This window comes from Thunnus maccoyii, chromosome 12 (assembly GCF_910596095.1).
Source record: "Thunnus maccoyii chromosome 12, fThuMac1.1, whole genome shotgun sequence".
NCBI lineage: Eukaryota > Metazoa > Chordata > Actinopteri > Scombriformes > Scombridae > Thunnus > Thunnus maccoyii.
In genome coordinates, this window is record NC_056544.1 from 30,522,465 (window position 1) to 30,666,643 (window position 144,179).

The 144,179-nt window shown below is 38.2% G+C and overlaps 8 protein-coding genes across 14 annotated transcripts; 5 read left to right on the top strand and 3 right to left on the bottom strand.

Annotated features, from left to right (window-relative positions):
* Positions 1-40,510: 40,510 nt before the first annotated feature.
* Positions 40,511-42,172, top strand: LOC121908388. Its single transcript, XM_042428346.1, has one exon. The coding sequence runs from the start codon at positions 40,511-40,513 to the stop codon at positions 42,170-42,172; it is 1,662 nt and encodes a 553-aa protein (XP_042284280.1).
* A 16,629-nt stretch (positions 42,173-58,801) lies between these two features.
* crfb16 (cytokine receptor family member B16) lies at positions 58,802-77,403 on the bottom strand. Of its 2 annotated transcripts, XM_042427763.1 has the most exons (9): positions 77,263-77,351; positions 77,103-77,155; positions 69,508-69,672; positions 68,061-68,187; positions 62,613-62,803; positions 61,492-61,616; positions 60,779-60,926; positions 59,804-59,955; positions 58,802-59,255 (listed from the first exon to the last, which is right to left on the bottom strand). In XM_042427763.1, the coding sequence occupies exons 3-9, from the start codon at positions 69,593-69,595 to the stop codon at positions 59,127-59,129; spliced, it is 960 nt and encodes a 319-aa protein (XP_042283697.1). In that variant the 5' UTR covers positions 69,596-69,672; positions 77,103-77,155; positions 77,263-77,351; the 3' UTR covers positions 58,802-59,126. The 2 variants fall into 2 exon arrangements, with proteins under 2 accessions (XP_042283697.1, XP_042283698.1); XM_042427764.1 differs by lacking the exon at positions 69,508-69,672 and having other exon boundaries at positions 77,325-77,403.
* Positions 73,834-80,494, top strand: cldn15la (claudin 15-like a). The gene is made up of 5 exons (XM_042427781.1): positions 73,834-74,648; positions 77,336-77,500; positions 78,303-78,384; positions 79,168-79,281; positions 80,135-80,494. Exons 1-5 carry the CDS (start codon positions 74,432-74,434, stop codon positions 80,214-80,216), a joined length of 660 nt encoding a protein of 219 aa, XP_042283715.1. The 5' UTR covers positions 73,834-74,431; the 3' UTR covers positions 80,217-80,494.
* A 5,630-nt stretch (positions 80,495-86,124) lies between these two features.
* saga (S-antigen; retina and pineal gland (arrestin) a) lies at positions 86,125-100,422 on the top strand. Its single transcript, XM_042427766.1, has 15 exons — positions 86,125-86,184; positions 88,302-88,362; positions 89,128-89,172; positions 90,104-90,303; positions 91,537-91,596; positions 91,691-91,758; positions 92,632-92,767; positions 93,265-93,349; positions 93,571-93,643; positions 96,985-97,122; positions 97,259-97,336; positions 97,961-97,975; positions 98,310-98,362; positions 98,639-98,648; positions 100,102-100,422. The coding sequence occupies exons 1-15, from the start codon at positions 86,137-86,139 to the stop codon at positions 100,226-100,228; spliced, it is 1,197 nt and encodes a 398-aa protein (XP_042283700.1). The 5' UTR covers positions 86,125-86,136; the 3' UTR covers positions 100,229-100,422.
* Positions 94,377-96,833, top strand: LOC121909287 (E3 ubiquitin-protein ligase TRIM39-like). Its single transcript, XM_042429756.1, has 2 exons — positions 94,377-95,600; positions 96,762-96,833. The coding sequence occupies exons 1-2, from the start codon at positions 94,377-94,379 to the stop codon at positions 96,831-96,833; spliced, it is 1,296 nt and encodes a 431-aa protein (XP_042285690.1).
* Positions 100,423-106,534: 6,112 nt separating the features above from the next.
* On the bottom strand, positions 106,535-112,584 carry LOC121908389 (inner ear-specific collagen-like). The gene is made up of 5 exons (XM_042428347.1): positions 112,363-112,584; positions 111,028-111,466; positions 110,021-110,101; positions 108,288-108,368; positions 106,535-107,460 (listed from the first exon to the last, which is right to left on the bottom strand). The coding sequence occupies exons 1-5, from the start codon at positions 112,582-112,584 to the stop codon at positions 106,535-106,537; spliced, it is 1,749 nt and encodes a 582-aa protein (XP_042284281.1).
* A 6,357-nt stretch (positions 112,585-118,941) lies between these two features.
* Positions 118,942-132,069, top strand: proca (protein C (inactivator of coagulation factors Va and VIIIa), a). The gene is made up of 9 exons (XM_042427761.1): positions 118,942-119,008; positions 119,173-119,253; positions 121,014-121,171; positions 123,397-123,421; positions 124,654-124,764; positions 126,962-127,102; positions 129,254-129,372; positions 130,475-130,592; positions 131,366-132,069. Exons 1-9 carry the CDS (start codon positions 118,954-118,956, stop codon positions 131,953-131,955), a joined length of 1,398 nt encoding a protein of 465 aa, XP_042283695.1. The 5' UTR covers positions 118,942-118,953; the 3' UTR covers positions 131,956-132,069.
* On the bottom strand, positions 130,297-142,800 carry dusp28 (dual specificity phosphatase 28). 6 transcript variants are annotated; one of them, XR_006099168.1, is made up of 5 exons: positions 142,440-142,800; positions 141,380-141,790; positions 138,209-138,360; positions 132,626-132,682; positions 132,205-132,418 (listed from the first exon to the last, which is right to left on the bottom strand). XR_006099168.1 is itself a non-coding variant. In XM_042427769.1 (4 exons), the coding sequence occupies exons 2-3, from the start codon at positions 141,725-141,727 to the stop codon at positions 138,256-138,258; spliced, it is 453 nt and encodes a 150-aa protein (XP_042283703.1). In that variant the 5' UTR covers positions 141,728-141,790; positions 142,440-142,800; the 3' UTR covers positions 130,297-130,570; positions 138,209-138,255. The 6 variants fall into 6 exon arrangements, 5 of the variants coding, with proteins under 5 accessions (XP_042283703.1, XP_042283704.1, XP_042283702.1 ...); XM_042427769.1 differs by lacking the exons at positions 132,205-132,418; positions 132,626-132,682 and adding an exon at positions 130,297-130,570; XM_042427770.1 differs by lacking the exon at positions 132,626-132,682.
* Between the last annotated feature and the right edge of the window lie 1,379 nt (positions 142,801-144,179).

Sequence of the window (144,179 nt, forward strand, 5' to 3'; positions counted from 1 at the left end):
AATTGGGCAACAAAAAGCAATAAAAGAGACAAATACCCCAAAATGCGTCACAAGTTAAAATATAGGACAATCATAAACGCTGTAATATCTTTCAATCAGTGTATTCTCCTGTATGATAGAGTGTAGTTAAAACAGCACTGTGTGATTTCAGTTATGCTATGATTTTCAGTTTATTACGTTTCTAAGGGAAACCTTGACATAACATAGCATACTGTAGTAGCAGTTTATGTTTTTGAACAAAGTTTCGGAGATGAGCAATGCCCAAAACAACAAACAAAAGCTTTCTAAGCCCAAACCCTAAACTTCCCTACAAAAACCCAAAATTGAAATAAATGACAAAGCTCTAACCTCCTAACTGAAAACATGAGAAAAATGATTGCAAAAGAAAAGGGCTTCTCACTCCTACCAACTGCTACTACTAGTTTGAAATACTTACATTTCACAATGAATTAGTCCATGAAATTCATTATTTTCAATTTTCAGACCCCCCCTCCCCCCACCCCCACCCCCACCCCCACCCCCAAAACAACCCAACTTATTACAGTATAAGTTTACAAGAAGCTCCTAGTCTGAACACCCATGCTGCTTCTACTTACAATCACTCACAATAAACACAAATCCAAACTGCTGAGGAACGGCCTCCATTGTTGGAAGTGGAAGAGGGGAAGGGGAGGTTGTTATCAGCTGTCCCTCATCAGCAATCCCTTCAAATGATCCAATCATAGGAAACCACCTGCATTACAACCTCACAATGCTGCTAACATGGCTGCAGACTTTTTGTCTTGTTTTTCCCTAAAATCCAAAGAAATTTGTAACTTTATTCAGGAAACCTTCCTTTTCTTGCCTCTTCTGTTTTTCTTCAGACAATTCCTCCTCTGTTTTTGTAAGCGTACCTCGTTTGGCTACTTTGGAGATGATTTTTGCCTTGTCCTTCATTGCCTCCAGAGACTGAATTCGGGCCTGGTAACCCTCTTTGGCCTCTAACTTTTCCCCTTCAATCAGCATGTCAATGTACTCTGGAGTGGTCAGAGGATTGGGCCTGAGGGCGATCTCTTGCAGACGAGTTATACATTGAGCTGACTGATCCATGAGGGTCACTATCCTCTCTTGAAGGCGAACAATCTCTTCTTCTTGCCTCTCAATCAAGTCTTGAATAGTCAACTTTTCTTTTGTAGCTTTTTCATACTTTTCTTTTAACTCCTGCAGTGTCTGCTTCTCTTTTACTTTAACATACTCCCACTTGTATGTCTGGTTGAAATGCACACTCCAAATGCATTTTCCAGGGCAGACAGTGCACATCCCTGCCCCATCCATTGATGCGCAGCCACATTTTTCATTATCATTTGCTATTGCACATGGGTAGTGGCATGTTACTAAACATTTCTGGCAGTTGGTAATGAACTCTCCTTTCTTTGTGAGCTGTTTTTTGACTGGCTTAATGATATCCACCTCAATCTTGAAGTTTTCATTTGAAGTCATGACTGTTTCATGCTCTTTAATTTTTTCTTTTGTTGTCTTAATTTCTTCAAGCTTTGCTAATCCAGCTTTAACTTGCGGTTGCAAACCTTCAACAGCCGTTTCAAGGTGCTTGCGTTCTTTCAGAACCTCCTGGGTCATTAGCAAGCTTTTGGTTGTCATTTTCCCCAAAGCAGTGAAGAACTTCTCCATACTTTTGGCACCCATATTCCAAAACATTTCATCAAACTTCTCATCATCCTCATCATGGGCCCTCTCACTGATGCATCTGTTGTCTGCAAACAATGCAGAGTTGTTGAATTTAAAGTGAACTGGAAGCCCTATGTCATTTTTTGGGCATGGAGCCCCAGAGACATTTATTGCTTCAAGAACCGGTGGCTGCTTGCCATCTGCGAAAGTCACCAGCATCTGAATGTTCTCGGCCACATCTTTGCCAAAAATGGAGAGCACCGAGTCAAACACATATCGTTGAGTTGCTGTTAGTCGTGCAAGAGAGGCCTGAGTAACAAAACACACTGCATCAATCTCACTGACTCCATTCACAGAGGTGAAAAGCCTCCGGATTTGCTCTGTGATCTCTTTGTCTCTTCTGACTCCTCTTGTATCCCCAAAGCCTGGAGTGTCCACAATGGTCAGAGAGAAGGGGGTTTGAAACCCCTCTTGGTGGTTGATTTTGTACACAGTGACTTCAGAGGTCTGGCTTTCAGCTTGTGATTTTGACTGATCCTCATCAATTAATTTAAATCTGAAATTGTCCTTCCACTCCACGCCAACAACATAGTTGATCATTCCATTGATGAGAGTGGACTTTCCTGATCCGGTTGCTCCAAGAAGCATTATGGTACGATTTTGTCTCATGCTTTCTTTGCCGAAATTATATCTCCGGCAACCATCTATGTCCATATCTTCCTCTGTCAGAGGCAGTTTGTAAAGTGAGGGGGATTCATAGTTTATACTCTTGCTAATATGTTTCAGGAATTCAGCGAGGCGTGCAAATTCACGTTTTGTTGTACAGACATTCACAGTGATGCTTTCTTTGCTTCTGCCTGCTACACCACAATCACACCGGACCCTGACAGCATATTTTGTCTCTGACTGAAGCCCTGAAATGATCACCTTTTCAGCTCCTGACATCATTTGGTTCCACTGAAGATCTTCATCTTTTACCCCTTTGTCTGTTTGGGCGTACTCCATGATGTAGCTCAAAATGTGGACGTCTTGTCCAATCTCTGCAGGTTTCTCCCAGCTAACTGATATCTCACTTGAGTTTGTTTCAACTTGAGGTTTTCCAGGAGGGCTGCAAGGTAAGGTTTTAATGGGACTGCTGACTTCACTGGCTGGCCCAACACCTACTGAGGTCACTGCTCTGCATCTGAATATATACCCTGTGTTAGGAGTCAGACCGCTCATGGTGACTTCTTCAGCTTTTGGTGCTGGTTTTTGTTGCCATCCATCCTCTCCACTGACACAGTACTCTACAGAGTAGGAGGTGATGTTCTCTGCTCCAAATCTTGGTGGACAAATCTTCAGTGTCACACTGTTGTAGGTTACATCACCTGCTGTCACTGTTTCAGGCTTTGAGGGCGGCTCAAAGTTCTCACTGACAGAAAAGCCGTCTTTATAAAGGTAAATGCTTGAACCTTTCTGTGTCTCATTTGTTAAACCTACTGTCAGGAACTTTATGTTCTCCTTCTCCTTGTTGGCCTCTGCAAAATCACTGAATAGCTTTGCTTTGTTCCTCATTGCATCAAGTACTTCATTTGAAAGGTACCATTGTTCCCTCTCTATGTCATGACAATGTAGATCTTGAGAGTATCCCGGTTTGGGTGTTTCTTTTAAGTAGTTTGTTAAAGCTGAGAGGTACGGTTCAGCACTTCCCAGTGAAGTGAAAACAAAACACACAGCATGTTCTGCACTGAGTATTTCCTCATGAAGATTTTGAGTTGGGATGATTTTGGTGTTTTTCATCATTTTGGTGTAAGATTTTAAGATGCAGATTTCCTTCTCTTTACAGTCCATCCACTCATGGAGGTTTTTGCTGTTGAAAGGAGAAGAATGTCTCTTCTTCAGGATCTCTGCGAGCACAGCCTCCTCTTCCCCTCCTCCCCGGATTGATGGAAGTTTCTTTGCCAAAGTTCGTTGGAATTCCAGCTTGAACTCAGAGCAAAATTCTTTAAAAGTTTTGAGTTTTTTACCAATTTGTGGGAACTGCTGTGCAGTGGTGGTTCTCATTGCGTCATTGCACCTCATTTCCAGCTCAGTGAAGTCCTCCAGGACACTTTGGGATTCCTGCACTAATCTTATGCTGATCTGACGTACAAGTTGTGCAGCAGAAGAATCTAAACTCACAAGTGGCAACAGCCAGACTTTCACTGGTACAGCATTTTCTCCATAGGCCCCCAGCAATTTTGGCAGGCTTTGGTAGACTTGTATGGCATCTTGAAAGGATGTTGGAGTTTTCTCCAGTAAAAAGTCTCCATGGAATTTGCAGGAGAACGTTTCAACATTTGCTTTGTCCTTGTCTTCCATCTTCAAGGAACCTTCCCCTTCTATTGCGAGGCAAGGGATTTTCTTGATCATCACCTTCAAGTTGCCCTGAATGTCTTGGTGATTTTCCTTTTCAGACACATCACGGTCAAACACAAAGAAGGCTTGTGCCCCATAAAGGATACCTGTGACAACATGTGTTGCTATTCCTTTATCAAAGACATACGGATGCTTGACATTGCCTCTTCCAAGATGGTTCATTGACAGCTCCTGGAACTTTGTAGTAGTTTTGTAGTTCAGTGTTACTCTGGCCTGATTTTTGGATGTCTTATGATCATTAAGGTATTTAGCTGATCCTTCAACCTCTACAAGTCCACCCAAGAAACTTGCTTTTAGAGATGCTTCAACTTTTAGTGCTGAGGATTTATCTTCAATTGATTCAGATGCAACAATCTCAAAGTCACTGTTAGGTTTTGGTCTTTCTCTCGTATCTTTTTCCAGATCACTGCAGTCCCATAGTGTCATGCCTAAAAAAAATAAGAGAATAAGTTAAACTGCTTTCCATTACATGATGGTAAGGATTGATAAAGTCTTTTAGATACAAATTCAGCATAGTGTTACTTCAGGCAGGCCACAAAGTCAAGAACAGCTCACAAACCGGCCTACATCAGCTGATAGCAGCTGATCTCAGTCAGCCCACATTAGCTGATTTTCTTCTATGCATTCAATTGGCAAATTTCATATATGGTTCCTTATTAAGCTGCTTCAGTCTGTCTAATCTTGCCCTGTGCAAGCCACTTGCAACTTGCCTCCACCCTAGCTCCTCCTTACAAGGGGTGCTTTTTGTTAAGCTAACTTATTACTTATCCTGACCCTGAAAATGATGTCAGACTTTCTCAAACTAAATAAGCAATATTTTATTCAAACATATTCTGCGGGCTACAGTTGTTGTAATTGCTCCTTAACATTGTTTCTGTTCTTTCAGTAATTAACTAATTTAAATTGTTTATTTGGATTTTAATCTGTGAGGGCAAGGGTAGGGAGCTCCCAGAAAAGAGTCATACCGCCAAATCTAATTACTGCAAATGACAATAAAAGTTTTTGTTGAAGTGGTCCTGATTGAAATAAGAGAAATGCTACAGCTGGAATTATGCTTCTCTGGGCTTCACGTTGGCAAACTTGTATAGGGGACAGTCAAATATGTTCATGTGGCTGTTTGTTTTATACTTGTATGTTGTACCTTTCCTGTGTTGTGCCTCATGGTTCCGTTTTGAATCCTATTATATTTGCTTTATATATGCTTCCCTTAAGTCAGGTTATCAGCAAATTTAGCGAAATTTCCTGTCATTGTTACGCTGACTATATTCAGCTCTATGTCTCTTTTAAGCGTGATAACCTCAACAAACTGTCTGTGCACAATTGTCTGACTGCCATTAAGGACTGGATGTCAAACAACTTCTTACAGCATAATACTGACAAGATAGAGGTTCTTCTCATTGTGCTCAGTCTAACTTTAGTAATCTTGGTGTTATATTTGACCAGGTGATGCATTTTGATCTGCAGATTAAATCAATGACCCGTACATGTTTTTTCCACCTATGAAATACCGTAAAACTCAAGTCCGTCATGTCACAACCAGAGCACGAAATGATTATTCACACTTTCATATCATCCCGGCTGGACTGTTGTAATTCCATCTTCACTTGTCTCAGCAAGTCATCTCTGAACCGTTTACAATAATGCTGCTGCAAGACTGTTAACCAGGTCCAAAGGGCGAAGACCCTATTGTTTTTCGTGTGTTTGTTTCTCTATTATTATTCTTTATTAATGCGCCACTTTAACTCTAAATTTGACCCCCTAAACATGCTCAAAAACTCACCAAATTTGGCACGCACATCAGGTCTGGTGAAAAATTTGATAAAATGTAAAAATTAACCCCCGAAGTGCCAAAATGTGCTCGAGAGCACCACCTATGTATCTAAAACGGCCGCCACGGCCCGTAGGAATGTCGTAGAGAGATCGAACCAAAACTCAATTATTCGTCTCATCAAGACCAACAAATCATACACTGACACCCCTGACCTAAATCCAACAGGAAGTCCGCAATCTCAATTTCAAAATATGATTTTGTGCCAATTTTGGACCTTGAATAAACGCTATCTCCTCCTAGGGCATTAATGGTATCGGCTTCAAACTTTGATACTTAACTTATCACACTGTGTTGAGCAAAAGTTATTAAAAACTTTGTAATAACTCGAACGGTTTAGATTTAGTAAGCCCCGAAAGTTGGAGTGTGACATTACACCTTACAATGTAAACCAATGGGGAGGCAATCTCTGGGCATGGACTTTGTGCCAAACTGGGGCATCTGGTGTCTAAACTATAAGTCCGACCACTTTCAAACCTGTATCAATGGATTCGCGACGAAAATTCCTACAAAAAATGTGATTTTTATGTAGGATTTGGCCAAAGTTATGGGATTTATGAGGATATTTCACAAGTAGAGTACACTAATATCCTTCTCTGCAGTTGAGAGGGAGAGAGAAAGAATGGGGGGGGGGGGGGGGGGGGGGGGGGGATGGGTGGAGCAGCAGGTTCGTTATGTAGTTTATTAGACAGACAGGAATGATGTGTAGGATTTAATCATTGGTTCACAGCCTGAAGCGGAGGGTGGCAGTAATGCACCTAATATTCTGGTTGTCAACCATTGTTATAAACCAGAAATAGGAGGGTAAAATATTTTCCCGCACAGAGTGGTACATCCTGTCAGCCGAGGGATTTCCTATCTGTGCAGCTGAACACAGCAGTTCTCTACGTACTGTTTTACCGTGATGGTCACGGTGTTTTTTCCGTAGGTTTCACTTACTCAGCTGGCCGACAGACCTGCTGGTTCTCTCCACCTTAACCTAAATAACATATCGGGGCTTGGTGCTCCGGTTGGATCTAAACAGAGAGCCAGGGTTAGCTAAGAGGCTAGCAGAGGCTAACTGGTTGTGCTTCTTTCCGGTCATGCTGCAGTTAACGCTCCGCTGCCCTTACAAGCGTCGCCACTTCCTGTATCCGTCGTTTCAACTTTCAATCCCTCTAGAATTCATATACTTTTATGGTTGCAATTAGTAGTCGCACAGTATACAAGTATTTTTTTTCCCACTTCGCACACATCTATTTTTAGCCAAGGACAAAGTTGGACATTAAGACGGACTACACACACACCCTGCTCGCTTTGTGAAGCGACCAAGTAAGAGGCATAAGTCTAGGCAGGGGCAGAGTAGTTGTGTGTTCTTTTCAGCATCAGTTGCTGTTGTTTAGCTTTTAAGCTTTATTGCTATTGTTCTTGTTGTGTGAGTTGACGGACCGCCGAGTATTTTAAGTTTGCTGCCTGTTAGTTATGTTCACTACGCTAGACTATTTTGTGTTTGTCCCGCTCGGGACTACTGCTGTGTTTCTGCTGCCGTGAGTGAGAAAGTAACTGCTTTGTCGATCTGAAACCAGACAACATGCATTACAGACTGCCGTCCGTATGTGCGCTCTCTGTGGACAAAAGAGCCGCTTCTCTCCCTCTCACGATCGCTTTCCCTCCTTCCTCTCTTGCTACTAACAAACACACTCACACGCGCGCACAGATACACGCACCGACATCTTTTTGCACATCTGATGGTCAGATAACATTGGACAAAGCTTTGCGTTGTCTTTCGTTATCCGCCATCAGACACGTGTGTTTTTCACGGAATTGGGTGAGGGCAAGACGCCGACCACCAGTCACCTTGTAAGACACCGCCGTACTAATGCCATCGAGTCTCGCGTGATGTGACTTACTCCCACAGTCACTTCCGCGTCACAGACCGTCGACGTCATCACGTCAGGCCCCGTCGCCATCTCTCTCTCACACACACACAAACACACACACATATATACATACATACATATACGCATTCCCCTGCAAGTGTCCAACTCTGTGCAAAGCTGTTTGTGTTTTGTTTGGTAGAATTAGATTTTAGAATAGCTGTTTATTGAATGAAGTATTTGTTAACTTTGTTAATTTTGCTAAGTTTAATAAACAATGTTATATCTTTAAAGAGAAGTTCTTTTGTCATTATTGTGTGTAACATATTGTGAAAAGTGGCTGATTGAAGGAGTCAGAGCTTGAATTCAACCGTTCTTTGTTCACCCTTGAATGTTGATATCTTTCAGATATTAACATTCTAGGTGAACTCCCATTTATGAGATTACCTTGTTCGGTTATTGGTCCTGGTTTCCGGGTGGTGCTCCGTGTTTGTTAGTTCATATTAATAATTCTATTAATTATTATAATTAGTTAATTATCTTAGATAATTGATAATTATGGCAAATAATCAACTGTGTTCCTCACAGATCCTACAGTTGGTGCCTGAATTATTGATTAAGGTTAACAATATTTTGATTTCATAATCCATAATTATCTGTGATAAACAGAGGGGTGCGCTCACGGAGAGAAAGAGGTTAGTATTGTGTGTCAAAAGACTCTCACACTGATCATCTCCAAACGTTTTCTTGGTTCCCAGAAGCTTAGGTGACTGCGCCGCGGCCTGATGTGCGCAAGGGCGCGAAGGCCCGTTCAACGCTGCTTGCAGCTTTAATTATTATTATTATTACATTGATGTTTGTTTTTGGCTCCATTTCAGACTAATTTCCTGACAAGAGCTAAATCAACCAGCTCTGCCTACCCTTAAAACTTAAGAAAGCATTACCCTTACTCTACCCAAAATAGCAGTGAATCAAAACAGACAAAAATAAAATATAATAAAGAAACACAACATCATTAAAAACAGAGACAGATAAACAAAAGAAAGAATCATAATTGTCAGTCATTTCTCAGTGTTAACTAAGTTAAGTATTCCATCTGATATATTTGTTGAACCATGTCTCTCCATTTATCTGTCAGAGGACATGTTTTTTGGAGCCAGTTTCTTGTTATCTGTTTAAGTGCTGTTATACGCAATATCCTTAACAGGTATTTATCATTTTCATTCCGTATTTTGTCAACTGTATTGCCTTACTGCACAAAGTCTGTATTCAGATGAATAGTAGAATTTAAGATAGTATTGATTTCTTTCTGTATATTGTTCCAAAAAAAAAAAAAAAAGTTATTTTAAATTATTTACTTGAACATACTGATATCTGTTTTCAAGGCAGCTTCTCAATGAGATCTATAAATAGTTAAACTGTATATTCTTTATTGTCTATTGCAGTTGAAATATTCTCTACTAGTTACGTTAGCACTGGTGATACAGGTAGACTGCTTAGCTCAAAATCCATACTGGTGGTCATGTAATAAGTTATGTTTATGAGTAAAGTTGTCAAGTCTTCGTATGAATAATTGTTGTAATATTTTTGAGAATTGGGGAAGCAGAGACACCGGTCTGTGATTGGAAAATAAATGTCTCAATTGTTGTAGATCGGAATTACCTTCACTATTTTCATTTTGTTCGGAAATATGCCTGTGAGGAAGGACTGATTACATATACCATATATCAACGGTTTTGAGTTACATTGAATAATATTTTTATATAACTGGTGACATATTGATGGAATTGTAGTCATTAAACGTTTTGTTCCTGAATTCATTAACAATATCAGTAACTTTATTTTCATGAACTTGTTTGTTTTTAACAGAGCTCTAATCTTCTATACCTTCCTAGTTACTCGGCTCAGTCATTTGCTAAAGTAGGTCCAACTTTTACAAAGTAGTCATTAAACTCATCAGCAACTTCTTTTATGTTATTTATAATTACATTTTGATTTTTTACAAAATAACCACGGTAATCTGCTTCCCTAATACTTATGATTATGCTGTTGAGAACTTACCATGTTCCCTGAATTTTACTTCTGTTCCTCCAACAATTTGCTCTAATACTCCTTCTTGTTACATCTCATAATGCTTATCAATTTATATTTATATTTCTTATATTTATTTTCTATTTCTTATATTTTATTTTTATTATTCTTATTGCATGCATTCTGCAGCCCCTTAGTAATCTATGGTTTATCCACATAGTTATGCCTCCCTCTGGATTTCTTTAACAGGGAACTTTTTTCAGAGTTCTGTTAATGTAGCCAGGAAAGCATTGTAGGCTTTGTCTGGTTCATCAACATAAACCTCCTTCCGTTCTTGTTTCATTAAGTCTTCCTTAAATGCATTGATGGCTTCCTGTGTTCACCTTTACCTTCCTTACCAGTTTGCTATAATTAATATCAGCTTTGAATTTACGATCCTTTTGAAAAACACTTAAGTTGTGGTTTATATCATTTATAAGCAATCCATGCACCAGTTCTCTATAAGTTACATTTGTAAATATGTTATCTATTAATGTTACACCATCCGTTGTTATTCTACTTGGTTATATAATCATGGGAAACAGGCTAATGCTGAACATTGTGTTAATAAAGTCTAATGTCTTTTTATGACCATTTAGGTTTAACAAATAGATACTGAAATCTCCAAATACAAATGATATATTATAGAGTATGAATTGAACGAAAAATATTTTCAATTATCTAAATTTTCAGAGGTGTAATAATCCAAAATCTTTAGACTAATAAAAAACTGCACCTTATTGTATTAACACTGTAGGTTTTGGTTTTGGTTCATTTGGTTGCATTTAGTAAATCTACATGTTTTACATGTGAACTCTTACCAGGGATGAGTGAGTCCTGGCGGCAGTCGTACAGCATCCCGAGGCTGAAAGGCCGGCCGAGCGCCGCCACCTCCATCGTTCTGCTGGCTGCAGGATCCATCTCAGAGTCTGAACTAGGAAAGGTATGTTAGTTCACTCCTGTGACTCTCCTGCTTTCCAAACTGTTAGTCATCCTTTTGTTGCTGCAACAAGATCCGCTGAAGTCAAGAGTAAAATAAAACATATTGCTTTTGGGTGAAAACCTAATAATAATTGAAGAGTACTTGATCTCCTGTTGGTTGAGAAACTTCCATGCTTTTGGCCTAATATACCCCTGCAAACCCAATGATCTTACTATCAAAACAACTGTATTTTTTTCCTTTAGGGAAAGTAAACTTTTAAATGTTATCTTTGAGTATTTTCTGTGAATTATTATTTCCTTTACAAGCCAGTTTACACAAACAGCAAAATTAAAATTCCCAAATTTCTAATCAACTTTGTTCATATAAAAAAGGCTGTAATATAAATTGAAATTATCGCCTCATCTAGTGTGTTATTAGAAATTAGTTGTGTAGTGTTTACATTCAGAGAAAAGGAAATCTATCCAAATAATTTATATAGGGTAAATAGACAATAACTGGATAGTCTTGACTGTTTTCTTCAAAAGAAAAGAAGAAAGAGAGCAGAAATAAAACATGCTGCATCTGTCAGTTGCTGTTATTCTGACTTCAAGTCTGGACCATCATATGCTTTCCTGTAATATAAGATAAATTAAATTATCAGGGTTCCCTGGTAATGTATCATGCAGCAAATTATTGTTCTATTAAAGTGACATTTTTTTCCGCAGAACAAAACAACAAAACATCGACATATTATCAGCATGTAAAGATATTATGAGGGACGTGTGTTTTGCAGGTATTTGGTCATAAACCAAACCATAAAACAAAGTCAGGATCAGAATTTTTTTCTTGACCTGTCAAAGAACCAACCGGGTTTGAAACATATTATTTAAGTAAATTTGTGGTTTGTCAGTGTGCAGGTGTTTCTCCTCTTATCAGTCATTCAAAGTCAGAAATTCAAGTTCCCTTCAAGATGAATTCTAATAATTTTGGTGATCCTCTGACTTCTAGTGCCATCATCAGGTAAAAATTTGAATTTGTTCAATTCTTTATGACCAAATACCTGCAAAACTGACATTCCCATCAGCCTCAGCTTCATGTTGTGTTTGTGATTAGTAAAGGTTAGCATGCTGACATGATACACTATGATTGTAAACATTTTATTTGATAAACATAAGCTTGTTAAAATTGACATTGTGCATGTTAGTATGCTGACTGTAGGAATTAGCTCAAAGCACCACCATGCCACATCCAATATCTGTTGATATATTTCTGATAGAATGACTGACTAACCAACATTGACATCTCTAGAACAACAATGCTAATGTAGCACTATTTTACTCCAATACCAGTGAAAACTTCTGTCAGGACAGTCTTTTCTAAAAATAAATTAAAAACAAAAAAGTGGCCTTCTATACTTCTATAACTGAACTTCTATTTTCATTTTCTTTTATAAGATTATTCTACTTTTATTTACAATCTGTGTTTATTTTGTATGTTTGGTTAAATAAGGATTTACAGGATGATCAGTTACACACAGCATTCATCATTTCATTACTATTTACATCTTTTAAACTCTACGCAGTCTTTGGCAAAACAACCAGAAACTTCAGGACTCAGATGAAACACCTAAAGACACACAGCAGAATTGTACATGAAACAGCACATAAAGAAAAAGACCATCAGTGTACTTACAGTAGAAATGTGTGTGATCCTCTGAGGCAGTGCTGCAGGTTCAGTCTTTATGTCCTCTCTGAGAAAGAAACACCCCCCTGATCTTTATTCATGAGTAGGAGGCAGTAGTGAAGAGAAGCAGGCTGATTTCCCAGCAATGAGCTGCAGATTGTTAAGGGTGGGAAAAACTTATCAGTTGTACACTACCTCTGTGATAATGATAAATGCGAGTGGATAAAATAAAAAAACAGATAAAGGAATATTTCTCTGGTAGACGGAAGTTTCAATGAAAATTCTTCACAATGTTTTCTGTAGATTAACTGTAGAGTAACTTCCTGAAACTCTGCTTAACTAACAGGAAGCTGGATTACAGATATACATTTTTAATGAAAAAGTTTACCTGTCAAGAAAATTGGTAGGAAAATATTAATTTTATGCATATAATTCTAACCTATTCCTAACCACATATTAAAGATCATGAGTTGGTTACAGTTCAGACTTTCACAACCTCATGAATCTGATTTGATACTACACTGTAAAAAATGTCTGTGAAATTAACAGTGAAGTGCTGTAAAATCACAACATAAAAAAAGTGTAAATAGAAAAACAATGAAGCAGTGGTTAATTCACAATTATATTCTGTAAAATGCTTAAACAAGCATAACTGTTATTTTTAAAGTAAGTAAGTATATGTTAAAAGAATCATATTTCTGGGTAAATTTACAGATTACTGTAGTTTAAACACATGTAGCAGTGGTGTACTCTCTCTTGCGTTGTGTTAGGGATGACACGCACACAGTCGCTTCTCAGCTCTGTCCTGGATTTATACTGGTAGCAAACACAGTGGCATTCGCTCTCCACAGCCAACTCTCACAGCAGCAGTCACAGAAAATATACACACGGGCACCGGGCATAGCAGACTGGTGACTTAACACCCACACACAGCTAAACAAAATGACAATAACAAAAAATATCAAAAGTACCTGGTAACAAACAAAGTGGTATTAGTTTTCCACAGCCAGCTCTCACAGCAGCAGTTGCAGAAAATATACACTGAAACAAAACAAAATTAATTACTCGCTGCTGATATCCAGTTGCATCACGAGCAGTAGCTACGAACTAACATTGAGCTAGCAAGATCACCGATAACCAGTTCAATAAATTCCTACACGTATATTACACACACCTACATTGTTACCAACACTTGTGGTTACTGAAAGCTTATCTCAACATATCATTCAAATAACACACACTTTTACCCATAAAACAAGGTTATAAAATATATGAACGGAGCTCAATACAAATCGACCTACCACGGGCACCGGGCATAGCAGACTGGTGACCGAACACGGGGTGCACCCGCCAAGTTTACAAGGGCCTGTTCAAGGGGCGTTCAAGTACGCACTCAAAAATAAGACTCTGTAGTAGCTTACACATTGTAAGAGTAACAAAGTAAATAACATAATATTAAAAGAGTTGGGTAACTAATAATAAATTAGATTCGGTCCGTATTCAATAACAAAACATGGCAAGATGGTTAGTTAATGCAAGTGGAATCACTAACTCCGTTACACTCCCCCCCACTGATCTCCACTTGTCCATACATGCTAAACACAAGAAATACATACAACAACAAGACTGAGTTGTGAGAATACCATGCAACACAACCATACCAGGTACCATAACCAAAAAAAAAGATTTTCTTTTTTCTTTTCTTTTTCAAGTGTACAGTAATGCTCAGATCACTGATACAAAGTATACCAGTCATGAAGACTATTCCTGAAGAATCAGAATGAGAAAGGGTTGCAAAGCCTTTCAACACCCATAGGAAAACATGCCCATCTACATGTTAGACCACTCAAGTATTGCAACATCACGACAGTACAATCATACACCACCTGAACCTAAACATCATCACAAGTCATATACAGGTGGCCATATTCTGAGAAGAAAAGAAAAAGAAAGAAAAACGAATCCCTCACAAAACAGAAGGAGTTCAAACACATTCACATATGCACAAAGGCAAATATACACATCTAACTTTAGCGACCAGCGAGAACTTCTGGTGCATGTGTTGAATAAGCCTAACAACAGGTCTAACAACCCTCCCATACCTCGTCCTCACTCCCAGTGTCCTGTCACTGAAAAGGGTATATTCTGCCCCCGATACAACTGCAGACCCTGCATCAGGAGGCAGTGTGTCAACTGGAGATGTAGAGACGATAGGCTGAGAGTCAGTCACAGTCGGGTCACAGGGACCGGTGAGGTCAGGTTCGTCAACAGTCTCCACCAAGCCCCCAACAGCAGGAATGTCAACCGCCGTAGTTGGCCGATCCCCAATGAAGAGTGGGAGCTGGGAAATCCATGAAACAGTCCTGTCCTCAGGTCCACAGTCAGGCAGCATAACGGGACCCTCAATATCCACATCCGGCACAGATTCATCCATCACACTATCAGTTGGGTCACAGTCCTCGGGCTCAACTGAAATGGGCAGGAAATTCACAGGCATGGTAGATTCCTGTGGACCACTTTCTCTTGGTCTGTTTCATAGTTCTTGAGTCTGAAGGTATGAGTGTTCTCATGTTTCGCCACCACAGTGTAGAGGTGGCTCTCCCAACGATCAGCCAGTTTTCTCCGACCTTGCTCCCCTTTATTAGCCAAAAGGACTCTGTCTCCAACATTCACAGGCGCACCTTTTAGCTTGCGGTTGTAAAGGTCAGTTTGCCTCTCCTGCTGCTTTGTTGATGAGATTTGGGTGATCCTAATAGCCTCTGCCAAGTCACGCTTGAGACACTGTACATAGGTATCATAATCCACCACGTGGTCATTTGAAAGCACAGACCCAAACATCAAGTCCAGAGGCAACCTGGGGATTCTGCCAAACATCAGTTGAAAAAGAGCAAAACCTGTAGTCTCGTGCACTGTAGCATTATAGGAGAAGGTGAGAGATCTCAGCAGCTGGGGCCATCTGTGCTTGGCTCTACGTGGAAGGGCTCTGATCATATTTCCAAGGGTGCGATTGAACCTTTCAACCGCTCCATTGCCGATGGGTTGATAAGGAGTTGTATGAGATTTCTCAACCCCAGCAACCTGGAGCATCTCTGCAATCAGACTGCTCTCCAAATTTCCCCCCTGATCTGAGTGCACATGCTCAGGAAAGCCATAGACACAGAAGAAATTGTTTCAGAGCTGCTGAGTGACAGCCTTAGCTGACTGGTTGGGACAGAGATAGGCCTGAGCTTAGTGAAATGGTCAGTCACTACAAGTACGTCAAGGGACTTGTTGGAGGAGTCCTAAGCTGACCAAAAGTCAATGCAAACTAACTCGAGAGGTCTGGAGGTCTTAACACTCTCAAGCAGTGCCCTGGCCTCAGGTTCAAGGGACTTACTGAACACACAACAATGTCAGCGCCGAACATACTCCTTGACATTGCCTTCCATCCCAAGCCAGTAGAACCGCTGTCTGGTCAGGTAGAGTGTCTGTCTCTGCCCTTGGTGACCTGCCTCATCGTGGACACCCTTGAGAGCCTTCTCTTTTAACGCAGAGGGCACAATGTACTGGTTAGTCTTTCTCTTTGTCATCACATCCTTAGAAGAGCAATACAGCACACCTGAGTTGATGGTGAGCTTGTCCCAGTGTCGGGGGAGCCGCAGAGCATCAACGGGTTCATGTGGACGTTCTCGTCTTGACGGCCTCCTCTGCCGTTCCACATAGTGAAGCACCCGACTCAAACAGGGATCAGCCCACTGCTTAGCCGTCAGCGTGTCTCTAGGTAGAGGGCGGACATCAGACAGCTCAGGTGGTTGAATGCACTGAATGAGCTGAGGCAAGAGGAAAGCATGGGGAGGCAGGCATTCCTGGTCCAAAGATTGTTCCAGCACAGCAGACACTGCCTGAGAGGAGATAGGTTGGTTACGGGGCACTGCCACCATGTCGCTGGAGGCTAAGGTCAAGAGATGGAGCATCTGCAGCTGGCCCAAGGGATCACAGGACAGATGGAAAGCATCCTGCACACAGTCAAGATCCAGAGCATTCGCTTCTTCCAGGAGCGCCCCATAGGGGACTCTTGTGAGGCGATGAAGCACACTTGGCCGCACAAACGGCTTGTGGCTGAGGGCGTCTGCCACCACATTTTTAGGGCCGGGAATGTACCTGATCTCAAAGTCATATGGAGCCAGCTTAGACACCCATCTCTGCTCACAGGCATTAAGTTTTGGCTTACTGAAAATGTACATGAGGGGGATGTTGTCAGTCCAGACGGTAAACGGGCAACGTCTCAGCTAGTAGCTAAATTTATCACAAACAGCCCATTTAAGCGCAAGGAACTCTAGCCTGTGAGCGGGATAGCGTGACTGGGCATAGTTGAGTGATCTGATGGCAAATGCAACGGATCGGGCAGTGTCATCACCCTTAGCCAGCTGGGACAACACAGCTCTGAGGCCATTGAAGGAGATATCAACCGAAAAGGCTTACTGAAGTCAGGATGGGCAAGGGTGGCATTATCCAACAAGGCCTATTTCAGCTTCCTGAAAGCTTTGCTACATTCTGGAGTCCAGTCAGAGGAAGAGCTTCCTAGTCTCCGTTGAACCCCATTTTCCTTGCGCATGCCGTGGCCTTTTCACTCCAGACGTCAGCGCAAACAAAGGTTTACTGATGTGGGAGTATTCCTCAAAGAACTGTTGATAGAACCCAACCATGCCAAGGAAGGATCTAATCTTGGAAGGAGACGAGATGTTGGTGCTTTCATCCATCAGATCTTTCTCAACCAGATCAACAATGGCATTGACTTTCTCAGGGTTGGTAGAAATGCCATCCTTTCTCACAATGTGCCCCAGAAACTTCACAGAGGGTCTCATGAAATGGCACTTTTTAGGAGCTAGCTTCAGGTTGTGTGCCTTTAACCTGTGGAACACCATCTCCAACTTCTGCAGCGCCAGTTGTTCACTGGGAGCAAATACCAGGATGCCATCCAGGTAACAAAGGAAGCTCAAGAAGTTTTGATCACCGAAGATGGCCATCATCATTCTCATGAATGTGGCTGGGCTGTTGCACAGCCCCTGCAATAGTCTGTTGTACTCGTATAGTCCAAAGGGAGGGATGAATGCAGTGAACTTCTTGTCCTCCTTGTGGACTTCCACATTGTAGTGCCCAGAGGTCAAGTCCATCATTGAGAAGAAAGCATTCCCTCCCAGAGCAGCCAAAGTGTCAGCCTGGTGAGGCAGGGGATGCGCATCTCTGATAGTACGCGCGTTCAGCCACCGGAAATCTGTGCAGAGCCACACATCTCCATTCTTTTTCCAGACCAGGACAAGTGGTGAGGCATACCCACTAGCAGACTTCCTTATGATGTCACACTCCTCCATTTCATTCAGAACCACCCTCAACTTCTCATAGTGTGATGGAGACAGACGTCGATATGGGAGTCTGAAGGGTTTGCTATCGCTCAGCTGGATGCAGTGGACAAAGTCTTTGGCCTTTCCACAGTCCAAACCGTGACGAGAGAAGACGGACTTGGCCAACAGATCTACAAGCTTTGCCTTCCAGAATGGAGACAGATGGCTCGAGTCAATGTCAATGTCCTGCAGTCCTAAGTCATGAAGGGTTGTACTGCTAGGTCTGCCTGCAGAACAGTCTGAGTCAACAGTCAAGCTCTTTTCACTGCCTGTGTCAGTTTGGTCAACTGTCCTGGTCACAGTACATTTCACATCGTCAGGTTGGTCATTCACATACAAGTAGTCTGTGTCAAAGTCCTCCAGCGCCACACATGGAGACACGCCAGCAATCTTACAGTTGCGCCTCAGAGTCATTGGTTTAGTGGAGGGGTTAATGACTTTTACTGGGACCCATCCATTGCACCACAATGCCATCACAACTTGTCCCACCATAACTATCCGTGGTCATCACCTGCTGAAGCACAAAACTGGGAATAAACAGATTCAAGGTCAATATCCTCTTGATCTTGTGGGGACATGTCATCTGGCCCTCCACTAGTCCCCTGCTCATGTGGGCCAGTTAGTTTCCCTGCTGATTAGAACCACCAGGTTGAGCAGCAGGTAAGTCGGGCATAGGGTTGACGGGACAAGTCACTGCCTGATGTCCAGCAGCATGGGAGCGGAAGCAAAGATGTTCACTCCTACAATGGGACACTGTGTCATGGTTATCACTCCTACAAATGACACATGGGCCCCGAGACCTGGTGCGACTGCCAGTTCCTGATCTAGGCGGCCTGGTACGTGGAGAGGCCTGCTGGTGAAGTAAGTGCTCCAGGAGAGTAATGACGTGCTCCAGTGACTGACCTTTATTTGGAAACTCCCGGCTGGTTGCATTTGTTAGAGGGGCAGGAGGGCTCTCAGTACTTCTGGCTGTGCAGAACTTGTGCAGCTTAGGTGGATTGCAAGTGGTCAGCTGGGCAGATGGACTGATGCTGCTGAGGGCGCCTTTTACGGTGGTGCTCATCCAACCGTACTTGAACATCATGGGCAGTCCACTCCTCTAGCGGCTTGCAGCTGAAAACTAGAGACAGTTCAGGATCGGGACAATAAGTGATGAACATGACTGTCACTTCACGAGAAGGGTTGTCCAATGTCTTGCCTTGTCCCTTTAAACCTTCCATAGCAATGCCAATGGCTTTGTTAAGCCGAATCCAGTATTCAACAGCAGTTTCATTGGGGAAGGGTTTTGTGCCATAAAAGTCAGCAAGAGGCATAAAAGAGGTCACAGAGTCACCGATGTGCTGTATGAGTAGGTCAAACACAGGTTGTGGTCCTGACTTTAGGTCTAAAGAGGGTTTGCTACGTAGCTCAACCTTCACAGCATCACGTGCTCTCCCCCGTAGCTTGCTCAATACCTCTTCTACCTGGTCACACAACTCAATGCCCCTCCTACCCAGATAAATCCTGACTGCCTCCTCCCACTCAGAAACTGAAAGTTTGTCAGTGTTGTCTCTCCTAAAAGGGTGTGGCTCATAACTATCATGGCTAACTGTCAGGTTAACCTTGGAAAGATCAGCTGTGGCTGACTGAGCTGTGCTAATATCACTAGCAGGGATGGACTTAAGGTATGAGACAATGTTTTCACCTGTTCCTAACTGCTTCACCAAGTTCCTGAGAACAGTAACTGAGACATGCTCAACATCCTGACCAGAAGGTGCAGACTGACCATCCGCCTCAATGTCTGCAGTGGCACATGCGCTATCACACACTGTATCAATCACCTTAGCATGATGAGGGGTAGCTGTGACGTGGTTTTCCTCATTAAGCCCACCCACTGCTGGAAGCTAACTAAACCACAATCCTGTGCCCCTGCCAATATCTGACATATAAGGTCTATCCATTGTCAGTGAAGAAGAAAAAAAAAAAAATCAATGACCTTTTATTTATTTATTTTTTTTTAAAAAGAAAGGAAAGAAAAAAACAAGTCTCAACACACACTAAATGATCATATTCACAGCGAGGTGGAAAGAAAAAAAAATCAAAACAATTTATCTCCATAGGTTAATAACCAATAGACCAGTTACATATACACAGTGTCTCCCATTAACATCTCAGTGTAAAGTCCTTCAACTGTTTTTTTTTTGTTTGTTTGTTTTCTTGTGTTTTTTTGTCACTTTTGTCCACCATACACAAAATGCAGTCCATAAAAGTAATATGTAGATTCTAAGCTACATGCCACAATTGCGACTCACGGCACCATAGGAAACTCATTTAACAGAGGTGACGCAGCAGCATGACGAATCCCCAGTCCCGCTTCGACTCCGCAGCAACACCAAGGAGAAGAACGGGTCAGGGCACCATTGTAGCAGTGGTGTACTCTCTCTTGCGTTGTGTTAGGGATGACACGCACACAGTCGCTTCTCAGCTCTGTCCTGGATTTATTCTGGTAACAAAAAGTGGCATTAGTTCTCCACAGCCAACTCTCACAGCAGCAGTCACAGAAAATATACACACGGGCACCGGGCATAGCAGACTAGTCACCGAACACCCACAAACAGCTAAACAAAATGACAATAACAAAAAATATCAAATGTAATATCAAATGTACCTGGTAACAAACACAGTGGTATTAGTTTTCCACAACCGCATCTCACAGCAGCAGTCGCAGAAAATATGCACTGAAACAAAACAAAATTAATTACTCGCTGCTGATATCCAGTTGCATCACAAGCAGTAGCTACGAACTAACATTGAGCTAGCAAGATCACCGATAACCGGTTCAATAAATTGCTACACGTATATTACACACACCTACATTGTTACCAACACTTGTGGTTACTGAAAGCTTATCTCAACATATCATTCAAATAACACACACTTTTACCCATAAAACAAGGTTATAAAATATATGAACTGAGCTCAGTACAAATCGACCCTCCACTGGCACCGGGCATAGCAGACTGGTGACCGAACACGGGGTGCGCCCGCGAAGTCTGCAAGGGCCTGTTCAAGGGGCGTTCAAGTACACACTCAAAAATAAGACTCTGTAGTAGCTTACACATTGTAGGAGTAACAAAGTAAATAACATAATATTAAAAGAGTTGGGTAACTAATAATAAATTAGATTCAGTCCGTATTCAATAACAAAACATGGCAAGATGGTTAGTTATGGCAAGTGGACTCACTAACTCCGTTACACACAGAAAACCTGTTATATAAAAATCAATAAAATACAGTTAAAATTATATAGTGTTAAAAATAATGTTTTTGTCAGGCAGATTTTTGTTTCTGTTCTTTCATTGGACTAATGAATTATCACAAGAGGAGCCAGCTTGGCAAAGTTCACACAGCTCATGGCTTGTGTGCTGTGTACCCAGCCTGCCAGCACCTGGAGCTTTCAGGTATCTAACGATTAATTTTCTTCAAACTTGAAATACATAACGTGCCCGTTTTCTGTCTGAAAAATATTAGCTTCTGTTTGTAACCGAAAGTGTACTTTGCAGAATTAACGCTGACTGGTGGGTTTCATGCTAAACGCTAAACTCGTTCATTTTCAGTTAGTTTTTTTCCATGCTGTTGTGGAGTGGTGTTTTTTCAGCATCGTCCGAAGAGGGTAAAAACTTTTGAAAATCAGGCAAGTTTGTTAGCTCGCAAAAATGATTACCTGCCGTTTTTTTTGTAGCAAAATACTAGATACTTTGAGGGGTTATGTGCTGCATTGTAGAGTTCACAGGAACGAACCCCGTTGTTTTTTTAAATGTGTTGGCGCCGACTGCAAGCGCACATTTTGTGCTTATGCAGCTTTTAAAGCTAATTTCTATCGTGTTCACAATTTGCATGCACCCTCTGCTACTGCTAGCGCTGTTGTTATAGATCATAAGTGTGCAATTTCGCTGTGTTAGCACCAATTTCACATAGTTAAAGAACTTATATCCCACTTGAAAGAGCATATTTAGGTGGACCTGTGGCATGTCGAGTAACTGGCTGTAAAAATATGCTCACTGTAAAGTCATCATTTACTGTTCATATGTCCAGGAAACATAGAGCATGTTCAGCAGATAGCATAAGTCACATGTACAGGGAAGATGCTTCTCAAAGCTTACCTGATGCAACAACAACAAATGAAAGCATTGATCTGCCACAGAATTTCAATGAGACCTTTCTTAGAAATGTATGTTTATTCTACCTAAAACTGCAAGGGCAGCTCCTTCTTCCAGCTTTAACAATACAGACAATTGTTGAAGAGATGCAAAATGTACATAATTTAGGACAGGATTACACTTGAAGTAAACTTTGTTAAATTCTAAAAAATGACATGGATCTAACAGATGATGCTAATGCTAAAATCTGTGATTGTGTGACGGATTCAGATCTGTTCTCTGTCTGTCATCAGGGACCACTGAGAAAAACATATATTCAAGAGCTCAGGCATTCCAAAAAATGTTCAAATACATAGAGCCTAAAAAAGTAACATTGAGAAGTGATGAAAATATGACTCAAAGGTTTGCTTACTACATACCTGTGAAACAAACAATAAATTTTCACTTTCCAACGCTAATTTTGAAATTCGGCCCCTTGATCAGAGTATGGATAATGCATTTTGAATTTAAACACAGATGCTTCAAGAGATGTGCCAGGCATTTGAAAAACTTTAAAAACATCTGCCTGACTTTATCTGAAAGACCTAAGATGTTTCAGGCATATCTTTCATCTGGGCCAGGATGCAGTCAGTTTCTGCAAGTCAAAGACAGTTGTACTTTTTATCCCAACCTTTACAGCAATGCAATTAAACATGCAGTGAGAGAGTTTGGCTTTTCAGAACACAATACTAGTGTTTCCTCAGACATACAGTATAAAGGTACAACATATAAAAAGGGAATTTCCTTGTATCAAAAAATGATGAGGTCATGGAGTTTGGAGAACTTCTCATGATTTTAATTCAAAATGATGCAGCTGTGTATTTTGTGATGGAGATACATAAAGCTGACTATCATTCTGAATACCATCTGTACTCAGTGACAAAACAGAGTACAAACTTGCAATGTCTTAACATTGACAACTTGGTAGATTTTTATCCGTTCCCATCATACATTGTTAATGGGCACCAAGTCATTCCACTAAAACACAGTGTGTTGTCAAAGTAAACATGATCAAGGTTACTATGGTGGAGAAACCATGCTAAAAATGCATATATATGCACAGAAAAGTGATAAAACACTATTTGAAAAATACAAAAATGACATAAAAGTGATTTGTATGTAAGTGCAGTGTTATTGGACTAAATAATAATCACTTTTGTCTTTCATTTGTAATCTTAAAAACTGGTGTCAATCTTCCGTGATTCTAGAAATGATGGACTTGGAGCAAACATTTCTTTGCACAGCTATCACTGAGGTCTTACCTGACCTTCCAGAGATGATGAAAGATATTCTAGAAGAGACCTTACAATCCCTAGGGGTGGAGACATATGATGATTTCTAGTTCATTTAGGAAACAGATTTGCTGTCAGTGTTGAGGCCAATTCAAGCCTGAAAAGTCCTTGCTGCTTGGAAGCAGAGATGTAAGTATTGCATGCAACCAGTGCTCAAAGTAGCCTGCATAGAAGATCACATTGTGTTCCTTAACAGGAACACAATGTGATCTTCTATGATCTTGGTGTTTATGTGTGTATGTGTGTATTTGTTTTTGCAGGCCTGACTCCTGAAACCAGCAACTCATCTGTCTGTACTTCCCTAGGGCCTCCTGCATCCTTCTCATTCATCTCATTCACCCAGGGGTTCATCCTCAACCTTTTGCAACAGCTGCCAGAGCCCTGAAATGGACTGGATGGATACTTGTATGATACTGTGGGAAAAGTTCCCAGAGGAACTGATGTAGTCATTGGAGAGAAGAAAATGACCAAGTCCACGACTGAGAAGGGAGATGGTCCAGATTGTGGTTCATGAGATGATGCAAAAAAGTTCTTGCATAAGTAAAAGGAACTCTACTGAAGTTTCCAAAAAGATGTTAGCAAAATATCCAAAATCTTTGCAAGATGTAATAGAGGGAGACGTGGGCCAGGGTATCTCTCTCTAGTCAAGCAATTGTAAAGGATAGAAAATGTGAGGCAATATTCGGCCCCAAAAATAAGAAAATGGAAGCATCGAACTGATGAGTCTGACACAGAAGAAGTCCCCCCAGAATGAATAGCAGCAGTCCAAGACACTTATGGGTGCATTAACTGGGATTTAAAATTCCTGCCCCTTGGAGAGACCCCAGAGACCCAGCAGGAGAAGAAAGAAAAACTAAAGATGATGTCTCAGCAAAGTGATGCAAATCCAGAGGAGGTCAAACGTTTGATGAAGCTGACTTTCTACACACAGCGTACACAAGTTTACCAGGGGAAAAATCTAAAATACCTCCTGGAAGAGTGGCCGTTTTGGTTCACTTAACTTGGGATGAAAGTCCATTTTAAGGAACTCACCAGAATCAAGCCAAAAGAAATTTTCACACGGAATGTGGATCTGAAAGGGAAACGGCTCCTGGACTACATGACTACCATTTCTGTCAACAAGAACAAAAAGTTCCTACAGACTCTAACAAAGTTTAAAGTGATGAGGGGAGAGCTGAACGGTGTCTCCGAAGACGTCAGAGATGGTGCTGCTTCTGCTGTCCTACTTTGATGAGAAGGAAGATGTGATGTTCTCTTATGTGGAGGACACATGCCTGGCAGGGGAAGTACAGATGGACCAAGTTCACTTGACTCCCACCATTGTTGTATGTGGTTAGTAAACTTTCTTTTTCTTTCTTGGTCTTTCTTTCATTTTCTCTTTTGTATTTCTTTATTCTTTCTTCCTTTTTTTCTTCTTCTCTTTTTTTCTGTCTATTTCAATTCAATTTCAATTTTATTTTATTTAAAGTGCAGAATCACCATGCAGCATGGTACCAACACACTTTACAGTTAAAAAGAACAACATACAGCAATCAATGAACAATAATAACAATTAGCTAAAAGTGGAACAACCACATTATAAACATCAATGTTAAATAAATATTAAAAGGTGATTGGCCCAGCTAAGTTTAAGGGGAGGCTGTAATGTAATGAATAAAGGTAGGTTTTCAGTCTTGATTTAAAGATTTCTACTGAACGTGCTTCTTTAACATGTAATGGAAGGCCATTCCAGAGATATGGGGCACGGTAGGAAAATGCTCTGAAGCCAACTGATTTTTTGTTAAATGAAGGAACGACCAGGAGACCAGCATTGAGTGAGCGCAGAGGGCGTGCTGGTGTATATGGAGTAATTAGCTCTGATAGATAAGGTGGTGCAAGTCCATGCAAGGCCTTATAAGTTAAAAGAACCTTAAAATCAGTTCTAGCTTGCACCAGTAACCAGTGAAGAGAGGCCAGAATAGGTGTGATATGGTCAGATTTTCTGGATTTTGTCAAGATTCTGAAGAATTCTGAACAAGCTGCAGGCTTCTTGTAGAACAACCAGGAAGACCAGAAAAAAGGACATTACAATAATCAAGTCTGGAAGATACAAATGCATGGATTAAGGTTTCAGCGTCACGCAGTGATAGAATAGGTCTGATTTTGGCAATATTACTAAGATGGAAGAATGCTGTCTTGGTAATAGCCCTGATATGAGAACGGAATGTGAGACAAGAATCAAAAATCACTCCAAGGTTTTTGACTTTCAGAGATAATACAGTCATTGATATTGACACTCAGGTTCTCATGCTGATGCTCATGTTTTGCTGGTCTAACAACTAATAACTCTGTTTTATCAGCATTTAACAGCAAAAAGTTCATATCCATCCATTTTTTTATTTCTGATAAACATGCCTGTAAATTTAGGAGCTGGGAAAGGTCATTTGGCTTTACAGGTGCATATAGCTGCATATCATCAGCGTAACAATGAAAATTAATACCATATTTGCAAATGATGTCACCAAGGGGAAGCATGTAAATAGCAAAAAGCATAGGGCCAAGGACCGATCTCTGGGGTACACCAAACTTTACCTCAGAGATTGTATTGTTGTAGAATACACATTGCGTTCTATTTGATAAATATGAGTGAAACCATGAAAGCACTGTCCCCTGGATACCAATATGCTTCTCCAAGCGGTCTAGAAGTATGCTGTGGTCCACAGTGTCAAAAGCTGCACTCAAGTCAAGAAGCAGCAGCAATGATGTTAAGTCAGAATCAACAGTTATTAATAGCTCATTGACTACTCTGGTCAGGGCAGTTTCAGTTGAATGACGGGACCGAAAGCCGGATTGGAATTTATCAAAAAGATTGTTGTTTGATAGGTAGGCAGAGAGTTGATCAGCAACTACTCTCTCAAGTAGTTTCGACATAAAAGGAAGATTGGAAATTGGTCGATAATTGTTGGATCAATATTAGGTTTTTTAAGCAGTGGTTTCATAATTGTGGACCAATTACTTTATCTCTAATTGACGCAATCTTAGTTGTAAAGAATTTTTGAAAATCATCAGCACTGAATGAAGAGCTATTGGCAGGGATGTTCTGTGTGAGTTAAGCGACAGTGTCAAACAAAAACCGTGGATTATTTTTATCAATGTTAATTAAGGGAGAGAAATATGCTGTCCTAACAGCTGAAAGTGCATATTTATACTTTTTAAAACTCTCGGCCCAGGCAAGGCGATAGCTCTCTTGCGCTCAAGCTTTCTACAGGTCTGTTTGAGTGAACGGGTATCATCTGAAAACCATGGTGCTGATTTAATCCGAGTACGTTTTCTAGTTGTGAGAGGGGAGACAGTGTCAAGGGTTTTGAGCAAGGTGCTATTCAGATTGTCTGTGAGATGATTAAGGGAGTCAGAATTTGCACTACAGGAGTCAAGTAGATCAGGTAAACACTCATCCAGTATAGACTTAGCAGTGGTGTCAATACAGCGATAAGTAATTGTGTCAGGCTCTAGATACTTAGATGAAGTGGAGATAGAAACTTTGAAAAAGACACAAAAGTGATCAGAAACTGGAACCTGTAAAATAGATGAGACATCAACATCAACACCCTTTGAAAAGATGAGGTCCAGTGTATTTCCATGGTTGTGAGTAGCATTCCTCACATGTAGGGTAAAGTCTAGACTGGTAACAAGGTCCATAAATTCCATCGCTCTAGAATCTGAACAGTCGTTTACATGCAAGTTAAAATCACCCAGTAAAATCAATCATATTTGACAAGAGCAACTGATAAAAATTCAGTAAATTCAGACAGGAAATTAGGATTATGCTTTGGGCGTCTATAAATGGTTAATGCAAGAATGTGTTGTTGAGTTCTAATGGTCAAGGCCAGATATTCGAAGGTTGAGAAATCTCCAAAAGTGCATTCGGTGCAGTTAACCAAATCTGAGAAGATGGCTGCTATTCCACCCCCCTTATTGCCTTGTCTAGCGGAGAATAAAAAGTTATAGTCTGGGGGAGAAGCCTCAATAAGTGTTGCTGAGGCAGTGGATGACAGCCAACATTCAGTGAGAAATAAAAAATGTAGACCATATTGAGAAATACAATTGTTAATGTAGAAACTCTTGCTAGAAAGCGATCTAATGTTCAGCAAACTTAAAACTTTCATCTGAGGAGGACATAGAAGGTGCAGGGTCAAGCTTTTTCAAGGTGATTTGCACTGAAGTTTTTAGTCCTAAGTGTATTTCTGTGATGTAGAGTGTAGGCATAAGCTCCAGTTGTGTTACATAGGACAAGTATGTTAAAGTAGAGGTCACTGTGTGTAAACTGGGAGGGGCCATGTTGTTTATTGTTATACTTGTTAGTGATAACGACAGGAGATGAATTGTTAGGAAAATCAGCGGGTCCAAGTCCGGTAGAGAAAGTATTACTGTTGGATGTGGAACTAAAGCGATAGTGACTAGGACCTGGGGGACATCAATCTCTGGTAGACTGGTCAGGTGAACAGTTGCGGTCAGTAGGTGTGGTGGAGTGGACGTGTTGTAGTCCATATGAGATGTTGGCGGAGAGCAAACGGCTGCCAGCTTTGTTTAAATGGAGTCCATCTGCTCCGAAAAGATGACTCCTGTCCCAGAAGACATTAAAGTTGTCAATAAAGCCCATGCCGTGGGAGTCACAGACCGAGGAGAGCCAGGTGTTGAGACTGAGCAGCCTGCTGAACCGCCCCATTCCCCGACCACAGGTGGGGGTTGGGCCAGAGATGAGGACACTGCGATGGAACTGTTTTACTGTGTTAAAAAGACATAAGAAGTCCTGCTTTAGTAACTTGGACTGTTGTTTTGGAATGTCATTGGTACCTTCATGGATAATTATTTTATGAGCCTCAGGGTGGGATTTTATGATGTCCAGAAATTTGTCCAAAATATCCAGAATGGTGGCGCCAGGAAACGACAGAGTGTAAATGTGGACACAAATTCATGTTACACAATGTTTCTTTGTGCTATAAGCCATGAAAGTTAGTTAAGTGACCTTAAAAAGCCTTGAAATTCTCTCCCTAAACATAAACAGATTTCCGTACTGATGTATGCAACTTAACTGACCTTTTAAAAAAATAAAAACATAAATGCTCAATTTGTTTTATGAAATATTTCAGGTACACAAGTCTATTTTTTCTTTTTAGGACAATCCTGTTTCAACCCTGGAGTTCCTACAGAGGCGTGTCTTTGGATCGGCTTTATGCAACATTTTAACTTCATAGAATTGAAACAAATCTAAAGTAGCTGCAGAAGTGACCTGGTGGTTAGGGGACCTGTCATTTTACCTTTTTACTAATATAAGTGGCTTTAAAATAATAGCTTAAATAAAAAAATGATGGAAGGGAACAAATTATTTCATGTTAATGAAGCTATCTTATCATTAATAGACATCTGTTATTTTCATCAACCCAGAGAAGGGCACTAAAGTTGAGAAGACAAGCACATCCCCTTTTAATGTGAACCCTCGAGTTCTTACCTTGATTCAGGAAGTTTCAGATCACGAGTGGCGTGACTCAGTAAGATTTATGGCTTGTGAGAATGAGCGCCACTCACAGTTTGAAGTTGTTTCAGCTCATTATCTGCTCAGTGCTTAAAATGTTTAAGAAGCAAGTGAAAGCTTCAGACAAAATTGATAAGGTGTTTGTATGCAATTGTCACTGAGTTTTATTGCTGTTGTATTTTATCATCTGCATGCCTGTACCTCAATTTGAAGAGCTTTTTGAGGATAATGGTCCATTTGTTCTATTTTTTATAATGAGGAAATGCAGTAATCCAAAGGATGTTAAAATTCTTACATTTATTCATAAAAAAAATAACCCCTTAATTGTCCTTAAGACATTTTTAGGAGGAAAGTCCTTCTTTTCTTTCTTTCTTTCATTCTTTTTTCTCTCATCTTTGTTTCTTTCCCTCCGTCTTTCCTCTTTCAGTTCCAATAAGATTAGCACTAATCTGCACATGCTCTCTATTTTAATGCTTGTAAATAAATATTACCAGTATGTTCATTGAGAAAGGACATGTTTATTGATTTCTAGGTTAACTTTTGGAAATATACATATATATATACATATACATACATACATACATACATACATACATACATATATATATATATATATATATATATATATATATATATACAGGGATACAATGCATACAATGCAGGGACATTGCCCAGTGTGAGTCTCTGTTTTATCTTTCAGGTCATAAAACTTCCTCTTGTGTTTCTGAGGCAAAGAGCAACATGAACAACTCAAAATTTGGATTTTTCTATTAACCAAACTGTAGACCTCATAATGCTGATTTAAGTGATTTGAAACTGACATATATTTAGACTGTTTTTCTCTGATTGACCTTTCTGAATTAACTTCAATGATTTCTTTATCCAAACCATCTGCAGTGGGAAGAAGAGTTGCAGGGTTAGGCACAGTACATTGTTTAATGGTAATGTTACGCACTTCCAACAACATTGCATGATATACCAGCCATCTAGCCGCAGAAAGGTGAGCAGTCTTTTGCTTCAACAAAATAATTGACACAGCTCCCCCTAGTAAGGTTAAACCCTCCAGGTTGTCTTAATGCTGCAGAACATATTGCTGAACTTTCACAATACCCCTGTGCTAATCTAGTCCAGGTGTGCATCTTTCCTTTAAAGGAGAAGGCAGAACCAGTACTGGAAACCTGGGTGGACAAGAATACCAAAAAATGGATTAGCCAAATCAACAACAGAAAACCATTTACTATGGTGAACAAGCATATACTGCTGCATTCACTGCCTGCAGGTCTTTGTACAAATCTGTTAACTCATCTCAGGAAATATTGTTGTTCTGACTGGTGAGGTTTCACATGTAACAATAATTCCTGCTTTCAAGAGTGAGTTAAAAAGTGGTGTTGTACCCTCTATAGCCTCTGGTTTCAATGGATATTGATCTTAACATGGTCTGTATTCTGATTTAGGTACAATTTCAGTTGGTTTCATGAACTTAATCAGACCAACATCATATTTACTTTTAGCCTAAACAGTTTTGGAATATCTGCCAGTTCTGGCAAGTTAGCTGTTAATTGAACCATGGTTGTTTTCCTGTGCAGGCCTTCTGGTTTTAAGCCTACATTTCTTTTCCCAACAAATATCATACCGCATGGTGTTCTGTGTGATTTCAATTTGCTGTTGTAATGAATTAAAGGCTTGCCTGTTTCTAACTAAAATGATGATTCGACACAGTCTTTCCCACGGACCTAAGTCCTTCCAGTTTCTGATTGACCCTTTTGCTAAAAGAGATACGTAGAGCTGAGTCATGCATTTTAAAAGAAGTGCCGTTTAAGGTCTTCTGGTACTTCCACTCCTGCTGCACACATCCTCTTTCCAATATAACCACCTGGTACACAATCTGTCACTTTCTGTACCTGTTTTAAGCCATCTGTGCTCATATGTCTCATCCTGTTCATGCGAGACTGTGGTGCAGTGTAAATCCTCTTGCTTCATGGACTGCACCTCCTGTTTCTGCATGTGGTACTAGTAGTATCAAGTTCTGATAACCTACCAAATCTCTGGAAGTCATGATGGCCTTTTTTTCCAACAGCTGCTACTGCTCTTAGGTAGATTGGAAGCCCTACAGCCACCAAGTCTGATTTCTGTAGTAGCACAGATGACATGTAGCCATTTTTCTCATCAAAAGTCTGTGTCAATGGTTTAGTCATGTCTGGTAGCCCTAATGTTGGTGTATTTTGTAGAGCTATTTTAAGTATAACAGTCTTTGTCACTTTCTGATGTGCAGTCAGTCCTCTACCATAAATCATGCTGCTAATTGGCATTGTATGAGGTCATTCCTAGAAATGACATCAATGCTTCTTAGTTTGTTTGGAATATTTTAGATGAGTGGCTGCTACACATTTCAGAGATAAGGATTTGCCTTGTTCTGTGATCACACACCAGAAAGGTCACCTGTGGCCACTTATGTTGCAACAGTTTTCTTGTATTATTTTCAAAGGCCTCTCCTGTTGGTGAGCAGATCATTAAGTCATCAATCATACTGAAAGAGAGTGCTCCCCCTGGTAAGGTTAAACCCTCCAGCTTGTCTTTTAATGCTGCAGAATATATTGCTGGACTTTCACAATACTCCTGTGCTAATGTAGTCCAGGTGTACATCTTTCCTTTAAAGAAGGCAGTACCAGTACCGGAAACCTGGGTGGACAAGAATACCGAAAAATGGATTAGCCAAATCAACAACAACCAACATCATATTTACTTTTAGCCCAGACAGTTGTAGGAATATCTGTCAGTTCTGGCGAGTTAGCTGTTAATTGAACCATGGTTGTTTTCCTGTGCAGGCCTTCTGGTTTTAAGCCTACATTTCTTTTCCCAACAAATATCATACCGCATGGTGTTCTGTGTGATTTCAATTTGCTGTTGTAATGAATTAAAGGCTTGCCTGTTTCTAACTAAAATGATGATTCGACACAGTCTTTCCCACGGACCTAAGTCCTTCCAGTTTCTGATTGACCCTTTTGCTAAAAGAGATACGTAGAGCTGAGTCATGCATTTTAAAAGAAGTGCCGTTTAAGGTCTTCTGGTACTTCCACTCCTGCTGCACACATCCTCTTTCCAATATAACCACCTGGTACACAATCTGTCACTTTCTGTACCTGTTTTAAGCCATCTGTGCTCATATGTCTCATCCTGTTCACAAGAGATATGTGTGGTGCAGTGTAAGGATTTGTTTCATCTACTGCACCTCCTGTTTCTGCGTGTTTTTTTTACTCAAGTACTTCTGAGGTTATCTGACCTGGGCCCTGAGGGTTGCAGGTCCCAATGGTACATGTACAGTGGCGTGCCATATCCTAATTGTACATATTGACTGGGGAAGCCTGATACTCTGGTGACTTTAACCCTTTTCTTTCTTCTATCACCATCTTCTGTGATTACAGACAGTGACATGGTGTATGATTCTTTTACTGCACTGCTCTCACAGCATGAATGTACCCACCACTCAATTTTGGAGGATTTGGAAATTCATCCTGCTTTATAGCAGAAATTGTAGTCCCAAAAGCCAACCAGAAATTTAAACATTTTTGCCAGCTACCTTGCAGGGTCATTTCAGGTATCAACCTCAAAACCACTTATCACATTGAGCACTTTTTTATATATACACTGTATGTGTATGCTTGCATCATTTGGCTCTCTCTGTGCTCAGTGTTGCAGGATCATATTACACAAGTTGTATAGCACAACCTTAACTTGTCAATTTGCCAACTGTCACTCTTATCTATGCACTATGCCTAAATTACACACCAGATCTCATTCAATTTAGGTTTATTGGACAACATGATGACAAGAGTAATCAAATCTCTTTCCATCCTTGTCTTGTACTAGTAAAGGAACAGTGTACTGTTCTCTGACAGTATTGCCACTAGCTCCCATTCTTACCAGTGTTCTCCCGCTCTATTTTTTTCCTTTTTTTGGAGATGGAGTCAAATCATACCTCTCGTAATAATTACTCTTCTGTTTTCCCTTTGTCATGGACTTGCGGAGCAGGTAAACCCAAATGCAGAGACTTGGCAGTCACAAGGAACTGAAGAATATATTTATTTACCAACTCAGGAACAGGACACAGCAGTGCAGGTAGGCAACCAAACTGAACAAATGATCCAACAAGACTGAGCTCCAAACCAAGACTTAAATACTAACTGAACTAATAAGACAACAAGGAACAGGTGGCACAACACAGGGGGACACAGGCTTATACCCATGGTCTGCATCTGGTGAGTAGGACTATGGTGTGGATGCATAATAAAAGCTGGATACGGTACCGCTGCTCAGCCTTTCAGCCAATTTTTCCTACTGGCCACTATTGCAGCGAAAAATTCCACTGTGACCCAAAAAGCATTTTCCCCATAGACCACCATTATAAAAGAGACGTCTGTAAAACTGTTGAAAGTATACCTTGAACTGCAAACAAGGGCATGTATGACTCTCTATTGTGAATTTTTGATCCATGGAGATTTTATATTTGTAAAACTTTCCTTAAGTCGAGAAAAGCGATTTAAAAATCCTTGTCATCACAATTTAAATCTATGGGCTGAGCTGGAACTTGCAGATGGAGCCAGCAGGGGAAGCACTACATACCCCCGGAAGTAAACCCTGAAGCTAGAAACTTTTTGGGCATAAGCGCCAGAAGAGCAATTCTTATTGGACTGAATAGGTGCTGTTTTTGGCCCAGTAACCAGCTCTTATAATACATCAATGGAGTACAGGTGAAGTAGTCTGTGCCCCCCCACCCCATTTTTACAACACCCCTTCCCAGAAAATACTCCCAATGTTCCTTAACTTACCTCATCAGGCAATTTAGTATATTGGGAATGCACAAGCAATAATTTGTATTAAGGTACTAGAAATTAGTTTTAAAAAGCGTGTGCACTCAATCCGAAAAGGAAATGTACCTGATTAATTTACATAGTGTACATGGACAATAACTGTAAAAATACACATTTTATACATTTATTCCTAATCACATGCTAAAGGTCATGAGTTGGTCACAGTTCAGACTTTCAAAACCTCATGAATCTGTTTTGATACTTTGCCAAACCCTGAAACCAAATTGAAATTGATCAAAATGTTGTTATTTTAAAGAAGATGAGCTGCTGGGGATGAACACTATGTACATGCAGGTGCTCAGATAAAACAAGATTTTCAAATAAAAGTTACTGGGGGGTGGGGGGTTATAAATTGTGCATGAAGGAAGCTTATTTACTTCCATTTTCAGGTTTACAGGCTCTGGTTTCTGGGAAATGTTCTCTCTTATAGTAAAGGAATCAGCATAGTATGAGTCTCTGTTTATCTTTCAGGTCAAAAAACTTCCTCTTGTGTTTCTGGGGCAAAGAGCAACATGAGCAAACTCAATATTTGGATTTTTATGTTAACTAAGACAATAACTAAGATCTGACTCTGATCTATCGTAGTTATGTTTGTGTCATGAGCTCTACCTCAAATCTCATGAAGTGTAATTATTTATTCATCTGCCTCAGTGTCTGCCTGTTTATCAATCAATTTCTTAATAAAAGTTCTTTATCCATTCACTGAGGCAAATCTCTGTACGGATGTGTGTGTGTGCATGTGTGTGTGTCTGTACACACTATAAGAACCTGAAGCACAACTCATCCTTCCTTCCTGTTCAGAGGCAAACTGAGTGGTAAGTTGCTGAACTCATTGAACTATTGGTCCACTCTGTTTATACTTTATGTTGTTTAATTGTCTGTGATGTTGAAGATATAAATTGCATGATTTGATTTTAGAATTATTTTAGTTTTTGTTTATTCATGTGTTTCCTGCAAGCCTTTGTTTTTGAATATCTCCTACTATTTGTCCATATTGGTAAATATAGTTCTGTAGGCACTGCATGATAATTGTAATGCTTTTTATTTTGCTTTTTAAGATACTCAAAGACGCTGTATAACTGATGTAACTCTTGAATGCATCATCCATTTGCAACCTAATTTGGAAAAGCTGCACAGACTGGGACACTGAACAAATATTTATAAAATAGAAAGACATAAAATTGCTGCAGCAGCTTACAGTAATCACATGCATTTTCTTTCTAGTTGTTCATGTAGTTTGTCTCAGGCTCTTTTAACAAATATAGTCTAGTCACGTAGCCATTAAATTTGGCCACCAATTTGAGTTTTGTTGAAATCAGTTTTTTACATTCTGTCCAGCTACATTGAGTAGTCAGATTTACACGTACACCCATTTTTCAATTATTTAAGTGTCCTTTCTATCTCTAATATAAATATGTATTTCACATGTGTTTGTGTCTACAAGTGTGTATCTGAGCTGGATTTCTTACCTTAGCTTAACATTTCACAGATTTTTTTTTTGTCAAATTCTGTAATCCACACATATAACACCGGACATGTAAATAATTATCATCTTCCAAGATTTAGAACAATTGCCAGTTCTCTATGTGATAAATGAGAGTTTAGCTGTGATATAAGTACCATCAAAGTGAAACACAAACTTTGTTTCCCAAAAACTTTAAATGTAGGCTAAAGCTTATTTGATGGATTTTCTATGTTATGTTGTAGCAATTGTATGCACTGCAAATGACATATATCATATGTTTATTTTATTATTAACACACTTTTCATCTATTTTGTTTCTTTGTTCAAGATTCAAGATTCAATATTTAGTTTACTGTCATTTTCTTGTGTATTTGCATCCACAAAAAACGAAATGCTGTTCTTCCCAGCCCACAGCAGTGCAACAACAACAGAAAGGATAAAGATATACTGTTGTTGGTACGGGTAGGAGTGTGTTTGGTTATTAAATCAAGAGATTATTAATATCAATCAATAATTCGGGCACTAACCGTTGCTATCAGGAGAGTCTCACACAGGAAAGCACCAATATGTTGGAACTGTAAGGAGCACAGTTGATTATTTGCAATAATTATCAATTATCAATAATAATTAATTAATTATAACAATTAATAGAATTATTAATATGAATTAACAATTACAGGGCACTACCCGGAAACCAGGACCAATAACCAAACAAGGTAGTCACATAAAAGAGTTCACCTAGAATGTTAACATTTAAAAGATATTAATATTCATGGGTGAACAAAGAAGGGTTGAATTCGAGCTCTGACTCCCTCAATAAGCCACTTTCCACAATATGTTACACAATAATGACAAAAGAACTTCTCTTTAAAGATATAACAGTGTTTATTTAACTTAGCAGAATTAACAAAGTTAACAAATGCTTCATTCAATAAACAATCTAATTCTACCAAAGCAATGCACAAGGTGCAGGTGACTGCATGTGTGTGTGAGACAAGAAGGCAACGTGGCCTGACGTGATGACGTTGTAGGTCTGGGACACTGACTATGGGAGGAAGTCACGTCATGCGAGGACCAAATGGCGGAAGTACGGTGGTGTCTTGGTTAGACAATAGCAAGATGGTGCCACCTGGTGGTCGGCGTCTTGCACTCACCAAATTCCGTGAAAAGCACTCGTATCTGATGGCAGATAGCGAGGGACGAGTCCCACGCTATCTGGTGTGTAAAAAGATGTGTAAAAAGATGTTGGTGCGTGTATGTGTGTGTGCACGTGTGTGTGTGTTAGTCGCAAGAGAGGGAAGGAGGAGGAGGGAAAGCGATTGTGAGGGGGAGAGAAGCAGTTCCTTTGTCCACAGAGAGCGCATGTACAGACGGCAGTCTGTAACGCATGTTGTCTGGTTTCTGATCGACAAAGCAACTCACTTTCTCACTCACGGTGGAACAAACACAGCAGTAGTCCTGAGCAGGACAAACACAAAACAGTCTAGCATGGTGAACACAACTAAACAGGCAGCAAACTTAAAATACTCCTCGGAGTAAAGCAGAGAAAATGGACTCAGCGGTCCGTCAACAACACAACAAGAACAATAGCAATAAAGCTAAAAAGCTAAAAGCTAAACAACAGCACTGATGCTGAAACTAACACACAATAACACTGCCTCTGCCCAGACTCATGCGTCTTTTGGTCCGGTGCGTATGCTGACGGTCCCGTGCTGCTATTGGTGGGCTTAACGGCGAGCGGGTCCTTGGCGGCGTGGTGGAGAAAACAGCAGAGTCGACTCAGTTGAAGAAGAGCGGGGCAGAGAAGTTCCACGTCTTCCTGAAGGAAGTCCATTCCTTCCCTCTGCAGGAGGTGAGAGTGCTGGTTGCAGCAGCAGTCTCTCTTGGATCCAGAGATGGTGTTCAAGTGAACACGGCAAAGTATCATCTTGTCCGGTGAGGGGAAAGACTTTGGTGAGGAAAAAACATGTGTGTGGAGTACCTATATTAGCAAAGCTGACTCACAGAAGGACAAAGTTCCTCCTAGCTCAGTTCACAATTAAGGCGTGTTATTCAGGGTGTGTTCACTTTTTAAAGGGGTGCTGATGTCACGGCTGTGTCATCATGATACTCCTCTCTGCCAGTGAGGGACTGTTTGTTGAGACCATTTCCTGTTTAGCACCTAGGTGCCAAATTTGCAAAGCATCAGTGGAAATGGAGTCTGTGAGCTGCTTTTTGGTGCTGTTCCTTTGCCTTTGGGTCCACTGGGCGTAGCAGACCAGGCGAACTCAAATAGTAAACGGACTGTACTTGTATAGCGCCTTTCTCGCTTTTCTCAGCTGATTTAGCTCTCCCAGCCAGTATTTCTCATAGCAAAAGTCTTTGTTACAAATATCCAAAATCAACATCATAGACATATTTCCCTTGCACTCTACATGATGACACAGACATAGACGTAGACATGGACAAAGACACTGCAATGTCGGAACTAGAAGAGGCCGCAGCAAACGTCGGTCGTGCCGCCATCACACCAGTTCATGGAGAGAGAGAGAGGGAATACCACCAACATGGACCCTTTAATTTGTCTTCTTGTCTTCACAAAATAACTCTTCTGTTAGCTTCTTCAGTGTGGTTTCTCCTTTGAAAGGTTGGCAACAATGGCAGGTAGCAGTTAGCAGTTGAAAGGTAGCTAGTTGTTTTGATTCAAAAAATGTATCAAAAGATGATATTTCCTCTTCTTTTCCTGCTGATTAATGTTGTTACCTCTTCTTCAGAGTCTTTTCTGAAGATAATGTTAAAGTTATTTTGCAAAATGTCCCATTTTTTAGGTCCAAGTTTGAGATAAATTCAGGAGCCCATCTCTGGTGCAGTCACTCTCTCTCATAGAATACTGTACTAATTTGTTTTTGTTTTTTTCTTAATTATTAAACTTGGTTTTAGATATTATTGTTTATATTATCTTTTGGTGACATGTCTTTATAGGCCCATTGTTTAGTTTAGTTTTTTAATCTCACCAGCACACCCCTTTCTTCTCCTTTAGTGCATCATGTGTGTGTATCCTGTTACTTATTAGAATAAATTAACTAAATTAATCATATTTAACCTCATATAAAAGTCCCATTTAGTTGTGTTATGGCACAAGGCTTTGAAATGTCATTAATTGAAATTCAGATTAAATACTAATAGAGTATTATTTTTTAATATATTCTTGTAGGTAGCTGTCAGTTTGCAGTGCTGTTCTAATATAATATGGTATTAAACAGTGAAGTTAATTTACAACAAGTTCTAATAGAGAAGCTGATACAGACTGCGCACGTGTTGTTCGTATATGTGCAGACTCTTTCTGTACTTCATGACCATCAGCTGCTGGACTGAAGTAAATCAACCTTACATCTCCAAATAAGAACAAAAGTCTCAGTTTTAGCAGATTTAAACACAATTTCTGATTGGAAGACATTCTAACTCCAGTTCACATTACTGTCTTTTAATGAAGAATTAATTCACAAAAAAATAAAAACATGTAAATGAGATAATCTGATGCCCTGCCCTGTTTTTGTGACTCCATGCAGGTTTTTGCTATTTACACCAATTAGAAGACATCAAGGAACATCAGATTTTGGACAATTTGAACTTCTGCAGTGCCTATGACAGATTACATGTAAGGTAAATGACAAAATGTGTGAATGTTATGCTATATATTTATGATCTGTACAATGGTCATAAAGACAAATTAGGATTTAAAATAGAATTACTGGACCATCAGTATTTCTTGCTTTTCTAAGACACTTAAGACACTTAAGACACGTATTCTAGGGGTTTTGGAGATGATGGTTTAAATCACAAGCAGCATTTTGAATCCCAACAGCTGTTGGATCCTGAGTCAGACGACTGGACTGAGAACAGCCAACAGAGGTTTGTAATTGTAATTCATCTCCAGCAATTTAAAAAAAAATATATAATACTAATGTTTTACTACTGCAGTCAGGAGCAAAACCTGGGTTGGTTGTTGTTGTTGCTTTTTGGAGTCTGTGGCTTTTTTGTTGTGTAGCAGGATGCTATCAGGCTCAGTGTCTGATCTGCCCATGATAGAATAACATGTTATTCCTTTATGTGATTGACTGTACGGACACAAGGTCTCCATCTACATCAACACATATTGAGCCTCATGCACGAACAACAACTTCAAACAGATTTGTTCTTAAGATGCACATATGAGTGATTTAAGTACATTGTGGCATTCATCAATTTCCTCGTGCTTAGAATTTTCTCTGGGGTATGAACAAAATTTAGGAGTTCAGACCTGTCATATGTATCATTAATAGATCATCTCTGTCCTTCTTCACAAGAGGAGAAACACTTGTTTGACTTACAATCATAATATCCTAATCCTTAATGCATAATCAATATTCTGTTCACCATATTATTATCATCATGGCTGCAACTTTACTGAAAGATTTTTTTATATTTTAGGATTTTTATTGGCATATTTTGGCGCAGCAACTTCTACATTTCAGAAAACCTCTCTCACTCCGACAGCTGCTTCTGTGTTTCTCTGTAGATTTCTGTCCAGTATCATGTTGTATTGCAGCTGACAGTGTAACATCACTGGTAGACTTTAATATTCTCCTCTAATATCTCTGTGACTGTCATATCCCTTGAAAGCCTGCCATCACGGACTAGTTTGCTTTCAAAAGATGTTTTTTAGTGGACTGGTTCTTATTGTTGCTGTGAACCTAAAGTACTTGTGTCATTGCACTCAGAATCTGTACTTTAGTTTAGATATATGCAGATGTGTTGGTGTAAATGAAGTGTGTATGTGCACATACTGTGTTTTCTATATTGTTAATTTAAGATGGACTGTTTGGAGCTTAGCTTGGAGCTAAAAGAAATCCAGTATAAACAAATAAACAAGAACAAAAACTTATTGCATCAAATTAATGCAAAACTACAGAAAACAAATTTACAGAACAGTGTTATTGATGTTTTTTAAATGATGATTCAACACTGAGAATTTCATGTTCATTACAGTGTTGAAATGCAAACTGTCATCTGGTAATTATTTATGTGAGGGATGAACCTGACAAAGTTTATTTTACCATCCACCGCTAAAGCAGCTGTTGCACAGTTTTAGACTACAAGCAATATGATCACAAAGTGGTTCACTGTCATGGTAGCTCCAACTTTGGGTTGAATTGTTTGTAATATTGTTTTTTTACATTTCATTTTATACAGATTCAGAGCAGAGATCAACAGAGGCAACACTCACCAACCAGATGGATGAACTTCTCCGACAATAGTGTGTTTCCATTTTCTCATATGAAATAGCTTACCTGTCCAAAGGGCTGATCCTGTTACCAACTGAAAATTGTAAATATAAAAGTAATACTACAGGCATAATTGCTTACCTTCACCATAATGGAATCTCTCATTCAATCAGCTTATAAGTCAGTTTCATCAGTCTTAACATCATCAAAATCAGATGTTCGGCTCGCTTGTGCCGTTAAAGAAAAGAGCACACAGATACAGAAAGGGCCTCTCTCTGTTTATGTAATTCCCCTTAAAGAGGAACAGATCAACATTCCTGGGTGCAAGCGTTTCAGTTTTGGGAAAGAGTCCACTAAACATAATCGTACCATAATGGTTCTTGGAGCAACTGGGGCTGGGAAGTCAACTCTGATCAATGGAATGATCAATTACATTTTAGGTGTCACATGGGATGATTCATTTCGGTTTAAGTTAGTTGATGAGGGTCAGTCCAAATCACAAGCTCACAGTCAGACTTCTGAGGTCACAGCGTACAAAATCAACCACCAAGAAGGCTTTAAAATCGATCACTCTCTGACTATTGTGGACACTCCAGGCTTTGGAGATACAAGAGGCATAGAAAGAGACAGAATGATCACAGAGCAGCTACGTAATCTCTTCTCTGCTGAGCTTGGTGTCAGTGAAATTGATGCCATCTGTTTTGTAGCTCAAGCTTCATTAGCACGACTCACACCATCACAGAAGTATGTGTTTGATTCTGTGCTTTCAATCTTTGGGAAAGATGTGGCAGAAAACATCAGGGTTCTGGTGACATTCGCAGACGGCCAACGTCCACCAGTTCTAGAGGCAATCAATGCTTCAGGTGTCCCATGTCCTAAAACAAAAGGAGGGCTGCCAATTCACTTCAAATTCAATAACTCTGCCTTATTTGCAGACAACAAATCATCTGCAGCAAACAGCAATGATGACGATGACGAAGAAGGAGGCTTTGATCAGATGTTTTGGGACATGGGAGCAAGAAGTATGAAGAGGTTTTTTGCTGCTTTGAATGACATAGAAACCAAAAGCTTGACAATGACGAAGGAGGTCCTCAGAGAAAGAAAGCAGCTTGAGATTTCAGTTGAAAATTTACAGAAGCAGGTTAAAGTTGGGTTAGCCAAGCTTGAAGAGATAAAAGAGACGACTGAAAAACTGAAAGAGCATGAGGCAGAGATCAGCAGAAATGAGAATTTTGAGATTGAAGTCACCTTCAAAAAGCCTGTTCAAGAAGATATTTCTGGTTCTGGAAATTACATCACCAATTGTCAGCAGTGTCACTATACCTGCCACTATCCTTGTGCCATTCCAAGTGATGCAGATAAAAGAGGCTGTGGTGCAATGGGACCAGATGGAAACTGTATTCAGTGCCCCGGCAAATGTTACTGGAAAGAACATTTTAATCAGAGGTACAGATGGGAGTATAAGGATGTTACAGAAAAACAAACACTGAAAGAGCTGAAAGAAAAGTACCTAAAAGCTGCAGAGGCTGAGATGTCTGTTCAGGCTGTGATTGATAAACTGAAGGCTGAATATGATCATGTGCAGGTGGAGGTGGTGACATTGATGGAGAGGTCTGGAAAGTGTTTAAACAGACTCAAAGAGATAGCACTGAGGCCAAATCCTCTCTCCACTCCAGAGTACATTGACATGCTTATTGAGGGAGAGAAATCTGAGGCCAAGTTAGGATGGAATCAACGAGTTCAGTCCCTGATGGCCATGAGAGAAAAAGCAGAGTGCCTGGCTAAAGTAGAGAGAGGAGAGAAACCCCTCTAGAGGCCATAAAAATAAATAATCTTTGCATCAGATAATTACGCCTATAAAGCCATTTGTATCATCATCACAAGTTTCAGAGACCTTTACATCATCAACAAGATCAATGATTACCTGAAATACCATTTTGCTATTTTTTTTATTTTTCCTTATATTCTAAAATGAGAATTAACTGGATTGAAGCAGCATAAAAACGTTTTGTACTTTATTTAGTTGTAATATGTTGAAAATGTATGAATCAAATATAATTTTTTACCTTTTAATATACTGCTTTAATTATCTAATTAAACCAATTAAAGATTAAAATGTCATCTTTTTAGAGTGGAGTTATGGGTATTTATGAATAGTTTTACTATTAGTATAGTGTAGAGCAAGAATGTGTACTTTCCTTGTACACACTGAAACACCAAGCTGGCTGTTTTAGATTCAAACACTCTGGAGAACGTCTCAGAAAAGCTCAGTTTTGGGCGAGAAAAATGCAGTTTTAGTCTGAACTGAGGGCTGAAACGGAGAGAAAAAGATGCGTCTTCAAATGTACCCGCTGCAGTGTGGACGTACTATGATTCAATGATACATCTCACATATATACATAACACCAGATGAACAATCAAAACTACACCTGCATTTTTCTCATGTTTGAAATTAGAAATATTAAATCACCTTCTTGCTTTGACATCTTCTGTAACATTAAATTGTTATTGATTTAAATTAGTTCTTAATCTGACAGTATCACATATATATTGTGCATGAAGCTATATACGTAACTATATATGATATGTACTCATGAATGATGTTTTTATAGATTGACTCTCAGTTTTATGCCTGTTTGATTATATTGATTGTTGAAGATTGTTTAAGGACAAAGAGTTGTGATACATTTTCTTCAGTTTTTCTTTCCTCTTATATTGATTGCAGCTTTATTATGTATGAAGTGTTTTATCTGTTTGTCACGTTTTAGTCGTGTCAGGACTGCAGGTGCAAGTTAGCTATTGAGCTAACCCCGACACATTTACATTGACTTTACATTGTTAAAATGTCAAGGTTTACACTGACTAAGACTGTATGTGTTTTTATTGCTGCACCATTATACTAAATAGAGAAAGTCTGGATGTCTTGTTCATTATTTTCTGAAATTCAACCTGAGAAAGTTTGGAAACAGCAAAAAAATGTGGAGATTTAAGAGTTAATATAAATTTAAAGCAGACTTGTTTTCTCCTGTGTATTTCATTAGCTTAGTTTTCTTTGTTGTTAACAAGTTTAATTACAATTTGTTATCATGTAACATGTGCATGTCTTCATGTATTGACTCTTGAATGTTTTGTGAAACAATAAATGTGCTGCATATAAAAGTTTTAATTTCTTATTAAACTTTATTTCTACATCACTAAAGTAACAGCAGAGCAGAGCTGCAGAAGTGTTTTATAGAAATGAGTCAAAACAAGAAAAACTAAATGTGTTGGTGAAAGAAGTAAAATTATAAAATTGTCAAATTAAATATTTGACACAGCGAGTTTGAAAGTGATGAGATGTCAGTTTTCCTCAGAGGTTTTCATGGACTATTCTTAAAGAAACATTTTGTCTTGTTTTCTCCAGACTCAGATGTTTCAGATTGATATCAATTTCATCTCTGAGTGCCCAGTACATAGAGTGGACAGGCCAGGATGTGTTTAGCTTAGCTTAGCACAAACACTGCAAGCGATGAAAACTGCTAGCCTAGCTCCATTAAAAGAGAAAAAAATCTACCTTAGAGCAACTCCAGAGTCTGATTTACATGCTGCATGTTGTGTATTGAACAGATGTAGATATAGAAATGTAAAAAGGAGATATTGTAGTTTTAGCAGCACCCAGCAGACTACAGGATGGACTGCTGACTAGCTTGTGAGCTAACAAGACACAACACTTGGTGTCTGAGGAAAACTTTCTGATGCTGAAATATAAGTTGAAAAGCAAGACATGAACTCACCATTAGTTTGAGTCTGTGAGGAAACAGGTGATGACTCTATAGATTAATCATAATCGTAATAATTAATCGTAGACGGAAGTTAACAAGCCGCCATCACTGCGGGTGTGCCTCGGTAGTAAACCTGCTTATAACACTAATGTATGTAATGATTGATATAAAATGAGGCCTTTCTTCTGATTACACTGACAGAAATCAGGAGTTTGATGACTGCTGGGTTTAATAATAATATTTATTTATAGAGCACTTTTCAAAACAGATGTTACAAAGTGCTTCACAAGGAGATAAAAACAGTACAGATTAAATAAAAGTAAAGGCAGTAAAATAACTATTAAGACAGAACAGTGCTGAGGTAGATCAAGAACAAATATACAGAGATATATAACTAGACAAAAACATGAATATACATCTATATAGAACACACACAACAAACATTGGTACATTACAAGAATGTCATCTCAAAGAAGCAGGTTTTTAAATGTTTTTTTAAATGCTGACACAGATGTGGACAGTCTGATCTCTACAGGAAGTGAACTCCAGAGTTTGGGGGTCCTGACAGTAAAAGTCTGATCCCCTCTGCTCACAAAACTGGACCTGGGAACAGCGAGAAGTAACTGGTTAGATGATCTAAGACCACGTTCAGGCTCAGAAGATGTTAAGAGGTGTGAAGAACTTCCACATTCACACAGACGACCTTCATCTGTCCACTGTTATGAACACAAACATCTCTGCTTTCACTGGCAGTGGAAATGAGCAAAGAAGCGGGAAGGAAACACCTGCAGACTGCATCCTCTGAAAGAGCTGCAGCTTCAAAATGAGGTACGCCTGAGGTTCACTTAACCTTCAGTATAAATCCTGGATGATAACACTGAATCGCCGGCCAGCAGTGAAAATACAAATGATGTCTTAAAAAAAATAAAAAATAAAATAATAAAATACCACACAAACTAAAAAACTTTGCACAAAAAACTGGCCAAATATAATTGTATTGATTGTGTTTATTCTGGAATTTGTTTGTATTTCAGGAGGCTTTCATCTTAATCTATTTTAAAAATGACAACAGAAAGATGAAGGCAAGAAGCCCGAAGAAGTTTGGGGAATAAAGCAAAGTGTGTTTAAAATGAGTTGTATCATGTAGTATAAAAAACTATCAAGTACTAAAAGTTTGACTGAATCCATGATGTGACAGTTATATGTTTATAAAATATCTAGCTGTTTTATCAAACATGATGTTAAAATGCAGAAAAAAATGTCATTGTTTAAAAATGTTTAAAAAAGTGAAATTTTGTTACAGCTGAGCAATGGTGTCTGTTTTTAACAGAGCTCTCATCTTCTATACCTTCATAGTTATTCGGCTCAGTCGTTTGCTAACGTTGTCCAAATTTTACAAAGTAGTCATTAGATTCATCAGCGTCTTCTTTTATGTCATTTATAGTTACATTTTGATTTTTAACAAAATAACTAGGGTAATCTGCTTTCGCTCTACATTTTTCGATTATGCAGTTGAGCACTTCCATGTTCCCTTCATATTACTTCTGTTTTCTTATGTTTTTCGATTATGCTGTTGAGCGTTGTTGAGCATGTTGCTCCAACAATTTGCTATAATACTCCTTCTTGTTACATCTCATAATGCTTATCAATTTATTTTTCTATCTCTTATATTTATTTTAATTTTCTTTTGTTCTGCATTTTAGGAATTCTCTGTAGAGTTTTTTTTTTTTCTGTCTTGCATGTATTCTGCAGCCCCTTAGTAATCTATGGTTTCTCTACATATTTATGCCTCCCTCTGGTTTTTTTTACAAGCAATTTTTTTTCATAGGGTTCTGTTAATGTAGCCAGGAAAGCATTGTAGGCTTTGTCTGGTTCATCAACATAAACCTCTGTCCAGTCTTGTTTCATTAAGTCTTCCTTAAATGCATTGATGGCCTCCTGTGTTCTCTGTTGTACCAGTTTGCAATCATTAATATCAGCTTTGAATTTAAGATCCTTCTGAAGAATAGCAAAGACTGTTAGAGGGTCACTTCTATCATTTATAGGCAATCCATGCACCAGTTCTCTATCAATTATGTTTATAAATATGTTATCTATTAATGTTGCACTATCTGTTGTTATTCTATTTGGTTTTATAATCATTGCAAAGGGCTAATGGGCTAATGCTGAGCATTGTGTTAATAAAGTCTAATATCTTTTTATGACCATTTAACAAATTATTATTGAAATCGCCAAGTATGAATCATATATTATATGTAGAGTATGAAATAAATGAAAAAGGTTTTCAATTGTCTAAAATTTTCAGGCGTGTATTTAATCCAATCAATCTTAAGACTTAAGAAGATTTAATATTAAAAAACTGCACCTTATTGTATTAACACTGTAGGTTTTGGTTTCAGTTCATTTGGTTACATTTAGTAAATCTACCAATCTACCTGCTGCCAACTCCATCGTTCTGCTGACTGCAGGATCCATCTCAAAATCTGAACTTGGGAAACAGCATGTTAATTTACTACTGTGAGTCTCCTGCTTTCCAAACTGTTAGTCGTCTGTCACCTTTTGGTGCCGCAACAAAGAGAAGCTCCACCGAAATCAATAGTAAAATAAAACATGTTGGTTTTGGGTGAAAACCTCATAATGCTGATTTAAGTGATTTATGTTTTTCAAGTTTCAAGACCTCCCATTGATCTCCTGTTGGTTGAGAAACTTCTATGTTTTTTGGCCTAATAAACCCCTGCAAACCCAATGACATACTATAAAAACACAATTGTATTTTTCTCCTTTATGGAAAGAAGAAGCCTAAACTTTAAATGTTATCTTTAAATATTTTCTGAAAATTATTCCTTTACTGCTGCAACAAGCCAGTTTACACAAACAGCAAATTAAAATTCCCTAATTTCTAATCAACTGTGTTCATATAAAAATGCTCTAATATAATTTGAACTGATTGCCTCATCACCAGTGTGTTATTAGTTGAAAAAAATTGTCCATTCATAAATACAAAGCAGTAATTAAGAGAAGCAGGTTGATTTCCCAGGAACGACCTGCAGAATGTACTGACATTTATCATTATATATCAGATATATCAGATCACAAAGGAATATTTCTTTGGTAGAAGGAAGTTTCAATGAAAAAATCTTCACAATGTTGTCTGTGGATTATCCAGAGTAACTTCCTGAAACTCTGCTTAAGTAACAGGAAGCTGGATTAAGAACATACACTTCAAATTAAAAAGTTTTTTTCTGTCTAGTAAACTGGTTGGAAAATACACATTTTATACATTTATTCCTAACCACATGGTAAAGGTCATGTTGTTCTTTTATGTTTTAATGTGTTTCTCTGATGATTGTTGGAGCCTGTTATGCAAGACATATTTTCGTGTTAACAGACAATTAAGTTTTTATCTTATCTCTCTTATCTTTTAATGAGTTGGTCACAGTTCAGATTTCCACAGCTTCGTAAATCTGAATGAATACTATGCAAAACCCTGAAACAAAACTTGAACCGAAATTCTGTGATTTTAAAGCAGATGAGCTAATGAGAGAGAATGATATGTATATGCAGAGGCTGAAAGGTCGGCCACATGCTGCCAACTCCATTCTGCTGGCTTCAGGATCCATCTCAAAGTCTAAAGTACGGAAAACAATGTTAGGTGGAGCCTGTCCTTCCAAGAAAAACAACACTATAGGCTGTAAATTCAGCGGCCAAAAACAACCTAAAGTTATATTTGAGTGGCAGACCCCATCTAGCAGCTGTAGCAATTATAACTTGGAGAAGAGATGCAGTTCAGATGACGTCAGTATAAGGAGACTTCCTTGATAAGGCAAAAAATGGGAAGAGACCTGAGATCTAGACCTGAGATCTGTACTACGAAGCAGGATTTGGGATTAGTGAGGTAACTTCAGGTTTAATTCTGGGTTTTCAGTCCTACGATGCTGGTTCACTTCTTACCGGGGTTCATCACCGTGGTAACTTATGCTGAACAGCTAACCTGCTCTGGTTAACTTCAGAGGATCGGATCAAAACCTGTCAACACTGTTACCACTGACCAATCAGATCACTGGAAAAAAAGAGTCATCATTCTTACAAGATGCTGACATGGACAAAAGTCCTGAGTTTACAATACAGTGACAAGTAAAAAAAGCAATATATATTTTTACAGGTCAGTGGAAACATTTTATTGTTCCAGACTGTCTGTTTCCACTCTGGTTTTAAAACAGAGCTTCTAACAAACAGACAGATCATTTACGACACTGAACACTGTTAATTGGCCCCCATGATTATAAAGCAACATTTCAGTCAGATAGACTCATCAGTCATTAAATACTTTTCCACTCTTTGCTTCGGTAGCAGAAACAGTCTGGCATTACTTTCAAGTTTGTTTTTTTATGTGACATATTCAGATGGTTTCTTCATCATCCAACTAAATAGCAAAAATTCTCTCTGTACTTAAGTTATTTATAGTAATTCCTACATGTATTTTAAGCCGTAGCCTACTTTTAATGAGTGGAAATTATTTCTAGTGTTTCTACATCTTCGTATTCTGTTGTATGATTACAGGCTCGTTTACATTTCATTTCGTTGAATATGACTTTTTGCTGTCTCTTAAACAGAGGCTTTCCGCAGCTACTTTCATCTCATATCATGAAGTTCTTCATTTATGGTTCTGATGATGTGACTCGTAATTAACAACCTCGCCTCTTTCACATGAACACGCTCATAGCTGGAAAACCCTGGGGTGACTGAGCTAGTTGATCACCAGCTTCATAGTACTGGTTATCTGGACAGCCAATGTTAGGTTCAATGAAGCCAGATAACAAAAAGACATCCTGGGTATGTTGAACTTGCTTCGTAAGCCTCAGGAGACCATTGTTCACTTCCTGTTTTTAACCGCCGGTGTCATGTTTTCAACTGTGACTCGGCATATTTTTTTAAAAACTGTAACATGGTGTGTCATATTGCCATTACGATGAAGGTTGCCTAACTTTAAGGAAGAACTAACCATGTTTCAAGTGGTCATTTTCACCCAAGTCATGATCTTTACTAAACCCTAACCAAGTGGTTTCTGTGCCTAAACCTAACCAGACCATATTTTCTGTGGTCACATCATAAAACATCATTATTTTTTAACAGTGATTCGTAAAGGTTTTGGAAAGCAGCATATTATGTTCCTAGGAATCGTTCTGAAAACGCTCCTATGGGTTGTTCTGGAGTGCAGGTACACTCGACCTATGACCTATGGACTTGTTGCTTATTTCACTCCTGTGACTCTCCTGCTTTCCAAACTGCTGGTCATCTGTTACCTTTTGTTGCTGCAACAAAGACAAATTCCACTGAAATCAAGAGTAAAATAAAGCATTTGAAAACCTCATAATGCAGATTTAAGATTTCAAGACTACTTGATTTCCTGTTGGTTGAGAAACTTCTATATGTTTTTTGGCCTAATAAACCCCTGCAAACTTATTGTTTCACTTACTGCAGCAACAAACCAGTTTATACGTACATCAAATTAAAATTCCCAAATGTATAATCAACTGTGTTCATATTAAAAATATAATATATATAAAAAATATAATATAAATTGAACTGATTTCCTCATCACTGGTGTCCATTAATGAATAGGAGGGAGTACTGAGGAGAAGCAAGCTGATTACCCAGAAATGACCTGCAGAATGTACAGGGTGGGGAAAACTTATCAATTGTACTCCACCTCTGTAATAATGATAAAGGTCAGTGGATAAAATAAAAAAACTGATGTACTGACATTTATCATTACATATGAGATATATCAGATTATCCAGAGTAACTTTCTGAAACTCTGCTTAACTAACAGGAAGCTGGATTAAAAATATACACTTCAAATGAAAAAGTTTTTCTGTCCAGCATTTGGTTGGAAAACACACATTTTATACATTTAATCCTGACCTATTCCTGACTACATGCTAAAGGTCATGTTGCTCTTTTATATCGGACAATTAAGTTTTTACCTTATCTCTCTTATCTTGGGCATACATGAATGTTATTTTTACTTTCAGTTTCAGGTACACAGAGTCTGGACTTTGGGAAATGGTCTCTCTCACAGTAAAGTCATTAGCCCAATCTCAGTCCGTGTTCAGAATTGCATAATGATGTACTATTCCTACTATGTATGACATCAAATTGAATATGTAGCGTGTTCCAACTAGATAGTATGTGGATTTTCTGTACGTGAGAAATGCCTGCATGTATACCAGATTAACAAGAGTATGCAGCGTGAGCTTACTGGGCTCACTCAATCTCCCCAAAATGTATCGGGTCTCTTCAGACTGCTTGGGAATCTATATGGTGACTTTCTCACCTGAAAAGAATATCAAAATCTAATAAAGTGACATATTTATTCATTTATTTATTTATTTAAAATCTCCGCTTTTGCTGCCGGTTTGTGCAATATGCATTCTGGGATACTTGGCTGTATACTTCAGTGTAAACAGTCTCCTGGTAATGGTAAACTTAATCCTTCATTTAGTAGGCAGTATGTAGTACACACTGATTGAGTATGTAGTGGGTCATCTTCAGGTCATAAAACTTCCTCTTGTGTTTCTGAGGCAAAGAGGAGGAGCAGAGCAACATGAATTTTCTATTAAGAGAATATTCGATGTTAACTAAGTAATAGTTAATTGCAGAGTTGTGCTTAAAATTTTTAACTGATTTATGTTTGTTTTTGTTGTTATGTTTGCGTCATGAGCTCTACCTCAAATCACATGTCAAATACCTCAGTGTCTGCCTGTTGATCCATCAATTTCTTAATAAATATTTTTATCAACTCACTGAGGCAAAGTGAAGCCACACCTATGTGTGTGTATAAAATAGGAGCAGCAGAGGAACCTGAAACACAGCTCACCCTCCCTTCCTGATCAGAGGTCAACTGAACGGTAAGTTGCTGAACTCACTGAACTGTTAGTCCACTTTATATTGTTTCACTGTTTTTGATGTTTTGCAGATGTTAATTGTAAAAACATAATTGCATGATTTAATTTCGGAATTAATTTAGTTTTTGTTTGTTTGTGTGATTGCTGCAAGCATTTGTTTTTGAATACCTCCTACCATTGGTCTATAAATGGTTGCCATATTTCTGTAGGAATGACATAATAATAATACTTTTTATTTGCTTTTCAAGATACTCAAACATGTTTGATATATAAGATTGTATAACTGACATACCTCTTGGATGTGTCATTCAATTGCAACCTAATTTGGGAAATCTACACAGACAGGACACTGAACAAAGATTTACCATCAAAGTGAAACACAAACTGAATTTCCCACAAACTTTAAATTTCCGCTTAAATCTTATTTGATGAGCTGAACTACTTGGATTTTCTAAGTTGTAGCCTTCCAGATTATGCACTGCAATTGACATACATCATGTGTTTATTTTATTGTAAGCGCACTTTTCATCTATTTTCTTTTTTTATGCTGTGCTACTGTGTTATGTATTTTTTTCTTCATTGTTAAACTTGGTTTTAGAAGTGAGATGTCTTTATAGGCCCATTTCTTTTGTTATTTTTTTTAATCTCACCAGCACACTCCTGTCTACTCCTTTAATGCATTATGTGTGTGTGTGTGTGTGTGTGTGTGTGTGTATGTGGAATGAAAGGAAGCCCTATTTGGCTGTATTGGGGCTCTTGACAAGACTTAAAAATGTAATTAATTGAAATTACTCTTAAATGTTAATAGAGTATTATTTTTTAATATACCTTGGGTTTCTTACAGCTGACAGTTTGCAGTGCTGTTCTAATATAATATAGTAATAAACAGTGAGGTTAATTTACAACACATCCTGATAGAGAAGCTGAAATGTTGCAGACTGTGCAAATGTTGCTAGTATATGTGCAGACTCTTTCTGTACTTTATGACCATCAGCTGCTGGACTGAAGTATATTAATTCTTACATCTCCAAAGATTTAAACACCAGCTCTTCTAACTCCAGGATACATTACTGTCTTTTAATGAAGATTTAATTTACAAAAAAAATTCAACATGTAAATGAGAGATAATCTGATGTTTTTGTGACTTCACGCAGGTTTTTGCTGTTGACACCAATTAAAAGACATCAAGGAACTTCAGATTTTGGACACTTTGAACTTCAATAGTGATGTGTTCCTCTGCAGTGCCTATGACAGATAACATGTAAGGTAAATGACAAAATGTTTTCTATATATTCATGATTTGTACAATGGTCATAAAGACAAATTAGGTTTTGAAATAGAATTACTGGACCATCAGTATGTCTTGCTTTTCTAAGACAACTCATTCATTTTGTATTCTAGGAGTTTTGGAGATGATGGTTTAAATCACGAGCAGCATTTTGAATCCCAACAGCTGTTGGATCCTGAGCCAGATGACTGGACTGAGAACAGCCAACAGAGGTTTGTTACTGTAATTCATCACCAGCAATTTTTAAAAAAAATAGTATTTTTACTAGAATGGTTAGCAGCTGCAATCAGGAACAAAACCTGGGTTGGTTGTTGTTTTTGTTTGTAGAGTCTGTGGCTTTTTTGTTCTGTAGCAGGATGCTATCAGGCTCAGTGTGATGTCTGATCTGCCTATGATAGAATAACATGTTATTGCTTTATGCAAGATGTGATTAGCTGTATGGACACAAGGTCTCCATCTACATCAACACATATTAGGCCTCATCCAAGAACCGCCCCTACAAACAGATTCCTTCTTAAGATGCACATACAAATGATTTAAGAACATTTCATTAATTTTCTCATACTCAGTATTTTCTCTGGGGTATAAACAAAATTTACGAGTTCAGACCTGTCGTATGTATCACTGTTCTGTTCTGTTTACTATATTATCACCATCATGGCTTCTAATTTACTAAAAGGTTTTTTAGATTTTTATTGGCATATTTTGGTGCAGCAACTTCTAAATTTCAGTAGTTATTAGGAAACGTCGCTCTGCAGGTTTCTGTCCAGTATCATGTTGTGTTGCATTTGACAGTGTAACATCACCTGTAGACTATAATATTCTCCTCTAATATCTCTGTGCCTGTCACATCCCTTGACTGCCTCCCATTGTGGACCAGTAAAAAAGACATTTTTTATCTTCCTGCTTCATGTGTCAAAGCATTCCTGCTTTATTTGTGTCACAGTGCAGACCTGATACGTCATTGGTAGATGGATTCATACTTTGTTTTTGTTGTTTTGGTTCTCCTACTTCTGATACTGCTACATTTGTTTTGTTTTTATCTACGGATATCTGAAAGTAAGGTGTTTTTATTCTTTGGGAGCTTTTTTTGTGAATAAAACTTGCCCATAAATGGAGCCTTATGTGGCAATTTTAGGGGCGTGGATTATGCTAATGATCACATCTCACAAATGCACACCTAATCATGAACAGGTGACATTCATCTGGTTGAAATGAGCAATTTACAACAAGTTCAGACAGTTATGAGAGTTTGTTAAATCCAACTCTGATCACACATACGAGCAAACCTCGTAGGATAAAACTACAAAACTGTTCTTGCATGGGGCCCAATGTGTTTAAAATATGACTAATAACTGATGAATTGTGGACTGTTCTTATTGTTCTTATATATTTCTTATATTGGTTGTCAACATACAGTACTTGTATCATTTCACTGTCAGAATGTGTGCATTAGTTTAGATATATGCAGATGTGTGTGTGTTTGATTAAGTTTGAGAGTGTATTATAATCATGTGTATATATGGTGTGTATACATGTGTGTGCTGTAGGCCCATAGTATTCTGAAAATGTGAACTTATTGTGATTTTATGATGGAAGCAATATTATTACAAGTGGTGCACTGTCATGGCAGCTTGAACTTTGGGTTCAATTATGTGTAATATATTTTTTTATATTACATTTTATACAGGTTCAGACCAGAGATCACATCACAATACCAGAAGCAAAACTCACCAACAAGATGGATGAATTCAAAAATTCAGTTGAAAACTTGCAGAAGGATGTTAAACTTGGGTTAGCCAAGCTTGAGAAGATAAAAGAGACAACTGAAAAACTGAAAGAGCATGAGGCAGAGATCAGCAGAAATGAGAATTTTGAGTTCGAAGTCACCATCACAAAGCCTGTTCAAGTAGATATTTCTGGTACTGGAATTCATCTCACCAATTGTCAGCAGTGTCACTATACCTGCCACGATAATTGTCACTTTGCAGATGATGCAGATAAAATACACTGCTGTGCAATGGAACCAGATGGATACTGTGCTCGGTGCCCCGGCAAATGTTATTGGAATGTACATTTTAATCAGAAGTACAGATGGGACTATCAGGAGGTTAAAGAAAAACAAACAGTGAGAGAGCTGAAAGAAAAGTATCTAAAAGCTGCAGAGGGTAAGACAACTTTTCAGGCTTTGATTGAAAAATTGAAGGCTGAATATGATCGTATACAGGTGATGGTAGTGAAATTGATGGAAAGTTCTGCAAAATGTTTAAACAGACTCATAGAGATAGCCCCGAAGCCAAATCCTCTCTCCACTCCAGAGTACATTGACCTGCTTATTGAGGGAGAGAAACGTGAGGTCAAGTCAGGATGGAATCAACGAGTTCAGTCCCTGGTGGACATGAGAGAAAAAGCAGAGAACATGGATAAAGGGGCTGAGACCGATACCAAACAAGACGAGGCAGAGGCCGATGCCAAACAAGACGAGGCAGAGGCCGATGCTAACCAAGACGAGGCAGAGGCAGATGCCAAACAAGACGAGGCAGAGGCCGATGCCAAACAAGACGAGGCAGAGGCCGATACCAAACAAGACGAGGCAGAGGCCGATGCCAACCAAGACGAGGCAGAGGCTGATGACACAAAAGACGAGGCAGAGGCCGATACCAAACAAGACGAGGCAGAGGCCGATGCCAACCAAGACGAGGCAGAGGCCAATGCCAAACAAGACGAGGCAGAGTCCGATGCCAATAAAGACGAGGCAGAGGCTGATGACAAAAAAGACGAGGCAGAGGCCGATGCCAACCAAGACGAGGCAGAGGCCAATGCCAAACAAGACGAGGCACAGTCCGATGCCAAAAAAGACGAGGCAGAGGCTGATGACAAAAAAGACGAGGCAGAGGCCGATACCAAACAAGACGAGGCAGAGGCCGATGCCAAACAAGACAAGACTGTGCCTGTTTCTGACATAGATTCTAATATGAATGAAGGCCAAGACAGTGAGGCAGAGATCACCAGCGATGAGAATTTTGAATTTCAAGTCACTGTCATTGTTATTGTTTTTTTCTTGTGTTGTTGTGTTTTAATGGTGAGACAAAGACAAAGTTCTTGCCGTAGTGGAATAATAAAGTTCTAGTCTAGAAAAAGCAGAGTAGGCCTACATGGCTAGAGTAGACAGAGAGGGGAAACTCCACTAGAGTCATCTCCTCTCAGTCAAATCTAAAGACAAAATCAAGTCTAATTAAGACCAAAACCATAACAAGACCTAAACAGATATCACCAAGATGAAGAGAAGATCCATTCTGATACAAATAATAAACAAAGAATAAAACAGGACCAAGAGTGATGTATTCAGACAGTCTCAATACTGAAAGACCAAGACTTAAATTATTATGACTAATCAAAGCTCAAGCACAAATATGTATGACACACATACTGAAACTGCTTACAATTATCATTTGTACATTTGTATTTGGGAGGAGTTAATTGCATGTACTGTTTAAAAAGGTAACGTGATGGTAAAGACAAAAGTACAGTCTGTGTACAGTTGTGCCTGGTGACAAATGTCTGAGTGTTTAGTGCTGGAACTAGTAACTGAAAAAAACTTCATAAGACCAATGTAAAAGTAAATCAGCAGCTCTAATAACTCCACACATCTTAACAGAAAAAAATATTTCTGTATGTAGGAATCAGAAATTCCTCTCATTAGTGACACCTGTGGCCATTAAATGAGGTGCAGTCAACATCCTGATGCTCATGGCACAAGACTATTGCAGGTGATGTCTTTTACCTCGCTTACACTTCTCATAATTACATAAAAGATCTCTAACGTTGTGCAACACGTTCTCACTTCCAACTCGTCACAAATCGACGCTTGGTCAGGACCCCGTGGCATCACTTTTTAACGCACAGGGTATCCCTTTAGCGTCATTTTTCAACACGCAGTATCACGGTAGTCACTGTTAGAAAATAATTATATTTTATGGTGTGACAATGTGATGGTTAAGGTCTGGTTAGGTTTAGGCACAAAAACCACCTGGCTAGGGTTAGGAAAAGATCATGGTGGGTTAGGGTTAGGGTTAGGGTTAGGGTTTGGGGTTAAAATAAAAAATAAAAAATAAAATAAAAACGGCGATGTGGTTTTGAACCGTACTCTGTGCTGTTCTGTGCTGATTTCCAAGTTTCTGCCAATATCATTACAAGCCATCCACCAACCCCGCCACCTCGTAATAAGAAAGTAAGTCAGCTTATATAGATGTCATGTGAAGTACGTCACTTCAGAAATATCAATATGATACGTATTGTTGAAATGTTAATATGCTCCATATTACAGGTGTTGAAATGTACATATTCAACGTATCTGTGGTTTGCAGAAACATACAACGTCAACGTTTTATTCTGGCAACCTGGCTGAAATTTGTCACCTTATTTAGCAACACTGGTCTCATGGCGTCTATTTCAGATGTTGTGGGAGCTCAACAGAAGTCTACTGGACTACCCTGCACGTTAAAAAATGATGCTAAAGGGGTTCCCAGTGCATTAAAAAGTGATGCCACGGGGTCCTGACCAAGCTTCGATTGTGTGAGGAGTTGGGAGTGAGAAAGGGCTGGTTTTGCGCTGTGTTTCAGCAAAGTATCTCTCATTCCCAGTCAGTCAGTCTCATCCCACTGTATGTATGTATGCTCGCTTGCTCTCACACAAACACACACACAGAGGCTCCTGCTGTGCTGTGGCTGCTGACCGGTGAGAGCCAATCCACACTGCCCGACTCACACAAATATGCGTTAATCAACCACCCGAACCTGATCCGACCCACAAACCGCCAACTTTGTTTTTTTACCAACTGTGTTTACTAAACACCGGTAGGCTCAGTGACCTGTTGTCGGGGAGCAATGCGCTGTGGCTGGGAAGCAACATGCTGCGGTTTTGTTGTAAAATGTGTAGTGGTTGAAGGAGGCAGCTAGCTGTTTCATTAGCTGATATCTGCAGTGTGTTTCTAGATGGATAACACCGTTTTTGTTGTGTCGTTATGCCGGTCATTTGTTGACGTCATTGGGAGAGAGGCAAGGCACTCGGGAGTGCACAAAAACATCACTTCCATTGGATTTTCATGGAAAATCCAGCCCGGGTCCTTCACATAGAAATCAGTCCACAGGCTCATACAGACAACTGAGAAAGTCTGAGAAGGTCTCAGTTTTTACATTACCCTTTCACTCATTGGCAATAAAAAAACATTAATACATGTAAATTGCTTTCTGCATCAACATAACATGCAGGAATTTAATGCTTCAATTGAGTACATTTACCATCAACACTGATTGGACATCCACATAAAAAGTGGTGAAATTTCCCTTTAACAAATTTTCAATAATGTCCAAAAATCACCTGATAAAAAAATCTTAATTTATATTCACCACATTGATTGAAATGGTTGCATTGTGTTAGAAATCGTGAACGATGGGATCTCTTAATGAGTGTCACTAGTTGTGGAATTTGTAATTACTGTGCTCCATCTGTTTGAATACATTACAAATTCTCACAGTTCAAACTTTGTCCACAGGATGGCAGCAGAACACTGGCTGTAATCTGAATGAGGTGGAGAGTTAAACTATGGAATTTCTAAACCTGTTGGTCATGTATGGAAATGGGAAACTATTATGTTACAAGGCTCCACTAATATAATATATGACCAAATTCTCCCACCAAGAAGTAATATTCCATTTTAAAGCATCATACAATGTAAATTGTCTCAACTTTGATGAGCTATAATTCAATTTATTTAGTGTTGGTGCTGCGTTTGAAGTCACATGTTGCCATTTAGCAACCTAAAGCTAAAGACATTAGCAATCAGCTAGTACAACACTGTCCAATCACTCACTCTGGATTTACAATGGAGTCACAAATTATGTGGGTTTAACTGCATATTAATTACTGCACTTAACCTCTTACACTCCCAGACTGTGGAGGCAAAGAAAGTCTGCAATTATGTGCATTTTATTAGCAACTGAATATCTAACTGTGAAATATATAACAATGTTTAAAGTAACACTGCTGCTGAGCCTTTAATCTATGTACAATAAATCTGTTATAATAGAAAAAATAATTTGACAAATTTTTCAGTGCTTATGAAATATCTTCAGATATATTTCTATGGAAATTCTTTGCTACTGATTTAATTTTGCTGATTTAGATATGTTTGCCTGTTTGCCCTTGCCCTTTGGAAGTGCCAGAGAAGGACACCATGTTCACACTAAGCTGGCTAGATTCATAAACACATCTTCTTCTCTCTGTTTTGTTCCTCTGTCCAGACTAAAACGGAGCTTTTCCAAAACAGTTTTCAGAGTGTGTAAATGTGTAAAATAGCTGAGTGTGTATGGGGAAAATGGAGCTTTGTAGAAATGCTGTCATATTGCTGACAGAACAGATGGTGACAGCAGCACAGCGTTTCATTGGAAGAGGAAGAAGAAGAAACACAACGACAATAACAGTAATGGCGGATGGCTTCATGTGAGTGCTGTTCTCTTTATTGACAGCTTGCTTAGGGTTAAACGTAGTTATCTACCACCCTTCTCTGCTCAAACCGCTCAAACTCAACGGGGGACGTCACACCTCACTACGTTCATCTTTATAAGCAGCTACGCCACAAACTCTGGTCTGCAGGTCACCATCAGACCACCGTAAGACTGCTTACTGCATAGTTTGACCCTCAAACTAAGCAGCTCCGTTGTCTCACTGCGTCTTGCTGTTGTTTCATTTTCTCCTTTTGCTTCAGATTTGAATGTGGCACAAACTCAAAAACCTCCACGAGAGAAACTTTTACTCCACAAAATCCATCATGTTCAGTTCAGTACTTTGGTCTTCCAGATGTGCCGGCACCACATGGATCTGCTCACAAAGCTCTGCATCCTGAACGTTCATCAGGATCTGAATGTCCCAATCAGGTCGCTGCAGAGGAAACAGAAGACCTGATTCAACTGTGGATGATGGATTTTCTATTTCACATCATAACTGAAAGATTCATCACACACACTGTTATGATCGTTACATTTTCAAAATTGTGCAGTTGAGTTAAACTGGTGTTGTCCTGTTGAGTGAAATATGTACCGTGTGTATATGTGTCTGTATTACTGTTTTACTAAAATTCCTAAAATATACAAAAGTACATTTAGTAAGGCATGGTATTTTAGATTTAGGATCTCAGGTTCTGATAGATCTTTGGTAAAATGACATTTTTCCATATGATATTTTTATCACTAAAAATATGGAGAAACAATAAAACAGAATATTAAATCATCTGTATTAAATGATATTAAAGATCCACAACATAAAACATGTATAAAATAAATTCAAACTTTCGTCCAGGTTTAAGAAGCTTTTCAGTAATTTTTCTTTCCTTTACTTGGGGACATGTTTGCATTAAACCGTTAAGTAAGTTTATTTCTACTCTACTAGATTTATTTTGTGTTTATGTATTTATAGTGTGTGGGACTGACCAGTGAGAGAGGCAGTGGCTCTTTATGGAAATATGTTTGGCAGAAATCTGGACAGCAGTGAATGATGGACCAGAACACAGCCAACAGCAGACCGGCCATGACGATGACAGTGACAGTCACAGTGGTCATCTGCTTCCACGAAGCATCTGGACCTGCAGAGAGATTTAATGTTAAATCTGAGTGGTGCAGTGCAGCATGATATGGTTTATTTGTTCAGTGTGATAAACAACCGCACTGTGTTTAATCAGTTTAAACACATTAAAGCAACTAAAGCACCATGTCTTAATTTTTTTCTAACAAAAAGGATAAAGGATGTTTTAGAAATAAACTCTGTGTGTGTCTGACAGTAGAGCCAGTCCTCACAAGTTTTATTTTAGGGTTACGATTTCTGAAATCAGGAGACATTTATGAAAATGAGAACAGGTTAGTGATCCTCACTACAAAGTGACAACATTTTTCAAAGTGGGAATATTGGAAGTGAGGACACTTAAGCAAACTGGGGACATTTTGGAAACTTTTTTAAAATTTTAGAAACATTTAGGAAAGTAAGAACATGGAATGTGAGGAAATTCTTGGAAGATTTTGTAAAGTTAGGACATTTTGGAGTGTGACGTTATTTTGCAAAATGAAGGCATTTTTTTAAAGTGAAGATGTTTTGGTCATGAACAGCAACATCTGTTCCTCATTTCCTGTCATGTCTCTAGTATCAGCTCTCTAATTAAGGCATGAAATGCTCCCAAAAACATTTTAAAAAGTGAGGATATCTTGTGGGGGAATTGTGGAAAAGTTTTGAAATTTAGTAAAGTGGGAACATTTTGTAAATGTACGACAGTTTAGTGAAGTAAGAACATTTTTAGAAAGTATGAATATAGAAAAAGGGGACATTTATGGAGAAGTCTGAATATGGAAAGTGAGGACTTTGGAGTGTGTGTGTATGTGTGTGTGTGTGTGTGTGTGTGTGTGTGTGCACTGTACCTGTGATAGACACACAGTGAGTGTCGGTGCTGCTGCTGTGGAGCTGAGTGTCCAGGACGGTCTGAGCTCTGACGCAGTACTCTGCTCCCTCCTGCAGGGCGGCAACATGCAGCGGGGTCTGCTCAGCTGGCATCATGTAGACATCAGCCTGATACAGAGGGAGGAGAAGGGGGGGGGGGGGCATTCAAAAACATCACAACAACAATATGACAAAAAGAAAAAAGAAATATATTCTTCTAATCTAGTTTCCAATGATTGTGGGTTATGAATAAAAACGGGTCATGCAAGCCAAAATGGAAAGAGGAAAAAACAAAAGGGTATAAGAAAAGAAAGGAAATAAACAGTAAAGAAAAGGTGGAAGATGAGAAGAAGACTAGAAAGAAGGGATGGCAGATAGTAAAAGGAGAAATAAAAGGAGAGAGGGGACATGGATGAAGAGGAAAAGGACATAAAGAAAGGGTTAAAGATTAAGAAAAAAGAGGAGAATACACAAAAAGGAAGATGGGAGGAAGCACAAGAAAAAAATAAAAAGTGAAGACACAGAAGAAACAAGGAGAAACAGAACAAAGGGAAGAATGAAATAAAAAAATAAGAGGAGAGGCAAATATTAACAGAACAGAAGAAAGAAGTTAACAAAGGAAGGATGTGAAGGAAGACAGACACAGTAATAGAGGAAATAAAATGTCTGAAGAAAGTAAAAGTTGAACTCTGACCTGCAGCTCGTCGCCTCTCTTCCACACCGTCACGTTGATGGTGGCTGTGAGAGGAAGCTTCTTGAAAGACACCTGAAGAGCGTCGCCTACCGCCGTCACCGTCATCTCAGGCATCGACAGGACCGCTGCCGGCACAAGATTCATTTATTTTTACAAATACTGCTCAGAAAGAGGAAGAACACAGAGCCAGATGTCTCCTCTACATCAACAATTTAAAAAAATGTTTTAAAACTTTTCTGTAACTCCCTACTTGTATGCTGTTTGACAAATACTGTGTTTGAAAATATTTTTCCCTCTAAACGTCTCACATGCTTTCATTTCAATAAATGTTCAAATGATCCAATATTTCAGCAAAAATCAAAGATTAGAGAAAAAGTCCAAAAACTGAAAACAGATTTGTGTATCAGAACTTTGTTTTTTCTTCTTTCCTCTCCCATTAATCATCTCACCACCCCTCAGATTTATCTGCTGACCCTTTGGAGGGGCCCGACCCCTAGGTTGGGAACCACTGGACTAAACTAGCTAACTGTATATAAAGTAGTGTAAACTAGCTCCACCTCCAGCAGCTACAACAGTAACATGCTGCTCTAACACTGATGCTTCACTATTAATAATCTAATGATGTCATATATAATAATATATCAGTCAGAGGGACCAAACCACTACTTTTACTGCAATACTTTAACTACATCAAGCTCATAATACTTATGTACTTTTACTACAATACTTTAACTACATCAAGATCATAATACTTATGTACTTATACTGCAATACTTTAACTACATCAAGCTCATAATACTTATGTACTTTTACTACAATACTTTAACTACATCAAGATCATAATACTTATGTACTTATACTGCAATACTTTAACTACATCAAGATCATAATACTTATGTACTTTTACTTAAATAAAGGATCTGAATACTTCTTCCACCGCTGTTTATAGGTTAAAGCTTCTCGCGGCCTCACTGTACAATCTCATCTCAAAACATTTAAAAAACTATAATGTTTTTAATGTATTATTTAAGGATCTGAGTACTTCTTTAATATTTTATTGTACATGAAACCAGCTGGTTTGAAAACCTGCTGCACATCATCATTAGTAGTTTGTGTCTTACTGTCTCTGCGGTTGAAGGGTCGGCTGAGTCGAGTCCAGGGCGACAGCAACGAGCCGCACTGCGCTCTGACTTGGAGGTTGTAGTCAGAGTCAGATCCCAGGTCAAAGGTCAGGTCACAGTGAGTGTGGCGGATCTGCTGGCAGTCAGGAGCGTCCACCCAGCTGCCGTTCAGGAACATCAGCTCGAACTCCCTGAAGGACACACGGACACACAGAGAGGTTCATGTGGAGGCAGAAATGATCTCACCAGCATCCGTTTGTGTTGCAGGTGTGTGTCCTGAGCATTGATTATGTTGCTTTTTTTGGCATAGATTTTCTAGCTATTATTTATGCAGCAAATATGCATATATTAAAGAAAAATATATTTATTAAAATCTCAGGCGTGTCCTGCAGTAACCACTTAAATGCAGTAGAGGTCACTGTATCCAAAGTTTAAAGTAAACCTGCTGCACAAATCTCTTAACTGAGATTTAAAGTGACTATAATGAACTTTCACTTACTTTTACTCGTACTTTGACAACACAGGCTGAAATAACAACAGAAAGGCTGCAGGTAGCGCAGTAATGCTGGGTGTGATAGTCCAGTTCAGAGACACCACATCATACCCCGTATAGATTTGATGATCACACAATGTCTAAAATCTCAGTTAATGTAGCTTTAAGGTCAGAGTTCAGTATAAAGACCAATTTCTACAGCTCACATCATTTTATTAATTTATATAAGTTAAAACCATGTGTGATGTCATGAAGGAAACTCTATCATACGTGTCAACTTATTATCATATTACATTCAAACAGCATCAATTCCTTCTTAACGCCTGAAAGAGGGTTACTGATTATGTAAGGTGACCCCAGATACAGAGCTGCTTTTATTTGTATGTTTGTGTTCATTCAAAATCTTTTTTTATATTTTTTTTAATATTAAAAATAAACTTGCAGCGTCTTTACTTCCGCACTTTACAACCACAACAAAGCAGTATATGTTCGTTTACAGTCCACCAGCACATTTTCTCTACTGCTAAATACAGCTAGCTTTCTACAAACTACTGCAATGTACAACAACAACATAAGAAGTTGTTCTTCTTCTACTCTTGCTTCAAAACTTGCCATACAGCACATCCACAAACATCAATATTGCATTAAATACTATATCATGAACACTGTATCCTGGAAAAAACATGTTAGATCAGTACATATTGGATTATAAAGATTACCTGCATAAAAATGAATATGTATGCAATTTCAAATTAACCTCTTAAATAAAATGAATGGAATGATACTCAAAAACAAAGTGTGGGGACCCTGATAACCAATATAGAACAGTTAACAGAAGGAAATACCTAAAATAATAAACATAAACAATCTTGCAAACATCAGTTGACCTCTCACACTTTGATTTGTTTCATTAGTTTAGGCAACATGTTTACAGCTTGTATAATCCTATTGATACAAGACAGTTTGGCCTCAATAATGACTCAAAACTCCACACGCAGCTGGACGTCTGTTTACTGCACATCAGTGAAAATGACTCATCATTTCAGTCCTCTGACGGGTGGAGCCTATACCTGTTAGGTGACATTTATTACTGTCGATGTAATAAACAACACAGATCAAACATCTTGGGGCAGGTTTAGTTCAAACCCAAAGAACTTTACTTTAAATTTGAATGCATTTCTCAAAGGTTCCAAACATATTATTATAGCTGCTTTAAGGAATAAAAATCAACTCTTCAAGAAGTTAAAGATACAAATATGAGCCTTCAGTTGAACTCTACACACTGTTGATTAACAGGCAGTAAGAGACTTCAGAACAACCACAGGAATGTCAGTAAGTCTCCTCTGATTGACAGCTGCCACAACAAACCTGCTGATTATAAGCATTACGGGCATGTCACTAATTTCTGTTTCATTAGGTTGGATGTATTTTAATTGGCATATTTCACATATTTCACATATTTCACTGTCAAACTGTATCTGAGTAAACTTAATATTCTCTCAAAAAGTTTTTAAAGCTGATTTTAACTAATGCTTTATTTTCTTTTATTGTATTTGTTTTCTCCTTTTAAGTCTGTGTCACCTCCACTGTATAAATAAAATTTCTTCTTCTTCTTCTTCTTCTTATTATTATTATTACAGTTTATATATGCTACACTACAGATTCACTGATTCCTGCTTCTGAAATGTGAATATTTACTGGTTTTCTTCGTCGTCTATGACAGTAAACTGAATATTTGGGGATTTTGGACTGTTGGTTTAATTTTTCTGTTAAAACAAACAATTAATGCAGAAAATTTACAGCAGATTAATTGTGAGTGAAAATAATTGTTGGTTGCAGCCCTACAACACATACATACAGCATATTGTACATTCAGTTGTCAGTTTGTTACTGGAATAGAGCTCAAATTTTGAGCTTTGAAAAGTATTTTAATAATCCAAACAATATATTTGAGTAAAATGTAATAATGTGTTCATATATTTAATGATATATTTAACTGTATGTGTAACTGTCTTTTGTTAAAGTTGTTTTCTAAAGGCGTTCATTCAACTTCATGGTGGTTTTGGAGGCTGTAGTTTTTGCTGCTGTCGAATTGTATTTCTTTATACTGATAGATGTTTCTAATATTTCATCAAACCCATTTATATCTTTAACTTTCTTTAACTAACTTATAGGACGGGTTCATATTTATTCAAGTCTGTCTTAAAACAACAGTCAGGAGCCCAAATGAACAGTGAAACCTGTTTTTCTTGCTGTAATCATTCCTCCTGTTCATACTGACCATTAGAAGATCCCTTCATAATGACCTTACAATGGAAGTGATGGAGGACAAAATCCACAGTCCTCCTTCTGTGCAAAAAAAAATTATTTAAAAGTTTATCTGAAGCAAATATGACTCCAAATGAGTCAAATCAAGTAGATATCTTTCAACGTTACAGTCTTTTTAGTGCCAAAGTTCCTCTTTTTGTTACTATACTTCCACCTGCAGCTCAACAGGGAAACACTGTCTGAGGAAACACAAAGAGGGAATTTGATGCTAAAAAGATTGTAAATGTGTCAGATATCCACTTGATATGACTAACTCAGACTGCTGAAGCCTCATATAAGCTTCACAGAGACTTTTAAATGACTGTGTGGACACACTGTGGATTTTGGCCTCCATCACTTACATTGAAAGCACATTTGAAAGGAAAAACTTCTTTCACTGTACATATAAACACCTGATTGTTGTTTTAAGATCATCTTGAAAAACTGTGAACCCGTCCTTTAAATGCACACATCCACTTTACCACATCAACAGCCTACAGCCAAATATCTGCAATGTTTGCATTTCACATCCTTGCACTGTTTTGTTTTGCCTTTGGCACTTTTACGTTGTCTTTGTTTAAACCTTGTCTAAACTACTTGAATGCAGCACCGTCGGCCTTTTGTACTTGTGTGTGGAAGAGATGACAATAAAGTTGTCTTGAGTCTTTGTCAATGAGGGTGAAAAACACCTCTCCGTATAAAAGCCAACACAGTTCAACAGCAGCAGCAGAAAACAGCCTCCAGAATAATCATCAAGTTGAATCAAACATGAACACTTGAGTAGGTCAAATTTTAACCCAGTTATATATAATATATCACCAACACAACATTCAATTAACTTTACCCAGATGCAAAAAAAAAGTTATTGTGACCCAGTTACACACACCAAGCTTTATCTAAAAACTGTCACAAATTTATTGTTTCTTGTACAAAATGATGTGTGTATGACATTTAAAAGATACACAAGTTAGTAACCATCAATAACAAACTGTAGATTATAACAAACTTTAGTTAAATAAAAAATATCACTAAAACTGGGTCAAAACAACATTAACTCTGTACTGTACTGTGTTGGTGCTATATTGACCCAAACTGGATAAAATTTTTACCCAGTGATTTTTAGTGGGTATAATTCTTCTTGGTGGTGCATTCAAAGACACTGGCATTTTTCAATTGATGATATTAATGATATTATTCATCAATTTCTAACAAATTCCATTAAAAAAACAAAGGAAACAAAACCAGCCACGTGTTAGTCCGTCTCTCTACACTTCCTGACTTCCTTACTCTTTGTCTCTCCACTGGTTCACACTCAGGCACATGTAGATATCTGGTCAATTGTTTCTGTTGTAATCAAATGCTACATATATTGTAACATTATTTATGTTCACGCAGCAGTTTATGTACAGTTCAAGTATATTTTGAAGAGGATATATTATTGTTCTTGGATGCTGGAATGCAGGGACACATATATGTAGAGGAATCTGCAAATAAGTTTTGATTGAAACAAGTCTTTGACTGTGTATAAGATGTAGCTACTATAATAACGTGTGTGTTACAGTTTAGGAATACAACAAGTCGGTAACGGATCAGTCTTCATGTAACCTCCAATAAATTCTCCCTGCTTCCTGTGGACTTGTGAGTAAACTAAATAAAAATTGGATTTAAATCAAGAACATGAGTCAAAACTAAGATACTTTTACAGACTAAGGCTGTGTTCACATTACATGCTGAAGTGGCACAAATCTGATTTTTTTTTTGCAAGTGACTCAGACCAGATTTTTTCACAGAAGTGTGAACAAACCAAATCTGATTTTTTCATATCAGATCTTGTATATGTGATCCTATAGATCTGATTCATATCTGATCTCTGGCTGTGCAACTGCTGTCAGAACACTCAGATTAGACTTTTTTTTTTTAACATCTCATTTCTCTGCGTTTATCACCTGTCGTCATCATTCAGTGTCGACACCTCACAGCCCCGTGAAAACAAACATCCCAGCAGCTATTAAAGAACCGGACACATACAGTTCATTTAGAGCTCATTTTTAAAGAAATGGTTAATTAGTTCTCAACTCTGTCAGCACTGAAACTCAGTTGCACCTTACTGTCCTCAGTCTGTCTGTGCTGAACTTCCCTTGCTGTCTGCCGTCAACTGTCGCTCTCTTGCCCTCATGTACCTGCATGCGTGTCTTATTGTGGTCTTGCTTTCATTGTGTCAGACTGATTTATGTATTTTATACACTGTGCATGCTTTTTATGTCTGTGCTTCTACGTTGCATGTTTGTTTTGCATATCTTATATTATGTTTTGCATGTTTTAAATAGTACCTGACAATGTAGTATAAGGGTGTTGTAGTATAATGATGTTTTTGTTTGTTTTTGTTCCGCATGCTTATAAGACTGGAAGGAATTCATTGTAACCTGATGCTGCATGGCCATGTCATCCATGTTTATAATGTGATGTTATTGTCTTTATTTTTGTATGCATGCGGCTCACATTGTAGCAAACAAACAGGAAGAATTTGTTTTCCACATTTGGTGCTTTAGTGTCTCTGACAGCAGGAAGAAAGTAAAGAAACTTAAAGCTGATGGATGATTTGGAAAATGATCAGCAGTGATGTGATGTTTTGTTTATTTCTAACTCACCCCTGGAACTGGACGGAGTAGAGGACTGTTGAGTTGCAGTGAGACTGCAGGGGGCGCCACTTCAGTGTGTGTCTCATGTCAACAGACTCCATGGAAACTCTGCTGAGCGCCGGCAGCATCCAAACATCTTTTGACACAATGAGGTTCAGACAAACAAGGCTCAGACATCAGCTGACAGAGAGAACAGAGGTCCTGCTCAATGTCTGTGTTAGCTTCTGTTTTCATTAGCTTTTAATAGCTTGTGCTCAATATTTCTCTGATTTTATGAAAAGATGTGTTCCTGAGGTATTTTTTCCATCTACTGCTGTACTGGAGACTAACATTTGAACACCTTGACGTTGTTGTGTAAGATAAGACCAAGTACAATCAACATCATCTCTCAGGGAAAGAAGTTACTTAGCTTGATACAAAAGAGAGTAGTATTCTTTAAAAATGACTTATGTTTTATTTATTTTAATTAATAATATTCTGTAATGTTTTGTGTAACGTTTCAACTTAATATTTCAGTGCAAACCTGTCAAAATGATGAGAAAATATTGTTAATTATCTGGCAAGTTGCAAAAAATGTTGATACTGAACGTACGAGTGAAATGTTCAGTGACAACGTTTTAAATTTTGTTTTCCACCAAAATATCAGATCTTGCACTTTATTATGATTGTGTTTATTTTGTTATATGTTAGAGAAAGATTGTGTTTTTTGTTTTATACAGAACAAAGTCTGCAGTGACTGGAAGCACGAGACACAACACCAGACTCCGCTCAAAAATGGGTTTTTTTGTTCTTGTTTCTACAGTTCAGTGGTGGAACGTAACTAAGTTGCTTTAGTTACTTTTTAGAATAAACATTTACGTTAAATTATATATGATAAGCTAATAAAATACAAAAAAATATATATATTTTAAAGATTAAACCATCAGTTGGTGTGTAACCACTGTGTGTAGTTGTGGCTCTTTGTCATGTTACAGATGTAACAGATGTTGAGTTGTTCGCAGTTCTATCAAATGAATAATTATTGAGGCCAAAAGAGGTAAAACTTTGCTTTTTCTTCTTTCCTTTAACAGACTGATTTAATATATCTGTCATATAGCTGCTGACTTTCTGCAAAATAAGTACTTTTAATACTTTAAATTTAGTACTTATTCAGTATTAAGAACTTAATACTTATCTACTTTTAATCAAGTCCTCCAAATTTAACAACCACATAGGTAATGCAGGCAGGTGTAAATGCATTTTTACTTGTAATGGAGGATTTTTATGTTGCTGCATTGCTACTTTTACTTGATTAAAGGATCTCAGTTTCTTCCTCCACTGCTACAGTTGATGTTTGAGCTTCATTGTGCAGAATGATGGATGTGCAGAGTTTTACACTAGAAGGCTGAATAGGTGAATGAAAATAGAAAATGAAAGAGATTCCACTGTGTTTGTGTCGTATCAGTTTAAAACTCACAGTTTGTCAAGTCCAGCAGGACCATCATCATCATCAGCAGCAGCAGCAGACTCCCAGTTTGTCTCAGTCTCATGACCAGACTGTTCATCTCCAGAACCAAGGAGGAATAAATCTGGTCAAGTCAGGTCGATCATGTCCAAATCCCATCAGTGACCTGCAGATAAACTGATCCAGCATAAAATATATGATCCAGAAACAAAAGAAACCTGGATGCTCCTTCAGTTTTTCACACCGCGCACATTTCTGGAGTCGTTTGCATTCACATCCTTCACATCCAAGAGGTGAATAAAAACCTGATTTTAGTTCAACCTCTGAGCTGTTTGTCTAAGCAAAAGCAGTTTCACTTCTTAGAAATGGGAGCTACGTGAGCGTCTCTGCAAGCCTCTGAAGAGAAAAGCTGGTGTGTCCGGATGCTGCAGCTGGAATTTGGGCTGCAGAGCCGGTCTGACTTGTTGTCAGCTCCCTCAGGGTGTCATCTGTCACTGTTAATATACAGGTTTAACTCATAACACACCTTATGAAATATGAACAGAGTATATGGGCCTATAGAGCTTCTGGTATGTGCATCTGAATCTTCATAGCCTGCAGGAGCTCTGGCATGTGCCTCTATTAAATTTACTTTTAAACTCAGCTTATGTTTAGTCGTTTGTTGATGTTTTAGTTGGACGCAGAGTCTCAGGATGTCATGATAAAACGACACAAAGGCCTCCTCCTCCACCACTGTGTCCCACTTCACACTAGTTATACACAGGTTTTGAACAAAAATGCCTCATTTATTCTGATACAATATATTGGTTAATCCCTCTAATTTAAAAAAATCTATAAAATATTTTGCCACTAATGCAAGAATTGAGATGATGTTTGGTCAATTAGGTAAATGCTATTTTAAATATATTTGTAAATAACATTCATGTCAACCTCAAATTTTGACAGGGAAACTGGGATTAATCTGAGAGCTACGATATATCTGACTTGGCAGCACTTCATTATAAAGAAGTGCAGCGGTTGAAGAAGTATTCAGATCCTTTACTTCAGTAAAAGTACCAATACAGCAAATACTCCATTACAAGTAAAAGTCCTGCATGAAAAATCCTACTACAGTAAAAGTACATAAGTATTATGAGCTTGATGTAGTTAAAGTATTGCAGTAAAAGTAGTGGTTTGGTCCCTCTGACTGATATATTATTATATATGACATCATTAGATTATTAATAGTGAAGCATCAGTGTTAGAGCAGCATGTTACTGTTGTAGCTGCTGGAGGTGGAGCTAGTTTCAATTACTTTATATACAGTTAGCTAGTTTAGTCCAGTGGTTCCCAACCTAGGGGTCGGGCCCCTCTAAAGGGTCAGCGGATAAATCTGAGGGGAAGAAGAAAAGAAGAAAAAACAAAGTTCTGATACACAAATCTATTTTCAGTTTCTGGACTTTTTCTCTAATCTTTGATTTTTGCTGAAATATTGGATCATTTGAACATTTATTGAAATGAAAGCATGTGAGAAGTTTAGAGGGAAAAATCACTATTTGGTGGAGCTGTTAACAACTCATAGACATGTGAACACACTGTGCACACTACACACTGCTTTTTGTAAGACGTCAAAAGCCAAAAAGGTTGGAAACCACTGGTTTCATCTTTAACAATGTGTTGTATTTTAAAAGCTTGTTATATTATCCATTGTGTCAAATCTTCATCTGAAAAGTAACTAAAGCTGTCAAATAAATGTAGTGGAGTAGAAAGTACAATATTTCCCTCTGAAATGTAGAAAGTAGCATCACATGGAAATACTCAAGTAAAGTACAAGTAGCTCAGTGAACAGACCTCTCTAAACACAGCCAGTATTTTCAGTCAGGTGCTGGTTGGTTGCAGGAACATCTTAGGTGAAAATCAGTATTAACCACCACACACTGAAATGACTTTACTGTTATTTCAGTGTGTGGTGGTTAAAGTATCTCAAAATTTTGAGTAAATGTAAGTGCCTGAAAACCAAACAAACAACACCTCACATCAGCCAGAGTCCATCATTCAATGTAATTAAACCCAAATTAAATGCATTTAATGTAATTTTGTCAATGCACACTATTTTAAAACCTCGTACGACCGACTCAGTTATCATAAAACCTTCGTGAGTTGACAGATGACGTGATCGTTCCCATCCTTAAACCTTCTAATTAACAACAGTGAACAATTATACAGCAACAGCATGTAATCAAAAAGACTCATCAGTGGTAGTTGCTCTATAACAGTAAGAAAAAGAAGAGCTACTGTTTAGAAAAAGTAGGAGTGATACTTCTCTTTTAATACTGAAATTAGAAAATTAAGTAATGTATTAATCTGTGTGTCTGCTTCACTCTGGAGAGAAAAGAAAGTATGGAATATCAGACTTTGGACTCTCATGATGATCAAACATTAACTGTCTCCAACCATAAAGCTATAAAACTGAGCAGCTTACACAACCTGCCATCTAACCATCCGCCTCTCTGTGTCTTTATATCACCCTGAAACCAGTACACACACATGACACATCTGTCTGTCACTGCCAAAACATCTGTAACAACTCTGAAATCTTTGTTTTTATCCCTTTTACTCAATGCAGTAATTTAAATTCTATATGTTTTAAATGTCCAGAGCAAATTCTGCTATAAGTTTTTAGCTTTGAAATGATCAAACCATGTTAACAGAAAGTCAATTTAACAGTATTTTGAGTGAATACAATTGAAGTTATTGTGAACTTCAAAATAGTGGACAAATGATGTCATCATTGGTCTCGTATGTTGTTAGGGGAAGTTATTGTGTCAGTGTAATGATGGCTGGACCTGGAGTTCCTTATTTGGACATAAAAATGTTTATTATCCTTTTACTTCCTGCTGTAAAAACATCACAGCCAGACTTCCCATTTTCTCAGTGATCATTAACAGATAACTGGTCCATTAGAGGAAATATATGGTGGGAGAACTTCAGTTTGCAGTCCAGTGTAGTCAAATCAACTCTAACATTGTTGGGGTTTCAGTTCCCTTCAACACACAATGTGGAGCAACAGAATAAAGAAACAGATGCTGAGCAGGTGTGAGAGAAACTGCACTGCAATAAATGTTTATCTCAGTTTCAAAGCAATAATTGCTGCTGGTTCATTATGTTTCATTTTCATTTGATCTTTAATATAGAGATAGAGATATAATCTTTTAATGGAAATGTATTTCTTTGTACAGAATTTGTATTTTTATAAAAATGGAAATGGAATATAGTCAACAGAATGTCTGTGTTTTCCATACTTGCTTTTTTATGTGAACATACTCTTTTCAAAATAGATTACAAGTCTAAGTGTTTTATAAACATATTCCAGCTTCAGATTAAATATCCTTCTACATCTCGAATATCAAATATTGTTCTTCTTCTTGACATGTTTTTGTCCCACAGTTTTATCCCACAAACATGCAGCTCATTGTCAAATTATTCAAAGCACTTTTTTCTAAAAACAAATGCAAATCAAATGCAATTTTTGTCACATTTACAGAATACTCACTAGCAACCATACACTACTTACTTGCAACTACCTAGAATCACCATAGCAACTACCTCCTGTACCCTACCAACCACTTAGTAATACCCTGCTAACTACTTCAAACACCTTTAAAACCAGCTAGAATAATTGCGGCACCTTAACACCTTGTACCACTGTAGGAACAGTACAAACACCTAGCAACCTCCTGCCAACAATATAAAACACATATAGCTACACTGTTAGCAGCACCTTAGCAACAGCCTGGTAACCAATCCAAACATCAGACACTAGAGGATGCATCTAATGCATTTGAATGTTCTGCAGACCTTTTGGCCTTTTCCTGTTGTGATTGCAGTTTAGTATTTTGACTTTGTATTTATTCAAACACTTGATGTTTGTTTTCTGTAGCTTCCAGTAGGAAACCTGTTACATATACAGCAGTGGTAGGCAAACAGTGGCCTGTGGGCCAAATCCAGCCATGCAGCGAAAATATTTGTCCTCCTATAGAAAGTTTTGACTCTCATAGTTTACATCGAAACTTTTATAGAATTTTTCACAAATCTACTGTAGATAACAAAACAAACACAAGGCTCCTGTAAATCCTAATCATTGTTACATAACATCCAATACTGTCCCCACATGAGGAGAGGCAGTAAAACTATGGTTGCATTGCGACATACTATTTGAACAGTGCACGGTGCTGAAATAATATCTAATAAACCAGAAATTAAAGTTTAATGTGTGAATTCTAACTTCTTCCACAACTTCAGCCTATAACAGATTTTTTCTTCACAAACACAAATGATGTGCTGATACCATTTATTCCCAATCAGATACAATCCTTAACAGTGTTATAAATCGCTTTTATTCTTAAGTGAATTAAAAGAAATTAATAAAAAAACAACAACATAGGCCTAAGTTTCCACTACACCAGGTAAAATATCCCCAACAAATACTGTGAGAAAACTGGCCAGTGATGTGACGTCACTGCTGTCCTCTGCTATATTGTCTACAGGAAGACCTATGGAGGGATTGAAGGGTTATTTGAGGCGTTGGTGAAGACTCACCATCATCGTCAACATCATGATTAATACTGAGTGGGTGTGAGGTGGGGGGGAAACTACAGGGAGCGGCTTTCAGCAATTTATGGCCCCTGACAGAGTGTAAAGTCCTCCTGTTGGAGCCACAGACGTCACATTGACAAGACAGAACTGAAGAGGTGGGACAAGATCCTCCAACAACCCAACCTGCCTCTGAATTCACTTGTGGCTTCACCTCGGAGGACCAGGCCTTGTGACCTTGTTATTCTTGGCAGTTCCACATTTTGAAGGCTTAACTTGAAGGCCTTGTTGTTTTTAGACTGTTTGAGGCAGTTGGATTTCTCTGTTGTTTCATCTCAAGTCTTTTCTTGGAAACGTTGCAATCATGTCGACGGCTGTGGAAGCAACCGGGTTCATCATGTGCATAGTCAGCTGGCTGGTCACCGGAGCGGCACTGGCTAACGACTCCTGGAAGATTTCGACCGTGTCTGGCAGCGTCATCATCTCCCAAAGACAGTTTGAAAACTTGTGGCAAGCCTGCGCCGAGAATAGCGCCGGCATCGCCGAGTGTCGTGACTTTGAATCAATGCTGGCCCTCCCCGGTAAGACGAGATCTACCTTATGTTTTCTAAAATAGGTTCCATATGGGCGCTCTGTTAGAGTACAAAAGATGTCTTTTTTTTGTGAAACAAATAAGATTTAAAACTTATTAAGTGACCTGAGAAGAGAAGAAGACGTCACTGTCAAGTTCCTTGTGTATATATGGTCAGAAAGTTGCTCAGGGAAGTCCATAATCCATAATCTAAGTTCAGGATCTGGTGAACTCCAACCATTTTATCCTCAACAGTTTCTCAGAAACAAATAAATCTTAAGAAAAACCCTCAAATAAAGTTTATTTTAGTGTTTTTATGTTGTTTTATTAAAAGCATATCAGGTTCACTGTACAGAAAGTAGGCCAGCATGATGTGGCACCATTTCAGTCGTCCAAAGGTTGGTGCATTTTACAGCCAGAAATTTCCCGCCTAAAACATCTTGAAGATCAGTTACTGTTTAAACTGTTTGTTATAATGACTACTAGATTACACACAGTGTGTATAAAGGTGTTCATTTTATGGGTTACTATACTTAATTGTTTGATTGTTTCTTTTTCCCACAATGTGCCATGTTCAATTATCTTTTGACTGCCATTTTGAGGCTCCTCTTCCACTGAGAGCAAAATGGAGGGAAACACATGTTAAGACCAAACAGAAGGAACCAGTAATGTTGCTTTTTCTTCACTTTAGTTTGGTTTATTTTGCTTTAAGCTGACGTAAAAGTATGTATGTAGATGTATAATTAAAGTTCAAAGTCGTTTTTTTGTTGTTTGATCATGGCTTTGTTAAGTAGTTAAATCATTACATTCTGTTGATTCAGTGAAATATTGAAACCCAAGACTCCATATTTTTTATGGTTGCACCATTCTGTCAAATGAAAAACTCCTAGATTTTGTGCCTTTAGAATTTTTTGGATGAGTTTTTAAAGATAAAACCGATGGAGTTTTAGGGTCTTGAAACCAAGGCCTCTGTTTGAATAGAGAACCTTTTATTTGATGCGCTTGAGCTTGACTTTAAAACTTACATATCATACTTGATCATGTTTCAGTAGTCATGGAAGCCTGACTCGTGATAGTGAATGTCGAACTGTATGTGTTCATTGTTCAGCCCTTCGGCCTGTTTTATTACCAGCTCACTGTTTGTCTCTCCTGAAACTCTATATGGCCCATAAATAGGCGCGGTTGGTTTTTATGACGATTAGAGTTCATTTTGTTAATATGTGACTCCACCTGTTCAGCTGGGTACTGCAGAACACACACGTAATATTAATTCCACTTCCTCCTCCTTTTTCTTCTACAGATACAAGGTTCATTTTATATTGTTGGCAATGATTCTTGTCAGTTATGAGCAATTTTCTTGAAGGAAATGAGACATCACATTGTGTTTCAACAAGACCACAGTTTAATGCTGCTATAATCAATATTTTTTCATAATAACAATGTATGTGTGTCAGTGTGTAATGTGTTGGTCGTGGCTCGTAGTGATGAACCTACAGAGAATTATCAGTGACTCTGCAGCTCCTCTCGGCTTTACGGAGCTTTATAGTGAGTTTCAGCTCATTGTTTATCTGTCCGGCTGCAACTTTACTGTTTTGGTTCACTCTCAGCGCTCTCATAGCGTCGTTTTTGGGCCGCAGCAGGCAGCTGTTTTCCGAGAAAAAGCTCTACAACATGCTCAACATGAAGTGGAGATTTATTTACAGTCACAGTACATTTTTATTCCGTTTACCTTTCTCTTCAGTTCTAAATAATTCTTCTGTGTTCGTCAACAACCTGTCTGATGCTTTGACTCTACACTGGACTTAAAGCTGTGTCTAGATTCCAGTTTGTTTTACCAAACCAGGATTAGAATAAAGACCTAGAAAACAATTCAATCTGCCTAAATGTCTAAATAGCAATATTTTTTGTTGCCATGACAACACTGCCTATTCTGTCTCTCCTTCTTCTGTCCGCAATTGATCATCAATCTATGTTCATAGAAATATTTGTTCCTTCAGTGGCTTCTGACCTTCGATCTCATGATTGTTGGCTACTTGTAATATCAGTGATTTAAAACATGAAGCTTCTACGGCTGACATCATTAAATGAATCTACAAAAAATCATGAAGATCTCATCATATCTTTGAATATGTAGTAAAGATTAAATTTAAAATGATGTAGCTACTTAATGAATTGTATAAATGAACTGTATTGTGTAAAAACAGTCACTATTTTCATAATATTGTGACTTTTCTTGAAAAAATACAAGTTTGTTTTCATAGTAGTTGACTTTTTTTTCAAAATATTGCACCTTAATTCTTGAAATCTCTGATTTTGGCACTAATATTCTTCCATACAGTTCATTAATTCTCTGCCACCAAATCACACAAATGTGTATTCTGTTACTGTTGGTCTGTTTTTGTTTATATCTTCAAGTTATCTTCAAGTTTATGTTTAAAGATGTTGTGTGCAGCATGTTTAGTACCTGGAATCCGCATTTCCCATCAGCCTTGTTGCTTTGTGTCCCATCTCGCCTCCCTGAAGAGGATAAACATGTTAAAAGTGATGTTTTTAATGAACAGAGCAGCAGAGACTCAGTAAAATTTGTCTCTAAAGCCTGAACAGCTTCTCTTTGTTGTTCTCACTGAGGAGCTGATTGTGATGATTATTATTAATGTTTCTCAGTGTAAATGTTGGAATATCTTTCCCTCCCTGCAGGTCACATCCAGGCGGCTCGCGCTCTGATGATCGTCTCTCTGCTGGCCGGCCTCGGCTCCATGATCGTGTCTCTGCTCGGACTCAAGTGCATCAGGATCGGCTCGGCCACCGAACAATCCAAGGCCAAGATCGCCGTCACCGGAGGAATCCTGAGCATCATCGCTGGTGAGGGAGTTATTAGTTCATGTTCAGTTTCAGATACTTTTAGAGCAGCTGTCTTCAAACACCAGCGTGTTTCACTTCTGAGAGCTTTAGATTAAACTTTTCTGCAAGTAGTTTCAGACTACAGTAGACTGGAGGAGTAGTACAGTAGTCATCTGCACACTCTGGTCACTTTATTAGATACACCTGTACAATCTAATGCAATCCAATACAGCAGCCATGAACTGAGGTGAGCCATGAGGTTGTCTGGTTAATTCCACCAAAATACCAAAAAATAACTCACAAGCCTGAATTTAAGTGCTTTTGTAATCTATACTGAAACCACCACAGCACCACTGACAGGTCTCCGATACAGACTTTAATACTGCCATTGTGAAAATCTGTAACAGCTAAACTCACCCTTCAAAGAGCTGCAGGCAACACGTCTCAGTTAGAATCTCCTGAGGACTTTCTTCTTCTGTTCATTCAGGCAAATTGCATGTTTACTACTGTTTGCTACCAACTAGCTCCCAAAATTCTCGGTGCGGCGCGTTCAACCCTTCACGTTTAATCTCGCAGTAATATGCGAGACTTGATGGTTGACAAAATTAGCCCGAAACAGTTTATATCTGTATAACTCCAAATTTAAACACAAATGCAATATATTATTTTCTTTTTATTAGAAAAACCATGTTGTCGAGTGGAGTTGTGCGACATGTCACACATCGTAAATTATGAATTGATTATGAATTATTCTGAAAATGAGAATTTCAAAACTGTTTTGAACTGACCTGACGTTGTTTCATGTTTGCGTTTGTGTCTGCAGGTCTGTGCTGTATGACAGCAGTTTCCTGGTACGCCGTCAGAGTGGTTGAAGACTTCAACAACCCGTTCTACGGCGGCATAAAGTGAGTTGACCTGATCAGACGTCAACCAAAAGTTTGGTTTGGTCTTTATACAGAAACACTGAGAACATCAAATTAAAACAACTTTGTTTTGCAAAATAAAAAATGTATATAATGTACAAAGAGAACAAGAACAATATATTAAACCCAATGCAGGAAAATGAAAAGCATGAGAGGCACAGCACCGTAAAATCTGAATCGTATATTCTTCTTTAAAAACAACAGAACTAAGCAAGGACTGAGGAAAATAAATAAGTAAATAAATAAATTAAGTTCTGAAAGATCAAATAAAAACTAAAGGTTTACAGATTTGTATTCTGAGGCAGATTTTCTTTTTCTTTTGATAGAAATCCACATTTCTTTTTTTTTTTCAATGTAATGAACCATCCAATCATTTGTTGTTGATTATCTTGACGTGTAATTTCTAGTCTGGATCATATTATATCTTTTTTTATCTTATACATTTAAAAACATTATTAAAATTATTATTCTACATTCAGGATTAAAGATTTTATTTATGATATATTTACTTATTTGTCATTTTTATCCTATTTTTGTCTTACAGTATTATAACTACAGCAGTTGTACCCTGAAAATTTTAATTTTCTACTGTTAAACATTAAAAAATATGTGAAATATGTTTTTTTACCCTCCTGCAGCACAGTGTGTTTTTTTTACACTGATGTGTGTTAGCGTGTTGCAACATGCTGTCATGTGTGTTAGTGTGTTGAAATGTGCTGTCATGTGTGTTAGTGTGTTGAAATGTGCTGTCATGTGTGTCTGCAGGTTCGAGCTGGGTGTGGGCCTCTACATGGGGTGGGGTGGAGCCTGTCTGGCCTTGTTGGGCGGAAGTTGTCTTTGTTCTGCCTGCAAGAGAGCGTCAGCTGGTGGAAAGAAAGGGTAAGAACAATAACCTCACCTGAGCACAATTCAACTTTTTATCCTCTGTTTTTACTATTTTATTAAAAAGAGTTTCATCAGCTTAACTTCAGTTTTAGTTGTGGTTTCGGTGCTCACATGTTTTAAGAGGAAACAACAGTTTTATGGATTATTCATCAATCTGCTGATGGTTTGACATTTTCTTATACTTATGATATATATATGTTAATAAAATAAATTCTGCAGTAGTTCATCAAATTAGTGTTACTTATTGAAATAATTACAATTTTGATAACATGTAACTTAAAGTCCCACTATTTAGCATTTGTAATCTGTATATAATGAGTTAATAAATGTTTTATAACATATATAACTGACATTTTCATTGTCAGTTTATAATTGTCATTATGACCCACTCTGTTGTTTTTCTCTATAAAATATGCCTTCATATGATAAGTTATAATTGTTGACAAATACTGTTAATTAATAAACACTTAAAGGATGTGTTCACAAGTATTCACGTGTGTCTTAAAACAAGGAGCCCAAATGAACAGTGAAACCTGTTTTTCTTGCTGTAATCATTCCTCCTGTTCATACTGACCATTAGAAGATCCCTTCATAATGAACTTACAATGGAAGTGATGGAGGACAAAATCCACAGTCCTCCTTCTGTGCAAAAATGTATTTAAAAGTTTATCTTAAGCTAATATGAAGCTTCAGCGTCCAAATGAGTCAAAGCTTCACATCAACTTTTAAATGCATTTTTGCACTAAATGGAAAAAACCTCTTTCATTGTTCATATGGTTGAATAATTGTGAAACTGTCCTTTAATCTTACAGTTTGAGTCTAACTTCATCTTTGTCCTATTTTGCAGCGCCTACTATGGAAACCAGCCACAGAAGGTCTACACGGCTACAGCCAAGTCAGATCCAGATACGGCCAGAGCTTACGTCTGAACACACACACACACACACACACGCACACGCACACACACACACACACACACACACACACACACACACACACACACACACACACACACACACACACACACACACACACACACCATGTCCTCTACATACTTTCAGGATTTTGACCAACATTTTACAAACCATGAACATGTTTTTTTCTGTTTTCTGGTTTTTTGAAACATTTTAATATTTGTTTTTCAATTTGAGTTGTGGGGGTACATATGTAATAAGTAATATGTAGTAGTTATATGATAATTTGTGGATCATCGTGAATGATTGTGTAATCTCATTCAGAGTTTACTGATTTCTGAATAAAGTTTGTTATATAATAAATGAAGGCTTTGTGTCTTTGGTGCTTACATGTTACATTACAAACACACACACACACATAATAATACATTATAGGATGATAATTATATACCACTAATAATAATAATAATAATAATAATATGTGTAATATAATGTATATGTAGCCAATATATATAATATCTATCAAAATAGATAGATAGAAATATTCAAGGTTGTAAAAAATATTGTTTCACAGTTCATACAAATATATTAGAAAAATATAAAAAATCAAACTATAATACAGTCTATTTACATGTGAAGTGATTTTAATTAATATTAATATTACTGAAAATAATAATTCACAGTTTGAAATATATAAATGAAATACTATGTGAAAAGCCCCCATCAGCACTTCACACTGCTTTCCTCAGCTTGTCCCTACATGATATATAAATAAAGTTATGTCATCCTGCACATGCTGTATGACAGGCTGTCATTTCAGTCACGTGTGTGTGTGTGTGTGTGTGTGTGTGTGTGCGTGTGTGTGTGTGTGTGTGTGTGTGTGTGTGTGTGTGTGTGTGTAATCTCTTGTGTAATAATGATGATTAATGCACTGCAGTGCAGTAATCCACCTCTGTCTGTTTACCTGCTGACAGGCAGAACAGTGGATTAAAGCTCCACAGCATCACTCCGTCTATCTATAGTCTGGTCACACTCACTGTGGACCGGATCAAACCTGCTGCTCAACCTTCAGGCTGCCTCTGGACAAACTCTGGATGTCAAAAGTCTGCACATGTCTTTATTTTCCATCATGTCAACACTCATTTCTGCAAACAAAAACACATAAATGTCACATGTAGACAGTAGATAAGTATACTTCCTTAAATGATGTACAGTTTAGAGATTCTGGTACTTTAGTTTCCCATTTTGGAAAAGATCAAAACAACTTTTACTCCACTTCATTCATCTGACAGCTGGAGTATCTGGTGACTCTGCAGATTAACATTTAACATACATGAAATTATTTCTTCATTAGGATGACAATGTAATTATACAGTACATGGTCTATGGTCTATGACAGCATGTTGTATGTTTTCTTCTTAAAAATACTTTATCATTGCTAACATGTAGCAGTAATACAAAGACCCCATAACTGACATAACAGGTAAAGGATGTAGTGAAGATAAACTGATAATAATAATAAATAAATAAATAAATAAATAATAACATGTAGCTCTCTCTCTCTCTCTCTCTCTCTCTCTCTGGTGGTTTTCAGGTTTGGGGCTGCAAACTAAACATGAAGAAGCAGCATTTAGTTATTGTGCAGCACAGAGCTGCAACAAACTTCTAGAATATATTAGACTCTTTCAATCCAGATTCAAAACTTTGATGTCGTGCACGGACTCTGTTTGAACCTCAAGTATTCCTCATTAACCATCTAATATCTTTACTTCTCCTTTATTTATGTCTCTGTTCTTAACATTCTGTACATCATTTTGCACTCTGTTTTATGCTGTTTTGTTCTTTTTTTTTTTTAGATAAAAGTTTAATGCATTATATAAAGCACCTTGAATAGCCCTTGTGTATGAAATGTGCTATTTTTGCACGGTATGATTACTGATATAACATTTATACGTCATATGTTCACTCACCAAGCAGTTTATTAGGAACAACTGTGCAATCCAATGCAACCAAACAGCATTGTTTGGTTGCATTGGATTGCACAGTTGTGGAAAGAGGCTTACAAATCCTGTTTTTGCTGTTATTACGATTTTAATTTTAGAAAATTAACGTGTTACAATAAGTGTTTATGAATAAACTAAGAAGGTCCCCACACTGGGTCTCGACCTGGAGTCTCCCAGATCATAGACGAGTGTGCTGATTACTGAGCTAAAACTTTACTCTTCACCTGTTTGCAGACAGACCTCTAACTAACAAATATTTTTAAAAATATTTGTATGAAACAAATATTCATTAAAAAACCCATTATTTGTGCTTTGCCAAATAATGTATTTGTATTCGGGCACACCCCTAGTATGTATGATGTATGTAATAATAAACAATTAAACAGTGTGTTTGAAACTAACTGCATCAACAGCAGATTTCACATATTTCCTTAAAAAAAAAAAGATGTTTATTTTTAAACATTAGCCAAGAAAAAGAAATCACAATCACAAAAAGAGAGATAAATTATCATACATATGTGTTTTATATGTGTGTGTGCATGTGTATAATGAACACTAATAATAATAAGAATAATATGGGTGGAACCGAACAAATATTTTTTCATTAAAAGAAATATGAAAACATAAAATTAAGATTAATAATTAAAATATCTATAAATAAATAGCAAAATAATTATAAACTAACTGACTAAATAAGAAAATAGATCTGAGGTCTGATGTAGAACCAGCAGGTTAGTCTGACTCACTCGTTTTTCATCACCTGAACTGTAATTAGGGTTAGGGTTAGGGTTAGGGTTAGGGTTAGGGTTTTGGGGAAAATTGTTCCTGGACAAATATAAACTTTGTGCTCGTCCACACTGTTTGTTGTCAGAATCACTCTCCTAATGTTTGTACAGCCAGGCTGTGAGCACTCGGTCTGCACTTCATTATCATCTCTCTCTCTAATCTGACCCTGTTGTGCTGACTGAGGGGGAACCAGCTTCAATCCTCTCAGTCGGCTCATTCACAGGAAGTCTGAGTCGGTCTGGATGCTGTGGTTTTGTGGGGGGTAGACGAGGGTTGGTACTGAGTAGCGAGGGTTGGTCAAAGTTCACAGCCGGGTCACCTGATTGGCTGCTGGGACTCAGGGAGGCTGTGACGGACAGCAGGTGTTTACTTATAGTGCTTCTCTGACAAACGCCCGTCTCCTCCTCTGATCCAACAACACACCTTCCACTTCTGCAACACAGGTGAGTGATTCTGATTCTAAAAGACATCTCTGCTGTAAAAACATTTGGGTCCTTTTGTCTGTTTTTGTGTCTTAAAAATCTAAAGTGAGCATCACTGCACTAGAACCAAGAAAACGTACATCTTTCTGTTGGACAATTTTGAACCAAGTGGATTTGTTTGTTGGGTTTTGATTTAATGTCGTCCACACTGGCAGATAGTTTCACTTGTTTTAAGAAAATATGATTTCTGGGACTCAATAACAAACAGAAGGACTCACAAATAGAAACACTCTTTATCCAAATATGGTCTAAAGATAGATTTTGATTGTATTGTAAATCCCTGTGAGATAAATCTGCAATTCTGAGCAACATAAATAAAATGGACTAGACTTGATTTGAGTTGAAATTATGTAAAATTAAGATTATATATGCCAAAATAATATTTAAATCCAGGTGTATAACATGTGAGTATGGCAGAAGTATACAGTTGCTATTTTCTTATTCTTTATATTTGAACTATTTCTACAGCTGTGTTTAGACCTGGTTTTCCAGTAAACACTCTTGACACAATAAGTGAAAACGTTTGTGAACACCAGTTGGGAAAAAGGTAATTTGTCATTTTGACAGTTAAAAATGAAGAGCATTGATGACGTCACTCCCTTTTTCCAGTGGTGGAAAGTGACTAAGTACATTTACTCAAATACTGTACTTAAGCACAATTTTGAGGTACTTGTACTTTACTTGCGTATTTCCATGTGATGCTACTTTCTACATTTCAGAGGGAAATATTGTACTTTCTACTCCACTACATTTATTTGACAGCTTTAGTTACTTTTCAGATGCAGATTTGACACAATGGATAATATAACAAGCTTTTAAAATACAACACATTGTTAAAGATGAAACCAGTGGTTTCCAACCTTTTTGGCTTTTGACGTCTTACAAAAAGCAGTGTGTAGTCGGGGTCACATTTCACATGTCTATGAGTTGTTAACAGCTCCACCAAATAGTAGTTTTTCCCTCTAAACTTCTCACATGCTTTCATTTCAATAAATGTTCAAATGATCCAATATTTCAGCAAAAATCAAAGATTAGAGAAAAAGTCCAAAAACTGGAAACAGATTTGTGTATCAGAACTTTGTTTTTTCTTCTTTCCTCTCCCATTAATCATCTCACGACCCCTCAGATTTATCTGCTGACCCTTTAGAAGGGCCTGACCTCTAGGTTGGGGACCACTGGATTAAACTAGCTAACTGTATATAAAGTAGTTGAAACTAGCTCCATCTCCAGCAGCTACAACAGTAACATGCTGCTCTAACACTGATGCTTCACTATTAATAATCTAATGATGTCATATATAATAATATATCAGTCAGAGGGACCAAACCACTACTTTTACTGCAAGACTTTAACTACATCAAGCTCATAATACTTATGTACTTTTACTGTAGTAGGAATTTTCATGCAGGACTTTTACTTGTATATTTTTAAAATCCGCTAAGACTCTTCTAACCATCCAGATATAAAAATGTTATGTATGCTGCAGAAGATTTTTAACCTGTCTCTCAAGCTGGACTCTGTTTCCTATAATCCAGGTAGCCAGAAATTACATTTCTCCTTGGTCTTTTTGTGCAACATAAAAACAATATTGACATGTTATTCTGTATAAAAATGATAGCAATTTAGGTAAATAAAACTTATAATAAAACCTTCCAATTTTGTTTCACGTCATACAAAGCACAATCAAGTCTGGCTAACAGTGTTTGAATTAAGATAAAGAGGTGAAATTTGGGAAACTGAGTAAGAATCTCTTTTCATCACCCAACAGATGTCATATTTTTTCATCCAGATGGTTTGAAGAGTCACTCACTCAGGTGTTTTCAGTTATTCTGGCTGATTAGTACTCTGTTAATTAGTTAATGTCATTAAACTCTATGTACTAATAACAAAGGTGTGAATTATCCCACAGTACTATGAGCAAAAAAGCTAAGTGGAGAGTGAGGGAGACATCTCTTAGTACTGAGAAGAGGTTTAATCAAATGAAAATAAGCACAAACACAGTGTGTTGGGGCTTTCTGGTAAAACTTATGGGAAATGTTGGAAGCAGTGGACTTGAAATGTTGCATGACAGTGGTAAACCAGGTTGTCATAGTCTGGATTGAACTGGAAATGACTCTGGACCATTAGTCAGTCAGCCTGTTATGTGATGTATTTTATGTGTGTGTAAACAGTATGTAACACTGCAGGACTACAGAATTGACTTCATGTGTGTGCATTTACTTTTATCACAAGAAGCAATGCCATCACCATGACAACCAATTGTAACGGTTAGTCAATGATTTGTGAAAGATGTCAGAATATTTGTGGTTCTAGTTAAGTCACATGACGGACTGTTGGATGTATGAGGTCATCGATATGTTATGGACATCTTGTTGACCTTCATTTATTCTGGTGCATTTTACTGACATTTGGTAAAATTCAGATGTGTAATTAATATGTAACTAAGTATTGATTACCTCTGGGCTAAATCCTTTAATCATGTCCCACAGTAGAGATAATTATGAAATAACACATTTGTGTAAAATGTAGTTTTCAGCAAACATTAATGGTTGAGCTTTAGAGAAATAGATGATCAGAGTTGTGACGATCTGCTTTAAGTCTTCAAAGATGCTCATTTGTCTTTTTTCTTTCTCTCAGGCGCTGCTGACCTCAATCTGCACCAACATGAGTCCGAAAAGTGTCGTTTTCAAGAAGATCTGCAAGGACAAGTCGGTGAGTGAAGCATCTCAGATGAAATACAGAGATGAATATCACTCACAGTATCTTCATACACGGTCTGAATTATTGCAGTTACCCACAGACCAACATTGACTTGAGATCAGAACTCCAGCAACATTTGTTGTATAAAGAACAACTTCATTTGTTGACCGATATGTTTCGGCTTGTGGCCTTCATCAGGGTCATCATAAAATATATTCCAGACAACATTTAAATAGAATAAGTTAGGTATAAAAAAAGGTAAAAAAATATATACATATATAAAAGACAACCAATCATGTACATCCAGACACATATCAGCCAATGGGGCATCTACAAAGATGGGTTGGATATATGGTCATGTGGCTTCAGGCCGATCGTTGTCCCAGATTAACAGAGGCACGGGAAGTGTCCAAGGAGGGACATGGGTGACTCCATATTTGGTCGATTACCTGGAAAAGTGCAACTAAGGGGTGGTACTTGGGTTTGTATAGAGGATGTGTTAATCCAAAAATGTGCCTATTTGATATGGCATACATTAAAACACTTTGATTAGAATAATAATAATAGTAGTAGTAGTATTATAAATAAAAAGCTTTATTAAGTGTTGTGTATAGAAAAAGCAGAGAGATACATCATACAACAATATAAAATATAATAAAAAAATAATACATCATAAAAACCACTACAAACCCACATAAATGAGAGGTTTTTAAGAACCATGTCGTATCTTGTTAGCTAACAGTCTCCAGTATATCCTCTAGTCAGCTGGTTTAGTTGACAGAGTTAGAACAGAGTTCAGACCTGACAACCTCTCTATGATGACAGGACTGTCTGTAGTTGTGTCCTACAGTCACTGTGCCCAGCAGTTGTTGGTCATCAACTAGCTCCAAGGCTAAAACCACAATGTCTCATTTTGTGTTGCACAAGATTCAACATCATTGTTTAGTTCTTTATTGCAGAGGAAAACAGTCTTGAAGAATTCTTCAGTGCCTCAAAAACATGTGATGATAAAACCAGATTTATTTAAGGATATGTGGGGAACCTTACAGTGCAAAACAAAAATCCTTTGTTCAATATTGTTAAAGTAGCCAGCAAAATAATTGGCAGCAGCTTTATTCAGCAGATCTCTATGACAGACAAGTTTTGCAGAAGGCACAGTCGATCTTGAGTAAAAAGCATTAGGTTTAAATTTTATTTTGTTCCAAATTCAATAAATCTGCTTAATTTGCACTAAACCTTGACTGCACTGCTCAGCAGCACTTTATTATGGCTACTATTCCAATTGATTGATACTTTTTGCATTTTATTTTTTTGGTTGTTTGCTGTAACTGTTGTGATTTATATCTGATGTCCTCTTGTATGTTGTGTTTGTGTTTTTTCCTTCTTACTGCAAATCAAATTTCCCCATAAGGGACAATAAAGATCTGAACTGACTTGCATAAATAAAAAGCTGAGCAAATTATACATAAGGACTCAAACTAAGTTACATTTATGCAGTTTTTAATTTTTTTTTAAAGAAATATTATCGGAGCTACTAAGGAAACATTGCATATGTTTTCCATAAGTGTTATCAGATGCCAGATGCATAATATGCCTTATGCACCTGACATTGACCCTTGATCCTTAACCTGCTCTTACCCACTAAGTCTTCCCTCAGACATTGCTTTGTAATAATGACATCAGATACACTGGATCAATAAATGTTTTTCTTTCAGTGAAGTTTCCATCTCACTGAATTTAATTCTGTGAAGAGATTCAGCTGCTCATCTGACTGATCTGCAGGAGGTCAACACAAAGTCACAACGTGAGCCGAGCTGAGCAACGTGTGTGATTGACAGCTTTATGTCAGATTACAGAGCAGGCAGAGCACTCTGTTCAGCTGCACAAATCAAAATATGATTCTACTTGTACAAAACGAAGAAGAAATGTAGTGAAAAACCTCAGAGAGCTGTTGATTCTATTCCAGATCAGTCAGAGCCCCTCAAAGCCGTTAGAAAAAGGTAATAGTGCAATATGTTGGGTCTTATGTGAACCAAAGTCTCTCTGTCTCTGCTGTCATGAAGAGTGCACAGAGATGTGGTAGATGTCTTCAATGTCAGATGTTCATTGTATCTGTTCTCCTGCTTCAGGTTGGAGTCTACATGGGCACAAGAGACTTTGTCGACCGTGTTGACTCCGTGGATCCAGTAGGTGAGTTTGTCCACAAAAACACATCAACAAACATCCACCAGTCAGACAGTAAATTAGCAGTCACACGTACAGTATGTCATGAGGTTAAAGCTGGTTCCTGATGCATCAAACCAGTGCTGCTATTAATATTAAAATATATGGGCCGGTCAGTGTTGACGATTTCATGGTTTTACTGGATTTTCTGTCACTGTATAAGAAGTCCGTCTCTTTTTAATCAATGTGGATCTGATGACTGGAAGAGTCGCGCCTGTAACAAGTCGATTAGACACCAAAATGTATAATTTGGTCCTCTGCAGACTGTATGAAGAGCTTCTGGAATCACAACAGTGTCTCTTTGTTCCAGTGATGCTCATATTTTTCATTATAATTCATGCAATTTTTTTTAAACAGTTAAAAAAAAATGACAGCTGATATCCATCAAGTATCAAAACATATATCTTTGTCATAAAATCTTAAACGCCACATTGCTCATTTCCTGAGGCTCAAATTGATCGAATAAAAAAAAAAAAGTCAAATTCTTGCACTTGGATAAGAAATTGACGTTCTCATCCATGGACCAGGCTCATGTATAATGTGTAGAACAATATGAAGTTCACTTAATTTACAGTAAAACTTCAGAGATGCTTAACTGTGCCCTGAGGTAGCTTTAGGACATTTTGATTATCCTGTATACTAAAAGGGTTGAACTTAGTTTCAGTTCCATTCCATTCCATTCTCATCACCTTAAGAGCTTAGACCTTTTTTTTTTTTTTTTTTTACCACTAGATGGCATCATCCTCATTGATCCTGAGGCTCTGCAGGGGAGGAAAGGTCAGTATCCAAACACTGTTGTCACCCAGCAATATTACAGGATGTTGATCATGTTCACCTCATACACTCCTCTATAAATAAATGGGGATCTGTTTCATTTGAAGCTGCTCACCTGTCTTGTTTTCCATCCTCACACCTCTGTGCTCTGTTTTCTACTAAAGTCTGTCCGGTCACATTGGGAAAATAAGTCACATGGAGCCTTTATGGATGTTTTTAGTCTTTATCCCTTAAGATCCCTTAAGTAGATTAAAGGCTATCAAAATAATTTTACTCCACGTTGCAGCTCTTCATTGAAGCTACGTGATGTTCAGACTGAGTGAAAGATTCAAACACAAGACTCCATGTTTTTATGGCTGCACCGATCCATCGCATGGAAATATTTTAGATGTCTGATCATTATAATAGACATGTTTCCCCAATAATCAGACTGACAGCAGCTTTAAATGGTTAAAGACATGTAACAACGGTTATTCACATCTTCATCCATCCTACTTTAAGATTTTTTTAATACAATGCTTCCATAATACATCTAATCATGGAGGACACAGACACATTTTAAGAAATACTTTCAGCTTTTGTTATGTTGGATTTGTACTTTAATTAATTAATTAATTAATTAATTTATGCTTATTTGCTTACAAATACATAAGCAGATATAATTCACTGAGTAGACTAATGCAGCCTAAAGTAATTTCCAATACTTTTCCCTAGAAAGGTTGCATATATATAAACACATATGTATAGAAACTAGCCATAAATACAAAATACAAGTTGCAAATATTTGCTATGAAACTAGAAAGATGTACAGATTAGATTTAAAATGATTTTCAGTTTATGTACATGCTGAGTTTCTGAACACTGAAAGCCCTCAGGAGGTTTTATTAAAGTGACCCGTCCATCACAGTGACTGAGCCTCTGCTCTGCCCTCTAGTGTTCGTCACCCTGTCCTGCATCTTTCGCTACGGCAGAGATGACATGGATGTGATGGGGATAGCGTTCCGCAGAGAGCTTTACCTATCTACCCGCCAGGTCTACCCGCCTCTGCAGGACCGCGAGAAGGGAATCCACACGAGGATACAGGCCAAACTGATGCGCAAGCTGGGAGACAACGCCTACCCGTTCTTCTTCGAGGTGAGAGTCACAGGCTGCATGAAGTCTTTTACATCAGTAAAACAATATTTCACCCTTACATACTGTTCAGGGTCAAATTTGAACCATTTTTACATTTGAGAGCAGTAAAAACACCCTAAACACTACTTTCTTTCAGCCTCAAATTTTATGTTTTTTCCTAATGTGAACCAGAATATACAAACATGGAAATATTTCTACTTTTTACAAGCATTTTTGTGCAGCTGACACACATTTTTTGTAGAGAATGATTGACCCATATCTATTCAAAATAATAAAAATCACCATTAAAAACATTTTTGCATTCTTCACATTCAATACAATCTAAATTAAATTATGTTCCTCTGTTTTATGTAACATACAACCATTATATAGTGTGATTGTAAATGCTTTTTCTTCATAAACAAAAAGTGAAAAAAATACAGTCTGTCTGCTCTCTGAAAGCTTCATTAAAGATTATCTGTGACTGTTGAGGTATTTATGAATAATTTGTGGTTCAGAAATTTTGTAAATAAAATATGTCAGTACACAGAGTTAAAAATACTTGATTTTTCTTTTAGTGTGTTGTTGATGTACACTATTGTGCCACAATACATTGGCACAAATGAAATGCAGGATCTGCTCATAGCTGAACTGTTTCTTGATTGGACACAATAACTTCCTGGACTGTCAGCTGGTTGCCTGCAGCTGCTTAGAGATAAGAATTAGTCCACCAATTAACCTTCCATAAAATGGTGAACTGTTGTTTTTGCACTTTGGTTTTTATACGGTGTAAACAAATGAGATATAATGTGTTAATTAATGAACTTTAGAGGTGCTGGTAGGTGGATTTGTTAGCTTTGGACAGATCCATGCAGGGTGTTTCCCCTTGTTTCCAGTCTTTATGTTAAGCTCATATAATTCTCTACAAGAAATCAAATCACTGTTTTCCTCTTTGACAAATAATTACCCCAACTCTGTTCTGGTTATATGAGCTCTATTTTTAAATTCTTAACCTCAACTCTGTTGTTATATTTATATTCTTACCTGTGTATGGGTGTGTGTAGATGACTTTTATATGTGAAGTCATGTTTTTTTTTAAAGTGTACAGACTCTGTGGGCAATGTGCACTTTAAATATACTGAAGTCGAAAGCAAATCAGGCGATTTCCTCTAAAGTAAAGACATGTGATGCATTGCACAAGAAGAACAAAGTAAAAAAGCTTGTTTGATTGACATTGTTCTTTTGTCTCCTCAGTTTCCTGACAACCTTCCTTGCTCAGTGGCTCTCCAGCCATCACCCCATGATGTCGGCAAGGTAAGATCCTGTTAGAGGAATCAAACTGTACCGATCAGCCAGATGTGAAATGACCACATCACAGGATGGTAACAGCTCTTCTCTTCTTCTGTAGCATTGTGCTGTGGAGTTTGAGATCAGAGCGTTCAGCGCTGAGAGTCAGGACGCTAAAGTACGCAAACGGTGAGTAGCAGCTAATAATAAAAAAGTGGTATATTGATTACAGTTTTCTTGAAACAGATGAATGTTACAAAGCAGTTCCGGTTCATCACTGGTTGATGCTGTTCAACTTCATCAACTCAGTAACTCAAATTCATGTTTCATAATCTGTCATCCTTCATAAAGACTGAACATTTAAAAAACAATTTGATTTAGGACTAATTGAGACTAATACAGGATATCTACAGATCTTGAAAAGTCTTAGAAAGGATTCATTTAGATTTCCTCAAAAAAAAAAAAGGCCTTAGATGGTATTTAAAGGTCTTAAATATTTTGTCTAGGATGCAGTAGGTGGTAATGTTACTTATAATGTTTTTTTGGCTGGAAAATCCCCAGTTCTGTTGTTCCAGACCTCTGACCTTAAATAAATTAGTTATTTTTAAATCGGTGCATCTTTCCATCCATTCATCCTTTTTCTATTGCTTAGTCACATCCAGGTCATGACTAATGAATTGTTAATTGTATTATTGGGAATGATTGTTATATACTGACAGGAAGTAATGACAAAAAATATTTCATATTGCACTTGGTAAAATAATTCTAACCTTTATCATTGCTAATGTCTTTTATTTATATCTTTCATATATTTACCATGAAACAGGTATTAAATTGCATTCTATGTGGTATTAAAATGTCTTAAAAACCCTGTAATATACAAGACGAAATGGCTTTTTGATGATTGTAAAAATGGATAAAGTTATGATAATAGCTTGATCATAAAAATCTACAAAATACAATTCATTCACAGAAATAGTACTGAGTCAGAATAAGACAGTAAGTCTCACACAGGCTCTGTAAGTTATTATTTCTACATGTTTTCTCTGCTTTGTCCAACAGGAGTTCAGTGAATCTGATGCTCAGGAAGGTCCAGTACGCTCCAGAAGGAGAGGGAGAAGCGCCTTCTGTCGAAACCACCAAGGAGTTTGTCATGTCAGACAAACCGCTGCATGTCAAGGCCAGTCTGGACAAAGAGGTGGGTTGCTTCAGAGTTTTCAGTTTCAGAAACACTAAAAACATGATGTAGTTAATGTTTTTCTTTCAGTACATGTCACACTAAAGGCATTCAACAGCCATCAGTCACTTTTTCATCAGCTGCTGCATCCAAAGTCTGAAATCTCAGTGGATCAGATTATTTAATTCTGCTGCACAGAGTGCTCATATTCCTGCACAGTCACACCTCCATCTCAAATGACAACATTTAACCCTTTGGTTTCATAGCAAACCTGTCAGTTCTGCATTATAATCATGTTTTATGTTGTATAAACTTGAACATAAGGGTTTTTATTTGTATTTATTACTTAATTATTTATCTGTCTCCATCTGAAGGCAGATTTTAATCAGTTTGTTAACTGTCTGTAAAACACTTTGTAAACTATGAACAGAGAAAATAACTCCACACATTGTAAGTAGTTTTAAAAGATATTATGTTAATAGATGTTTACCTTTTCTGACTTTGTTTCCTGTTTCCAGATTTATTACCATGGCGAGGTCGTCAAAGTGCACGTCGACGTCACAAACAACTCCAGCAAAAACATCAAGAACATCATCGTCTCTGGTAAACATGATACTTTACAGTATATTGTTAGTGCAAGAGCTCTTAGTACTTCAAAAAACATTGAAACACTGTAGTACAGAGATGTATGGAGTTACATTTGCATGAAGCCTGTGCAGCATCAAAATGTTTGAATTTTGTTGCATGTCAAAAAAAAAAAACTGAACTGGTTTAAACATAATTTATATGTCATGTTTCTTCATGTGTTCTCTTGTCCTCCTCAGTGGATCAAATCTCCAACGTGGTGTTGTACTCCAACGACAGCTACGTCAAATCTGTGGCCATCGAGGAATTTGGGTAATGGACTACACAAACTACATGTTACAAAATTACAAAGAGACATCATAGATGTGATGTTTCATGTGTACATTGCAGTGCCAACATGTAGAAATTTGTAACTATGTTAAAATGTACAGAGAACAACAGAATCAAAAGAGGAGACAAGAAAAAAATGTTTTTAGCCTTTAGTGCATAAACATATCTTGTGCATTCAAGTCAAGCTCAATCAATCAAACTGGTCTGGTGGTTGATTTGGACATGAATCTGATTTCTGTATATCAGACTCTACCTACACTCACTGAGAAATGAGAGCAACACATTCGAATGAAACTTAAAGTTGTCGTAGATTCTGTTGAACATTAACAGAATGTCACCTTCAAACATTCCTGGTCTGTAAGTGTTATTTTGTTATCAGATTTAAACAAAAATGACCTCTGGACTGATAAAGCTTCGGCTCACCTGACAAAACCCAGGAAACTGATATTATTCTACCTCACCGAGGAGAGAGACACTGATGAAGAATTCGCCTGCGGAGCAAACTCACCATTCCCAAAGAGAGGGCAGCTAAAGGAGAGACTGGAAAAACTGCTGCTTCAACCTGCTGACAACTCCACACACTGAAGTTCTCCAAGAAAAAAGACCAACTTCCAGTTAAATTTTCAGAGGAGAAAGGAGTAACAGGATGACTGACTGATTGTTTTCTACTTTGAGCTACTTGCCTGCTGTGTTGTAAGCTTCACACGGAAACATCATGGCTTCCACGTTGGAGAATGATCTCTGCTGTTCTGTCTGCCATGAGATCTATAAAGATCCTGTCATTCTGTCATGTTGCCACAGCTTCTGTAGAGTCTGTCTGCAGAGCTGGTGGACAGAGAGAGCAATCCGTGAATGTCCAGTTTGCAAGAGAAAATTTTCAAAGGAATTCCCTCCTTGTAATTTTATGTTAAGGAACCTGTGTGAGACCTTCATACAGGAGAGAGATCAGAGAGCTTCAGCAGGCTCTGACGCTCTCTGCAGTCTGCACTCTGAGAAACTCAAACTCTTCTGTGTGGACCATCAGCAGCCAGTGTGTGTCATTTGTCAGCATGCAGAAACACACACCAACCACAGATTCAAACCCATCGATGAAGCTGCGCAACAACACAAGAAGAAACTTGAGGAAACTCTGAAGCCCTTAAAGGAGAAGTTAAAGGATTTTGATCAAGTTAAAACAAAGTTTGATAAAACAGCAGAACACATTAAGGTCCAGGCCCAACACACAGAGAGGCAGATTAAGGAGCAGTTTAAGAAGCTTCATCAGTTTCTAGAAGAGGAAGAGGAGGCCAGGATGGCTGCTCTGAGGGAGGAAGAGGAGCAGAAGAATCAGATGATGAAGGAGAAGATGGAGGCTCTGAGCAGAGAGATAGCAGCTCTTTCACACACAGTCAGAGCCACAGAGGAGAAGCTGAGAGCTGAAGATGTCTCATTCATGTTAAACTACAAAGCTGCGGTGGAAAAAGTCCAGCGCTGCCCCCTGCTGGATGATCCACAGCTGGGCACAGGAGCCCTCATAGACCAGGCCAAACACCTGGGCAACCTGACCTTCAACATCTGGAACAAGATGAAGGAGATAGTCTCCTACATTCCTGTCATTCTGGATCCAAACACTGCTCATCCAAACCTCATTCTGTCCGAGGATCTGACCAGTGTGAGCCGAGGAGAGGAACAGCAGCTTCCTGAAAACCCTGAGAGGTTTGGTGACTATGTCGCTATACTGGGCTCTGAGGGCTTTAACTCAGGGACCCACAGCTGGGATGTTGAGGTGGGAAATGGCACAAGATGGGCACTGGGTGTGTTGGCAGAGACTGTGGAGAGGAAAGGAATCACACAGTCTGGATTATGGAGAGTACGATACTCTGACGGTGAACACAGTGCAGTCTCCGGATCAGATCCACCCACTGCTCTCCTACCAAAGAGGATGTTCCAAAGGATTCGAGTGAATCTGGACTGGGACAGAGAAACGTTGTCATTCTCTGATCCTGATACTAACAAACACATACACACCTTCACACACACTTTCACTGACAGACTGTTTCCATTTATTTACACTGGAAATAAAAACCCAGTGAAGATTTTACCAGGAAAGATTTTTGTGAAAGTAGAAGATTGTTAGATGAGATGAGATTATTTACATGATGAAGAAAGTTGAAAGACGTCACCATAGACTTTTGGAAACTACGGTGGATATTTTTCACTATGACCATTTTACAAACCAAATGATTCATTGATTAATTAAGAAAAGATTGGCAGATTGATTGATAATGAAAGCCCTGGCTGGAGCTGAAGTTGAACATAGGTTGGAGGAAGTGTTAATAGATAAATACACTTGCAGTCACACCACTGGTCTTAGAAATAGTGACACAGTGACAGGTTGTTGTTGTTGTAGTGCGGTAATGAAAAAAAAAAAAAGCTGAAATGGATGCCAAGATGCACCGACCAGTCTGATGTGTCATATTCATAGATAAAACAGATAACTTCTGATGCTCCTTCTTTAACCACATTAAATGTTATTTTTTATGCTGATTTAAATGCATCTTCTGGTTTAATTTAAATTCATAATGAGAAGAATAGAAAATGATCTGTAAAAAGAATAATGCATGTCGATTTCAACATTGAAAAATAAGCAAGCTTAAAAATAAATAAAACATAAAATAACAAATGTCCCAAAAAAACTATACTAATATTTAGATATGATTTTTTGGCTCATGTGACTAAGTTGTACAATATATACAGTATAGTCTTATACTTTTCTGTCTTTCTGTTTTTCTGTTTTTAAACTCATCATTTGTCATTTAGAGCAATTTCAAGCACTTTTTATGTATCACGCTTCTATTAATTCATGATTGTTCCTTGTAAAGCAAAAATATCATCAATTTAAAACATTTTACTTGTCACAATAAAGTCATTTGTTTGGGCAGAAAACTAAAGATTGGTTCACGTGTTTATTTTATTTTTGTGTATGCATGCTTTTAAAAAGCCTGACCTATATTTCAATTTTGCAGTAAAGGAACATTAATAAGGATAAAATTTGTATTCATATTTTTCATCATATACACTTCCTGATTTAGCTTCCCTTAATCTCAAACCTTCCTCCCAGGCTGCTGTTATTATAAAATTCAACTGTGAACTAGAGTTTGAAAACCTCTCAGTGAATCAGGAGGATATTTAAGATTTGCACAATCAGGCAGTGTCCCTGACGTCATTAACCATTCATAGAATTATCTGTACAATGGTTTTCTGTTTTTTACTAAAGTGTAATGTGTTCATGTTGCAGCAGGTTGTTTTCTGCGTTGTGATGTATCTGTCTCTTCGTGTCTCAGTGATTCAGTGTCTTCTGGAGCGACGCTGCAGAAAGACTACAAGCTGCTGCCTCTGCTGGCCAATAACAGGGAGAGGAGGGGCATCGCTCTGGACGGCAAACTGAAGCATGAAGACACCAACTTGGCATCATCGAGCATGTGAGTGAACAATCGGAGACGCAGCCGACTTCCTTAAAAGTTCCTGCACTGCGATGAACTGTCAGCTGAGTCGTCGAGGTGGATTCATGTGTCTTTACTAGAACTTGTGATTTAAATAGTTTTTTTTCTCTTTCAGTGTCAAGGAAGGTGTGCTGAAGGAGGTTATGGGAATCATGGTTTCATACAGAGTCATGGTGAAGCTCATCGTTGGAGGGTTAGTCGTCTATGTGTGTGTGTGTGTCCCAGAAAAGACTTGGACTTTACTGTTGCTTATTGTGACTATACATATTGTGCGATAACAACAATATTACAAGTTCATTCCACGTCACTCTGTGTGAGATGGCTGTAATAAATCTTGGTCACAATCTGTGCCAGATGGTGCATCGATCGATGTCAGATGCTGCCATGTAAGCCTGGTGAATTTTAACACTATGATGAGTAGGACAAAATCCCTCATGCTATCAGAGACATATCATCAACTCACATCATAATTATTTGGCTACATTTCTCGTGGTTTGAAATTGTAGCCAATTTCACCAATTTTGTTTCACAGTAGGAAATAAAACAACTGTTCATGATTGATGACTAAAGCTTTCACCACATTCTCTCTTACAATTGTGAACTTTTGTCTTTTTTGACAGCCAAAAATCACACAGTGCAAAGGAGCTGTGATATGATTATGAAAACGTTTCTGATTTCGTGCTGACGTAGAACTGGCCGCATCCTGACTGCTGCTGTTTTTCACATGTTTGTGTGCGTTATGTTCTTTTCTCTAAGAATCAAAACTCATTTTGTTTGTCTACCTCTGCTCCAATTTTGATCTTTGCCATGCTCTCAGGATGATGGGATCAAGGTGGGTCGATGTCTCTTTGTTTTCATCAATCAAGTCCTTACCCTGTTTTTATTTGAGTATAGAAGTGTAATTCCAACGTGAAAGTAACAAAATGACAGGATGTCATGACAAATGACATTCATTTTCTCAGAGGCAGAGAAAATGCTGAAAAAAATGAAATGAAAAAAGTAAACTACATTTGAAACTGCATTTTTTTCCCTTTCATTTGTGTTGCTCAACACTAAATTGAGAAACCCAACTTATGTCCTCTTTAATATACATATTTTTAAGGATTAAAGAGGAGAATAAATCCATTAACACAGTCACAATGAGAAATGTTTGGTTTGTGTTGCAGTGAGGTCGGCCTGGAAATTCCCTTCAAACTGATGCATCCTAAACCTGATGCAGGTAAGCAAACATACACATTTTACTGTGTGTGTGTGTGTGTGTTGACGTGTAGCTGCCCCCAAAAGCATCTACATGTAATGAATAACATTATTTACACTAAAATAACTATATAACTGTTGCATTTATTCATGTATGTAAATATGTTCAAACATGATTTGTTATTCATGTTCACACTTTAATAGTCAGATGAAACAAAGGGGGCAACAGTCAAACTGAATCTAAACCTTCCTGGTTCTTCTGGTCTTTTCTTTTCTTCTTTCTTTCTTGCTGCTGCAGTGAAAGAGAGGTAAGATGGTTTTCAAAACAAACATTGAATAGATAAATTAATGAATTAAAATGTGCTTTTTTAGTCTTAATCTACTCTCAGAGAGGCATTAGTCCCGGAGTTGTGAATGAATACATGAACAGAACTGACTCGGGTTTTTCATTGTGAGATCAGACAGTGGGTGTAATCGTTGTGCCTCAGGATGAACATCCTTGTGTTTATTGTGACACTTGGTGTAAATGTCCTCTGTCTGTTGTCGCTTTTGTTCACTTCATCCAGGGATTGGATCACGTTCCCGGATCTTTTATCACTTAGTCAGCTTGTTTTTTTGGGCCTTCAATCGTCTTAGTTCCTGTTTATACTCCTGTGCCTTCATCAGCAGTGTCGGCTTTCCTTTGTTTGTCTTTAGCTTTTCTGTTCAAACTATACTTTGAACTAGTTAAATTTGATATTTTTAAATAAGAAAATCTGTCAATGGAGTCAGCAAACATGACTTCATAAGTTTTCTTGAAACTAGTATAAAATCTAGCTACTATCAAACACAATCTAACCTTAAAACCAGTTTTTAAAAAAAAAAAAAAAAAAGATTTAATCCTGTTTGGCTTCATATAAGAAGAAATTCAAGTTAAAGATGCTTGAAACTGAATTACTTGTCTTTTAAAATCACCTCAGTTTATGCGTTTAGGAGTTTTTTAAATTCGTCTCAGTTTAGGAATTAATAGCTTCAAACACTTTAGTTGTGATCTTATTTTTGAAATAAGCACTCTTGTTTTCTCATAGTAGAAACAGTAGTGTGATATAGTGTCTATTAAATAGACTGAATACCTTACTAAGACAAATTAAGACCAGTTACCCTGAAACAAGTCTTTGAACTAAACAGGCAGCTAATCCAGCAAGGGCAGAAACTTCCAGTCGGTGGGGGAAAAGCACGTGCATGAATTTACCTCCGTCAGTAAACTGGTCCTCAGAGGCAGCGAAGCTTTCCCCCAGCTCGGTTACAATGGAGTGCAATAATTTCTAGGTGCCCTCAGTTCTTAAAGAGTCAGTGATGTCACAGCTGTGTTACCAGGACTTCCTCTGTGCTGGGAGCGTCTCTCCAATGAGAGACTAGTTTCCGGTTTAACATCTAGGTGTGAACTGAGTAGTGCATGTTGGGATATGGAGTCCAAAACGGACTCCCTTTGTTCTCCTGTGTCCTGTTATCAGGCTGTGTGGCTTGCATGCAGGCCTGCTTTTATCTCATGCACATGGAGTATGAGGCCCAAAACAGTGCAGATGGTGCTTGACAGAAGTATTTGTCTTTGATATGAAAAAATAAGGTTTAAGCGTCCTAAAATAAGATATTATTATTATTTAAGTTTCTTGGATTTCCTTTTATTTGCAGTGTGCTTTTCCTACTGTGTGATAAATCCTGCTGTTGTGTCACTGACAGTAAATGCTAAAAGTTCTTCTCTAATTGTGTTGTTGTCTGTAGTGAAATGGAGGAGGAGATGGTTTTCCAGGAGTTCAAGCGCTCCTACCTGAAGGGGATGATTGCTGACAATGAGGACGAGGATGGCAACGTGTCAGGAGGTGACGACATGGCGCCCAAAGAGAAATAGAAGCAAGAGTCAATCAGGGTGACGACGGCTGAAACAAAGACAGCTGGGAGTTTGAGTCACCTCAGAGTTCGAGAGTTAGAAAACGTTAAGGCTTAATTTAAGGACCATATCTGTGATTTTGCTTGTTTTTACAACCAATCAGGTGTACTTCACATCATGGCTGATCCTTTTATAAAGAATCCTGTTATGTTTCAGAGTTCATTACTGTCTCCATCTCTCACTGACACACCGCCATCATTAACATAGTATTTTGTCACAACAATAAGGAAGTGTTTGGAGGACCCATTTTAACTTCACACATGTATGTGTCCAATGGGTACGTTTACACAAATTGTATAATGTTAATCTTTATTTGTGATGAGAGGTGAGACCAACATGCTTTATTCTGTCAGTGTATAACATTCATCTCATGTTGCAGTTGACCTTCAGTTGTCTTCAGATTGAAGTTGTATTAAGTGGCTTTTGATCAACGGAATCAGAAAGACAAAACTAATGACAGAATCAGCCTTGATATACAATTAACTTTTTTTTGTTATGGCAAACAAACCTCTTAGCTGCCTACTTCCACATCCAGCAGACACAGAGCAACATGATCATCCCATTGGAGTGATGTTTGTGTCCACCTGATGATATATTCACTTACCTTGAGCTCTGATTTGGTCTCCACCAACTCCTGACCTGAAACAAAGATATGTGGCTCTTTAGCTGCCAGATGTTCCACTTTCTTCACCTGCTTGTCTCTAACTTCGTCGGCCATCTTCCTGCTGTTTTATATAGAGGGGTTGTGAAAGCTGAGGGCCCTAAGAGCTGCAGAGATGTGTTTATTCTCAGTGGGTTCTGTGCTGTGAGAGACACTTTCACATTAGCTTCATTAGACCCTTAATGGAGCCTTGAAGCATGCAACCTGGGAAAATACAATGAACTATAAGTGCCGACTGCACATATTTGAGTATGTCTCTAATAACATGAATCTCTATAGAATTAGCATATAGCTCAAATAATTATTTAAAACCAGACAAAATATTTTGTGTTCTTTGCAAGGCAATGTGGGAGTATTGGTTCTATGCTGATTATGCTTATATTAAATGTGTCTTTTGAAATGAGTTGAGCTTCCCTGAAAGGGAAAAAAACTGATATAATTACTAATAACTTAATGTTTGATACAATATCAGTTAAAGTTGCAGTTCAATTGTATCCTAGATTATTTCCTCTAGCCAACATTTGCTGGCTAACATGCAGAACCACTGCTATGGTCCTTTAAGTAAAATGTGTAAAGTATCTTTTTAACTTAATTTGTTTGGGTAATTTTTAGTGCTTTTGTATTTTTAGTAACGTACTTGCTGACTTTTAACTGCATGTTGAGATTTGATTTAACTCATACGACATCATGAGTCATCAGCTCATTTTCTACAACCAGAGAACGAGTGTGTTGTGACTGACTGGGCAACACACTCGTGACTCGCAGACTGAGAATGCAAAGAAGTTGGTTGGTGAAGCTAAAGTTAAATTATATTTAATATGGGACCATATATTAATAGCTCTCAATTTGACTATTTTACACGTTAGAAAGCAGTGATTGTTAAAATGTCCAAGCATTCATTTTATTTAACAACATAAATATTGCAAAGATTGGACAACTTACAAGCTCTCGTAAATAAAGTGGATTATATGCATTTGCATAAATTCTTAATATAAAACCAGTGTGGAGACCAGCCAACACAGAAATCAAACAGCTGACTTTCCTGTTTGCTCGGCTTTGGAGGAAATGAGCGGACTGTGACTCGTCAGTTATGCTGCTCACTGTGAAACTGCTGATGAATTCAGATTTACTGTATCGACATTTATGTAGAAGGCTAAGCTGTATTTAGCATTTAAAGGAAATGTGATGCTCTGTGTGACTGCAGTTTGAACTCTGTGACAATAAAAGCTGATTGAGCCATTCTTGCATTAGGTGCTTTTTTCTTGGTGTAATAGTTTCTCAGCCTCAGGGCTCCGCATACTGTAGGTCACATGATGTACAGATTTTTATTGCTTATGTATTAATATATATTATATATTAATTATATATATAATTACACATATTAATATTGATATTTTTTTGATATTTAAAAATAATTGGTTTTAAAGGATATGGCCGGCGATATTTTGTATTTTTCTCACTGTAATCAAATCCAATGAAAAGACTTAAACCAGTTTGTCTCTGAGGCTCAGTTATTTGCTAAAACAGCTGACTACTGTAGTTTTTAACATACAAACAGGAGGAAACGGTGCATTTGTTGGGAACTATTTTAAGGCAGATTCATTCACATTTGGCAAAGGTGGAAAGTAACTAAATACATTTACTCAAGTACTGTACTTACACTGTACAATTTTGAGGTACTTGTACTTTACTTGAGTGTTTCCATTTGATGCTACTTTATACTTCCACTCCACTACATTTCAGAGGGAAATATTGTACTTTCTACTCCACTACATTTATTTGACAGCTTTACTTACTTTTCAGATGAAGATTTGACACAATGGATATAACAATGTTTTAAAATATAACACATTGTTAAAGATGAAACCAGTGGTTTCCAACCTTTTTGGCTTTTGACGTCTTACAAAAAGCAGTGTGTAGTTGGGGTCACATTTCATTTCAATGAATATTATTTATATAATATAATAATAATAATATAATATTTCACCAAAAATCAAAGATTAGAGAAAAAGTCCAAAAACTGAAAACATATTTGTGTATCAAAACTGTGTATCAGATTTATCTGGTGACCCTTTGGAGGGGCCCGACCCCTAGGTTGGGAACCACTGGACTTAACTAGCTAACTGTATATAAAGTAGTTCAAACTAGCTCCAGCTCCACTACTTTAACTACATCAAGCTCATAATACTAATGTACTTTTACTGTAGTAGGATTTTTTATGTAAGACTTTTACTTTTAATGGAGTATTTTTACATTTCTGTGTTGGTACTTTTACTGCAGTAAAGGATCTGAATACTTCCTCCACCACTGACATTTGGTGCTCTAGTGAGTTTCTAGCAACAGGACAGTATACTATGGTATTAGATCAATTTATTGTTGGTTTGGATCTGCACATGGGATTGGTTAAAAAATATATATTTATCAGTAGATTTACCCTTTTTTAAGTATCCTATTTAACTATAGGATCAATTTCAGTACATTGGGACCTAAAAGCTCCCAAAAATCTGGATATGTTTTGATGCAAAAAAAAGTAACCACCAAAGAACCAGTCGAGCACCAGGCTCGGGAGTAATTTAATTTTTAATTTCAGACAAAAACCACAATGTACAGATTACAGATGAGGCGCACAAATGCATGATGACTGGAAACATTTCTGTGAGGGCTGACGATGAGATTTTATACGTATTACATCTCATTTCTTTGGACTCTGATCACCGTCTAAATCGTCTAGCAACATGTTCAGAAACATCTGAAGGTGTCCTATAGTGCTTGAGTATAACATCTTCCTTTTAAATTTGTTTCAACTTCACCACGAGGAGTTGAATAGGTTGTTAATTAAAACAAGGCTTTTCATCCATTTTGTTCATTCTAAACTGTGGTTTAGAATCTCATTAATAATCCTTAGCTGAGTTTTGGATCTAATGCAAATTACAGCATTTTTATTGATTTTGTTTTTTATTCCTAGATAGTGTGTCATATGATTCTCTTTAAACAGCCCAGGACACTACCTGTACATGGCTCAATGCCTTATCTTCAGCCTTCATTTCTCCGCTGTCTTGTTTCCTTACCAGCATTTCTCCTTACCTGCTCGTCTGCTTCTTCTCTGTTTAAACCTCTTCAGGTAATCAAACCTCTGTCTGAATGAGCCCGCTCTGATTCACATAATTACATTTTCTTTCAAAAATAAAACACCTATTACAATCTGTGCTGCCAAATCAGCACTCTAATTAAAAGCAGGTACTGCAGAAAAATTACTTTGGCAGATTTATTTTGGGTACGAATTACTCATCTAAATCAAAGCCCTTACTGTAATAGATTATGTACCGGACTTGCATTTAAAAACTGCATTTCTGCAATCAAACATAAATAGGTAAACAAAACTGCAAGAATTTAAGGGCTGTGTGTGAACTTGGAGTCTCTTGAAGGGAAATTCATTTTTACGACACAAGTATAAAAACACATTAAAAAAACGATATCCAGAACCCAGGTAGCCAGCTGAGTTGGCCCTATTGTGGCTGGGTGTCAGCATAGTTGGCTGTGTCTTGGCACCAGCAGACTAAAATATGAGCCAGCCCTGGCTGGTCAAATTTGGCTAGGTACTGTCTGTATGGCCTTCAACCAATTTAGAGTGACAATCAGCTCCAGTTAGCAGCACCCAGGTCAGTTTCGGTACCCAGTCCCAGACCAGCAAACAATGGGCTTGATTCTGAAACTTAATTCATCACAATTCTGACATGAGTCTGGCAACCAAGTGTGCCATTTTGGCTGCCAGGGAGCTTAGCACAACATTGTAATGACCAGAACTGCTGTAGAGATCATGGAGATAACAGATCTGCTGGAAACAGCCTTAAATAGGAGTGCAAACAGTCCAAAAGAATACAAGCCTTAGAAGGGACATCAGTGAGTTTTCTGGATTGACCTGCAGACTAAACTCAGAAGTAGCTACCTACACTTGAATGGGTAATTAGGGATGAAACTTTACTTCAAAATTCAATTTTTTTGATAGAAAATTCAGCTTGGACTGTTTTACAAGTATTTTCTTGACCTCTTTGGACTGTAAAGGTGTTTCTGGCAGAGCTAACCTAAAGATTTACTAGCCAAAACTACACTAACCCAGGTTGTGGAAAAAAAAACAACGGAGAGTGGATGTTTCTGTGTGAGATGTTTCTTTCTTGTTGCTGTACAAATATGTCCAATGAGAGGGCTGTAAGTACTCTGAATCTGCTGTAAAGGTTGAAAACTCTACATCAGACACAGTGAAATATGAAATTTTCTGTATGTGACAAAAATAAAATGTCAGACGAATTGTGATCGACGCAACCACTTAGGTTGCAATTTAATTTGTTTTTTCTCAAGCATCAAATTTAATCCATCATCAACATTTGTAGAGGAGAGGTGATAAAAGTGCTAAAACTAACCTGCAAAAAGCTGCAAAGTGCTTTGAAGACATTTATCATTAGAGCAGGTTTGAATATCTACAGCCGACAGAAAAACTTTGTGGCTAGCTTGGCTAAATAGCCAATCATTAAAATAAGTGCATGATCAAATGTAGATATCAAGCTGGTACATGTAAGCCTACACGCATTTTCATATTTCAGTGAGTGCTGAATCATAGTGTGAGTGAATTTATTTCCACATTTAAAGGGGGGGTAGTTTCATGCTTAATTTCTGTATCATATTTCTTCATTTCTTCAAGTATCTTTTCAGTTTGATCAAGTTGTTGTTTGGTTTGCAGAACTCCAATAAAATATCTTAATTTTTGTCTATAATTTTGTCTTAAAACTCTTATTTAAAAAAAAACAAACAAACAAACAAAAAACTGGCAGTTGAAACATTTCAACATCTTTCAAATAGAAGTCAGACTGTTTCAAGAATTTTTTAAAGAAACTAGATTCTGTATCCTGAAACAGGAAAAACATGGCTGTACTAGAGAAAAAACAAGCTTGATTTGCATTAGAAACAGGATGAAATATTTTTACTGCTCAGGCAGATTTTCTTTGACTGAAGATCGCACAGGTCCATTTTTAAAGTCTGCTGTCATGCTAAAGGCTCTGTATTTGGCTTTGAACTAAATCCTAAAATGCTGATGGTTTCAAATGTATAATGTTTACTATATTTACCGTCTTTCTTTAGTGTGTTCGCATGCAAACATTTGCTTATTGGACTAAAACCAAGCTACAGCTGAGGCTGATGGGAATGAATAGTTCTGCAGGTATTTGGTCATGAACCAAAGTATTGGACAAAGTAAAGTTTTGACCTGATGATGGTGCTAGACGGAAAGTCAGGATCAAGTTATTACAGTTCATCCTAAGGGGAACATGAGCATGTGTACCAATTTCATGGCAAATCATTGAGAAAAAAAAAGATTGGATATGGAATCACTTGCTCGAATGTCATTTCATCAGAAAAGAGTCAGGAGAACCAGTTACATGACTTGTAAAGTGGTACAATAACTTCTCTGACAGAAAACTCCACCTCAAAAAACTGGACAATTCTGCTTCTCTACAATACCCCTCCTTTAAAATTTGCAGTTATAAACACACAGAGTGTTTGATTGGGTATGTGCGGATGCTTCATCTAAAACTTTGCCTCTGACTGGCTAGAGCCTAATGTGGTGATTGAGTGGTGGTTGCAGGTGGTGGACCATCCCAGCTGAAGTCTCCTTTCTCATAGTCCATCGGCGGCAGGAATTGTCGACCCACAGGGAATTCACAGGAGTCAGGATGTAGCAGATATCCTGAAAACGTGCTGCTGCTCTCATTGTCGGTGAACATGCCGTTGGTCATGGAGTCTTTCACCTGCAGCCACACCTGGTCTCCCATGCTGAGGTGGAGTACAACAGTCTGGCTGGTGGTGACCTGGTTGGTTCCTTCTGTTGTTTTGATGACGGGGTAGAAGTTGTGGAACAGGCCGACCTTAAGCATCCTGTTGGAGACTGCAAGGTGGAGGGAGAAGATGTAGGTGCCATTGACGGGGGCAGTGTAGATGCCCATGGAGGGGTTGAAATGCCCCTGCTGGTTGGTAAGAATGTTTGGGAAAGGAACAGGCCAATCTGGAGCAGGAAATGACTCGTTGAGAGACACAGAAAATGCTGATTGGATGGCCGAGGAGCAGGGCCCGGGCGGCCCCATTAGGCCGATGATGCCCTGGTTGCCCTTTAGGCCTATTGGGCCTTGTATACCCTGGGCACCAATGTCACCTTTGTCCCCTTTAGGCCCCCTTTCTCCTGGTCTCCCATCTGTGCCATCCTCCCCATCTCTGCAGTTACACAACCCCTGCTCGCCTCGATCACCCTTCTGGCCATTCATCCCAGGGGTACCGGCCATGCCCAGGTCACCCTTATCACCTTTAAAACCTTTAGGTCCCACAGATCCAAAGACTCCAGGCAGGCCTCGAGCTCCAGCTGGTCCAGGGAGGCCTTGTTGACCCGGCGGGCCCTGGACACTCTCACAGGAAGCAGGGCATGTCCCGGTTTCTCCCTGGGGACCATGTGGACCTTGGGGCCCTATCATTCCTCGGTCTCCTTTCTCTCCTGAAGACACAGAAACATTAACAATATTTGTATCAGAGTTTAGTATGAAACCCTTTTAACTTTGTTAACTCTTGATTTTCTCCCTAAATTTCCCCAATGGGGTTGACCAATTTACATCTGCAAAGTAAAAACTTTGGATTGTATTTTTTCTTTCCTCCTATCTTTCTTTCTTTTGAAAGATTTTTATTTCTTAAAATATTTCTTCTTCTGTTTGGAGGACTATGGAGGTTGCAATTCAGGAGGCTTATCATGAGCATCTGCATCTCCATCCAGATTATCTTTTGGTGAGACTGTCCTTCCAAGCAAAATGAGACCATCAGTCATTTCAATGAATACCCAAAAACTACATACGTTTACATTCAAGTGTCAAAGACCTCTAGCGGCCATAAGGAATCAGGAGCAAAGGAGGAAATATTTCCCGTCTTCTTCTTTCCAAAAAGACAGGAGGTTGGATTGGATGGATAGCTCAATAAATCGCCAGACTTTTACATGGCAGAACATTGTTCACCTCCCATATCCTACAAACAAACAATATTGGTTTCATTTAACCAAGTCCAAACCAAGTCATTGCGCCTAAACCTAACTTAACTAAATGGGATCAGAAAACGTTTTTATTTTTTCAACAGTGATTTGTAACAGTTTTGGGAACAGAACATTGATGTCACCCTGCTGATAGTGGCATCAGATCAGAAAACACTTATATGTGTCCTTCTGGAGGGCAATTACAATCAGTGTATTTGTCATTTAAATTCTTTTTCTTTTGGTTGGCTTGTACATATGGGTGTTACAACACCGAAATACTATAACAGAGATTGATCTTAGCAGACCTTTGAAGCCTCGTTCGCCCTTCATCCCAGTGAAACCAGTGGCACCAAGCTGCCCCTTCTCCCCGTCATCTCCCTTCTGACCTGTTAAAACAGAGACAGAAATGATGAGAAAAGACACAAACAAGAGGAGTTGACCTGCACTGAGATTAGCATATTAAATTTAGGTTTTACTGAGTGATACAAAAACTGACTATTCTTAGGTCTGTTGCTTTGTTTTAAAGATACATTTGAAGGTGGATCCAACAGCAGCAGAATGAGAGATACATAAGAAAAACATTGACTTGGTTGGTGCCCTATTTTAAACTGTAGTCCAGGAGTAGGTTGATGTTAAAAGTTAAAGAATGTATAGAAACAAAAAAGAAAATAAAAAAAAAACACAAAAAACTAAACCTGACCTCTTACAGACAAACCAATAAGTTTAAACATGATGTTATACAAACTGACAGGTACCTCATTGATTGGACAGCTTTGGTGATGTCACTCTGCATCATCAAAGCTATGTAGACCCACAAAGGAAAATTGAATTCTTGACAGAAGGTCATGTGCCGCTTTATTGAACCTGATGTGTTTATTTATGGACCACTCACAGTGTAAAGATTGCCTTCTTGACAGTTGATGATCAGTGGATGGATGTAATAGTAGTAGTAGTTTTAATTAATGTAATATTACTTAACTTCAATCAGAAAATCCTATGCTTTCAAGCCACAAACTGCACCAAGACTCTGATTTTCAGTTGATTTGCATCCAGTTTAATCTGCATTAGAGTTGACGACTTTCACTTCAGCACAAATTAACCATTGAGTGAATGATTTCATTGAGTTTTTTTGTGATTAACAGAAAAAATATAGTTTAATTTCTTGCATTCTTCCAACTAACTGAATGCAAACCAAAGGCATAGTGCAGGTTAAAAGAAAAACAGAGTGTCATCTCCTAAACCTATGGGGGTGTATACAGCTCATGTATGGAACTACAATTCAGTGTCATCTGAGATACTCCATCTCTCCTCTCTCAAAGTCATTGTCTGTAGTACAAAAAAAACAAGGCTCAGAGGTTTTATAGTTGATCTCCTTCAGCTAGACAACACTAACTGGTAGATGCTGTTGTTTCTTCTACCCAAACCCTTGATGAATGCACACTGTGATGTGCGCATTTAGTCCAAATCATAAGCGGTCTGTTGATTTGGCCATTTCATGCGGAAAAGTTGCGGCAATTTAGCAAAACTGCAAGCTCTCTGCAAATACTGCAGAGATTGAATTTGCGTTTATTATTGCCATCACAAAATTGTAACTTCCTGAAAGAACTGATGAATGAGCAGTTTTCACCAAGATAATTTCATGTTTCTACTAATAAACATTTATGACGCCAAGAATATTAAAAATATGCTACAGCCTTATAACTAATTCTACACATTGTGCCCGTAAAAAAAGTTTGACATTGTTATTCAGAATCAGACAAGAAGATGGAAAAAAAATCACAACAACTTCAGTGTTTTTGGAAGGTGATTTTTTTCCCCTTTGATTGAGTGAGGCTAGCACTTTCCATTTGCATCCAGTCTTGGTGCTAAGCTAGGCTAAACACATCCTGGACCCTGGAGATGAAGCTGATATTCATCCTCTTATCTGACTATCATTGTTATGTTGTTGCTGATTTATTGTAAAGTTAGGCATTAATTAGGGCGTTATTATGTATATTTTAACAGTGCAGGGACAGAGAGGTCTTGATGTGTTACTCACCCTTCATCCCCATAGGGCCTGTGAATCCTGGACGACCTTTGAACCCTGTCATTCCTCTTCTCCCAGGACTCCCAGGTTCACCTGTTCAAAAGTTAGTCAGGTCAGTTTTTTTTCAAAAACTCCTGGTAATACCTTCAGTTTTATATTTTTTTCTAATTGTAATATTAAAGTCTTGAAATCAAACTACCAACCCTGACAGTGTTAATGCTGTTCTTCACTGACTCTTTAATTGTTATTATCAAAATCTTGCAGAGGACAGTAGTTCTCAAATATTTATTTGTCATTCCCCATTTAGAAGCAGGAAAAACATCATTTCTCACATGAAAACTGAAGTACAGTTTTATTATCCATTAACAATATTAGGAAAACTAGTGAGAAAATGTAAAAAAGTGTAACTTTGACATAACATTTTCTAATTCATGAAATGTTTGCATATGGAGCCTTGTGTCTTGTGGCTCTTGTTAACCTGAATCTCTGTTGTGTTGCTAGCATCAGAGCACTGTTATTATTCCTTCAAGAATCAGATTGGCTCTTGAGTTGCGCTCCATGTTTTTACACCTGGTCATGCCCCCTACAACGGACCTATGACCCCAAGTTTGGGAAACACTTACTTAGACTATGCCATCAACCTATTAAAAAAAGTGTTTTTGTCTTGACTAGTTCTAATATTGCTCTGATTCTTGAAACAAGTGAATTCATTTAGTTTTAGCTAGATGTTTGAGATATGAGTGTGTCAAAAATATAATCCACTTTTCAAGCTCATTTCCTGTCTGTTTTAGCAGAAAAAAAAGCTAAATCAGTTTTTAATCATGTAAAGCCAGATTCAGGTCTAGTCCCACCTTGGACAGGTCAAACGAAAGCTGTTACCTGGCAGTGATCACAAAAACAGTTTGATGTCTCCATGTAAGAGAAGTCAAACAAAAATGAAAACAAAGCTGCTGCCAGCTCCCGAACACATCCTGTTTTTCACCAAAATTCAAACAGGTAAATAGACGTGGTCTACATGCCTGAAGGGCCCCGGTCTCCACGGTCTCCTTTGGGCCCCACGGTGCCCTTACAGTGTGAGCAGAGGCAGAAAAATGGAATCTGGTCAGGGGGTGGCGGTACTGGCGCATTCAGCAGTATGTCGCAGATTGCCGTATCAGGCATGGGGGGTATCACCGGGTCTGTGGCCCCCATCATCCGGAGCTTGCCGGAGCCTTCGCTCATGTTGCTGCTGGGTGGCCACGGTAGACCTGTGGGGGGCATCTGCAGGGGGGCACTGCGGGGGACGGGTGGCCAGGGGGGCGTTTCCTCCGAAGACTCATCTGAAGCTGGCCAGTGGTAGGTGTTGGGGTCCGAGGTGGAGCCTTCCTCTTCGCTGGACTCCACTGAGGGGCTGTTTGGTAGCAGCATGGCGGAGCAAAGGGAGGACAGGATGAGGAGTCCCAACAGCCTCCACAACATCTGGAGCAGGAGAGGAGGATCATGGGAGCCCGGAGGAAGGAGGCATGTCAGAAAAGGAAGGTAAGATAATTACACCGAAAAAAATATATATACATAATCTGCATCATTTGGTCGCGTCTTGAGTCCTTTTGTTCCTTTTTCTGTAAATGATTTTAAAAACTGCCACCGGAGTAAAATCGCTTAAGCCAGTTTCAAATAGAAATAAAAAGGGTTTTTTTTTTCTATTGCCACTTTCTGACTTGTTTAGCAAACTGACACCCATCTCTGGAAAATGTTTTTGAAACAAATTGATTTGGAAACATGAAAAGGATCTCCTCAAACTGGCAGATTTTTTGTTTTTTGGGAAATACATTTTTTAGGATTCAATATACGACTAAAAACATTGCACCATAGAGCTTCTACTGCTCAGAAACTTCACAGGAATCAATCAACCAATATAAATCAATTTTGTGGAGTAATGCACTTAAACAGTGTGCAGTGTGTAAACAGATGAAAAGTCTGTTTTTAACCAAATTTCTATTATTAAACAGAAACCAGCTATTGAAGCATCACACTTGCTCAGTGGTTTGCTCTGTTGGCTCAGGTTTCTATGATTGAATCCACCAGTTGAGAACTTCAAGACTAAGACAAAGACTTAAGAACTTAAAGACTTAGATTGATAAAAGAGTTGTGGATTGAAATTTATGCCACAATAGAACATTTTTGTGTCAGTTTTTTTGGTTTTGTTTTGTTTTTTAAAGTTTTGACACGTTTGTTTAATTTGTTCTCTGTTCTTCCACAAATTGTTCAGTCACTGAAACCCACAGATCAAAAACAAAACTAAATAATATTCCTCTCTGCCTGAACTGCTCCCAAATATGAAAATAAAATCCTGAAGGGTTGTAGGAAAGACTCACCGCTCTGTCGGAGTCGTGCAGCATCGTCTGAACGAGGATTTGTGGGAAGATGAGCAGGGGTGAGGAGGCTTTGATCCATTTATAGGCCTCACCCAAAACAAAACGTCTTTCAGTCTCCGTCTCACCTGCCAGGCCCGCAGCGGGAGGGAGGGGAGGTGTGTCCTTATTGTCCTGCTGAAGAAGAACTGGGTCTTCTGCCTGCGACGTGACCTCCTTCACCATGAAACCGCAAAATACATTCAGAGCAGAAAGAAGAGACGCCTCTCTGTTTATCTTTCCATCGTTCTCCACCCTCCTCTGTGTCTCATCCTTTCAGGAAACAAGATTCACTCTTTAATCTTCCCTTTGCACAACTCTTCTTTATTCATCATCATCTATAAGAATATTTGGATCATTGTGGGCTTCTACCAGAAACAATTCTGTGCTAATAATGTAAATGAATTCCTTGATTTCCAGTTCTTTTACCCTGCAGAGTTTATTTTTTATCAGGGAAAAAAAGTCTCTGAAAAAGCAATAAATATCTGAGACCATAAAACCAACAAATTCTATGTGCAGATCCAAACCAACAATGTGTTCAACAAGTCCGTCTCTCAAACAGCTGGTCACTGTAGTTTTTTAACAAACAAACAGGAGTAAATAGTGCATTAGCTAGGGACTATTTTCAGTGGTGGACAATTGCACAATTGCTGCTCTAGTGAATATTTCTGGCAGCAGGACGGTGTGTGTGTGTGTGTGTGGGATTGAGTCAAAATAATGAGTCAGTGTGTGTGTTTATGCTGATGAAGGAACATGTCATACAGTGCAGTGATGTGGCTTACTGACATGTTTTTAATAGTTTTTGGAATGGAGGTCTATGGCACAGAGGAATAAGATATATCAGGCTTAGGGTACACACACAATAATTGTTAGTAGATCAGTTCATTGTTGGTTTAGATCTGCACATCTGCACAAAAAAAAAAAATATCACTAGACTTTAACCAGATTTATGACATTATTCAAGTCCATCTTATTCAGTCCAATTTAGAGGTTCTGCTTCTTGACTTGATTGTTCACCGTTAAATGTGGGTGCTGGAGAATTAAAACCTCCAAAATGTCACACAGTTAGCAGCTTTTTTCAGCCTGATGACACAAGCTTTTAGACATCATGTAAAGACTGACCCAGCATCATATCTGATGTTAAAGTCAAATCAGACAGATTCAGTTTAAATCTGCAATGAGTGATCAGATTTTTTTGCACATCCTGTAAAAGACTGTAAGTTGATAAAAGCTTATCTCCACAGTTTAATCACAAAATACAGAAGGCAGCAGTCTCTCTCTGTTTTAGATCTGACTGTAAATGAGTTTGATATTTCATGTAGCTTACAGAGGTGTGAAGTACATCAATTCAAATTTTTCAGGCAGTTACTTTATTTGACCAACCTCACATGACCAACAATCATTCAGTCTCGAAAGAAATCAACATGTTTTGAGACTTTTCTACAGTAAAGTTTGATATTTCTTGGTCATAGTGCAGCGACCTGCCTCATTCTGTCTTCTTACTTACACTTCTACAACATTCCTAGAACAAAGTGAGTTGTTGTTAGAAATAGGCAGAAATATTAGACTCCACAATGGACAAAATACCAGGTAAAGTGGGGGATTTTTTCTTGCATTGTACTATAACTAGACCTAAACTAGAATATGTTTAACAAACAGCTCAGTTGGCGCCATGATACAGAAATCTAACACTGTGGAGGAGCCCAGTCTTCACAATGAGCAGCCTACTTTTTTTTTAGCACGTTTCACTGCAGATGACAATCATTTAATTCTTTAACATCACCTCATGGGATTGTCTGAATACATGATAATAATAAAACTAATTACATTACATTATTTTTGTACAAAACAATTTACAAATCAAATTACAAACAACAAATGAACAAATAATACATAGAAGACGCAGAGACATAGAAGACATAAACTTTGATAAACCAGTGTATCATTACACTCATCACCGGTTACTTAAATATTTATTTTAATACTTGTGTACTTCTGTTTTGTTTTATTGCTAAAGTAGAGGGATTTGAGAGCCATCTTCCCTCCCTTCACCTCCATCTCTCCATCTGCCATTCCCTCTCACTCCTTTCTTCTCCACCTCTGTCTTTTCTTTTGTCACTTTTTGTGTCGATGTGCGATAAGAAGCTCAGACTGTAAACAGATCTCCTTCAGACGACTCACTGTTGCTGCTGTTGTTACGCTCCACTTCCTCCTTTAGAAAACGAAATCACTGAGTGACTGAATGAATTCAACAAATCAGTTGATCAGTTAAGCTCTTTTTAACTCTCTTTAAAGCCACAAAAAATACATTCCCCTTCAAATGTGCTTTCAATGTACACAGTCATCTAGTGCAAAAATGCATTTAAAAGTTGTTGTGGAGTTTATATGAGGTTTCAACAGTGTGAGTTAGTCATATCAAGTGGATATCTGTATATCCACACTGTTACATGGAAGGAGGACTGTGGATAATAATGGTCAGTATGAACAGGAGGAATGATTACGGCCAGAAAAACATGTTCCAATGTTCGTTAAGGCACCTGGATATTGTTTTAGGACAGACTTGAAAAATTGTGAACCTTGTGAAGTGAATGGGTTTTCTAAAAATATGTACAGTACCAGTCAAAAGTTTCAACACACTTTCCCATTCCCTTGAAACTTTAGTATATATATATATATATATATATATTTCTAACATTTGATTGTAAAAAAAAAAAAGGTACAATTAAACATGTTTGAAATTTTGTCATGTCATTATTTTCATATGTGGAGCTCCCTTTGTGCTTTTGAAAATGAAATATAAAATAGTATCAATCAATCAATCAATCAATTTTTATTTATATAGCACCAAATCACAACAAAAAGTCATTTCAGGGCACTTTTCACATAGAGCAGGTCTAGATCGTACTCTTTCATTTACAGAAACCCAACAATTACCCCATGAGCAGCACTTGGCGATAGCGGTAAGGAAAGACTCCCCTTTAACGGGTAGAAACCTCAAGCAGAACCCGGCTCTTAGTAGGCGGCCATTGGATGATAATCCAATTCGCTGTAATTTCTGCGGACATGAGGATCTAAATGGTGCCATGTGGTTTCTTGACCACAGCATTGTTAAAAACCATATTGCTTGAAGTAGAAATCAGTTTTGCACCTTCAACCAGAAGCATCGACTATACATCCAAACCCATATCAGTGAAACTGCCCTCTGCAGACAAAAACACAAACCCTCTTTAAAGCAGTTCATGGAAGAGAAGGGAACAAACAGGAAGTTGGTCCAAACACAAGGCAGCAGGCGGCAGGCCAATTCTCAGACCAGCTCAGAAGAAAGGTATGCTTGGGAACATCACGCCCTCCCTCGCTACTTTCCAAAACGCTGTTAGTCACCCCATCTCCAAGTCGCCTGTGGAACCAGAGACGGCTCCTTTATGTCCTCAGGCAGCTTGTGTTCTGAAAAATCAAAACAGTCGAAAACACAAAGGTAAACTGAGCTGAGGGAACGAGGCTGTGGCACAAAAGAAGACAAGGAGATGAATACTTAACCTTAATAAGTGTCCTGGTTTCCACAGCCGGCGGCGCTCAGCGACACACCGGAGGCCGGATCAACGACACCTGCATTCCTGTTTGAAGGGTTTTACTGTTTATTGTGAACTGGTGAGGACAACCGAGGCTCAGTCAGATGTCAGAAATACAACAAACTGTCACCTGTGTCACCTGAGTGGGACAGGTCACGTTTTCACAGTGTCATGTGATAACCGTGTCACACATGTTGTATAAACATACTGTCTGTCTGAGACTGAAAGTTCATTCTTGACCTTGGAAACAGGACGTGACAAAATAAAATGTTCATTTAACAGCTATTCTTAAGTTTTTCATTGTATTCATTGTAACATTCTCCATCAGTAGATAGCTGTTAGCTGACGTTAAGCTTCTATTTCGATTTCTCTGAGCATTTTAAGGACTTTTGTTTTAAGCCAACATGGACCGAAGTCCTGAAAATGCTTAAAAAAAAATGAAATTTCCATGATAACCTGGCTAACAACATGTGCTGAGGAAGGTTGTGATAGAACTGAAGGCTGCTACATTGAACTTGTGGTGAGATTGTTTTGTCAAATACTGTTTATCTGTCTGTACATGTCTGCTGGTCAGTTCACCATTTCCAGGTCCAGACTGAAATATCTCAACAACTATTGGTTGGATTGCTGTGAATGTTTTTTTTCAGAAATTCATGTTCCTCAGAGGATGAATCCAACTGACTTTGGTGATCCACCAACTTTTCCTCTAGCGCCAACATGAGGTTGACTTTTTAGTTCTTTATGAAATATCTCAGCAAGTATTGGGTGGATTTCTCTGCAATTCGGTTCACACATTCATGTTCCACAGAGGATGAATTGCAGTAACTTTGATCCTCTGACTTTTCATCTAGTGCCACTATATGGTCCAATTTTTAATTTGTTTAGCTCATGTATAGCCTCAGAGCTGTTAGCATGGCTGTAGATGCTGTAGTCTTGTTTAGTGTTTCCCGCTCTGATTTTAAATTGCTTGTCTCTGAAGAGGATCTTACAGATATAGTCAACAATCGTGGCTTCACCTGGACTCGCCTGATCAGCCTCATTCCACTCAGGTGAAGCATCACTGATGAAGACGTAAATGTGTTTTCAAGGTAAACCATGAAAGTTTAGGGTTAAGGCTTGTTTTTTTTCTGAGGTTAGATTAAAAGACAGTGGTTTCTGTGTGTGTGTGTGTGTATGTGTGTGTGTGTTTGAGAGGAGGCGTATACTTGTCCTCTTTTCATCTTCATTTGTCTGTTGATATCATTCAGATCTCACAGCAGTTTTATTTGATACCACAGGTTTTATCTTGGGTGTGTTACATAATTCAAATGGAAAAAAGAAGCTGCATCAAAGTCCCAGAAGTCTCTTTATGTCTCATTATCAGCTTTTTTTCTGACCATGTTTTTGTTACAGGTGTTTTCATACTGACTGGTGGTAGGCGGGGCTAAAGCCTCATCATCTGCAGCTCGAACACTTTTGACAGGTAAAGTCAATTTTTATTTGTGCAGCCATATCACATATCACAAACTTGCCTCAAGGGGCTTTACAATGTGTACAGCATAGAATATCCTCTATCCTTAGACCCTCTTGGATAAAGAAATACTCCCACAAAAGAACAAAAAAATAAAACCCTTTTAACCCATTTTAAAAAATGGAAGAAACCTTAAAGAAGAACAGGATCCCTCTCTTCAAGGACAGACAGACATGCAATACATGTGTGTTCAGAAGAGACCAAAAGAGCAAAATAACAATATGGAAAATAAGGATGACAAAATTATTGATTGATGGATAACAGAATTTTAACCAGTTTGTATTGATGTGAAATCAATTATTTTTAGATTAAAGTTACAGAAAACTTTTTTTTCAACGTCAGGAGCCAGAAAATGAGGCCGACACTACATCCTAAAACTGTCAAGACACCAAAACATATAAGAAGGAGTGAATTCCTGAGACTGAAGGGTGTTTCTCTTTTTTTTTTTTTTCAACTTACATGTGAAGATTTAAAGCTGTGGACAGAGACGATGGTGCGCTCACATTTGAAGGGGATCTTGAAACATCTTGACACATGTTTCATTGCTCATATGGGCACTAGGGATGTGCAGAAAGCCTAGTATTTGTATTTGTATCTGTATTTGTTGAGGCAGCAAAATTATTTGTATTTGTATTGGAATAAAAGTGGGAAGAGGCTTAAAAATCCTATTTTTGCTTTTATTACGCTTTTAATTCTGGAAAGTTCAAGTGTTACAATAAATGTTCATGAATAAACTACCTTACGAAGAAGATCATAGACAACTGTGCTGACTACTGAGCTACAACTTTACTCATCACCTCATTGCAGACAGACCTGTAACTAACAAATATTTAAAAAAATATTTGTATGAAAGAAATATTTGTTAAAAAAAAAAACACTATTTGTGCTTTGCAGAATAATGTATTTGTATTCGGGCACACCCTTAATGGGCACCTGACTGATGTTTTAAGACACACTTGAACAAATTGTGATCCTTTAAGAAAATCTTTTGGGTAACGGGGCTCTGATGTGTTGCAGGGATGAGTGGGTGGAGGTTAAAGGGGAGGTGTGTGTGTGTGTTGGCAGACAGTGTTCAGCTGCAGACTGTGGACTCTCAGTAAACACTGATAGTTAGTCATTAACACACCAGACACAGAGCGCACCGTCGTCTCTGTCCACGGCATCGAATCTTCACTCGTAAGTAAAAAAAAAAAAAAAAACGCTCCTCAGTCTCAGAAATTCACTCGTTCTTATATGTTTCAGTGTCTTGACAGTTTTAGGACGTAGTCTCTGCCTCGTTCTCTGGCTCCTGACATTCAGCTCATGGGGTCAAAGGTCGTAGAGGTTCAAACGGGGATCGCCTCCTGCTGTGTGTCTGTCCGGGGGCCTCTGTGTTTTCAGCTGAAAAAGATCAATAATCTAGAAATGTTTCGCTGACACTGCTGAGAGATTATTTAAAACATTTAAAACAATTACATAAAAATATATTACACTGATATGTTTGTGATTTTCTTTTTGTTTTTTCTCCAGTTCCTCCAGAATTCAACTTTCGGTGAGTCACGTTAACCTTCGCACCATCACCAAGATATGGATTATGAATATTAATATTTGTATCACTCTTACTGCTTTACTGGACACAGTGGGGTAAATACGAACACTGAGGAGAGGAGCTGATTGGCTCGTACCTTCATGTCTGCCTCGTCTCATTGGCTGCAGGTTTGGCCGACATGTCCCGCCTCGTCCTCTGTGTGTCCGTCATCGTGGCTCTGTGGTCGGCGTCAGTCCTCAGTCTGGCAGGTGAGTGTGAACGGATGGATTACTGAACGGGCTGATTTTTTATTAACATGACTTGCTGGAAAGTCACAAAGCTCAGTTAAAAGTCAGGATCACATTTTAACTCCTGACCCGGATCAGAGTCTTCAAAATTCAAATCTAATATACAGCTGCAGCCAGCTGTGTGAAATCTGATAAATTGACTCAAATGATGTCACTTGAGTCAGCATCGTTTAGGGCAGAAGATCTGCTTGCATGGCTCTAGAAGTCAGTGGAAAGACACGATAAGACACATATTTGAGAGAGACTGAAGGGAAATAACAGAAAGAACTGGGGCTAGATACATGAATGATGTATACGCACAAAAAAACATGCAAACGTCATTTCCTGCACATAAACTGGTATTTATACACACACAATGTTTACACCTCACTCTGACATCAGACCAGCGTACACGTGTTTTTCTCGAGTGAGCTGAAGGTGATGAGATGAGGCGGAGATGAAATATAAGCTGAGAGACAGAATATTTCGGTAAAGTGTTGTTTTTTAAGTTTTAAGCTGCACTGATTGTGTGATTTTTTTTTTTTTTTTTTGCATTTACACAAAATGTCAATCAAAGGCACATTTTGCTGTTAATATTCTTTTTATTTTATCCTTTATTGTGACGCACCTTGAAAAGTCGGTTCAGATATGAGCTACAAACTAATCATTGATTACATTTCTGAGATATCACTGCTGACGAAGGTTTACAGTGCATGTGATGAATTTTTCTTTCTCCTCCCAAGAAAAACGACACAATAAGTCGTAATGTCAGTCGGCAAAAATGACCGTTAGTTACATTTGAGTGACAGATGCTTCTAGCAGATGTAATTATGACCCGCAGAAGTGGAGCAGTTCAGATGACGTCTATACAAGGTGACAAATTTCCAAATAATCTGAGGTGACGTTTAGATCCTAACTTGCAAAAAAGTGGACTTTTTTGCAGGAGACCGCTGTTCGCTTCCTGTTTCCATCTGTGAGTTGGGATAGTTTTTTGAAAAAACGTAACTATGATTGTTGTGGCGTTTACTGGAGCCATGATGACGAAGGCCGCCTAACTTAGAGGAAGTAGTAACTACACCACGTTTCAAGTGATCATTTTAACCCAGACCATGATCTTTCCCTAAACCTTTGGGCCTAAACTTAACCAGACCGTAACCACAGTGTTGTCACAACATAAAACATCATTATTGTTTAACAGAGATTTGACAAATGATGTTGTCCTGATGATTACTGCTGATAGAGGCGCCTGATTAGAAAACACTCCTATTGGTGGTTCTGGAGTCACATGGTCAAATGAGCTAGTGGTCGTTTAATTTTGAGGACTTGTTGGTGAAGACTTGTTGGTGGAGCAGGCAGTGAATTGAAATGACAACAGCTGGTTAATGGTGTCTTCATCCATTTATGGCTCATTGTGGAGTGAAAATGAGGCTCGTGCACATGCGTCCAATTCCACAATGACTGAGATTTAAAAAACAGAACCATATGTACACATGGCTTTATAAATCTGAACACATTTTTAGTCTTGTTCTATGTTGTGAGCACAGCAAACTACATTTTACTTTTGGGTGGAGGCCGAAATCTCAAAGACAGATATATAGTATCAAAACCCAGATGAATAATCTCTCCACTAGAGGAAGGAAAGTATTTTTTCTTCTGTAATTTAGTTTAACTAACCCTCAAAGATGCAACATGTAGCAGCTTTAAACTAAAACAGAAGTCTTCTTCCTCTTGGGCTTGTACAGTGTTCTCGGACGCCCCGGAGGCTCACATGCTGCTCCGGTCTCGTCGTGCCAACTCGTTCCTGGAGGAGCTGCATCCACCCTCCAAGGAGCGTGAGTGTGTGGAGGAAAGATGTGACTTTGAGGAAGCCAGAGAGATTTTCCAAACCAGGGAAGCCACAGTAAGACGTTTTATTTCTGTTTGTTTCAACCAGACTCCTTTCTGAAATAACTGAAAGATGCTTTACCGGGTAGTTTTTTATATGTTGAACTAAAAATTTCTCTCATTCACAAAAAAAATGTATATAAATTATTAATGTTTTACATCATTTATGACTATTTTCAGAAGTGGACTACATGTTTTCAGCTTGATTTCAGTTCATTTCAGAACGCTGTGAAAAAACTCTACTTGCAGAAACATGAGAGCTGCTGCTGCAGATAAATGATCCAACATGCAGGTTGTTCTCTAAAGTCTTCTTGGTGGCACATTCAAGGATGTTCAGCATTTATTTGTTCATGCTGGTTGCTGTCTTGCACCCGACTCTGAAATCCCAGATGTCCGAGTTACCTTGAAGGTAGCATTAAAGAAATGCTTTCAAGGTCCTGTTCACGACCTGAGTTTACTGAATGTTGATGGTAATTCATATATTTGCAGCAGGTTTCTGCATGAACAGCTGCCTGGAAGGTAGAAAATCCATCAAAGAACTGATAGATGATTTGGAGAATGAGTAACAAGGATATGAAGTATATTTAGTATATTTTACTTCATGTTCAGGCAGCTTTAACCTTCTGTTCATATCTCATATTTGCGGCTGTTCACTAAAGCTGCAACTAATGATTATTTTCATTGTTGATTAATCTGATGATTATTTTTATATTCAATTGATTAGTTTTTTGGTTTATAAAAAGTCTATATTTTGATAACTGTTTCCCACAAACCAAATATACTGTCATTGAAATCAGAAAACATTCACATTTCTCTCAAAATGACTCCAAATAATTAATCGATTATGATAGTAGTAGTAGTGATGGTAATAGTTTGGGATTCATTTAATAGTTGGCAACTAATTGATTCATTTAATTGTTGCAGCTCTACTGTTCACCTATTTAGCCCTCAAAGAATCTTGCACATTGTTGTTACGTTTTTTTTGTGATTTGCCAAAACCATGACAGTCTATCTTCTGACTAGAGGAGTGTTTCATAAAGCAGGATTACCACCAGAACCAGGCTTATTTATTTAAATCTGTCTTATTTTTGTGAAATTCTGTTTTATAACGGAGGTTTAAATAAGTCTGACCTACGATTACAGTGATAAGTCTGTCTTGAATGAGCCTAAAAAACTGAAACAGGATGTAATCTGTTTCATAAAGATAAGTGGGAGCTGATGAGATCAGACTAATTCAAGTTTATTTCATGAGTTTGAGACATCGAGCACAGGTCACATCAATTCACAGTGAAGGAAATATACATGGAAAGACAAAACTGGTGATGTTTGCAGCCACAGAGCAGCAAATACTAAATATAAGAATTTTTCACCATGAGCTCTGCTTTTCTGAACCACCTGAGGGTTTGTATGGAAGTTTTTTATACGCGTTAGGAAATGTAGTCCGCTGTTAATCGGTGTCATTAGCATTGACATGTTATTACTGGATTAACGTTAATGGTTACAGTCTCACCAGTAGGGCTGTTTATTCAGTCAAACGTTATAACTGGTGTTTGTTGACGAGACTGAATGAGGAGCAGATTCAGGCCTCATGCCGAGTGAAAGGCCGGCTTTGGATATGTGAGAAACTCCCATTAAACAGAAACTCTGGCTGCTCTTCTGTCTGCAGTGGATGAATATTTGTTGGTCCTTCATGTGATTTTCAGTATTAATGTGAAGTCAACAGTTCCTGATCCCTCCAGACATACATTAAGGCATATAAAAATACTCTTAGAACAATAATGTGTGTCTGATATGATTTCCCCACCAAAAAGCAGACGCACTTTAAGATCCTTTTAAATGACATCGACTACTTCTGACTCATTAAAAATAATACACTCTATGAATATGCAAATATATTTCATTTCAAATGTTCTCCTACTTCACTTTAAGGTCTATTCTCAGTGCTTGTGCACTGGAGGCTTCAAGTTTCCACATCACACTTGTAAGTTGAATACTGGACCATGATTGGCTCTAAACTAGTTGTGATGTCATAAATCCTGTTTGTAGGCCTGCCCCTAAAAAATCAGATTTTCATTGAGCTCAGGGAAACTTTCCACTTTCAGCAGATGAATGTGGAAATTAACTCACTGCACGTAAATCATTCTGCACAGTGAAGCTCAAACATCAAACTAAGGAGCAAGAAGAAAAACTTTTTTTTTTGAGTGGAGGGAGACTTTAACTTTTTGTTTTGTGTGTTTACAGCTGGAGTTCTGGACGGTGTACACGGGTAAGAAAAGCTTCTCTTTCAGTATGAAACACTGAGCCTCCTCCTGTATGATGTACAGTACAACATAAAGTATGTTTCTGTCCACTTGCTTTTATGTCCATTAAAAAAGATGAGTGAAATTTCCCAGTTTTCATAAAAACTGTATTTTCTGTTGCGTAAATGTTTCTGTAATGATAGAGAGAAGTTGTGAGAAAGCCTGATGCAGGATCTGCTGCTTCTTCTCGTATTTCAGCAGAGTAATTATCTGGCTCTGATTCATCAAAGAGAACAAAAATTAAAGGTTGGGCACAGAAGAGATGTGCAGCAAGAGATGCTTGAGAGGACAGGAGGAGAGAAGAGAGAGGAGCTCCCAGCTCGGAGGCTCATGTGCTTGTGGAACAAACAAACAGAAGTTTGGAGAGAGGCAATGTTTATTAGAACAGCTGCAATAATCAGTAATCTTATCAGCAGGACAGAGCTTAGTAAATTCATTGAGACAGAAACTGACCCACCGTGCATAGTCAGAGATCAGATATGAATCAGATCCAGGACCGCATGTGAAAGTGTGGGAGCGCTTTATTTTATAAGTCCTTTAATTTTTAACTAATTTCTTAGAAATCTTCTGAGTAATTTGCAGGTATTTCATGGTTATTCTTTAGGACATTTTGCAAAGACAGTGGTGCAGTTTGGTACAAATGCATTAACTGAAAGATACTCAGTTTTCAGTGTGTATTTTTGTGTGTCAATCGATATATTAGCATGTTAGGGTTTTCCAGAAATTTCCTAAAAGTAGCTGCTGTGTAACTGTTCATTCTTAGGACATTTCTTTGAAAGAGTTATGTACTATTTTAGAATATGGGAAATGTGCTCATTACAGAGTTTTTATGAAACAACCTAATGTGCTAAAATGTAGTTTGACACACATAACTACCACTGACAACTGAGTATTTTCTGTCAGTTAAATAATTAACCGTTAAATACCTACAAATTTCCAGGTAATTATAATAAAATTAAAGGACATGTAAAATAAAGCATTACTGAAAGTGTCAAAAATCTTATATGAAAAAATCTGATTTGGTTTGTTGACACTTCTGTGAAAAAATCGGATCGGAGTCACTTGGAGGTAAAAAAAAAAAAAAAAAAAAATCGGATCTGGGCCACTCAGCATGTAATGTGAACGTAGCCTTATTTTAAGCAGCACCTGCAGAGCATTGTGGGAAATGTATATTCATTTTGACCTGGCTGTGTTTCAGATGGGAACCAGTGTGAATCCAACATGTGTGTTCATGGAGTCTGTGTGGATCTGTACCAAGCCTACAGCTGCAACTGTGACCATGGATATGAGGGAAAATACTGTAACCATCGTGAGTTTGTGGGTTCTTTCCATTTAGCAAACATGGCTCCTCGTGTCCCTCACTCACATCTATTCCTCATCTCTCAGCTCCTCCCAGCAGGGATACGAGAGAGACGGGACGTCCTTTCTCACACACATGTAGAAATAATTAAGTAATAGTAACACAAATAAAATAAATTAAATCTGTTCCTGACTGAAAGAACAGAACGGACATGAAGGAGCAATAAAAACAGCTATAAATGTTCCAAATAAAATCTATAATTAGCTTGTGACAGTGGTAGAAGAAGTATTCAGATCCGTTATTTAAGTAGAAGTCGAAATACTGTCGTCTAAAATACTTCAATACAAGTAAAAGTCCTGAATTCAAAATGTTACTTAAGTAAAAGTACAGAAGTATTATCATCAAAATGTACTATAAGTATCAAAAGTAAAAGTACTAGTTATGCAGATTTATCAAATCTTTACTGTATAGCTGAGTCTCAACTCCTTATTTTCTCAAAACGTGAAACACTGGTGCAATAAAAATATTCCAGCCTGTTTTGACAGCAGATTAATTTGTCAGTGTTTTCTAAAATCAAGTTTAATTTATCATAATTGTAGTGCAGCAACACATCTTATACTGTCACAGGTTCAAACAGATGGAGGAACTCTTTCTGATTCAGAGCAGATTATTTTTCATATTTTTCATTTGTTTTAAGAAAATAAGTTTGTTTTTTGCCAGAGTTTGACTGAACTACCCAAAACTACAGTAGCTCCATCTCCACAAGCTGCAACAGTCAAATGCCACCTCCATATTAATAATAATAATAATCCAAAAATAAAATATATACTGTATATATCACTATGAAATTGGTGAGTTCTACAGTTCTTTTCCTTTTGTTAATCACAGTAAATTTATCTGAAAATACTTTTAATTTATTTTTTAATACAGGGCTTTTACTTGTATTATTATACTTATTATGTACTTGATGAATTTTTATACTTTCACCACTGGGTGTTTCAATTCATGTTTATCTTTAGAGTGGACATGAAAGAGAACCAGCTGCTCCAAATCATCACAATTTTCTACTGTTGCTTTCATACAAGTGTTTTTCAATGTGATAAATGAATAATCCTCTAAAACTTGTATATACTCATATAATTGTTATATGTAAGAAGTTCTGTTCTTGTCTGACAAATGTTTCACCACTGCAAATGTGTCTTAATGGTCCATGTGATTGGTTACACGTGTACGCAGAGGTGGAAAGTACATTTACTCAAGTACTGTATTTAAGTACAGTTTTGAGGTACTTGTACTTTACTTTAGTATTTCCATTTGATGCTACTTTATACTTCCACTCCACTACATTTCAGAGGGAAATATTGTACTTTCTACTCCACTGTATTTATTTGACAGCTTTAGTTACTTTTCACATGTCTATGAGTTGTTAACAGCTCCACCAAATAGTGATTTTTCCCTCTAAACTTCTCACATGCTTCCATTTCAATAAATGTTCAAATGATCCAATATTTCACCAAAAATCAAAGATTAGAGAAAAAGTCAAAAAACTGAAAACAGATTTGTGTATCAGAACTTTGTTTTTTCTTCTTTCCTCTCCCGTTAATCATCTCACGACCCCTCAGATTTATCTGCTGACCCTTTGGAGGGGCCCGACCCCTAGGTTGGGAACCACTGGACTAAACTAGCTAACTGTATATAAAGTAGTGTAAACTAGCTCCACCTCCAGCAGCTACAACAGTAACATGCTGCTCTAACACTGATGCTTCACTATTAATAATCTAATGATGTCATATATAATAATATATCAGTCAGAGGAACCAAACCACTACTTTTACTGCAATACTTTAACTACATCAAGCTCATAATACTTATGTACTTTTACTGCAATACTTTAACTACATCAAGCTCATAATACTTATGTACTTTTACTGTAGTAGGATGTTTCATGCAGGACTTCTACTTGTAATGGAGTATTTTTACATTGATGTATTGGTACTTTTACTTAAGTGAAGGATCTGAATACTTCTTCCACCACTGCTTGTGTATCACACAATAAATAATCTCTAAAATTAGTTGTTGCTAGATTTCTCTTACAGAGGATCCACCAGTCACACCACAACAACTTTGCTCCTACTAAAACTTGTGATGATACACTGTATATGTGTAAAAGTTGATGTAAATATGCCTGTCGTCTGTTATTTTTCAGCTCAAACAGCGACTAACTGCTCTGTCAACAACGGCGACTGTGACCACGAGTGTTCAGAGAGTGCAGGCGGCCTGAGGAGGACCTGTAGCTGTGTGAATGGATACACACTGGACGAAGACTCCAAGAAATGTAAAACGAAAGGTGAGAACATGACATTTAGTTCAACTGGTGTCAATGTGGACGTCAGGTGAGTATCGCAGTGCCTGTTCAAAATGTGCCTGTTCGGAACGGGCCGATTGGTTGGCCTCCGGCCACTGATTCAATGCATATAAAAATTAATACAGTTGATGTGAGGTGTGAATGTATACACTCATCAGCCACTTTATTAGGTACACCTTGCTAGTACGGGGTTGGACCCCCTTTTGCCTTCAGAACTACCTTAATTCTTTGTCGCATAGATTCAACAAGGTGCTGGAAACATTCCTCAGAGATTTTGGTCCATATTGACATGACAGCATCACGCAGTTGTTGCAGATTTGTCAGCTGCAAATCCATGATGCGAATCTCCCATTTCACCACATCCTCTACTGGATTGAGATCTGGTGACTATGGAGACCAGGATGGATCCATGTTTTCATGTTGTTTACACCAAATTCTAACCCTACAACCTCAATATTGCAGCAGAAATCAGACTCATCAGACCAGGCAACATTTTTCCAATCTTCTGTTGTCCAATTTTGGTGAGCCTGTGCCAATTGTATGCTCAGTTTCCTGTTCCTAGCTTACAGGAGTGGTGCCCAGTCTGGTCTTCTGCTGCTGTAGCCCATCAGCTTCAAGGTTTGACATGTTGTGCATTCAGAGATGCTCTTCTGCATATCTCGGTTGTAACGAGTGGTTATTTGAGTTACTGTTGCCTTTCTATCAGCTTGAACCAGTCTGGCCATTCTCCTCTGACCTCTGCCATCAACAAAGCATTTCTACCCAGAAAACCGCCGCTCACTGGGTAGTTTCTCTTTTTCAGACCATTCTCTGTAAACTCTTAAGATCAGCAGTTTCTGAAATACTCAAACCAACCGTCTGGCACCAACAACCATGCCACGTTCAAAGACATTTAAATCACCTTTCTTCCCCATTCTGATGCTTGGTTTGAACTTCAGCAGATTGTCTAGACCGTGTCTACATTCCCAAAATGCATTGAGTTTCTGCCACATGATTGGCTGGTTAGATATTTGCGTTAACAAGAAGTTGAACAGGTGCACCTAATAAAATGGCTGGTGAGTATATACACCAACAATATGAAAGAAACTGACATTCAGTTATGCACAGATGATATAAATAATAAGTACTCTAATCATAAATAAATGGTATTTTTCATTTCAAACAGCCTAAAATAAGGGATGCATTTAAAAATTAAAGCTGCAAGCAGTGTTGAACGGGCCCTCACACCTCCACACACCTACACACCTGACAGTACACATTTCAATCAAACTTTGACCAGGTCATGTGGGTCAAAAGACTTTACTTTTCTAAAAATAGACTTGATGAAAATTGGGAAATTAATTTGTTTTACACACAAACTCATCAAGAGTTTTCAATTTACCAATTGAAATTCAAGTGAATGGGCCCAAAACTTGCATGATTTTGATAACACAGGTGTGAGCAAGACAGACATGTCACTTCAGAAAATTCTCACACCGTTGAGATTTGATGTTTCGCCATGACAGAGGAAGTTGCTATAACTTTACCGTAAATGCTCCAGTCTGCACCAAACTTCTCCCGGCCTGAACACGTCCACATGACAATATTCCATCAGTGATGCAAACTGGCCGAATAGCGCCCCCTACGAAATTTCAGTGAAGCAGCCCCAGCAGCAGGCATAATAGTGAACAAAGGAAGTGATGTTTATCTCCTTCTTGCACTGTCTGAAAACAGGCCGGGTCTGAAGACATCTACATGTCCGTGACAGAAGACCATCAATTGCATTGCGGCCTGATGGCAAGGGCCTGTTCAACGCTGCTTACAGCTTTAATTTATTTTAAGATTTTTTTGTATCTAGTTTGTGCTCTCAAATTACTTAATTAGTCCACATCAATTAGGAATTCATACTCTTTAATTACTTTATTCATGTACAGAAACTCTCTAATTTGTATTTTTTATGTGTAATGTTGTCTCTGCTGCATCCAAAGGGACAAAAATCTGTTATTGCAGGTTTAAACATGTTAAAATGCTGATAAAGCTTCCTGTTATATGTAGCTTAATTTGTGCGCTTGAATTATAAATTTGAGAGCAGTACTTATTTGGCTGTGTAAATATCAACAATGGAGAGATTAAATGAACCAAATCTCCCTGCAGGTTTCTCATCCTGTGGTCAGCTGCTGGTCGACAGGTCATCATACACCGAACCGAAGGACGGCCTGCAGCCCTGGATGGTGGGAGGGGAGGTGGGCAAGAAGGGGGAGAGTCCATGGCAGGTAACAAAGTTTTACTGTCACTGCTCCTCTGAGATGCAAACAGACGGGAAAACTAAAGTACAACACACACTGGACACTTCACACACAGTTTTGTCATTTATGTCAGTAAAGGTGCGTTTCTGAAAAAGGAAGTGATGTTGCGTTTCTGATGTGGGTAATTAATAAATATTATTCAGAGGAATCACAAACTGTAAACTGTGTTGGCTTTGTAGCCAATTTGACAAAGTGGCCAAACTGTGTAATTACAACGTCTGGGTAGGTCACGCAATGCCATTGGGCCCAAAAGGACTTTTTCCTTCACATAATCATAAAGGAAAAGGAGCGGCTGCAAAATGGTGGATACATTTTTTTGAGCGTCACAACTTGTTGAAACGACCCATTGGGTCCAATAACATTTGGGAAGTTTGGAAGAGCTCCGACGCTGTATCCAGTTCTCTTTAGAAATCCATGCTTCAAAACAGAAGTCCACAAACCAACGGGTGACATCACGGTGGCTACGTCCATTCAGCATGACAACATGACGGGCTGTAAACTTTTACAGATTCTTGTCTCTAAATGACCTAAATACTTAACTTTGAAAGGACAGCTTGACACAGAGCTACTGTTTTCTGCTCCGACTGACGCTCTCAGCTCTGGTGTTAAATGCAGTGACGTCGGCTAAACTCCTGTTTAAACAGTCATACCAGTGTCTCTACCGTCCAGTGTGATCGACTCTTCAGCTGTCAGCAGCCAATCAGGAGAGACGCTCAATGCTGCGCTTGAATGTTATAACTGAACTAAAACCATGAAGCACACTTTTTATTTCTCTGACTTTGGAAGTCTGATGTTTTCACATCACAGATGACAAACAACAGCATTAAAACACGAGTCTTACAGGTAAAACATGAGACACATGTAGGTGTTATATCAGTTTATTGTTGGACATCTGCGCTTGATTGTAGCTGCAGTAACTGGGCGGAGACATGAATAATTTTTCTCATAGCAGGCTGTATTGAAAAAAGAAACAAAGAGTAATTTTGTTTAGTATGTAGGCCTATAAGAACTAAATATATAGTGCAAAAATAATAAAAATGAGGTTCTACAGGAGTGTTTTTGTGTGCAGGTGCTGTTGCTGAACGCAAAAGGGCGTTTTCACTGCGGAGGCGTCCTCATCGATGAGAGTTGGGTGCTGACAGCTGCTCACTGCCTCGACAATAACCTGAAATTCAGTGTACGACTGGGTGAGTTTCAGTCTGCAGACACTAAAACACTCAAAACACTGAGCCAAGAATCCATGACATTATTATCAAAAACTTTATTACTGTTATTAAATCTCTGCAGCAAAACATTGCTCAACGAGCCTCATGCAAGAGCCGTGTATTAACAGATGGTTTGTCCTTCTTCACGGGGGGAAAAAACACTATATTTTTCTTCCTGCAGTCTCTCAGTATCATGTGACAGTGTAACATCACCTACTGTAGGCTGTAATATGGTTTCTGACAGCAGCAAACTCAAATTCTTCTTTTGACTCTTTGGGAACATTTTTATGAGACTTAGCAGAAAGAAAACAACAGGTCCAAATGAGCAACATACAAATTTGTGCCGTTATTTGTTTGTTGAATTCAACTTTGAATAGTGAACCTCAACAAATCGTGAGGTGTAGAAAAATATTCTTCCATGTGGCCCAATGTTTCTCTTCACTTGAACGGCTCTATGCCTCCTGTCACCTCCTCTGGGATAATCAATTCATGAAAAGAATGATTGAGTAAACAAATTAAGTAGTTTGTAAATGTTCTTAATACATACAAGAAGCAAATTAGGTCATTTGTTCTCTCAGAATTATGAATTAATTAAAGAATTAAGTGCACAAATTATTTCTCAAATTTCCCCTAAATTTACCTGTAATTTTCCTGTCTGATTTTGTTGAACCTTTAAAAAAATGCTGAATCTCAGTTGCATAAAAGAAAACCTCCTCCTCCATGAGGATCCAGAACTCTGTGATCTGTCTCTTTAGGTGACTACGAGCGCTTCAGAGAAGAAGGTACCGAGGTGACTCTAAGGGTCAAACGAACCTTCAAGCACCCAAACTACTACAACAGAGAGATGGTCGACAACGACATCGCCCTGCTGCGTCTGGAGACTCCCGCCCCGACCACAAAGTACATCGTCCCTGTTTGCCTGCCGGGGCGCAAGATGGCTGAGCGGGTGTTACACCTGAACGGAACCATCACCGTGGTGACCGGCTGGGGCAGTGACAGCCTGGACAGCAACCACTACAGCTCGGCACTCAACGTCATCAAAGTGCCGCTGGTCAGCCACAGCATCTGCACCAGCCAGATGTCCCATAACATCTCTGAAAACTTCCTCTGCGCCGGGATCCTCGGACAGAGAAAGGACACCTGCAAGGGGGACAGCGGCGGACCGATGGTCACCCTTTACCGAGACACCTGGTTCCTGGTGGGCCTGGTGTCCTGGGGCGAGGGCTGTGGGATGGAGGACAAGTTGGGCATCTACACTAAGGTGTCCAACTACAACGACTGGATCAACGGAGTGCGTGAAGAATGGGACAGAGCTCATAATCCACAACAACCCCATGGTGTCTAAACCCACCTCCAACCCCAACAGCTCACCTAGTTTGGTCTGTTAAACCCACATAAAGGCCCTCAGTGCAGTAGGAATGTGACACGCTTTGTTAAATAAACTGATTTACTCTCAAGAGGCTTTGCTTTCCTTTTTCACCACCAGTGTCATTCAATTGAGCCACCTTAGTGATGTGGTCCAAAAAAAAAAAACGCATAGTAAGAATCAGACTAGAGATCCACACACTCTGCTAGTAGCTCCCAGCAATTTTAATTGAGCAACGATTCGGTCTACCAGAGATCTTCATCAGGAATCGTCAAATCACCATCACAAAGCAGGACAAGCAATATGTAGGCACAAATGCATTCATCACTCAGGATGAGTGTGATCTGCATGATTGAGAGTCAATCTGCTCTCAAGCTGGTCCAATCAGAGCAGAGCTGGACGACACTGTCTGATACTCCCACATGGGGGACAGAGCACGCCTCTGTGAAAAAGGGCAAAAACAATTGGAAACATCAAGATCAATATTATACAGGCACATATGAAATACAACACTACAAAAGTTGAATCAAATATAGATCATGAATCACATAAAAGAATAAAAAAGAACAAAAAACAATTAATGATATTGTTTATATTATAAAAACTACTATATAGAAAAATACATAGAAAAATAGAAAACCCCAAAAACCTTTTAATAAGTGCTGGCAAGTTCAGCCGAGTAACTGGTCAGAATTAGTATTGATGCCTACAACAGAAAAGACAACACAATCAAAAAGGAGGAAAATGAAAGGGGAAGTTTCACATACAAACCTTTAAACAAGATGATCATCGTCTTCTGCGTGTATACTCATTGGTAGAGGAGGTATGATGCCAATAACGAGGCAATCAAATTAAACAGACTGTTGATTAAAATTACAGATTTCTCTGGGTTTGAAAATTGTTGGAAACATTTAGTATAATGTAAGTACACAACTCAACAAAATATATGACATAGGTCTAGTCGTTTTTAGACATTTTAATGCTGAATAGTTACATATTATAGCTTTAAGTAAAAGTACCAATACATCAGTGTAAAAATACTCCATTACAAATAAAAGTCTTGCATGAAAAATCCTCCAGTACATAGTACAGTAAAAGTACATAAGTATTATGAGCTTGATGTAGTTAAAGTATTGCAGTAAAAGTACATAAGTATTATGAGCTTGATGTAGTTAAAGTATTGCAGTAAAAGTACATAAGTATTATGAGCTTGATGTAGTTAAAGTATTGCAGTAAAAGTACATAAGTATTATGAGCTTGATGTAGTTAAAGTATTGCAGTAAAAGTAGTGGTTTGGTCCCTCTGACTGATATATTATTATATATGACATCATTAGATTATTAATAGTGAAGCATCAGTGTTAGAGCAGCATGTTACTGTTGTAGCTGCTGGAGGTGGAGCTAGTTTACACTACTTTATATACAGTTAGCTAGTTTAGTCCACTGGTTCCCAACCTAGGGGTCGGACTCCTACAAAGGGTCAGCAGATAAATCTGAGGGGTCGTGAGATGATTAATGGGAGAGGAAAGAAGAAAAAACAAAGTTCTGATATACAAATCTGTTTTCAGTTTTTGGACTTTTTCTCTAATCTTTGATTTTTGCTGAAATATTGGATCATTTGAACATTTATTGAAATGAAAGCATGTCAGAAGTTTAGAGGGAAAAATCACTATTTGTTGGAGCTGTTAACAACTCATAGACATGTGAAATGAGTCAGTGTACTTAGTGTCTTATGTCTGCCATGAAAAGAGCCTATTGTTGGAGAAAGTTGTGGGTTGCTGAGTTTGCTTCCAATTACAGTAACATCTCCTCCACCACAGGCTTGGCTGTGGTTGGTTGGTGGTTTTCTAAACCTTGAGAAGCAAATTTAATTGGCTAAAATGGTTATTCCTCTATTCCTAAAAAGCCCACTAATTCCAGCTGTTCTGATGTCCTCTTAGGTTGTGAAATGTTTCCGCTCAGCACTCGGTCTTATTAAAACAAACCACTTTCTAATGAATCATAAATCACCACATAAGCAGTTCCACAGAATACACAGAGCTGATTATTGAGTGACGGACACTGAATTTTATTTCATTTTTCAAGAATAAAACTGACAGACATTTAATGTTTGTACAGTAGCAGAGTCTTAAAGGGACAGAGCGTCATATTGAGTTAAAATATATGTTAAAATGTTCTCAAGTTTAGTTTTAGCTGCTAACGCTCAACACAGCAGGTCTGTTTGTTTCATCATCACAGACTCATTAAAACACATACTGAGGTCTGATGTGGTTCACGATGACATCTGTGTAGTCTGAATTATTGCTGTTAATTAAGCACCACACAACAAGAAGATACACCTGAGATACACACTTCAACACACACACACATTGATCCTGCGTTTATATCCACAGTCACTTGTTCCAGGCTTAAAATGAATCATTGTTACCCCCAGTATGATCAGACAACACTGAATATTTAACTATCAACTGCTTTAAAATGACACATTAGACATGAAACATTTAAAGCGATTTGCAGCTTTGACATCACTTTGTAAAATCAGGATCTCAACATCTTGCTGATATTAGTTTTTAAAGCAGTTTGAATACATTTTCACAGCAGATTTACTCTACTTATAATTATTTAACCTGAGATTATGTCTTAAATCTGTGCTATTGGCTTCTTGCAGCATTAATCATGTATAGGTTGATAAAATAAGAATTTATTTTTTTAGTGTATATGCAATAAAAATGTTATATTCACAATTTAGTGCCTGTTTAAAGCCAGATGTTATAACTGAAGGCTTAAAGGATCTAGCACTTTTCTCCACAGGTCAACAAAGGTCATGTACAAATGAAAAGGTAAAGGTTAGGTACAACAAAACTAAAGATCTTCTCAATTCACTGTGTTTTACTGCACAACAGCAGTCCAGTTGTTGGCGGGAAAACATCTCATGTCTGTCTTCTAACAGTAGTCAGTTTGCTGTAATCATTCCTCCTGTTCTCTTTAAGACTAATCTGAGTCTTTTAAACAGTCTTAATTAATCAAATCACGAGTCTTTTAGTGTAGAGTTTCCTTTTTAAGTTTGCATGCGTGCAAGACAAAGAGGGAATTTTATACTAAAAAAATTTTGTTCTCATTTGATCTGTGTAACTCAGACATCTGAAGCCTCATATTAAAAGATAGTTTTAACAATTTCTCAAGTCCGTCTTAACCACTTGATGTGACCAAAACAGAAGCCTCATATTCACATCTACTTTTAAATGCATTTTTGCACATTTGAAGGATCTTTTAATATCCAGTATGAACAGGAGGAATGATTACAGCGAGGAAAAACCTCTTTCACTGCTCATATGGACACCTGACTGATGTTTTAAGACACTTTTGAAAAATTGTGAGCTGTGTAATAATTACAAGATAAGGTCTCTAATTATTATTATTATTTTTACCTGCATACTGTGTATTTAAAAAAAAAAACAGCAGTCTTAAACTTTTTGGAGAAAAACAATTTTAAAAAGTACAATTTTTAACAATTCCGACGGCAGGAAATTCAAATCAATAGTTTAGGGACTGATTAAAATCAATGAAACAGAACAGACCGTTATATGGTCCTGACTGGGTCTCTGAACACATGATCTACATGTGTTTAAAGGATCAGTCTGGTGATTTTCTCAGACATCACCAGAAAATCACCAGACATACTGTATCCTTTAAGGGCTGACGGGGAAATACCAGAATATCATGTTAATTGCTCATTTAATTCCACCCACAGTCCAAAAGATTTTTAGTTTACTGTCATGTATGACAGAGAAAAATCACAAAATCATCTAATTTCAGGAGCTGGAAGTGGTGAATATTTACAGTACCGCTTAAAAAACAAACAATTAATCTGTCCTCAAAAGTTGGTGATTAATTTTCTGTCGATTAATAAACTGTTAATAAATTGTTGCAGCTCTTACTACTTATAATTACTTAGTATAGATAATGAAACAGACGAGTTTAAACACCTTTAAATGTTCTTTTCTGGGGCAAAACTCTTCATATCCAACTGACTGCAGAGGTGAGACTGACAGTAAAAACCTTCAGTTCAGAATCTCTGTTTGACTTTCTAACAGACTCGTGTTACATTAAAACCTGCGGTCAGTGAGTCACAGTTTCCTCAGGTTACTTCCTGTCTGTGGTGTCAGAATGCAGGTCTGCTCTGGTCATCAGGTTCACAGGATAACACCTGATACCGAACCAAACAACAGCTGCTGCAGGACGAGGAGTTTATGTTGTCGCATGACTTTTATGTGCTTTTATTCATCTTTAGAGTCAGGATGTTAAATGCTGAGCTGAAGGTAATGAAGGTTTAAAGGTTCAGATCAGATTAAATTTCCATTTTTATTTATTTATTTATTTTTTGTCTATCTCACCCTGCCCGCAGAGGAACACTTTGAACATTGTGAAACTTCAACGTACGCACTGCATGTTTTTATGGAAATGCTTCCATCTAGAGGTAGAAGGTGGAACTGCAGCCCCCTTGTGTCAAAGGAGCAGTGTGTAGATTTAGTGGCATCTCGCAGTGAGGTTGCAGATTGCAACCAACTGGATACCCCCCCCACCCCCCCACCCCCTCCTTCTCTAGAGCCAGTGTTTGGTTTGTGCGGTCGAGGCTACTGTAGAAACATGGCGGTGCAACATGACGGACCCCGTGGAAGAGGACCGAAATCACAGCGATTCTTATTTTCAGGTGATTATACACCAATTAAAACATAATTATGAATATCCCATATCTGCCAATTGAGCCCTCTAAATCTTACACACTGGTCCTTTAAAGGAGATACAACAGAAAAATTCAAGTAACATCTGCATTTACACAGAAAAGTGTTCAAAAGATTTAGGCTGACAGACAGCAGAAAAGTAACATCTCTTACTGTTTTTCAGCCATGTTTTCACATTTTTTTTTTTCATCTTAATGACCAAAATCTCATCAGTTGTTTTACTGCAGTTGCTGGACAAAAGTAACAGGAACACCTGTAGATATAATGCACAGAAATACAACAACTCTGCAATAAATATGACCTGTTTAAAGAGTATAATGTGTTACATAGTGTGTTTCTGACCGGCAGAAAAAGCTCTTCTCACACTTTCTGAGTCGACATGTTTTACTAAAGCTCCATTCGGATAGCATCTCTGTCTGTAGGGGAGGTGAAGTGATTTTAATCCAGTCGCTGTCTGTATGTTCAGTAATAATTACAGCTGCAATGAGATGTCCTTGTATTTTAAAGTGGATCTCTCATTTTTTTTTTCCTTCTTTTACAAAAATGTTGCTGATCTGACAGATGGAAACATGCTGATGAACATATCGGCCTGTTTGGGAACTAATACGATGACAAAAACACATAAAAGACCCCATAAAAGCTCCTCAAACGTGTTGTTGTAACGTCAGCTACAGGTAGCTGCTGCTGTTCTCTTTCAGACACGTTTTTACAACAGATTTGTTCACATTTTGTCAAATAGTCGCCGTTAAAAGTCTGCTGAATCAGCTGTTCCTGTTTGCAGTGTAACATGATGTACAGACAACTACCGGTGGATTGAGATGATTCTCAGACACGTTCTGCACACAGTATCTTTGTCTCACCTTCAACTCTTCTGGCTTTCTTCTGCTGAATGTTCTGTCTATTAAAAACCAGATCTTGTCATTTGGTTCACATGACGTTCAGAACCAGGAGTTCAATTATTTCCTCCCCACCTCCCCCTTTCTGAATGGAGCTTTAAAATGAATGTTTTCTGTATTTTCTTTTAAATGTCTACTTATTATCTTTCATATCTTCTGGACACTGTTTTTATTTGATCTCATTTATCCAGTTTTACTCTACGCTGCATTATTCTACCTAACTGCCTCATGTTCTTTGTTTAAGCACTTTGTGACTATGTTAAGAAAAGCGATATACAAATTAAGTTATTATACATTTTTCTGTTTCTCTGAGTCTCGGAGACTCATCACATCTTCTTTTCAAAATCTTCACAGTAAAATAAGTAAATATTAAGACCTTAATGTCTGCTGGAGACGTTTCTGTTCACTTCCATATTTATATTGATCCTGCTTTTAATATTCTTACCTTTGCGTCAAAGTCAGAAAATATAATATGAGATGAGAAAACAGGATTCAGGTGAAAACTAACTGGAGATGTGATGCTGTAGAGACAAATGTTAACAGATTAACATACAGTGAAGGTGCACAGAGGGGAGAGACTCCAGTGTGAGTTCACCTGTTGGCTGTTTTCACATCGACACTCTCTCTCTCTGTCTCTGTCGGTCAGTCGGCTTCTCCTCGTCTCTTCTTCAGCTCCTGTTCGTATCTCTGCAGCTGAGACATGAAGCCGGGGTTCGGATCGATCACATGACGAGCCGTCTTCACTCTCTGGGAAAAGAAACGCAAACAAGGGCATTAATATATTATTATTATACTATTTAAAGTTGCCCAGACACTGTATGTATTAGAGCCGCAACTAACCAGGATTTTCATTATCGATTCATCTGCCATTTATTTTACTAGATTCATTGTTTTGTCCATAAAATGTAATAAAATAGTGAAAAATGCCAGTTGTACTTTCTTAGAGCCAAAAGGCGACAACAGTTAACTATCATATATGACAAAGAAAAGCTTCAAAACTTCACATTTGAGACACTGGAACCAGCAAGTATTTGGTGTTTTTGCTTAAAAAAAATGACTAAAATGATTATTCGATTAATTTTCTGTCCATCGACTAGTCAATTAACTGACTGATGGTTGCAGCCTTAATACAGATTAAGTCTAATTTTAACTTCAAACTGGGGCTGAATTTCTGTCGGATTGGTTGTTGTTTGACGTGCAGTTTGAGGTCATGTGATTAATCAGCTGGTCATCTATCTGCAGATTTCCAACATGGCTGCTGTTATAAACTGCAGCGAGCTTGTTTGATTGGAGGATATTTAACATGTTGTAGTTAAACTGTCGTCTGATAGAAAACTGAACTTCACATCAGATTGTTGCATCTTCCAAACATCTGTGGTTCCGGGTTTTTATTTTTTTTCCTGGTAGAATTACACAAAGTAACGCTGCCTTTCTCTCTGGATGTGGTCATCTTGTTTGAATAAACTTTATTGGATTTGTCACTGGACAGTCCGACCGATGGTTTTTAGTTTACTGTCAGTTTGAGCATAAAAGCTGCAGATTCTGTTCTTGCAGAAAGATTCAAACATGTAGTTCAAGTTAACACAACGTATAATATTAATAGAAACACACACACATAACTTGTATTGTCTTTCCAACTGTGGAGTAATATTTCAGTCATTTCAATCATTTGTTAATAAAATAAAAAATTGTTCATTCTCAAGAACAGGATGATTAAAGGTTTTCAAATACCGCCTGATGAGTTTTAGATGATGACGACTAAGGATGTCACGACATCAGATTCTCACTACACGACACAACAACGATGTTATCATCATGTCTTGTCTCTTGTCTGGTTTCATCTATTTTTCTGGCAGATGAATTAAAATCAAAATACGAGTGTAGGGAGGTGGAGAAAGAGTCTGTAATCATAGACGTACAGAAGTGTACAACAAGAACAATTACACCTAATGGATAGTGAAAAGACAACCAGATGAACTGATAAACAAAAGATCCACAAGGTGTGTGTGTGTGTGTGTATTACTAACATGATATCAATATTTAATTTTTTATATATCACGGTTATCGCGACACCCCTAATTACAACTAATGAAAACAGCATAAAAGAAATCTTCCTATCAACCCTACAGGAAGCAGGTGATGGTTAATCTACTATTTACTATTTCAGATGAATTCAACATGAAGTTCAGGAGAATTGACAGGTTTGTTGTGTCATTTGAGCATAAATCCAGTCCCTCAGTGACCGTCACTGAGCGGTTCCTCCGTCAGCGTCCTGCTCAGGGGCACCTTGGCAATGGATCCCTCAGCTTGAATGAAAGCTTTAGTTTCTAAACTCTCAGCTTCAACTAAATCTGACAGAAGACCTTCGACCAGCAGCTGCTTCTAGTTAACAGCTCATCGTGTGGAGCAACATATTCATACGTTTCATAAAAATAGGGTCTCAAGCTATTTCTTTGTCCTGACTGAAGCATAAAGTTCTGTAAATTTAAGTCAACTAAACCTGATAGAAAGCAGGTTTGTGACTCTTTTTGATTGGAACACACAGAGCTGTTTGATTGGTCATTAGACTGTGTTAAAAGATCATTCTAGTTTCTATAACTTGGGTTTTCTATTTTTAGTTTTATCTATTATTTCTGTCTGTAATAATAATGTTTCCTCACCACGTTAATATCTGAGATTACGAAGAAGTCTGACAGGTCCAGATTATGTAAAACATTTTATCTGGAGGTCAGAATGAAAGTAAGCGCACCTGAAATATTGCAGTAATCCATCAATCAACGGACAGTCTGTGTTACAGCGGGCAGAGGGTCTGTAAACGGTGATGAATTATAATTTTACTGTTCGTCTTTATTTTCTCGTCCAAATGAATTTATGAAACCCGTTGGCTTGTTGACAGTTGACACTGAGATGCATTTAAAGTGATTTACAGTCAGCTGTATTAAACTTTAAACCTGCTTTTGCTCACTGAGTTTGTTTTTGATGATATTTCTTATCAAGCCAACAAAGTCCAACAAAGCTGCAACATACAGACGGTTGTTCAGTGAATAGAATCCGATGTGAACCAGGTGTGAAATCGTTTAATTGTATTTTAGCGCTAATAGAAGGATTTCAAGAGACGTTAATGATTATCGTGATAATACCGTTCACCGCGATATTTTTACCAACGATAATTGTAGCGTGAAAACCAGAGACTGTATAAAAATATGGACGTAGTTGCCGTGACGTCATGCGTTGGTTTCTGAAGAGCGGTTTTGAAGCTCAAAGCGAGCTGCTCCGGTCGTCGCCATCTTGGCAGTGCGTGACGCTGTCTAACTCCTAGCCAATCAAAAATGGGCAAAGAGGCGGGCCGATGGCTAAAACAAGCCACCTAGCGGCTGTTGGACCTGTCACTCAAAGCAGCCATGTCCTTCATTATGCATAACTTTACGGCTTAATAAAATTTAAACGGGTGAGTTATAAAAAAATTCACCCCCCGTACAGTTGTCATGAAAGAGGAAATTAGCTACAGAGACCAAAACCGTTGTTTGTACCAGGCTGTAAACATGTTTATTTCTGCTGTAAAGTTGGACATTTTAACATGGGGGTCTATGGGGATTGACTCGCATTTGGAGCCTCAAGTGGCCATTCAAGGAACTGCAGTTTTTGGCACTTCCGCATTGGCTTCATTTTACAGCCCTGGAGGTTGCTGCTTGGTGAAAACCTGCACATCCCTGTTTCCCTCTTCCTCACTGAATCAGTCAGAACAAACAGCCTCCGTGTCGCTCACCTGTACAGCGTCTGTCAGCGTCAGTTTGCGGTGCTTCATCAGGTAAGCGATGCAGACGGTGGCCGAGCGGCTGCGGCCGTTCTTGCAGTAGACGACGCTGCGTCCGCCACGCTTCGCCTCCTTCTGGATGGCGTCGGCGCAGCGGTCGAAGTGGCTGTACAGGTCCTCGTTTGGGTCGTCGTAGACGGGGATCTGCAGCTTGGTGACGCCGGAGGAGGAGGGAAACGGCTGCTGCTTGGACACGTTGATGCAGAGCGTCACCGCCTCCTGCTGGATGAGCTCATCGCTGCAGGCTGAGCGAGCGTTGCTGATGAACAGAGCGCTGGTGACTTTACACAGCTGCAGCATCCTGGAGAACTGACCCTCACAGGCTTCCTTACTCAGTCACTGAGGCTCACAGGGAACTGCTGCCTGAAGAGAAAGACGCACGTGAGTCATTTTCTTTACTCTGACAGCAGGTAAACAATTAGTCAATTAATCAAACAGTTAATTGACATTTAATTAAATGAGAAAAAAAAAACAACTGATCTTCAGTGCTGCCTGAGGACAAACACTGAGCTTGTTGTGTGTTTTTTGTGCTGTATGCAGCAGAAACGTTTGAGGTCATTTAGAAACATCGTCGCTGTTACAGTTCACCAGAGAACTGACACAATTCTGGATATAAATGTTTGATATTCATTCTTTACCAACAACAAAATATTAGAAGCCAATATGTACTTATCAAATATTATTAAAGGACATAGTTTATCAGTACTTTGGCACAAAAAAGACTGTAACGTTGAAAGATATCTAGTTGATTTGACTCATTTGGACGCTGAGGCTTCATATTAGCTTCAGATAAACTTTTTAAATACATTTAAAAAGAAGGAGGACTGAATTTTGTCCCCCATCACTTAAAAAAATAACCTTTAAAAAAAACGACTCAATTAATCAATAAAGGAGCTTGTTCTTCTTCTGATGTGTAGTTTACTTGCAAAAATACAAAGAAACAATAAGACTGATAAATACATTAAATAAACCAAGCAATTGAGTCAGTAGTCAGTGAACGTCACTCCCTCACCAAGGACGCCCTCACATCCAGCAGTCAGCTGATCTTCAGGCTGCTGCTGCCGCCGCTGCTGCTGCTGGTGATGATGAAGATGAGGATGATGTTCTCTCTCTGTGGTTATTACAGCAAAGTGTTTCTCGTTGGATCCTGCAGACGGAGGACGGAGGTTTCAGACTGAACCGAGCAGTTCAGGTCTCCTCATGACCCTGAAGTGCTCAGATCAACACGCTGCTGTTGCTATATTTACTGCACGGACTGTGACAGCTGCACCGCTCTGCTCTGGGTCCTAGTGCAGCTCAGATTCATGACTGGCAGGTAAAAGATTAAAGACAGTTTTAGGAAAAGAGCATCAACAAACAGCATGATTATTAAAAAAAATACTAGAGCTGCAATGATTAATCGATTGGCAGAAAATTACCCTGCAACTATTTTGATAACTGATTGATTGTTTCAGGTAGTGCTGCAACGATTAATCGATTAGTTGCCAATTAATCACCAACAATTTTGTTTTCACCATTTTCTGACATTTATAAACCAAATCACTGATTGATTAATCGAGAAAAAGTTGCAGCTCTACTTAAGTTTGACCATGAAAATGGCAATTTGGAGTGAGTATAACAAATCCTTGAAGAGTTGGCAACTAATCAATTAATTCACTGATCATTGTATATCAGTATTCTGTGTAAGATAGATAGACTATATATAACTATATTACTGTCATAGAGGACTAAAGAAACCAGAAAATATTCACATTTGAGAAGCTGGAATCAGATAATTTGTTATTTGTTGATTTCCCTCTTAAAATAATGACTCAAAACAATTAATAGTAGTCGTTGGCAACTAGCCGATTAATCGTTGCATCTCTAATCTTAAGTTTCAGAAGCAAAGACTGTGATATAAATGCTAATATAAGAGTTTTTGCATGTCTATATCCTATAATAACTTACATTACTTCTTTCACACATTGTTGGTCACCAAGTCATACTGGCCTCCCTCCACTGCTAGAAATACAGAATTACAGAAAAAAAGAAGTTTTTTGGTTTTTAAAGCAACTTACTCAAAACTAGACCCGTTTAAAATCTCAAATCTTTCAAATCAAATTAGTGGTATGAAAATTTAACTTTAACGGCAGTTTCATTCACAATTTAACAAGTGTTTGACAATTTAAATTCATTTAAATAAATACAGATTTTATTCAGTATGAACCAGTAAAACATTAGTACCTGGAGAGAAATGTCGCGGTAGATGAGATGGTCGCAGTCTTTCCTGCATCTTCAGGAGTTTGATTTCCTCCACATGTTGTTGGATCAATCAGTCTCACAAATGTTAAAGCACCCCGAAGTCTCTTCAATTGGTTGATTTTTGTTTGTTTTTTGTGAAGGGAACTTTTATAAAAATGCCACGTTAGATTTATTACGTTTATTACATTTTTTTTCAAAAGTCATCCAAATTTTGTCTGGTACTTGGCATTTCTCTCATTTATCTTAAAGACAGAATAACATTCATAAGAAACCACTTATAAAAATCATCTATGCGACAGCGCCCTCTGTGGTCACACCTGAAAAAACACTTAAAGGACGGTTCACAATTATTCAAGTGTGTGTTAAAACAACAGTCAGGTGTCCATATGAACAGTGAAAGAGGTTTTCCTCGCTGTAATCATTCCTCCTGTTCATACTGGATATTAAAAGATCCTTCAAATGTGTTTTCAATGGAAGTGATGGAGGCCAAAATCCACAGTGTGTCCACACA

Coding starts and splice junctions, on each gene's coding strand:
- crfb16 (XM_042427763.1), bottom strand. CDS start 69,595: ATGAACAGTCTGGTCATGAGACTGAGACAAACTGGGAGTCTGCTGCTG. Junction 68,188..69,507: donor CCTGCTGGACTTGACAAACT/GTGAGTTTTAAA, acceptor TTGTGTCAAAAG/ATGTTTGGATGCTGCCGGCG. Junction 59,256..59,803: donor AGCCACTGCCTCTCTCACTG/GTCAGTCCCACA, acceptor TTTCCTCTGCAG/CGACCTGATTGGGACATTCA.
- cldn15la (XM_042427781.1), top strand. CDS start 74,432: ATGTCGACGGCTGTGGAAGCAACCGGGTTCATCATGTGCATAGTCAGC. Junction 74,649..77,335: donor ATCAATGCTGGCCCTCCCCG/GTAAGACGAGAT, acceptor CCCTCCCTGCAG/GTCACATCCAGGCGGCTCGC. Junction 78,385..79,167: donor CCGTTCTACGGCGGCATAAA/GTGAGTTGACCT, acceptor GTGTGTCTGCAG/GTTCGAGCTGGGTGTGGGCC.
- LOC121908388 (XM_042428346.1), top strand. CDS start 40,511: ATGGAATCTCTCATTCAATCAGCTTATAAGTCAGTTTCATCAGTCTTA.
- dusp28 (XM_042427769.1), bottom strand. CDS start 141,727: ATGCTGCAGCTGTGTAAAGTCACCAGCGCTCTGTTCATCAGCAACGCT. Junction 138,361..141,379: donor CGCTGACAGACGCTGTACAG/GTGAGCGACACG, acceptor TTCTTTTCCCAG/AGAGTGAAGACGGCTCGTCA.
- LOC121908389 (XM_042428347.1), bottom strand. CDS start 112,584: ATGGTGAAGGAGGTCACGTCGCAGGCAGAAGACCCAGTTCTTCTTCAG. Junction 111,467..112,362: donor TGCACGACTCCGACAGAGCG/GTGAGTCTTTCC, acceptor CTCCTGCTCCAG/ATGTTGTGGAGGCTGTTGGG. Junction 108,369..110,020: donor AGGCCCTATGGGGATGAAGG/GTGAGTAACACA, acceptor CTGTTTTAACAG/GTCAGAAGGGAGATGACGGG.
- saga (XM_042427766.1), top strand. CDS start 86,137: ATGAGTCCGAAAAGTGTCGTTTTCAAGAAGATCTGCAAGGACAAGTCG. Junction 88,363..89,127: donor TGACTCCGTGGATCCAGTAG/GTGAGTTTGTCC, acceptor TTTTACCACTAG/ATGGCATCATCCTCATTGAT. Junction 92,768..93,264: donor AGGCCAGTCTGGACAAAGAG/GTGGGTTGCTTC, acceptor TCCTGTTTCCAG/ATTTATTACCATGGCGAGGT.
- LOC121909287 (XM_042429756.1), top strand. CDS start 94,377: ATGGCTTCCACGTTGGAGAATGATCTCTGCTGTTCTGTCTGCCATGAG. Junction 95,601..96,761: donor GGATGTTCCAAAGGATTCGA/GTGAATCTGGAC, acceptor CCTTCCTCCCAG/GCTGCTGTTATTATAAAATT.
- proca (XM_042427761.1), top strand. CDS start 118,954: ATGTTTGTGATTTTCTTTTTGTTTTTTCTCCAGTTCCTCCAGAATTCA. Junction 119,254..121,013: donor GTCAGTCCTCAGTCTGGCAG/GTGAGTGTGAAC, acceptor GGGCTTGTACAG/TGTTCTCGGACGCCCCGGAG. Junction 123,422..124,653: donor GTTCTGGACGGTGTACACGG/GTAAGAAAAGCT, acceptor GCTGTGTTTCAG/ATGGGAACCAGTGTGAATCC.